The sequence below is a fragment of the Lygodium microphyllum genome, chromosome 22 (assembly GCF_053477565.2).
Source record: "Lygodium microphyllum isolate KBCC chromosome 22, Lygodium_microphyllum_v1.1.10, whole genome shotgun sequence".
In the NCBI taxonomy this organism is placed as follows: Eukaryota; Viridiplantae; Streptophyta; class Polypodiopsida; order Schizaeales; family Lygodiaceae; genus Lygodium; species Lygodium microphyllum.
This window is the reverse complement of record NC_141156.1, coordinates 60,053,314-60,197,492: the sequence shown is the minus strand read 5'-3', so window position 1 is coordinate 60,197,492 and position 144,179 is coordinate 60,053,314. Positions and strand designations below refer to the sequence as shown.

The following is a 144,179-nucleotide window of genomic DNA, read 5'->3' as shown; positions in this document are numbered from 1 at the left end:
TGGAAATTTGCTTCCAAGCAAATACCTAATTTCTCTTAACTTGGCAATTTTTCCTAAGAAAGGTGATATAACAGGATGACTACTCATCCTCTTGCAAGTTAAACTTGCGCAAGAACCTGCCAACCTCATTCCAAGGAATTGGAAACTCTATTGTGATCAACCCACAAGATCATGCAACATTGCAACTTGTTGCACAAGTGTCGCATCTATTCCATGGGATCATTACACCCATCGAACAGTGTCTTCTGGTCACGGAATCATGATTAGACAAGAAGTAGGGTTTAGGGTGTCTTCTTATCCAACCCATTTCCAATTGCACTAAGCCGACAATGTTCGATCCTAGGGGATTCCAACTCAATCCGAGTTTCATCATTTGAATGAGTGATCCTTAAGGTAGAAACCCTAGATCGTTCCTCACAGGAGCGTCCAATTGTTCCTATATTCCGTGAATGTGGGTAGGACCTTTGGGTATGGGGGTTTCAACTTGGCATCAAGTGCGAAACTAGGTCCAGCCTTAACGTGCTAAACCCTAGTTAGCACTTGGAGTATTTATTGTATCGATTTAACCATCCTATGCGAATTCCTTGCGGTTTAGTAGATCCAATTTACTTGTCTTGCGACAAAGATGAACCAATCCTAGGGATGTTAATTTGATCTAAAAGGGGAAAACTAGTTGCATTACGACACAATTCACATAAGCACATGATTCATTGCCTCTACGTACGATTAGATTCACAATCCCTAACTTTTCTTATTAAGACCAAAACGCATGTTAAATTTCGGCATAACCTCCATTGATCCTACTAGGACATGCAGTCTCGATTCATGCCACTAAGCTTTTACGATTTTATGCTTAAATGAACCATGCAGCCTTTCCCTAACTACATCTCTTGATGAATGAAATTCTTCGTACGATGAATGTGCATTATGCAACCTTTACTAATTACTACGTAGTTAAATGAGATCCATGCCAATTTAAGCTAGAGTTAACCTCTTTCATGCAATCCTTAGAATCTTTTCCATGCTTTGTTATTTCCTACGGTTGATAACGACTTCCTTAATGAATCATTACAAAGGAGATTTGAGAAAAAAAAAATGTGACATGCGATTTAATCTTTCCATGCCTAATCAAAGGTGTACTTTAATAACTTCGACCTTGTAAAGCTAGGCAATAGGCGTTCTAGACCATCACTTTGAATGCACCAATAAAGCAACTTGCTAATAAGGTCCTAAAATGCATAGACACCTTATGTTTTTTTGTTCATTCCATTGAAAGTTCCAATGACCAACTTCGTATCATGAGATAATTCTAATAAAGTCTAAATAACCAATTTATTTCTAATTGTGTTTAACTAGGTAGATGTGACATGTATAGGTGCATCCTAGTTCATGAAATTATCGTGCAATGCAATACTTTTGTGTGAAATTAAAATAGAAAAAAAACCTGGACTTGTGGGCTCGGTGAAATATCCACATGAATACTAGGAGATGATCCTTTTGCAGGCGCGCCTTGTGACTTTTTAGGGGCCATCGCAGACATGATTTCGGCTTCTGGTATGCCTTCGCAGTCTACGAATTACTCGCCTTGGCATGCAGCCTTAAAATCTTTGAACGTCTCCCTCGTATGCGGAGATCCCCTTTGAAGTACGGATCCTTGACAGAAGTACCGACTTGCGGAATTTGGCTTATGGAAGCCCTTGTGGGAAAGGGAGGCTTATGAACTTCTTCTTCCTCTCATAAAAACCCCAGCTTATTGGGGGATCTAGTGGGAAGGGGGTTTAAGGAAGCCCCTCTTCTTCTCTTCAAAGACCCGGCAATAGGGATGGGATTGTGGGTGATTGGTGGGAAGAAAGCTTAGGAAATCCCCTTAGAAGCTTCCTAAAGAAGCTTCTATGAAGCTTCTAAGGTGTGCAAAACACCATGTGGAAAGAGGGAGGGGGTAGTAACGTCGAGCAGGGGGAAAGAGGAGATGGTCTTGTTAGGGAATTAGAGCCGCTAGCGGCTGGTCTGGGTGGTGGCCTTAGCAACAGCAGTGGCGGCGTTGCAAAGGGGCGACATACTCAGCCGGCGGCAGTTCCTTCAGCACGGTGACTCCACAAAGTTACGAAAGTCCTTTCCTCCTCCATGTACAACTCCTACAGCCTCGATATCCCCCTCCACCCAGTAAGGGGGTGGGTTTTTATAGGCCAAGGGGGGGAGAGGGGACCTCCCCCACATGGGTTGTGCATGCAGCCCACGACTCCCCCTTGGTTACCACCTCTCCCACCTAGCCATGCCCTTCCCTCAACAACGCATCGGCTAGGGAAAAATTAGTAAAAAAATTTACAATAAATTGCACCTTATCGACTCAACCTCCTCCCAAGAGGGAGTTTCCCAATGGTTTATGCGGTTTTTGAACCCCAGTCCCAATTTGCCAATGCGGAGGCCTTGATTCTCACATGAGGTTTACAGGTTACACTGCCGGTAATTCCAATATTGAGAATAACCTTTGCATGAGTTTCACGCAGTGTGCAGGAAATCGGTCTAGTAATATTTTTAAGTGGAAATATTACACTCTCTCCTCATCTCAAGATAAACTAGGGATATTGTTGGATGAGAGTGCTTTCATCCATCCAAGTGGCATCCTCCTCGGGATAATCTTTCCACTAGACGAGGCATTCTCTCAAGGTTCTGGATCTGAGTTGTCTCTCCCTAACATCTAAGATTCTGTCATGCCATAACTCAAGGACTCCTTGGCTAGGCATTACAACTTGTTGGTCATCAAGTACATGGCTAGGATTAGGTACATACTTCTTCAATAGGCTGATATGGAATACATTATGAACCTTTAGGTTCTCAAGGAGTTGCAGTCTATAAGCATTGGGTCCTAGGCACTTGAGGATCTTGTATGGTCCACAATACGTTGGACTTAGCTTCTTGCAATCTCCTAAGGATAGGGAACTCTTCTTTGGGCATACGCAAATGAAAACCATGTCTCCTTCCTCGAAGATTCTATCTTGACTCTTCAAATCCACGTATGCCTTCGGTCTATCCTTGGCGGCTTGGATGTCTTGTCTAATTGCCTTCATTTGGTCATCCATCTCATGCAGCATCTGCCTTGAAGCTTCAACCCTCAAGGTTGGATCTGAGAAGTTTAGGGGACTTCGACAGTCATGCCCATACAATGCTTGGAAAGGGGTCATCTGAATGCTTTGTTGGTAAGAAGCATTGTAGGCAAACTCAACCAGTGGCAAGTATTGAATCCACCTTTTTGGTTCACGGCAAGAGTGTTCCCTTAGCATATAATCAATGACTTGATTGAGTCGCTCCGTTTGACCATCAATTTGGGGATGGTAGGCTACACTAAAATAGAATTGAGTCCCGATGGCTTCAAATATAGCTCTCCAAAAGTGTGATGTGAAGAGGGAATCATGATCACTAATGATTCTTCTGGGCAACCCATGTAGCTTGAATATCTCCTTGATAAACAACCTTGCAATGTTTGAGGCTTTATAATTTGTCTTAACTGGATTAAGGTGTGCAACCTTAGTAAGCATATCAACCACAACCATGATGGAGTTGTGTCCTCCTTGAACGTGGGGTAGGCCAACAACAAAGTCCATACTGATGAATTCCCATTTCATTTGGGGAATGTCAAGTGGTTGCAACTTTCCTAGCATTTTGACATGTTCGGCTTTGATACGTTGACAAGACAAACACTCAACGACATATTTGAGAATGTCACCTTTAAGCCTCTCCCAATAGTAGCTCTTCCTAACTACATTGAGAGTCTTGGCATAGCCAGGATGTCCTGAGAAAGGGGAATCATGAGCTTCCCACAGTATCTTCTGCTTGAGTGACTATCTTGCCCGTATACATAATCTCGTTCTATAGTAGACAAGTTCACTATTGATAGAGAATTCATGATATTTAGCCTGTAGCTTCTAGTCCTGATCCTTGATAGGGATCTCCCTTAGCATATTTTGATAAGTTGGATCATGGCATGGTTCTTCTCTAGCTATCTCAAGTATTGGGTTGTTTGGCATGGATACCTTTGTGGCTAGAGATCTAGCTATTGATGGATTTTGCAAGATTAGAGAATTTAGGAATGCCTTGCGACTGAGTGCATCGGCAACTACATTCTCCTTTCCAGGTCGGTATTTGATTTCAAAATCATACTCCTCCAGCACTTCAATCCACCAACGTTGCCTCATGTTGAGCTCATTCTCTGGGTAAAGATCCACTTGAGACTTTTATGATCCGTCACTAGAGTAAACTTGTTACCCAACAGGTAGTGTCTCCAAAGCTTTAGAGCATGGATGACAGCTAACAATTCTAGATCATGGATAGCATAATTCTTCTCATGGCTCTTCAGTTTTCTTGAAGAGTAAGCTACAGGGTGACCTTCTTGCATAAGCACACATCCTAAGGCAAGTGTGCTAGCATCAGTTACTACTTCAAACTCCTTACTAAGGTCCAGAAATTTCAGTATAGGTGCTGATATCAAACTTTGCTTTAATCTATCAAAGTTGTTTTGTTCGATAGTTGACCATGCAATGGATGTTTGCTTCTTCAGTAGGTCCCTCAGAGGTGCTGCAATCAAAGCATAGTTTTTTTATGAAGACCCTATACCATCTTGTCAGTCCAAGGAAACTGCGTATTTCTTTGACAGTTTTTGGTATTGGCCATTCTAGAACATCTCTGACTTTGGCCAGATCCATTGAGATTCCTTTTGTTGATATGATGAATCCCAGATATTCAATTTGACGTTTGAAGAATGCACACTTCTTCATCTTAGCATAGAGCTTGTGTGCCCTCATTGTCTCAAGGACAATCTGAAGCTAGGGTTCATGATCTTCTTCCTGTTTGGAATAGACTAAGGTTTTTTCGAAGAAGACGAGTACAAAATTATCAAGATATGGCCTAAAGATATCCTACATTAACCTGTTGAAGGTGGCAGGTGCATTCGTAAGCCGAAACGGCATAACTAGGAACTCAAAGTGTCCATATCTTGTGTTGAAGGCCGTCTTTGGGATATCTTCTTCCTTGATCCTTATCTAATAGTAACCAGACCTGAGATCAATCTTGGAGAAGATCTTCGCACCCTGAAGACAATCAAGAAGCTCATCTATTCTAGGAATAGGATACTTGTTCTTAATAGTTGATTGATTCAACCCTTTGTAATCAATACACAATCGAAGCGTTCCATCTTTCTTCTTTTGGAATAGCACTGGAGCTCCCCATGGTGAGCTGCTAGGATGGATATAGCCCTGATCTAACAGTTACTTGAGTTGCTCCTTCATCTCAATTGCTTCCAGGATGGACATTCTATAAGGCCTCTTTGCAATTGGCGCAACTCCTGGCACTAGCTTAATCTCATGGTCCACTTCTCTTTGAGGTGGGAGTTCTGTCAGCTCTTCAAGAAATACATCCACGTACTCCTTTAGCCATGAAGGTTCTTCACTAGACTCTTTCTTTTGATCTAGCTTATTAAGCTTAATCAAGTAGACAGGTAGTCCCTTTCTAACTCCCTTTATGATCCGAGATGCTTTGGCCAATTGAATTTTTGGCTTCCCAGCCTCTCCTTGAGTTGTGACCAATTCCCCTTCAAAGTTTCGAAAGGAAACTTGGCCATTTCCACAATGAATGTGGGTGTCATTAGGTTTAAGCCAATCCATTCCAAGCAAACACTCATGGATACCTAGGTTCATGACCTTGAATTTGACCAAAGTCGACTTTCCTCCCAAAAATAGTTCCTCCTTAGCAATTTGCCCGATACAAGTGACCTCACGACCATTTGCTAATTCCAAAGCAAGGTAGGTGCTTCTACTGTGGCTATTCCTAATCTTCTTGCACAAACTGGTGAGATAAAGGAATGTGTACTGCCACAATAAATCAAGGTTTTGAAACGTTTACCTCGATAGTCCGATGGTGTCTGAACCACCAAAAACGGGCAATTCGGTCCTTTCTTGTGAAGGGCGGCATGGACTATTTCCCTTTCAAAGTCTACCTCCATGGTCGGATCTTCTTCTTCACACAATTTCCTATTGGCGACACAGGCGGTTCTGCCTCTGCCTCGGGTGGTGGCTCCCTGTCCACGGCCAGTTCCTTGGAAAGGAGCTTGACGATGTCCTCCGCCAAGCTTGGGACATTGCCTTTTGAAATTTTTGGGCTCGTTGCAGTGGAAACAATGGAGATTTCGGCCATTGCTTTGGGTAGGGACAAAGTTATTGACATTATTGGTCCTTGCTTTCTTTCTTTGTCCCCGGTTTTGACCTTGAACTCTCTTCACTTGGGGCCTATATGCTCCTCTGTTCTGATCATTATAAGACCAAGTTTTGTTACTCCTTGGCCTAGCCTACACCTCTTGAATTATGGGCGCAGCCCGAATGAGTGCGTCCTGTAGATCTGTTGAGCGTAGATTCAAGGCGGGTATTCACTGGTGGGTTTAAACCAGCACAAAATTTTGACACCTTCTTTGTCATATCCATCTGTGGCGCATACTTCAGAAGTGAGTCAATCTTTGAGTAGTATGCGTCAAGAGTCAGACCCAGCTATTTCAGCTCGTAGAACTCATTCATTTTTTGCGTGCGGTACGCAGGTGGTAAGTATCTTCCTTGCACAACTTTCTTCAGCTTTTCCCAGGTAACAGATCCTTTCGAAATCCCTTGATCTCTACGCCATTGCTTCCACCAAAGCCTGGCTTTGCCGGTGAGCTTCAACTTGGCGAGCATAGCCTGGTTGGCGAGTGTAGTACGGGCCGCTTCAAAGTAATCTTCCATGGACTCTATCCAAATCTCAGCATCTGCTTGGACAATCCTTCCTTTCCCATCAAATTCTAGCGGCTTGATCTGCTTGAGAAGAAACTTTTTCTCCTAGATCACGGCCGTACTTGATGTAGGGGACGGACTGGGAACCTGTACCTAGGGTTGTGCCTGGATAGAGGATTTTTTTTAACGTTACCACTCGCTAGTCATTATGATTATATTTCATACCCAATTCAAATTTCAACCAAGAAACCTAGCCACTTAACTCTTTATCAATTCTCATAGACAAGACAAACATTGATAAAAAGAAGTCTTAATTTCATTTTTATGGGCATAGCCCTTTTGGAATACAATACTTCTTGGGATAGTAAAGCGACTGGTACATTAGTTCGGGGAGAATAATGTTGTGCTACATTTAGCCATGGGAACTGGATAATAGTATGGTTTTGGATCATTGATCTTTAGGAATAAATAAGTGATCGGAAGATTAGGGTATCCTTTCCTTTGGAACCCATTCTTCTCATAGTGCCCCAACACCTTGATCCTGTTGGCGAGGATTATACGGGTCACTTCCTCGTACACATATGAGTTCAGCTCGACCCTCCGACCTTCGACATGTAAAGTTGTGTTTACGTGAGCTTCAACAAAAATGAATAGCTTCACAATCTTTAGGTCCTCCAACCACTTGATCCTCTTTAGGTTGGTTTGAAGATATGCAAACTGATGGGCAACTATGTAGTAGATTCCTGAGTCACCCGTCCACCTCCGTTCCACATACAGAGGCAATGGATTATAAATACAGTCTAGGATGTTCATCATATCGATCCTTTGTCGATAATCCAAGAAATGCATCGCGGTCATAAACATGACTCGGAACACTAAGAACCTATTCCATGCTTCATAATTCTGCAAGACAGCATCGAAAGTAAGAAAATATTCTTAACAGTACCATTTGCTTTACTTCTTCTTATTAAGATTTCTTATAAAGACAAATCCTTCGTTGGTTCACTTTGATACCAACTGTAACGTTTCCAACTATTCCCCTTTAGGACACGTCTTAGCAATCCATTAGAAAGAGAGTCTAGAAAGCTCTGCCTAGCACTCCCATAGAATGTTTCGGGATTTGCGACCTAGGACTTTTCGCGTCTGCTACGTAGCAAAAGTATTCTAGCTGTTCCCACTTAGGATGACCTGAATTAGGGTTTCCCCTAATGGTCATTTTCCTAAATGGCAACTAGCGTTGAACCCCAAGCGAACTACTTTACACATAAATGCTAGGGACAAAGTGGATACATGCTGTAGTAGGTTTAAGGAGAATGGGAAACGAGAGAGATGCAAGGCTCGATCTCTCTTCTCATAAGGCATAGTCCCATTGCGTTCCCCTAAAACAACATAAATTGGGATTTTTGTTGTTACCTAAACTCTGGGTCAGCGCCCTTGCTATTCATTTCCTTTGAGAAGAACTCCTTGTTGTCCATTACGATTGAGAAAAGTTCCCGGCCAACCGAGACCACCTATTTGTAGGACAGACCCATCGCCACATCCACCGCACTTTCCTCAAGGTTGCTTTAGTTATCTAATTACCTACCACATTTAGTTGGACACGCATCAAGGTTGCTTTAGTTATCTAATTACCTACCACATTTAGTTGGACATGCATCAAGCAGCTTCCTTAATTAGCCTGTTAGACATTGGTTCCTTCACGTAATCTTAGCACTTGACAAAGATAAACAATGTCAAACAAGTTCCTTTTCAACAAGTTATCATATTTATCTTTGGAATAAATTCATAAAGTCCAGCCCGCATGCTAATCCATAATCAACCTGAAGGCTATCCATAATCTGCCCGAAGGCTATCCAGCAATCCACAGGGATTACTAATCCAAGATTCTGCCCGTAGACTAGTATGCGGGCCTCGAGATCCAATCCCGAGTAACGTTGGCCTCTTGTGCAGGGCCTGGAAGGCAAAGGATTTACGACCAGATCCCCCCTGGCACCCAAGCATCCTCTTGCTCCAATCAGCGCTCAACGGAGAGACCTCACGCGGTGGGTTTGGTCCACGTTCCCGGCGCGGCTAACAACACCCTTGGTTAGGGTCAAGCAAACAGTCGGGGGTAACTAAAGCTGCCTCTCCCTTTAGGCCTTCAACCTGAAGCATTAAATATATTTCCATCCTTTAATTCCTTGAGCAAACAATGCAAACAGTGCTCCTAAACTTTTACAAGCACAATCAATTCCAGTGGTCGCTTATTTAGCCAACTGCTAAGGAGTGAATCCTTCTCTCTGAATGCATCCAGCATTCGATCCGGGATCAATTGGGACTTGGCAAGATCCTCAAGGGTTTTTTTGTTCACCCTTTTGTCCTTGGGTTAGGGCCATACCCTATTAACCCAAATTAACCAATACCTTAGGCTTTATTAATAGTAAGTTATGGCGACCATGTTGCTCCAAATTATTGATTGGTCCTTTGCTTCCAAGCAAATACCTAATTTCTCTTAACTTGGCAATTTTTCCTAAGAAAGGTGATATAACAGGATGACTACTCATCCTCTTGCAAGTTAAACTTGCGCAAGAACCTGCCAATCTCATTCCAAGGAATTGGAAACTCTATTGTGATCAACCCACAAGATCATGCAACATTGCAACTTGTTGCACAAGTGTCGCATCTATTCCATGGGATCATTTCACACATCGAACGGCATCTTCTAGTCACGGAATCATGATTAGACAAGAAGCAGGGTTTAGGGTGTCTTCTTATCTAACCCATTTCCAATTGCACTAAGCCAACAACGTTCGGTCCTAGGGGATTCCAACTCAATCCGAGTTTCATCATTTGAATGAGTGATCCTTAAGGTAGAAACCCTAGATCGTTCCTCACAGGAGCGTCCAATTGTTCCTATATTCCGTGAATGTGGGTAGGACCTTTGGGTATGGGGGTTTCAACTTGGCATCAAGTGTGAAACTAGGTCCAGCCTTAACGTGCTAAACCCTACTTAGCACTTGGAGTATTTATTGTATCAATTTAACCATCCTATGCGAATTCCTTGCGGTTTAGTAGATCCAATTTACTTGTCTTGCGACAAAGATGAACCAATCCTAGGGATGTTAATTTGATCTAAAAGGGGAAAACTAGTTGCATTACGACACAATTTACATAAGCACATGATTCATTGCCTCTACGTACGATTAGATTCACAATCCCTAACTTTTCTTATTAAGACCAAAACGCATGTTAAATTTCGGCATAACCTCCATTGATCCTACTAGGACATGCATTCGTGATTCATGCCACTAAGCTTTTACGATTTTATGCTTAAATGAGCCATGCAACCTTTCCCTAACTACATCTCTTGATGAATGAAATTCTTCGTACGATGAATGTGCATTATCCAACCTTTACTAACTACTACGTAGTTAAATGAGATTCATGCCAATTTAAGCTAGAGTTGACCTCTTTCATGCAACCCTTAGAATATTTTCCATGCTTTGCTATTTCCTACGTTGATAACGACTTCCTTAATGAATCATTACAAAGGAGATTTGAGAAAAAAAAATGTGACATGCGATTTAATCTTTCCATGCCTAATCAAAGGTGTACTTTAATAATTTCGACCTTGTAAAGCTAGGCAATAGGCATTCTAGACCGTCACTTTGAATGCACCAATAAAGCAACTTGCTAATAAGGTCCTAAAATGCATAGACACCTTATGTTTTTTCATTCATTCCATTGAAAGTTCCAATGACCAACTTCGTATCATGAGATAATTCTAGTAAATTCTAAATAACCAATTTATTTTCCAATTGTGTTTAACTAGGTGGATGTGACATTTATAGGTGCATCCTAGTTCATGAAATTATCATGCAATGCAATACTTTTGTGTGAAATTAAAATAGAAAAAAAACCTGGACTTGTGGGCTCGATGAAATATCCACATGAATACTAGGAGATGATTCTTTTGCAGGTGCACCTTGGGACTTTTTAGGGGCCATCGCAGACGTGATTTCAGCTTCTGGTATGCCTTCGCAGTCTAGAATTACTCGCCTTGGTATGCAAGCTTAAAATCTTTGTCTGTCTCCCTCCTACGCAGAGATCCCCTTTGAAGTACGGATCCTTGACAGAAGTACTGACTTGCGGAATTTGGCTTATGGATGACCTTGCAGGAAAGGGAGGCTTATGAACTTTGTGGGAGCTTTCACTCAACCACCAAGACCTGCGGACCGCTTATTTTTTCAAGCGTTCCAAGCTGAGCACTAATGGCTACCTCTCACATAGCGGACGCGCCATCCATATCTACAGGTGTAGTGAGCTTACCTACATGCCGTTCGAGTTACCTCCTCTCCCACGCACTCCAATTGCTCCACGATCCAAGTGCAAGCTTCAAGCAAGCTCCATCCTCAAGCTCCATGCTCCAAGCTCTATCACTGTGAACAAGAGAAGAGAAGAGAAGAGAAGAGAAGAAGAGAGGAGAAGATGGAGAGCCTCTCCACCCCACGGTCCCCCACCCTCACACACTCACTCCCTCACACTCTCACACTCCTCTCTCAAGCACAAGCTTAAGAAAGCGAGAACAAGAAGAAGAAGAAGAAGAGAGCTACTTTTTGCCACACACAAGAATGAGCTTCTCATGCACTTTTCAACTTTATATACAAAACCCTAAATCCCTTTTTGGGTGGTCATCCCCTTTTCCCCTTTTTTACATGGCAAGCCGTGGCCTAGGCCCTTTTCCCATTGTCCCTCTATCTTTCTAGCTTCCTTTCCACCGCCCGTCTACATTTACAAATTGCACCCGGCGCTCCTTGAATTAAACCATGATGTGCTTGCTCTCTTTTACAAAAGTTTTGACTTGCGCTTTTCCTTGTGCGCCTTTGTCTTCCGTTTCTCTTTGCCTTGACCATTGTCTTTGTCTTCTGTTTTAGCTTTCCATATTTTCCACCTCCTGGCACTCTTCTTCAAGATTTCAGGGTGCACCTTTGTATTTTAAAATGCACCTTTCCCATTTTGCATTTGCCTTGGACTTTTTAAGGTTGCCCCTGCTCTTTTGGCCTTTTCTCCTCTTCTTTCTTCTGTCGGGCTACCTTTTTTCCACCTTTGCCCTGCATCTTTTTTGTTTCCTTTTGCTTTCTCCGTGTTGCATTTGCCTTGGGCTTTTTAAGGTTGCCCCTACTCTTTTGGCCTTTTCTCCTCTTCTTTCTTCTGTCGGGCTACTTTTTTTCCGCCTTTGCCCTGCGTCTTTTTTATTTCCTTTTGCTTTCTCCATGTTGGGGTTAACATTACCCCCCTCCTAGACGAGTACCAGTCCCATGGCACTCTTCATCGAAGATAACATGCGGAGCTTGCACCAAATACGTGGGTGGAAGGGACTGGTGTGGTTTGCCTTGGGGGAGTTTTGATGTTGGTGTGGATGAAGGTCGTTGGTGGCACTTTGCTATTCGGATTGGCTAGTGATATGATGGTTGTAGGTGGCGATAGGGCTATGTGTTCTTGGGAATGGTCACCCATAGCTGGCATGGGTGTTGGTGTTGTTGGGATGCTCATGGTGGATTCTGCTCGTGATGATTCTCTGGTGGTCTTGCATGATGAAGTAAAGGACAGGAGGTCAGAGTTGAGTATTGATGTAGAGCTGACGGCGCTTTTGTTGGAGTCTTTAATACCTGCAATTTGAAAACCTCTCAGGTGGTCACTCCCTACGGGGTAGTGCTAGTCTTCTTAGAGTGCACAAGACATATTTTGATTAGTTTGGGAGACAGATTGAACTCTAAGCAAGCGTGGAGTATTGTCCTGCACTTGAGGATCCAAACTGTGTATAGACTTCAGTGCAGATATTATGTGAGTGCACGTCCATACTTAGATATTACGTAGGTAGAAGACTGCAGGCTGGTTTCTCATAACATCGTGTGGATGAAGAAAAGTGGTCCATGATGGAAAGAAGTACACGTGAAGGTGGGTGCAACATCCAGTGCATTGTGATTGCACAACGTAGCAGAATAGAACACATGGATAGTGTACTATCCTTAGGTGGTAGACATTGGGCCTGTGCGATGTGGACGGTGTACTGTTCATGGCCATTCGGGCGGGGTGTGTCCCAATTGCTTGCCATGGTTTTAAGGTAGAGTGTAAAAGGGAAGTGTGTGAATGGGTCAGGGTGACAGGTCTGACCATAGGTGCGACAACTATGTAGGTCTGTCCTGCCCTTGACATGCCCTGAACTATTGTGGGGGGTGGTAGGGGGCTAGGGGACTAGGGGTGGAGCCAACTGACCAAGGGCACTGTGGACGCACCTAATTTGAGGGCCCCTAGGTGCGGTGTTGTGCTCGTGGGTGCTTTTTATTTTTGCATTCTTTTGTTTTCTTTTCTTTTCTTTTCTTTTTGTCTCTTTTTTTTTTTGCCACAGTACAACCATTGCAATATGCGGATGCTATGAGCCTTTCAATGGGTCGGGACATGTCAAGCCTCGGAGGCTCAGGAACTGGATATGCCCATGATGATTTTACCCTAGCCTCGTTGTTAGGGGAGCCGTTGTTGCAATATTGGTGCGATTGCGGTGACACCCGTCGTGAGCTAACTATAAAGCATAGAGCGTGGCCCAAGAAGAGAGTGTAGCCCATGACTATGCTTTGGTTTGTGCAATGTGGGCACTTGCAAGGGTGATTTTTTGCATTCAGCAGCGTGGCTTTGTTGCGGTTATTGTGCGGTTGGTGGTCTTGCGATGGCCTGGCCGTTGAACACGTTTGCACAAAGACCTGTGTCATCCTGCATCCACTTGTCACTTCGTGAGAGTATATGCTCACTTGTGTTAAGTACATCGAACAAATGTAATCATGTTAATACATAATTTTTTCAGAATGCTATGATGTCTATTGTGATGCCTATCCCATTGCTTGTTAAGGTTGCATATATTAACGATAGGTAAAGGAAGTGTATACAAGTGGGGATTTTGCCCCTTTACTCATCAAAAGACAAAAAGTTATGGCATGATGACTTGTCAAGCTACTTGTACATCATAGGGGCTTACTCAATTTGCATAAGGCGAGGTGAATTCGGGTGGTTAGGCGACTGAGGCTCTGCGGGTGCGGGGCTCCCATGAGGTTGGGCAGAAGGGCACATGTCGGCCGAGACATGAATGGTGTAGTCCCAGGCCGCCACCATTTCCAAAATGCCTTTACATAATTCATTGAATTCTTCCTTGTCCCGGGCTACCCTTGAGCATCTAGTGCCCGAGCATACGTTGGGGGTCTGTGCAACTGGCGTTGCCACATGCTGCACGTTTCTTTGAGTCTCGACTTTCTTGGCCCGGGGATTCTTCGGCCTTCGTCCAGGATGGTGTTGCTTAGGACCTCACTTCTTCACATACCTTTTGAGGGTGGGCACGTAGCGCACCGGTGGAGGGGCACGTGCCACATGTTCGTCCGCAAAGAGTGTCTTTGCAAGCCAATTGCCCTAGATTTTCCATGTTTTTCTTGTAGGGAACCTGCAATATGCAAACCAAGGGTTAGGCCTTGATACGGAATAAGACCGTTCGCATGGGCTAAATTATAGTGTGGATTATCAAATGCATATGACTAGAAAAGGCGGAGTGGGACGTGATGTGCTCGTTGTAGCGGGGTGGCCCCCATGATGATGTTGACTTAGCCTCTTGCCATTAGTAGACCTTAGCTCACGCCGAGTTACATCAGCTATGGTGGTCATGGATTTGGGGCAGGGCTCATCCTTGGAAGGATGGATCGGAAAGGGAAAGGTGTATAGAAAGGGACTGCACCCTGCTTACATCATCATATATGTTGGTCAGGGCTTTCCACGGTAGCAAGACCAGGTACATGCCCATCCGCGGGAGGTGAAAACGGTCATGCGAGAGGGGGACCGGACGATCTTAGCCTGTTGGCCCCAACTCTTCTGTCTGCGCTTGACTATTATTGCTTGTGTGTGTTGATAGTGTCTATACAGGGTGACACAAAAATCATTGCTTATATATATACATATTTATGAATCCATGTCACTTCACGAGGATAGAAACCAATTGTAGAACTCAGGATTGTACAGGAGCATGGCACACGCATCTAGTACTCGTGGAAGCTTACTCAATACCGATAGATATTTTGCCACATCGAGTAGCATGGAACCTTGTCCGAGTCTACTGGTGACATGTAACTCCTCTTCAGTGAGAACCTTATCGAACAGGGAGTCCTCTTGGCTAGGCTCAGCTAAGTCCGTACCCCGAATGGCAGTCAGCACCACTTGAAGGGAAGTTGGTGCCATGTAGGTGGGGTCTCTTTGAGATCTCCATTTAGCCAATCTCTCTGAGAATGTCATGATCTGGGCTCCTAGTTCGGCCATTGCAATGAGGTTTTCACACCAACGTTGTTCAAATTGACTTGGCCCTCTAATAATCGCTTTAGTTGCTCTATCTCTAAGAGATTTGGTTGGTAGAGTGCATCATTGAATGTGACAGTTAAGCACAGTTTGTCAACTTCCTTGCCAGAGATGAGTCACATGCATTCATACAGGAGCATGTTATAGTGTTCGTCAAGATGTTCTTGCTCTTCCCAGGATAAGGGAAATGGCAAGTATTCTGCGAGCTGCTCTTTAGGGAATGCACGCATGTCTGCCAGGACATAGACATGTGTGAACACTTTGAGCTTAGCATCCAACTCAGTTAAGCATTCTGTGACACTTCTATGTTCAACAAGGGCTTGCTCGGTTGCTATCTCATGCAAGATTCTAGGAGTTTGCCTAGGTTTTAGAGTAGCTGGGGGCTCTGGCCTAGATGTGCAAGTTTGGCCAATGCTAGGATTTATTATGCTCTTGGGGTCTCCATGTGTCTGTTGAGGCTTCATTATTGCGTCATGGTTCTCCTTGGATGTGACTGATATAGGCTTATCACCCTATTGTGATGGCGTTATGTCCACTCTTGATTGGTCAATGCAAGTTCCATTGTCGGTGGATTGAGTGTTGCAAGCAGCCATTGATGGTAATGACTGCTTTGATCTTTCAGAGCACATGGATGTGTCTGAGGTTTCACCGCTATTAGGAGAGGCGTCAATGGGTTCATTGGTGGGTGGACTTGATGCTTTATTCATCAACTCTCCAGTGCTCTTCGTCTCAATGTTCGTGGGGTCCACAACCACCTGCAACTGTTTCTATTTTCGTTGTTTTCTCCTCTTTTTCTTGGTTGGTGAAGGTGCATCTCTCAACGACTAAGGACCTTGGACTAGGTCAACCATTGTTGTGCTTGGTTGGGCCTTGGCATTTCTTTTCTCTTATGCGTCCTCATGGGACATAGCCATGGCCTGCTGGATAGCCTTGCTAGGTTGAGTGGTTCGGTGCGCCATCTCCTTGGCCGCATCTTTGAGTGTTTTCTCCTAAAGCCTAGGCTTTAGGTTATTTGGAAGGGCTGGAGTTGTCAAGGATACTGGTTGTGGCACCTCCTCCGTAGGTGAATTGTTAAGGACATGTTCTGCAAGGGGCGTAGTCACAGCCAAGGGCTGTGACTACTATGATCCTTGATCGGAAGTAGCAGCGGCGGCTAGTCCAGTGGGATGGCTACTCTTGGTGGATTGCAGTGTCAAGTCCCTAGGGCGATCGAAAGTGGTCGTGTCTTTTATTGCCCTTTGAGCATTCACCTGTGTAGAATGATCATGAGTTGATCTAGTCACATTAGGTTGCACAAGCACATCCTTGAGCCAAGAGCTACAGGTGGTGTCATGTCCCACCTCTTGGACATTTGGAAGCTTAGATGGAGATAGAGATTGGGATTGAGTAGCTGCCCTTGACGACTGTTGTTGTGCTTTCTGTGTCCGTTTGGAAAAAGAGGGTGTAGGATATCTAGGACTCTCAGGTGGACTTAGCGCTGGTTGAATGATTTGCTCGAGGCTGTTAGACGATTGTGCCATTTTCCTTGCTGAGCAATGAGCCTTCTCACAAGCAGCGTTGTGCCTCTGGTGCACCTTATCCTCTTGGGGAATCAAAGGCTCCCTGGGCACTAGTGGCTTTTGTGCATGCTCAATGGTTACATATGACATCTGCTTATTAAGCATGCTAGGCTAAGGCTCTTTCTTTTGAACACTCATGTTTGGTTTCTTGCCTCGAGACCTGGAGTTTCTCTTAGATTTCCTCCTATGACTCATTGCTTTTAATGCAATCTGGACTTCAGTTGATAGAGGTGGTTTAGCAGGGGATTTTGGTACCCAAATCCGTCGATTACCTACATAATACCCTTGAGCACGTAGCAACACTTTGGATATCCATAGCACCGTTGTATTGACTCTCCATCGATGCCTTTGTCTATAAAGCTTGGGCTTCTGTTGGGGTCTTCTATGATATTTATAAGTCCAAAGCCCATCCTTGGCATTGTCTCTTGACCTTCTTGCTTCAAGCATGGCCTCACTCACTGGTTCTCATTGTTCGACCTGTGCTTGTGTCAACTCTTCAAACAAGTCCTTGCTCTCATTAGTAGGATTGACTGTTATGTCAGCACCTTCCTTGCCTTTTCCTCGAGGTTTGATGAGGTCACCCTTGCTAAAGGTCGTGACTATCCTCACACCCGGTAGCGTCAGGTGTATCCTCCGTGCTACATAGTTGGCCTCACACTTGGTCGCCTTTTTGAAGGGCCTTCCTAGGAGGATTTCCTTTCCACAATTCTCACTATTTGGAGGAACAAAGAACAAGACTGGCAAGCTTTCTGTTTCAATAGTTACAAGGATTCTGCACTTCCCGAGAAGTGCTTGTGGGTGTTCCCCATAAGGATGAAGAGTTGCATCAATCAACTTGAGCTCTGGTTGGCCTAGTAGGGTCCATGATTCATAGGTCAAGATATTAAAATCTGCTCCTTTATCAATCAGAGCGTCGATAGTATGCTCTCTTTTCGCGGTGAGTTTGACCCTAAGATAAGCAGGTGGCACTATTTCTTCATCTTCCAGGTCTTGGTTTACAGCTTCAAGCCTTCTGATACATGCCTTTGAGTCCTTAACTGCATAGTCAGACATGGATTCTCTACTGAGGTCTTGGGTCATCTGTGCAGCGCTGCTCAAGGTACATCTATCGTCAGGACTGTCATGTCTAGTCATCCACGTATTGATAGCTTGATGATGTTGCATTCTGCTTTGACTAGACGCAGTTTGAACACAATGTACATGTGTTCTTGTGGTGTGGCCTTTTTTCCCTTGATGGCTAGATTGGCCCTTTGATCTTCTAGGGTCTTTGTTTGTCTTTGTTTGGGCATGGGCTTCTATTTGCTACTTTGCAAGTGAAGATCTATGCTTGTGTAGAGCCATTACTACACTAGGGCCTAATCCGGAGGACCTGTTGCAGCACGCGTTTTCTCTCCAACCTACTTGAGGGAGGTGTAGAGGGGGGCAAAGCCCCCTCATCGGGGGTTCGGGGGTAGTTCCCCCCGGCCCATAGGGCCGATACGATAAATGTCATACTTGATCTGAGAGACCATTTATAGCCAAATTTTGAACTACTTGCTCTAAGATTCAACCCAGTGATCGACCTGTGATAGGGTTTTGGCTCTATGTGGTCTCTTGGTCAATTTCACCGTCTTCAGGTAAAAATTTGAGGAAATCTAAATTTGGCCCAACAGGTCCGAATTACAGGGGCCGAATGCCCAATTCGGACCCCGAGTAGAAGGGGCCGTATGTAACTGTCTGAATGCCAAATTAGGCCAATCCAAACCTAGATGTTCGAGGGCCGAGTGGGCCGAGTCCGAGTCAGGAGGGCCGAGTGGGCCGAGGCCGAGTCAAGAGGACCGAGTGGGCCGAGGCCGAATCGGGTAGTCCGAAGGCCGAGTCGAGTGGTTCGAGGGCCGATTCTAGGACTAGGCGCCCAGAATCTCTGTCACTCGAATACGTCGAGCGCAGCGCATTTTTTTACCGGTCCTCACAAAATCTGCCTCGTCGAGCTTTGGAGGCCTTCTCACTAGTCAAGCAGCTCCTCCAGATCCATCCTACTCGTGTAGGGGAAGGTATAGAATTACCTGGGCTGGGCAAATATCTCTCGGATGACAAGATCGAAGCGGATCCACTCACGAAGCTTTCCTCTTCTCTCCTGCTCTCCTAAAACCCTGCAATGCACAATGTGGCCTTTCTTGCCACTCTTGGCCCTTATACCCCTTGCCGAGTATGATATTGATGTCCCCAATCACTCATTTGCTGATCTTAGGCATCACAAGTGAGCTTTTTACTATTTTTTGCACGATTTTTGCCCTATTTTTGCCCTGTTTTGCAACAATAAACCCTAATGCTTATTTTCTTTGTTTTTCTTTGTTTTCTCCTACTCTAATGCATACAAATCACAAACTAAATACCTACACTACTCCATCTCACAACATAAATCTCAAAAAAGCAAAAAACCTACTTGCCAAGGAGATCGAATACCATTTTCAACCCCCTCACTAACTACCTATCTCAAGCACCAGTTTGGGGAAAACCCTTTACTTCAATGCTCGATTCGAAGTGCGCAAGTGCTCAAGGCTTGAATCTGTTGGTCCAGACAACAAAACCAAAATGTGGGAGCTTTCACTTAACCGCCAAGACCCACGGACTGCTTATTGTTTCAAGCACTCCAAACCGAGCACTAATGGCTACCTCTCACATAGTCGACGCACCATCCATATCTACGGGTGTAGTGAGCTTACCTCCATGCCGTTTGAGTTACCTCCTCTCCCGCGCACTCCGGTTGCTCCACGATCCAAGTGCAAGCTTCAAGCAAGCTCCATCCTCAAGCTCCATGCTGCAAGCTCCATCACCGCGAGCAAAAGAAGAGAAGAGAAGAGAAGAGAAGAAGAGAGCAGAAGATGGAGAGCTTCTCCACCCCACAGTCCCTCATCCTCACACACTCACTCCCTCTCACTCTCACACTCCCTCTCTCAAGCACTCTCACACTCCCATGGTCGCTCACCCTCACACTCTCACACTCCCTCTCTCAAGCACAAGCTCAAGCAAGCAAGCAAGAACAAGAAGAAGAAGCGAGCTACTTTTTGCCACACACAAGAATGAGCTTCTCATTCACTTTATAACTTTATATACAAAACCCTAAATCCCTTTTTGAGTGGTCATCCCCTTTTCCCCTTTTTTACATGGCCGACCGTGGCCTAGGCCCTTTTCCCAATGTCCCTCTATCTTCCTAGCTTCCTTTCCACCACCTATCTACATTTACAAATTGCACGGGTGAGAGCCCGCGGGTGAGAGCCCGGCACTCCTTGAATTAAACCATGATGCGCTTGCACTCTTTTACAAAAGTTTTGACTTGCGCCTTTGTCTTCCGTTTCTCTTTGCCTTGGCCTTTGTCTTTGTCTTCTATTTTAGCTTTCCATATTTTCCACCGCCTGGAACTCTTCTTCAAGATTTTAGGATGCGCCTTTGAATTTTAAAATGCACCTTTCCCATTTTGCATTTGCCTTGGGCTTTTTAAGGTTGCCCCTGCTCTTTTGGCCTTTTCTCCTCTTCTTTCTTCTGTCGAGCTACCTTTTTTCTGCTTTTGCCCTACATCTTTTTTATTTCCTTTTGCTTTCTCCGTGTTGCATTTGCCTTGGGCTTTTTAAGGTTGCCCCTGCTATTTTGGCCTTTTCTCCTCTTCTTTCTTCTATCGGGCTACCTTTTTTCTGCCTTTGCCCTGTGTCTTTTTTATTTCCTTTTGCTTTCTCCATGTTGGGGTTAACAAACTTCTTCTTCCTCTCATAAAAACCCTAGTTAGAAATGGACTTATTGAGGGATCTAGTGGGAAGGGGGTTTAAGGAAGCCCCTCTTCTTCTCTTCAAAGACCCAAGGGTAGGGATGGCCTTGTGGGCGATTGGTGGGAAGGGGGCTTAGGAAAACCCCTTAAAAGCTTCCTAAAGAAGCTTCTATGAAGCCTCTAAGGTGTGCAAAACACCACGTGGAAAGAGGGAGGGGGTAGTAATGTCGAGCGAGGGAAAGAGGAGATGGTCTTGTCAGGGAATCGATGCTAGTGGCTGGTTTGGGCGGCGGCCTTAGCAACAACAGCAGCGGCGTTGCAAAGGGGTGGCGTACTCAACCGGCAGTAGCTTCTTCAACACGGCGACTCCACGGAGTTACAGCAATCCTTTTCTCCTCCACGTACGACTCCTACATCCTCTATATCCCCCTCCACCCACTAAGGGGGTGGGTTTTTATAGGCCAAGGGGGGGAGAGGGGACCTCCCCCATGTGGGCTGTGCATGCAGCCACGACTCCCCCTTGGTTACCACCTCTCCCACCTAGTCATCCCCTTCCCTCAGCCACGCATTGGCTGGGGAAAAATTAGTTAAAAAATTTACAATAAATTGCACCTTATCTACTCAACCTCCTCCCAAGAGGGAGTTTCCCTGCGGTTTATGCATTTTTTGAACCCCAGTCCTGGTTTGCCAATGCGGAGGCCTTGATTCTCATGTGCGGTTTACAGGTTACACTACTGGTAATTCCAATACTGAGAATAACCTTTGCATGAGTTTCACGCGATGTGCGAGAAATTGGTCTAGTAATCTTTTTAAGTGAAAATATTACACTATCCTTGTAACAACTAGTCTATAATTGTCAAGATTATGGGAGAGAAGGAAGGAGTCTCACTTGTAACTTTATTGCTTGCACAATGGGGGAATACACACACAGGTGGAGGCTGAAAACAATTTTTCTCTTCTTAGTTGTGTAAGCCAAAAGAACTCAAGTACAGAGAAATAGAAGAACCCTATATATGGGTCTCAAACCAAACTCAACTAACTAAGGTGGCATACTAACTGAGCCACGAACTAGAGTAGATAAGGATAGCTGTCATCTAGCTATTATTCATGGGCAGTGTACCAACCGCATCTGCAGCTAACAAGTCGATGACATAAATGCACAACGGTCACCCTGGCGTATCACGAGTGGAGCTCAATATCTCAACACTCCCCCTCGAGCTCAATCCCAATTCCTACACACCAAGCAGGTCTTTAAACTTGTGCAGCTTCTCTGCGCCCAATGCCTTTGTAAATATGTCAGCTACCTAATCCTCTGTGCTGACATAAACTAGATCAATAAGACCTAGTAAAACCCTCTCCCACACATAGTGATAATGCACCTCAATGTGCTTTGTTCTAGCATGATAGACTAGGTTATTTGCCAAGTGTATACCACTCATGTTGTCACAATAAATGACAACTGGCCGATCTGTAGACTGATGCATATCATAAAGTATCTTATGCAACCAAGCTACTTCACATGCAGCCATTGCTGCACCCTTGTACTCAGCCTCTGTGCTCGACAAGGTAACTATAGGCTGTTTCTTGCTGCTCCAAGTGACTGCAGCACTCCCAAAGGAGAACACATATCCACTGGTAGATCCTCTATCAGAAATACTACCACCCCAATCAGCATCAATGTATCCATGCAACTGGATCTGAACCCCAGTCTCATAAAATAGTCCATACTGCAATGTGGACTTCACATACCTGAGTATGCATCTAGCCGCATCCAAATGCGGTTTCCTTAGAGCCTACATAAACTAACTTACCAATCCAACAGCATAGCTCAAATCTAGCCTGGTAATAGTCATATAAATCAAACTTCCTACTATGCGTCTATACATAGTAGGGTATTCCAAAAGCTCACCTACATCTGCGCGCTCAACTTCACATTCTGCTCCAAAGGAACTAAAATAGGCTTACAGCCTGTCATCCCATATTTGCACAGCATATCCAATCCATATTGCCTCTGCAAAAGCCATATCCCACTTGATGATCTAATCACCTCAATGCCCAAGAAATAACGTAGCTCTCCCAAATCCTTCATCTCAAACTTCTACTTCAATAGCATTTTCACATGAAGGATATCTTCATCACTATCACCTGTCATAATCAAATCATCATCATGAATGACTAGTAGCATAATACCTTTCTCTTTTTTTCCCACATAAAGTGAGAAATCCGCCTTGGAAATCTGAAAGCCAATAGTGACAAGATACGGTCCTATCTTGTCAGACCATACTCTAGGTGCTTGCTTCAAGCTATACAAGGCTTTCTTCAACCTGCAAACAAACTCAGGATGAACAGCATGCACATAACCTGGTGGCTGCTCCATATAGACCTCTTCTTGCAAATCACCATGCAAGAAGGCATTCTTTACATCCATCTGATGTAAAGACCATCCCTTTGATACAGCCATAGCAATGGCTGATCTTACGGTTGCCATCCTTACAACCGGTTTGAATGTTTCTTCATGATCAATGCCATATGTTTGTGCATACCCCTTGACTACTAATCTTACCTTGTATCTGTTCACAGAACCATCTGCATTGTGCTTCACCTTATAAACCCACTTATAACCAATTGCATTCTTATCTTTAGGCAAAGGTACCAATTCCCATGTAGCATTTGCTTCCAAGGTATCCATTTCTTCATCCATGGCTTTCTCCCATTTTTCTTTTCCCATGGCTTGCTCAAAAGAAGTGGGTTCTGGTTCCTGTATCACTTTGACCATATAGGCATAGTGAATGGATGTAAATCCATCATATTTCAGCCTATCCACAAGATACCTAGCTTTGGTAGACCTGCTCAAAGTCGGTTCACTCCCAAGTGCTCTCAAAACATCCTTGGTCTTCCTTACTCCAGGTGTAACAATAGAATGAATACCCAACTCATCATCAATGCTCTGTTCTGAGCCACTGGATTCACCATCCACATAAGAGCAACCTGCATTCACATCAAACATGGGTTGATCTACCTTCTCTTTTCCTTTTCGTGAAACCTGCATACCACTATCTACATTGTTTTGAGGAGATTCCTGTCCATGGCAAAGAATGTGAACCACTGCTAGAGGACACTTCAGGTCCACTAATATTTTGTGATTGCTGCTGTGAATTCTGTGCAGCATTACCATTTTGTGCATCTACATTATCAATCACATTTACTGGTTTATACCAGCTACTCATCTCATCAAAAACAACATCTCTGCTCACTGTAAACTTATGAGTAGAAGGATTATAGCATCTATATCATTTTTGCCTGCAGAGAGTAACCAATAAAGATGCACTTCTCAGCTTTTGGATCCAACTTGGATCTCAACTCATCTGGCACATGAACATAGGCAATGCAACCAAAAATTTTCAAATGAGAAATATCTGGTTTCCTACCAGTATACCTCTCCTCTGGAGTCATCCCATGTATTGTTGTAGTGGGAGTCCTGTTCATTATGTAGACTGCTGTAGCAATTGCTTCAGCCCAGTAAAAATCTGGCAAGTTTTTTTTGTTGAGTATGGCACGAGATACCTCTCCAATATGCCTGTTTTTCCTTTCTACCATTCCATTTTGTTATGGGGTATGACTGCATGAATATTGCTGCTTTATGCCATGCTCCTGCAGGAACCTTGCAAACTCATTTGAGAGGTACTCTCCCCCTCCATCTGACCTTAGGCATTTTATTTGCAGGCCTGTTTCTTTTTCAACCATAGCTTTAAGAGTTTTGAAATTCCCAAACACTTCACTTTTCTTTTTCATAAAATACACCCAAACTTTTCTGCTATAGTCATCAATAAAAGTGAGAAAATGATGACAGCCTCCAATAGATGCAGCTTTAGTAGTCCACACATCAGAGTGGATTAATTCCAATGGCTTCTTACTCTCTTGAACATGTCTAGGAAATGGTTTCCTTGCCTGTTTTCCAAATTGACAGGCTTCACATACCTTATGCATTTCTGCAACCTTGAATTTAGGCAATCCTACAATAATATTTTGGGCTTGCATTGATTTAAGTCATTGTACATTAACATGACCAATGCATTTATGCCAGATATCAATGTCTGCAACTACACCAGTCCCATGTGCAAACATTACTACACTCAATTCAGGCATGTCTGCATCCAACGTAAACATTCTGCCCTTCTTCTATCCTTTTGCTATCAAGTGACCTTTATTTTTCATATCCTCAACAAAGCATCCATGAGAATTAAATCTGACCTGCAAGCCCTGCTCAACCATTTGACCAACAAAAACCAGGTTCTTGGTGATATTCAGGACATGAAATACATCCGACAGTATTTCTTTTTCCCATCCTGCGTAGACAAAGGAATATTTCCAATCTACACAATAGGATGTGTAGTATCATCACTAGTCTCCACAAATCTTGATTTTTCCATTTTCCTTGCATCCTGCATCCACTCTGCAAGACCTGTCATGTGGTTTGATGCACCTGAGTCAACATACCACACATCCTTGCTTTCTTCTACACTTGTCACAGAATTGGTCATGTGCTGCACCATAAACAAATGCTCATTTCTGTCATCACCCTGTCTACTAGAAGATGCATAATTCCCATATTGCAATTTTCCATTCATGATGTCATTCTGCTTTTTATAGCAGTCTTTAGCCATATGACCCATTTTACCACAGTAGTATCATTCAACATTGCTAAACTGGCAATCCTTGCTAAAAGAAGTCTTCCCCTGGTGATCATAGCTTTGAGGCCAATTCAATTCTAAGGAGTGGTGCGGTGCTTGGTTGAACTAATTCAACTTGCTCATAATCCATCACGCCTAAGTGCTCCAACCAAGTACAGCTACATCCTGCCCTAACGACTCCTCTTTCAATCCTAAATACATTGGCGTTCCATGGCTTGGAGTCCACTCATATCTATTCAATCACTCGGCCATTTGTATTATACTCTATTATATTGGCCTCTTCCTTACTTTCCCCATTCGTAGAGTAGTATTCTTCGTACTCATCATCTAAATCGTCATATTTCGATTGCTTCTCATCTCTTAGGCTTTTTCTCTTAGCCTTCTTTTCATCCGTAATTAGTGCCCAATTGTACAATAGATTCAAGTTGTGCACTTTAGTCCATTGCCACTTCAACTCGCCCATGAGGTCCTTGAGAGGTTTGAGATTGGTAGTTGGGTTACCAGCTAGATCTCTCATCAAGTATTCAATAATCCCCTAGAGTTTGAGTTTGTTAGATGGGACATGGGAGGGGATAGGTGTTGGTTGACTACCAAAGCTCCTAGCCATCATGCAGAGTGGTATTGATGGTGGGGTCCTACTCTTCAATAGCTGAGATGGTGTGACTTTGTGGGACTCATCGATTGCCCTGGAAGCCTACTTATAATCCTCCTCTTCATTTGAGAATGGAAGATTGATGGTGGCTAGCATGTGTATTCAATCCAGCTCATCCCTTGAGGTAAGGGATATGCTTTGTTGGTGGCCCGTAGAAATTGCTAACTCTTGTGAGTCTCCTCTCAAAATAGTGGAGATGGCATCCAGTTCGACCAATGTGGTTTTCCCAATATATCCATCTTGACTCTCACAGCCTCTAATCTGTTGCCTAAGAACATTAGATCATTTCCCTAGTCTTCTATCACTTATGTGTCATCCAATGTTGGCCTAGTAGGATGTCGTAGTCCACTCCCTTCATGACTATGAAGTTTACTAAGAGATGAACTCTTGCTATCTTCAAGGGCCAATCTTTTAGCACTCCAAATAGTTTGACTTTCATTCCATTAGCCAATGTGATGTTAAACCTAGTGGTCTCCACAAGAGGGTTACCCCAAGCCTATAGGACGATGTGGTTGAGCACAGTGATTCCTGCTTGAAGGGGAGCTACAAGCTCTACCCCGAGACCTACAGACCACTTATTGCTCAAGTGTTTCGAACCGAGCATCCATGGCTACCTCTCACATAGCCGACATGCAATGCCTACCTTACAGGTGTAGTGAGCTTACCTTGATGCTCGATTGAGTACCCTCCTCTTTCTTGCACACCGGTAGCTCCACGATCCTTGAGCAAGATGGAGAGCTTCTTCTCCAAGATCCCTCACTCTCACACAATCACTCCCTCACACTCTCTCAATCCCTCTCTCAAGCACAAGCAAGAAGGCAAGAAACAAGAGAAGAAGAAGAAGAAGCTTTGGCCACACACAAGAATGATCTTCTCATTCACTTTTCAACTTTATATACAAAACCCTAAATCCCTTTTGGGCGGTCATCCCCTTTTCCTCTTTTTTACATAGCCGACCGTAGCCTAGGCCCTTTTTCCCATTGTCCTTCTATCTTCCTAGATTCCTTTCCACCGCTTGTCTACATTTACAAATGGCACGGGTGAGAGCCCGGCGCTCTTTTACAAGATTTTAGGGTGTGCCTTTTTATTTTAAAATGCACCTTTCCCCTTTTGCATTTTCCTTGGACTTTTAAGGTTGCCCTTGTGCTTTTGGCCTTTTCTCCTATTCTTTCTTCAGTCAGGCTATCTTTTTTCCACCTTTGCCCTACGCCCTTTTTATTTCCTTTTGCTTTCTTCGTGTTGGGGTTAACATTACCCCCCTCTTAGATGAGTGCCAGTCCCATGGCACTCACTGTCGTAGGTGGCAAGCTGTAGCATGCACCGAAGACGTGGGTGACAAGGACGTAGTGGCTAGTTAGGTCAGCTGCTAGGTGGAACAGGTAGGTGGGTGACACTGCTTCCAATGTGGTTGGGTGAATGATAGGTGATAGGGTTTAAGGACGATGACCAGGAAAGATTCCGGCGTGCTTTAGGCTTCATGAAGTTACTCGGCATCTTTCACACTGTTGTGGCGCCCCTTATGTAGCCGTTTATCTTTTGAGTAAAGAAAACGCTTGAAGCAATAAGCAATCCCTTAGGAGGGTGGTATTGGAGGGATTTATTCTGGAGAAACCCCCCGAACGTTGTTTGCCTTGAAAATCCGTTGCTTTGATTGAAGATCCTTGTCTTTGAGTTGAAAGTCTTCAGTTCTGAGTTGAAGGTCTTCAGGCTTGTGGAATCAGTAAGCGATCCGTAGATCTTGAGGCGTTGGGCATGGATCATTGGATGATGAGGTTCCAAGATCTATGCCAATGGCAGATCCATCACTGGGTTTTCCTTCTGCTTGATTTGGTTCAGTCATGGCAGACATCAGTAGGCGGATGATTGGCAACATGAAATCTGTTGAGCCATTTAAACCTTCACAATGAAGCTCCTGAAGTTGCAGTAATGGAGTCATGTCCGACTCATGGAAAAATTCATTGTAATTGGAGGATGTAGTGGATGATCTTCTTCAGCCAAGCAGCTAGTTCTTGAAATACGAACATAACCTGCAAGAAAAGTTGTGCACTTCTTGGGGGATGTGTCTATCTCACTGTGTAGTGCATGGTGCCCGTGCCAGTGGAACTGGGAGATGGGTCTCTTGGTAATGTCCCACACTTGAGGACCCAGTTCGTGCATTGTTGGAGGTGCGGTGCAAAACTTAGGGTGACATGTCTAAAAGTCATGCCCTTGATGTGCCCTAAGTGTGAAGTGGGGAAGGGGCTAGGGAGAACCCAGGATGCAGTGAGTGTGGTGCACAATAACAATGAAGGGAGACTACAAGCACATGTGAAGTGTTCTCCTTGTTAACTTGCTTAGTAGTAGATTCATCTTTCAGCTTTGCTATTTTTTGCTCTTGTATTTCTCTCCAGTCACCTTGTTTTTGTTTCCTTGTGGCTTTTTCTCTCTTTTCTTTCTTTTCTTTTCTTTTCTTTTTTTTTCTTTTCTTTTCTTTTCTTTTCTTTTCTTTTCTTTTTGAGAATGAGAGAGGGAGTACAATTGTCAAGGCATATCACACCCATTTAATCATGGGGCAGTCGCAGGCATTGAGATAAGAATGCACGACTTTGTAGGTATTCTTTAATATCGGCCTTAGCTCTCAGAGGAGTGGTTGACAAGTAAGGGTGATTACACCTTGTGAAGCGGGTGTCACTCATATTTTCTAAGGGCTCTAGACAAAAGGAAGGAAGGAGAGTAGCCCGCATCATTAACCTAGTCATAGCTCTATTATCTATTCCTAGGTTGATATCAAAGAAGAGTGGGGGAAGATGGGCTTCCTCTGCTGTGGGTTTTTGGAGTAGCAGGAATTTGATAAGTCGGAGGTAATTACAAGTGGTCAAAAACGTTGGATCTGGGCAGGAAGAGAAGTCTACAAGGAAACGATTTATAGAAAGTATATCTTCTAACCTAAACACTAAGCATTTACACTATATATTTTTGGGAAGTCGTAATCCCCATGCAAGTCTCTATCATAGTCCACTCCATGCCTACGGGGGTAGGGCATGTAGATAGGATCATTGCACTCTTTGGGGAGTGAACTGCAAAAGGCGGTCCATGCATCAAAATTGGTGTCCCAAATTCTCCTCCGCCATTTTGGTTGTGCCTCGTAGCCTTGGATGGTTTTGGAAACCATATTGACCTTATCTTCCCAGTAATCTTGTGGTTCTTGTCGCCACCTAGTCATTATCAGGCTCCTCTCCTTAATCCACCTATTTGCAAGTTCATTAGCCAGATCCTTGATCTTGGCTAAGACTCCTAGAGGCAAGGCCCGGTCCAGAGAGCGTGGGAAAGCAAAAGAGAGCTCAAATGGCCTTTTGTGGAGCTCTTGCTGACGCGCCAGATGACCAACTCTTCGGGCCAATCTACAGGATGTGCATCACCTCTCAGTGGCATGGGCTCTTCAGGAAGTTGTCTTGGAATTGTGCGTGCTCGGCATTGGGCCTCCTCACCTAATTCTTGTCTTCTCCTCCTTGCTGCAACTATACGCTCAGGCAGATGGGCATTTGCAGGTTCTTCCTATGGGAGATCGGGTTGAGGCGGACTCGGCATTCTTTGTTGCTCTTCTTCATCACCTTGCTTGAAATCCGGACCCTCTTCGACATGTCGCTCAACCACAGATGGGATGACTGGTGGTGGTGGTGGTGGCTATTCATGCTCCCCGAAACCTAGCTCCTTGAGCTTAGCAGTGGAAAGGCCCATACGGCATAAGTAGTGGAATTGTTGCTCCTTAGTGATCCCTGTACCTCGTTGGGAGCTCCCGCTCTTGAAGACCATATCTGAGAGCTCGGGTGGACTGCTCCAACTTTCTTTTCACCTTTTCCATTGGATCATCGCCCTCAGCTTGTGTGACATGGAGTATTGTGTTGAGGAAGGCCTGCCGTTGTGTTTTAGTAGTTATTTTGGCAGCTTCAACCCTGGCTTCTACAAGCACCCTTTCGCATTCTGCCACCACTTCCAAGCGTTTGGTCAAGTCTCTAACCCTGTCAAAATTATTCATTTCCCAATCCATAGCTCTTTCCTCCATCCTTTTTCTCTCTTCCTCCAGTTGGCTCGCCAGGGTGGTCACTACCTGTTGCTGCTCATTTGTCAAAAACCACAACTGGTTCATTTCTCTTAACTTCTGAGCCGGCTGCTCTTCAGCAATCCCTTTGGCTTGATCTACAATGCTGAGCCTTTGGTGTACCTCCGCCAGTACTTTTGATTTTTCCTGCACCACAACTGCTCTTGGCTTTGCATCTCAGCAACAAGGAATAACCTTTTTTTATTGAAAGCCATGGCCATGAGGGCCTCTACATCTTCCTAGGAGGTCTCCAGCACATCTTGTAATCTTTGCGCTTCATCTTGTAGCCGTTTTGCTTCTGCTGCTAAGAGTCCTGGCCCTTCACTCTTCAGAAACTCGATTTCACTTATTAATCTGTTTTGTTCTTCTAACTCCTGCCACAAACGAAGCTCCATGGTATGTTCTTGTGGTATACTGGCTTCACCTTCCTGAACCTCCTGTTTTAGCATTTCCACTTGAGCGACCTTTTGCTGTAGATCATTGTATTGCTGCACTAGTAGCTTTAGACTCCTTTGCTTTGCCACCAAGTTGTGCTCTTCGTCTTCTAGCCTTTGTCTAAGGCAGCTTTCGTTGTCCTAAGCTTCCTTTGTTTTTGCTACTAGCTGGTCTTGCAGGGCCTTCATTTCTCTTCATCAGTTGGCTCCCTGCCTTGAGACTTCTAGCCTAAGAGCAGCTGACGTTTCTTTTTTTTTTCTAGCTCCATCAAGGCCACTTTCTTCTCTTCCTTTGCCTTGTCTAGTTGTGCAAGTAGCTCAGCCACATATGCATCATAGTCAGTGTCGGCAGGCATGGGAGTATGGGGTGTGGTGGTCGATGCCTCCATCCTTTGTCTTTTAGGGTTTTGTCGTGACTCTGCATTTATGGCAGCCGACCTTTTCAATCTAGCTCATTTGCACCATGTTCATTAGCTGTGCCGTGTCGAGGGGAGGTGTGGGTTGTGTGGTGGTTGCAGTCGTGGTTTCAGTCGTTGTAGGCACAAAAGAGGAAGGAAGTGGATGTAGTAGGGATTTGCCCTTGCCTACAGCCCACTAGAGCTGCTTCCACACTTGAACTAGCTTCGGCTTTATGGCAAGGGCTCACAAGTTCGAGCTCCCCACCCCCGTGGGTCTCTTCCACAGATTTTCGTGTAGCCTCTGCCAACTTGGCCAGCTCCTTCAATCTCTGCTCTTCAGCTTCTTCTTCCACCCTTCTTTTCCTGTCCTCTTCTGCCTTCTTTGATTCTTCTCTTATCTTTGCAAGCTCTTCCTCCTCTTTCCTCCTTCTTTCTTCCTCAACCCTCCCAGACTCTCTTTGAGCCCTCTTGATTTTAGCTCGTTCTTCTTTGCTTAATTCCTCTTTCCTTTCCTTTTGTCTCCTACCCCCTTTCTTTTGTCCTTCTGGTTTGCTTGCTTGTGTAGGCAGCACCTCCTTCTCTCCCTTGTCACTTATCATTCTTTCACTTGATTCTTCTCCTTCGTGGTGAGGTGGACCTTGATGCGGTGGGCTTTGATGTGCAACTTGCTCTTCCCTGACTCTAGTATCCTTCATTGCTTCATCTATGATGGCTGTCAAAACACCACCATATCTAATTGTGGCCGCCTTTGAGGCAGGTTTCTTCCTTGTGGAGCATGTTGTTGAGGCAAGGGATTCTCCTCCTGCTAGTGCTTCTACTGGAGTGAGAAGGACAGCTGAGCTTTGAATGGTTTTCTGCACGAACCCATTCCAATCTATCTCCTCAGGGACTCCTGCTGCGATGCTTTCTAACAACGGGACCCCGATCCTGTTCATCAATGCATTGTACCTTTGGCCGGAGAAGAGTGTGTGGATCATCTTCGCTTGCACCTTCACTACTGGATCCAGGATGTCAACCAAGCTGATTCCATCCACTATGTGCACCTCTTCTTTCTTTACCCCCAGCATGGCATAAACATCCCTTCTCGGCCACCTCTCTTTCTTGAGTACAAGCCCCAAGGCCTTCTCTACGATTTCCACATTGAGGGGCACTTCAACTCTTCTTTCCTACTCCCGTGTCCTCACTGTGACAGTGCCACAGTTCCTGCCCTTGTCAAAGTTCCTCAGAAATTCAGCACACATGTTGTAATCCATGGCCTGCCCCATCTTTTCCACATACTTGTGGAGGTGACATCTGTCCACCAATTCTTTGACTGCAGGTTCCTTCAAGATGGCCTCATCCAAGTTCAGCATGTGCTTGAAGGTGAATTGACTGAATCCTCGTGTCTCGACGACGCTGATGTCGAACTTGGTCATCTCTTTTTCAGAGAATGGGAGTTTGCCCCCTTTGTCTTGTCCTGCCATGGTGGTTACCTATCAACACACCATGCCAACATTAATGCTTAAAAATCGGCTTATTTCTAACAAAACTCAATTTTGAGAGAAAAATCTATGTGTCAAAAATTGGTATACTTGCTTAGAGGCTTGAATTTTAGAGATAGGCTCACAGCAACAATTGCTATTGTTTTCCCTTTGCAGTATCTTCCATTGCAACTCAATTAATCATAACATTCTGCTAGATAGCATGACTCTCATTTTGCTCTGCTCTTGCTCACATTGCTCCCCCCCCCCCCCCTCCCTGTCTTGGATCTTTCAAGGAATCCTTCCTAGGATTAGCACAGGAAGTACAAGGCAAATGCTATTTTTCGTGGATTGACTTACTTAGCCAATAACCAATCATAGAAGCTTGGATTGTATTCGAGTTGGGCATGACAATCAAGAGAATATGGTTGGATGGAGACTTGGGAGATGTAGGTCAAGACATCGTGAAAGAGATCTCCAGTATTAAGGTGGCTTGCAACATGTAATTCCTCTTCCGTAAGGAATTGGTCAATGTAAGGGTGAGTGAGCACATGGTCGTCTAAATGCTGGTTGCGGGTGATGGCCAAAACCCTAAATGAGATAGGTGCCACATAAGTAGGGTCATATTCGATGGTCTTAACTGCCCTGCGTTGCTCAGCATTGGTCATTATCCGGCAACCTTTTTTCTCCCATTGGATTCAGAGCAAACCACTGCTGCAAGAATGTGGAAGGCGAGCTTGCCATCTGCGTGAGCTCTTGCAACTCGTGCTTAGGAACAGAACGAGGAGGCTTACGATATGAAGTGATTAGTCTTCTGAGGGCAGATTGCTCCTTTGAGATTTCGTCATTTGCTATCAGTTCAGCAACAATTTTGGGGAATTTACAGGTCATAAGTTTGTATTCTTCCCAAGTGCATGATAATGCACGAACATCCGAAGCAAGTGTTTTGTCAAGAAGACCTAGATCTAGCCTCTCATAACTTCTAGCGAATGTAGTGAAAGTTTTGTCCAACATCTTGATGCAGGTTACTAAGTCATCCCAGAAGTCGCGGCGAGGTCTTTAGCCAAGGAAAGGAAAGGTCATACTGCGTAGGAAGGTTTAAGACCTACTGGTGGGAATGGTGCAAATGGACTGGATAGTGGTGACTCCATCATTGGTGTCACATGTGTGGCTTTGCACTCTGAAGCACTTTGAGGTGCTCTAGGAAGCTCCGGGGGCATGGGAGTTGTGGTGGGTTCTGAGTGAGTAGTCATGGGGGTATTTAAGTTCTCTAGATTAGGTAAGTCTAAGGCTTGTAGCGGTTGCTTTGGTCGATAGATGAGCTGGGGCTTACTAACCATAGCAGGCTATGGTTTGCTGACTATGCCCTGGGCATCATGTGTGCAAGCCTCCCTCACTGGGGTGAGATTGCTTGTAGATGAGATTTTAAAGCTACCATTTTTAGGCACCCAAATCCAAGGGTTGCCCTCGTAGTATCCTTGTGCTCGCAAGAGATCTTTGGGGATCCATCGCAACGTGTGTAATGAAGCAAATTAGGCCAATGGAAAACAATGACAGCAAGCTAAATGCCTTTGTGATAAAACTAGAGGTCTAGGGCTTAGGGTTTGCTATAAATAGGCAGCCCTAGCGGCCTTTTGCCATTTGGACATGTTATTCATGTAAGTTTTCTTGGTAGTCACATTAGTTTTCTTGTCCTTCACCTACATGGAGGTGAGTTTCCATGGCACCAGCTTGGGGTGTGTTCCAAGAATCCTTTCTTGTATTCATGTTTTCACCATAGGTTAATGTAGTGATTTCTTCATTTTCCATTGTTCCATAGTTAAATTTTATGGCAATCTAGGACCTTCATTACAATGGTATCAGAGCCTTGCTTTGATCCAAGGTAGGCTTTAATTCCATCATTTTCATGATTATGATCTTGCTGGGGAGGTCATTTTCATGGAAGATCTAGTTACAGGCATCATTTCTGTGTAACTGGACTTGAAGACACAATTACATGGTTTGGTTTCTCCTTGACAGTGACTAGACTGGTTGTATTACTTCAAACTGTGGTTATTTTAATGTTTCTTCACAGAGATATGGGGGCAAGATGGAGGTTCATAACTACTTTGACAGGTCGTCATCAAATTTTACCTCATTTTGAAAACATATGGATCAAAAGAGGGTCAAACATGGCTGAAGGACACTTAAACCAAGGTTACTTTTGAGAGGGAAGGGTTTGCTTCTAGACTCAGTCTTTTTCTCTCCTCTTCTCAAGCTTTTCTCCATGGCTTCTACTGCTTCTATCTTCTCTCAATGGTTTCTACTACCTAATGAGACACCACAGCTTGATTCTTCATGTATTAACCTTCCTAAAGAGTAGACATATGCCTTGATCAAGGAAACTTTCGTCTTGAGGTACATGAGTCTGTGCTTGTGTTGTTTACACTGATCTGACCTTCTCCTCCTCCACGAGCTTGTGCTGTTTACGTTGATCTGATCTTCTCTTCCTCCACAAAAAATCGAGAGAGAGAGATTTCTGCCACATACCTCTGGATGCATTGACGCTCCGAAGAGCAGGAGGATTTTTCCATCCTATGATGCTTTAGTAACCATTCTCGAAGGCCGAGGGAATGTCTATCGCCATTGGGAGCAAAGAGTATGAAGATTTGATGGATGTTGAGGCCTGCGAGGACAAGTATCTTCTTAAGCAGGGTGCCTTGGAAGAGGAGTTCGAGGAGCTGCAAGTAGATGTGGATGAAGTGTGCCACCAGTTGCAGAGGGCCAAGGAAGTGAAAGCAAACTTGCAAGCAGAGGTCAAGTTTTTGAAGAGAAGAGTTAAGATGCTGAAAGGGATGGTAACTTCTAAACCTGCATGGTGGATCAGGGATTTGAAACACACTGTAGACAGATCTTCTCAACTTGTGATGTCTGGTTGTACCCCAACTACAAAAAAAGCTTTATGATGGTTCTGAACACACCGGCTTTAAGGAATCATCCTGCGTGGCTACCCAGTCACGCCTGTCTACATTGGAAAAGACTCTGTAAGGCGGCGTTCGGAGATCGACTTTGTCGTGATCTTCATCAGGAACACTATCCAGAGTGTCGTCAAGGTCCACAATCTGGTTGTCGAAGGCATCTTGAATGTCATTTCCCCTAAAAGGGACAACGGCAACCCTCGTAGCGAACGAACGAGCATGGTACGCTTTCATCAAAGGAAGAAGAGAGAGTCTTCGAAAAAGAGCCATCAGAATGATATCTAGATGAAGGTTTATTGAAGGTTTATCTATGTTCTTTGTGTGGAGTCGCACTATGGGAAGATAATCTCCAAGTCTTGTGATCAATGCGAGCATCTTGCCGTCATTTCCAGAATCCCATGTGCCACCCACGAGCTCGGAGAAGTCTGCGCTGTTTTCTGTATAAAAAATCATGCGTATCATCACTATTCCAAGCAGAAGCAACTAGATTAGGGTGTGTTGCTTTGGATGTGAGAGAGCTGTAGGAGAAAAAAAAACAGTAGCAGCAGCAGTAAGAGAGCAACAAAAAAAGGGGGGCATCAACAAGCTTTCTGGCCTGCATCTATGCATCAACGGTACCAGGGGCTACATTCCGTTGGTCGTTCAAGAGCCTGACATCATTCCAGGCCTGAGCAACAAAAAGGGGCATCAACAAGCTTTCTGGCCTGCATCTATGCATCAACGTTACCAAGGGCTGCATTCCGTTGGTCGTTCAAGAGCCTGACATCATTCCAGGCCTTGGAGAAGGAAGGCTTATCAAATCTCTACAAAGAGCCTGATGTCATTCCTACAAAGGGCCAGGAAGAGGGATTTGTGACTATGCATGCCTTCGCCTTCATTTGACCAAGTCGATCTTGTTCTCTGCATCTCATTTTTAGTTCTTGTTTTCCTTGCAACATTCTCATGAATTTTCATCAGAAAGACTAGCGCAATCGGCCAAGGCCAGATAGTTTTTGGCATTTGAGCAAGCAATCCCTCTTCTGAGAACTCACACCATCGCTGTCAAAGAAAGAAGAACAGGGAGAAGAAAAGACTCTGAGAGCCTATAGGCCAAATCCATTTGGGGCTGCACGCCCTAGGGAACAAGTTATAGCTGAAAGAGAAGGCAAGCAGGAAACATATGTGTTGAAAGAGCAAGCCAAAGAATGGAAGCCTCAAATTGCATTGATGGAAGCACAATGGGAGGAGAAATCTGGCAGCCTGGTCCTTGGCAGCCTGGTCCTTGGCAGCCTGGTCCTTGGATGCTCATAGTCCTCATTTATGCCTAAAGACTCTGCGCCTGCTATGGATGACCGAATCTCAAATGCATTTGGTGGCCGTTATACAGCATAATAGAGTGTGTGCAAATCGTTTTAGTGATATGCATTTGGGAGAAGAAGACCTGCAAAGTACAGGTTGATAAATTGAAAGATACAAGAAAACAAATCCTGCTGCTATCTCTGGAACATTGCTTCCAATGCTATGATTTGCACTAGTAGAAGCACAAGTTTCATCTCCACATCATCATCAACAAGAAGGCATTTCTGGTATCAACAAGCTTTCTTTCTGCAATAGCCATGGCGAGTGATCTAGAGTAGAATGATCCACATCGTCATCAACAAGAGCACGAACATAGCAAAGGCCAACAAAGTCGTGAGGAAGAGGCGGGCTGATATTCTCCGATTTCCTCATCTTGATAATGAGGCTTTTGGCCTTTGATGCTTCCTAAAGGTTCCTCATATATATAACCAGCAACAGAAGTGTGATTTATGCAGCAGATTTCATGGACAAATGTACTTTGCTTTGGTGTACTGCTTGAGAATATGACATGCATGCTAGTCAACTTCATATCAGGGAAAAGCCTTGCATTCAAAAGGAGTTTGTAATTCACTGATGCCCACATCAAAATATCCATGACCATTTCTTGAAGGTTGAAGAACTTGGACAGCATAGACCAATGGAGCATTCTCAAGGGTATGATGCTCAAGTATTTGGTTGTTTGATCAATGGAAATTGATCAATGAACATCTATGGACAAATGGTTCAATGTTATGGATGCAACATGGTAATGAAGAGTGGCAGCAAGATGTATTCTCTCTTGGACAAATGGAATGCAGAGATGAGTATGCAATGAATGTACAATATAATCTATTTCAGCCCTACACTTTGGAAGAGTTAGTACTTTGATGTATGTAGGGGTATGAATAGGGCATACATGTTCATTGGCTTTCCTATGGGCAAAAGAGAGTCTCTTTCAGTGAATCTTGACTTGGATTCATATTGACCATTTCTTGGGTATTCTTAAGCAAGATTTGCTTTAGTTTTGGAATTGCAGAGGTTATTTTCATCTATTTCAATACCCTACAGCTCTTCCCTACACCTTTGAGTGTTTTGGTGTTGGATATTTGCTCAAATTTTGATGAGAAGTACAAAAGACACTTTAAGCAAGGCATTCACTCTTTACAGAGTGTGTCTGGCTGACAACAAAAAGCATTTCTAGAATTGTCTATACTTATCCATTTGCAGAGCTTGATAGCTCATTTGAAAGAGTATTGTATAAGCTTCAAACAAAGCCATAAAGCACTCAATTTGGACAATTGGAGCTCAAGTTATTGAGAATTTTCCACTACTGTATACTCAGACTGCATGTATAAAATGGGAGACAGACATGGATATTTTGATGGAAGGGTGGATAATCATGCATATAATGATCCATATGAGCAGTATGAAGCTTGTGTATTATGCATGAATGGTGGGTAGCATCAATCTTATGCATATGAGCATGATATGGGTGCAAATAATGCCTATGGCACACACTATGCAGGGTACCAAGGACAGCCAACTTATGTCATGGATTATCATGAGGAAGAAGAAGTACTAACCCATCCTTTCTCCTTCAACAATGTTCATGGTACCTACTTATCAAGCCATATGTTGGATGATCTCACTTCTAGAGGTCTATGCTACAAATGTGGAGAGAAGAATGTTATTGGTCATCCAAATGTATGCAGGGCACAGCATGTTAGAATTTCAGTTATCTTAGAATGGCCTACTCCTTTTGGCACCCGAAGAAAGCTTATACCTCATCAAGAGCTGATGGAAATGAAAAGACAACTCATATGCTATAAATGTGAGGGTCAATGGTCTCCTAATCATGAGAGTTACTGCAGGAATAGTCACTTTGCTACAGCCCTTGTATTGGAGGATTCTAATGTAAATGTATCTCAAGTGGAAGTGCAAGTTTGTCATGGACAGCAAGAAGAGGATAAAGATGTTGATAATAAAGTTGAAAATGTAGTGGGAAAGCTTAGGGAAATGTCTCTTAATGCAATGCATGCAGAAATTTGTAAAGAGCAAGCATACTTGGAAGATCAAGAAGAAGAAGAAGATTCAAATGACCAAGTTGAAGAGCAAGATGATGCAGCTGAAGGTGAAGAGCAAGAGTATGCAGATTCAAATGAAGATAGTGCACAAGAAGAGTTTGTTGCAGATATGAACGACAATGTATATGTGCATGATGATGAGTTATCATGGGGTAATGATGAAGACGTGTATCAGCCTATCCTTGATCATCATCAGCCCATAGATGATCATGGACTGCGACTACCTTATGATGGCATTTCGACTGAGTATGATTTTGGTTATGGGGCTGATATGACATATGAATTTGATGTGTCATTTCCTTATGATCTAGGGATTTATCTTGATGATTATGAAATTTTGGATGGATTTCCATGTGACCCGAGAGGTTGTGACCATTATTTTGGAGGATTTCCATATGATCCCGAAGGTTATTATGGATGATTGGATGATGATTTGACATCCCTTGACCTGCAAATTTGATTGACAACTTGTCTTTATTGATTTTTGACATGGTTTATGGAAAAAAAAAGAAAAAAAAACTGTTGAAGAAGCATGAGCTCACTGTTTAATACAGCTTGCTGTATTAAATTACTGTCATGAAAATAAATGGTCTAACATCATCAAAAGTCATCATTTGATGATTGGATATGATGCTTCTAGGTGTATTCTTCAAAATGACACCTCATTTGTTGGATTTGGAGCTATATTTAAGAAGTTATGACTCTTTTTCTATCACTCCCCTTCTATGGACAGCATGAGCAACATGCAGGTAGTCATCAACTTCTTGGACCATGGAATCTTCTTCAAATTGTGCTTTCGGACATTCATGACATATCCATTGTAATATCTTCCCATTTGCAGCTTTGAGGACAAAGCTAATTGAGGCAGGGAGGGTTTGTAATGAAGAAAATTAGGCCAATGGAAAACAATGACAGCAGGCTAAATGCCTTTGTGATAAAACTAGAGGTCTAGGGCTTAGGGTTTGCTATAAATAGGCAGCCCTAGCCAAAGTTAGGGGCCTTTTGCCATTTGGACAAGTTATTCATGTAAGTTTTCTTGGTAGTCGCATTAGTTTTCTTGTCCTTCACCTACATGGAGGTGAGTTTCCATGGCACCAGCTTGGGGTGTGTTCCAAGAATCCTTTCTTGTATTCATGTTTTCACCATAGGTTAATGTAGTGATTTCTTCATTTTCCATTGTTCCATAGTTAGATTTTATGGCAGTCTAGGACCTTCATTACAGCGTGATTGTGTGTCTACGTCAATAGCATCTAGACTACCTCTTAGGCCGTGATGGTGGCTGATTATTTTGGGGTTTAGAATCACGTTTGGGTGGTCTACCCGGATGCGGTCTTTGCCATTTTGGTACCCATACAAGCTTGGACTCCTTGGCCTTGTGAGCACTCTTGGTGGGTTTGGGCCTAGGGTCGAGAGCCTGGCATGAGGCCTTAGTTTTCTTCTGTTTAGACTTGGGCTGAAGCGTGGTCGTAGGGGTTTCTACCGGTGGCTTCGTAATGGTGGAGGAGTCAGGATAGCCCTTGCTAAAAGTCGTCACTATATGCACATTTCCTATAGCAAGATGAATGCGGTTTAGGTTGTAATCCACATTACAGTTCGTTTGCTTCTTGAAAGTACGACCTAATAGTGACATATTACCGGCTCCTTTAGTGTCAGGCAACACATGGAAGAAAGCTGGTAAACTTTCAGACTCGATAGAAATTACTACCTTGCACTTCCCTAGGAGTGAATAAGCATTACCCCCAAATGAGGTGAGTTTGGCATTAGTGGGTTGTAGTTTCGGTTGATCAATGCATGTCCAATGGTCATGCATTAATATGTTGTAGTTGGCACCTTCATCAATCAAGGCATCGAAAAAATGCGTCGCTCCTGCTGTGACTATGATTCGTAGATACGCCGGTGCCACTACTTCTTCGTCCTAATCTGTAAGGTTGGTTATAGTAGCCATGCAGACGTTCATTGGGGGTTCTATCATGGGTGGCTCATGTAATGGATGGGGCTGCCATTAAAAAAGCCTATTCCTTCGCCTTCAAGTGTCTCTAACTCAACATTCCCTGTTCTACCAATCATGCATACTCTGAAAGGCCCTAGCCCCTGAAACTTCATCTTCTGTTTATGTCCTTTTACAGAGTATAGCAGAACAAGGTCCCCTTGTTCAAAGTCTCGTTGTTTGACATGCTTGTCAAACCACATCTTTCGTCGAGCCTTCTCACAAATCAGAGAGTGAGTGGCAAGGAGTCGGGTCTCCGTTAGGCACTCTAACTCCAATTGGTCCAAGCCTCTCTTCCCTCCCAATGCTCCTGGACTGCTATCCTTAAGCTAGGGATGAAGAATTCTTAGGGTAAAATGGCTTCAGTTCCATACGTTAGCCTAAAAGGCATTTGTCCTACAGTCGTTTTATAAGCTGTGCGACAGGCCCACAAGGCCGCCATTAGCTTGTTGTCCCAGTCACTTCTTGAAGTAGAACACTACCTTTGTAAGCACGTTGACTAAGATTTTATTCATGGATTCGGCTTGGCCATTAGCCTGAGGGTAATAGGGAGAGGACTTCCGATGAATTATTAGGAAGGTAGAGAGCAGGTGGGAAATCACCTCATTAATGAAGTGCGTGCCTTGGTCGCTTACAAGTTTGATTGGACAGGCAAACCGTGAAATAACCTACTCCCACAAGAACTTTGCAGTGGTTCTAGCATCATTCTTCCTCGTGGCTCGTGCCTTTGCCCACTTTGTTAAATAATCGGTTGCCACTATGATGTAGCAAGCTTGGGAATATTGTGTCGCAGGACTGATAGGTCCAATAAAATCAATGCCCCATTTTTCAAAGGGTTGTCGGGCTATGACGGGGGTCAACTCCATCTTGTCTTTTCGCACAGGCACTTTGGTCCTTTGGCACTCATTGCAGTGCTTTACGAATTTAGCTGCATCGTAGAAGAGGGTGGGCCACCATAGTTGGGATTGTAGCACCTTTCGAGATGTTGTGTCCCCGCTAAAGTGTCCTCCAGCGATTCCACCATGTGCTTCTTTTAATGCATCGTGCATCTTGTGCTCACATACGCATCTACGCAATAAACCGTCTTGTCCCAACCTATAGAGTTGGCCGGCTATCAATTGGTATGGCTGAATTTTCAAGATAAGTCTTCTCAGCCTGGCCTTCTCAATGGGTCTCTCAGGTAGTCCGATCTCTAGCACTTGCACTATGTCATCAGCCCAGTACGATGTCAAATCAGCTTTAAACAATTCTCTCTTGCTAGACAGGTTAAAGAGATGAGCATCCGGTAAATCGTCAAGTATGCCTTGTCCAATGGCTTCTCTTGTGGGTATGTGGGATATGTGGTCAGCCATGTAATGCTACTTTCCTTTGCGTACAACCATAGAGAAGTCAAACTCTAGTAGAAAGAGTAACCATCTAGCTATGCGTCCCATAGCGCAAGGCTTGTTCACAAGATATAGCAAGGCTTGATGGTCAACAAAGAAGACAAAGGAAGTGGCCAACAAGTAATGCCTAAATTTCTTTACCGCAAATACCATGGCCAACCCCTCCCTTTCTGTCGTGGAATAGTTCATCTTGGTCTTTGTGAGCTGCCTGCTGGCAAAACTCACCGGGTAATCTAAGTTATGTTCACCAAGCTGGCATAGCACAGCTCCAATAGCAAACTTAGAGGCATCTATGTGTACATGAAAGTTATGTTCCAGTCTGGGGCTCGTAAGATTGGTGCAGTAGTGAGAGCCTTTTTCAACTCCTCATATGCGTGCTGGCACTCCTCAGTCCACTCAAACACTATCAACATCTTGTACAATGGTCTAGCAGTTAGTGCATAATTTAGTACAAAGCGTGGATAATATCCAATGTTTTCTAAGAAGCACTAAACTCCCTTGTAGTAACCAGGTGGCGATAAGTCAACAATGACTTTGATTTTAGAAAAGTCAGTGGCAATGCCGTTCCTTGACACTACGTGCCCTAAGATGCATCCGTGTTTCACCCAGAACTGGCACTTTAAGGGGTTCAATGAGAGGTGGTACAACCTACACCTTTCAAAGACATCTCTCAATTTCTCTAAGTGTTTGGCCCAACTAGAGTGTACGCATAAGTCATCTACAAACACTTCCAGTTCGCGCCTAAGCATGTCCTTAAAGATAGTGCACATTAGGCATTGAAAAGTCGCAGGTGCGTTCATCAGCCCAAAAGGCATGACAATGTAGGTGAATACACCCCATTCCGTGGCAAAGGCAATCTTGTGCTTGTCGTCGGGGTGCACTTGCACTTGATTATAGCCAGAGAAACCATCCAGAAAACTTTAGGCTTCTTTACCTACTACCCTCTCAAGCATGTGCTCGATGTAAGATAAAGGATAGTTATCCCTCTTTGTAGCGACATTCACTTTCTTGTAGTTCACACACACTCGGATTTTTCCATTTTTCTTCATGACAATCACGATAGGTGATACCCAGTCCGTGTGCTCGATCTCATATATGAATCTTGCCCTCATGAGTTTATCAATCTCCTCTTTTACTGCATGGGTGTGTTTGGGATTCATGGGGTAAGGTCGTTGTTTCGTTGGCACTACATCAGGGACCATTGGGATATTATGAGTCACAACCCTAGGGTCGACTCCCTTAAGTTCATCCAATGTCCAGGCAAATACGTCAATGTACTCTTGCAAGAGTGCAACAAGTTTGGTCTCCTCATCCTCTGTCAAGTCATATGCAATGAATACAGGCCTTGGCTTTTCACCTTCTCCAGCCAAGTTAACTTCCTTGACTTTGGCAGGTCCCTCGATCGGTTTACTAGTTTGGCCTTGTCTTTTCGTGCCTAGCAAAATCACCACTCTGTCACCCTTTTGAAATTTTGTAAACCGTTTGGGTAGATCCTGCGGTTTCTTTTGCCTTTCTACTTCTGAGTCCTTTGCTTGCTTCCTGGCCTCCTCCTTTAGCCTCCTGCACCTTAGGTGGACTGGCAAGTCTCCCTTGGTGCGTTTGACTTTAAGAGGTTGTGGTATCTCGAGATCACTCTCAGTGCTGACTTTCGACTTTGAGTTAAACTCGCATCCCTCACTTGAGGAAGGTGTTTCCCAAGGGGTTGTAGTTCAGTAGGTGCATCCGTCTTGAGCACTGGGATTACCCATGGTTGTGCCACTCCGGCTTGCTCATAATCCACGGCTCCTATGTGTTCTAGCCAGGATCTGTCACACTCCATTCGCATGACTCCTTTTTCGTTATGACTGGTCCTTCCTCTCCTAGGCCTCGAGTCTTCCCTGATTTGTTCTATCGTTTTTCCTTCCGTGTCGTACTCTATTGTATCTATCTCTTCTTCACTCTCCTCTCTTGTAGAGCGACAGTCCTCATACTCCTCATCATCAGAGTCCTGTCCTTCTGACTGCTCATCAACACCTAAGATTTCCTCTCCAGTCTCCTTGTCACCAGTAACTAAAGCCCAGTTATATAACAAATTCAGGTCGTGGACCTTGGTCCATTTCCATTCTGTCTTAGCTAATAGATCACGTAGAGGTTTTAAGTTAGCAGCCAAGTTGCCTTCCAGTTTATTGGTCAGATACTCTATGATTTCCTGAAGCTCTAGTTGTTGTTGGGGATATGGAATGAGGCTGGTTTGCCTGAGTTGAGTGAGCTTCCTGCCATCATGCAGAGTGGCACAATTGGCTCCTCAATTGGCATGGTTGCGGCTTTAGTAGTTTGCCGATATAGTTATTCCTCATCCGAGAATGGTAGGTCAATGGTTGCCAAAATGTGCATCCAATCCCTCTCATCCTCAGGGCAATGAATATATTTAGTGAGTGATCCGTAGGGTTTGGTCGTTTGAGTATCGCCTTTCAGCATAGCTGAGATGGCATCTAGGTCAACAGGGATCGTCTTCCAAGTATCCATCTCCACCCTTACTGCACTAGTTCTATTACCTAGGAAAATCAAACCATTGCCCCAGTCCTCAATGACAAGTGCATTCCTCATCCAAGGTCGGCCTAATAGTATGTCATAATACACTCTCTTCATGACAATGAAGTTTATAGAAAACTGCACATTGGCAATCTTTACTAGCCAATTATTTAAGACCCCGAATGGTCTTACCTTCATTCCATTTGCTAACGTGATGTTAAACTTGGCAGTCTCTATAGGAGGGTTTCCCCATGCCTCTAAGACTGCATGGCTTAGTACACTAACACCTGCACATGTGTCTACAATTCATTTTCGTGTCATATCTCCTAAGGCTAGTATGAGTAAAACTGCATGCATTTCAGTGCCTTCCCAAAAAACATTGATGTGCAAAGACTTAGGAATTGAGTGTAGAGTTAGACTTGGAATCTGTGTAACCGCCTCATGATCTTGCGAATCAGCACCCGCAAGTCCTGTGTGTCCCTCCATCAAATCTTTTAACTCCTGCCATAAGGAATGATTCTTGCCTAAGCATGTCTTCCAAGCTTAGAGTTACTGGAGTAGACAACAAGGTTATGAGGAGGCTACTGGGCTCTTGTCTTCCCCTGAGGCTAGCATTTCTAGGCCATGCGTTATGTCTGCCTTGGCAAGTTTCCCCTTGGCCTTGCTACTGAGTTGCTCCCAGTGGTGTAGGTATGCTCGCAGCTTGTGGTTTTGAAGGTGAGACTGGTGTGCTCACACTGGAGAAATCATCAATAGGATCTTATAATATGGGTTCAACATCCTTGAGGTGCTTTTGGGCGTCCTTGACCCAAATCTTGACCTTAGCTATAGCCTCGAGCTGCCGTTTGGGATGGGGATATTCCCCTACCTTGGCACTTCCTAGCTCAACTGTCTTAGGAGCTAAGGTCTTCGCCTCTGCATCTGTGACCCTCTTTCCCGTTACTAATGTCGTCGCTTCCTCGGTTTTAAGAGTTATCTTTGCATCGGTTCTCTTTTTTTGTCTCCTTCGACTTTTCTTTCCTATTGAGGTTGCGTCAAGGTTACTTGGCCCTGGCTAAGAGATGCCTGCATGTTTTGTTTGAGCTCGCGTCATAACATGTAGTGGGATGGGTGTATCCTCACTATCAAATATTTCCACTCCAAAAAGCCCCAAAGGCACCGATGGCATGTTGGTAGAGCTGGTTGATGGCTTCTGCCTAGGACAGTCAGGAAACAAATGTGTGATTCCACACTCTGTGCATCGAAGATCCGCTTTGTCCTTGTTAGCTTGTTCTCGTTTTGGGCAGCGTGATGAAATGTGGCCTGGGTGGCCGCAAGTCCAGCATGTGACTGGATCTTGGCTTGGACCTCCAAAGCCTCTGCCTCTTGCTCTTCCTAAAGCCATCACTGGCACTGATTAATAGTCCATCAGGACTGGGTTGCCCTCCTCATCATAGGATATGTACAGGTTGACATATGTTTCTTCCTCATTAGGATCCTCCACAAAGTGAACAGGAGAATTGCTAGATGGGTGGGTTACAAAAGGCCCTGGTGGTCTGGGTATACCAGTTGGGTTCATCTCCAGCCTAGGTACGGCAGGTCTTGAGTCAGTCCGTGTTGGAAGAGCTAACTGGGCTCCCCTCCCAAAGAAATTGGGTGGCCTATTACCTAAGTATGGAGGGTTGTATTGTTGCGCGTATGGGAATCTCCTCGACATTCTGCAATGCACTGCATCATGCCCGAATCTACCGCAATTTGGGCACGGCCGAGATCTAGGATCTTGGCACTCAACTGGAAGGTGATTGCCGCCGCAGTATATACATTGTACATGCGATCTCACAGGCTGCCTTACCAGCTCTTGCAACCGTGCAATCTCCATTCTCATTTCTACATCCCCTGGTCATGGTCTACACTCTTTCCCTTATCCTGCACACTAGCAGTTGCTTTTTCCCCCGAAGTAGTTGATCTCTTAGGGCTCCTCTGGCTTGCACTCTCTCGATTTTGGTAGTCCTCATGTTGCGTTTCCTGAGTTGATCATCTACGCGTATTGCCTCCTCGAAAACTCTAGATAGCACGTCTCGTTGCAAGGTGGAGTTACTGGCCAAAGCCTTGTAGAGCTCCTCACTCCGAATCCCATTCATGAACACTGTAGACACTGCCCTCTCGATAGGTCAATCATTGGCAGGGATTCTCTTGTAGAGGCTACGTACCTGAGTGACGTAATCCCTAACGTCTTCCTTCTCCCTTTGACTGATATTCATCAACCTAATGATGAGGTTATCCCAATACCCTGCCTCTAAAAACCTCTTGATGAAGAGGCCCTTCGGGCAAACAAAGTTCGTACGTTGTGCATCATCTAGACTAGAATACCAAGTCCTCCCCTTATCGCCTAAGCACAGGCCAAGAGCTTGAGCTCGCTACGTAGGGTCAATAAGATCATTTGCCTCACATACTTGCTTGAACTGCTCCATGAAGCTATACGGGTCACTGCTAGGTTTGTATCTAGCTAGTTGTTTTGCTACGATAGGGATTCTAGCCTGCCCTTTAGCCCCTTGCGTGACTCCCAATCCCAATAGTAACACGGTGGCTAGGGCAGTAGTGCTCTATTCAATGGACGTATTGTCCAAGATTCGCTTTGCTCCCAGTTCGCTCAATGTCATGTCAGCCTCTGCTACCCGTTCCCTCTCTACATTCGGTCCCAATTTGGACGCTCCAGCTAGGTCTAGCACTCGTACATATCTGCGTCTTGCTGTAGCCTTCTAGCCCTTTGCTCATGGTTGTAGGCAATTATTCCTTCTAGCGCTCTCTTGATTTCTCTTCTCTCTTCTTCCCGGTTTGCTACCACTTCCTCTACAGGTCTGCCCTGGATCACGGTCCTAGTGAGTAGATCATAGTTGTGACCAGTTCCTAGACTGAGGTTGGAAATTCTCCTAAGTCTAATTGGTCCTCTCCTCGTTCGCCTCTTGATCCCGACATTGTTTTTGCTTCCAGCTCCACGAGGTTGTTAATAAATCCAAGCAGCTCAACGGCAGCGTCCAATCCTCTATATTGTTGCTTTCCGTGTCTTCATGTCTTCTCCAGGTCCTACTAGTAGGGCACTCAGGCACCTGTCTAAGTCTTGGGGTTTTCTCCTACTAGTGGGTTCCTTGATGTTATTAGATATCCTGATGTGTTCCTTGTTATTTGAAAGCAGCTGCAATCCTTATTCACACGTTATGCTTAGTGCTTTCATGGTGCTTGGTGCGAAAACAGGCTTTTCTCTTTTCTTGCAGTGCAAACTTAGTGGAACACAAGAGTGAAGTGCTGATGCAGAAAGCATTTAATGCGAACTCCACTCTGTTTCTCTCCATATTCTTAGCCTGATTTGAGTTCTAAGCTCGGTTCCCAGCTATTCTATGGTCTTTCTGAAGGTCTGTGCTGCGTTTTCCATTCTACTCTAAGTTCGATTGGTCTCTGAGGTTCTAATGGTCAAACTAGGTCTTGGGGGTGTTCAGGGTTGTGTCCTGGGGGTCAGGTTTGTGGCAGGGTCAACTAAAGATCCTTATTTTTCCTTCTAGCAGGATGGTCCGATTAGCATGCAGTCTGACTCCCTCAATCGGACGATCCGACTCTAGCAGTAGGACAGGGCTGGTCCGACTCCCTCAGTCGAACGGTCCGATTCTTGGAATCGAACGGTCCGACTCGAGGACTCGAGTGGTCTGATTCTGGGACTCGTACCACTAAGACCTGGTCCGACTGCGTCTGGCGGCAGGTGCGATTTTGACACGTTTCGATCCCACTTGACGCCTGCTACACACAATCACAAGAGACTTTCTAGATCTGATTAGGGCACTACTAAGAAGCACCAGACTCACCTAGAGCAGCACAAATCGATGGCACCCAGAATCGTGATAGCGCCCCTCTTCATGGTAACCAGAAGCTCTCTCTCTCTCTCTCTCTCACAAAGCTAACCAGTGAAATGAGGTTTGTCCTGACCTCCCAAGCCTCTTAAGGTCCTTTGCTAGCACTGCAAAACCTTGAAGCCAGTTCCCTTTTTCCTATTTTACCCAGAAATTTGAATCTGGTCCTCTGTTTCCTTGTTTCCAGCAGCAGCCAAAACCTTCTGTTTTCTCTTTTCTTAACCTAATCTAACCTTAATCTAGTGCAACCAAAATGCAAAACAAAGATGCAGAATGGTAAGTCCTACACTAATGCTTCCAACAAACCAAAACACTTACTTGTTTTATGGATTAAAACCTCCTAAATCTCCTAGCTATCTCAAGCACCGGTTTGGGCTGCAAACCCTACTTCTATGCTCGATTTGATGTGCGTGACGCTCAAGGCTCGATTCCATCTATCCCAACAACGGAACCAAAATGAAGGGGAGCTACAAGCTCTACCCCGAGACCTACGGACCACTTATTGCTCAAGTGTTTCAAACCGAGTGGCCGTGGCTACCTCTCACATAGCCAACATGCAATGCCTACCTTACGGGTGTAGTGAGCTTACCTTGATGCTCGATCGAGTACCCTCCTCGTTCTTGCACACCAGTAGCTCCACGATCCTTGAGGCAAGCTCAAGCAACCTCAATCCCTCTCCCATGAGCTTCATCCTCCATAGCCACGCATGAGACAAGAGAAGAGAAGAGAGGAGGGGAAGATGAAGAGAGAAGATGGAGAGCTTCTTCTCCAAGATCCCTCACTCTCATACAATCACTCCCTCACATTCTCTCAATCCCTCTCTCAAGTACAAGAAAGAAGGCAAGAAACAAGAGAAGAAGAAGAAGAAGCTTTGGCCACACAAAAGAATGATCTTCTCATTCACTTTTCAACTTTATATACAAAACCCTAAATCCCTTTTGGGCGGTCATCCCCTTTTCCTCTTTTTTACATGGCCGAGGCCCTTTTCCCATTGTCCTTCTATCTTCCTAGATTCCTTTCCACCGCCCATCTACATTTACAAATTGCACGGGTGAGAGCCTGGCACTCTTTTACAAGATTTCAGGGTGCGCCTTTTTATTTTAAAATGCACCTTTCACCTTTTGCATTTGCCTTGGGCTTTTAAGGTTGCCCTTGCGCTTTTGGCCTTTTCTCCTATTCTTTCTTTAGTCGGGGTATCTTTTTTCTACCTTTGCCTTGCGTATTTTTTATTTCCTTTTGCTTTCTTTGTGTTGGGGTTAACACTGCTCTTGTATCTACAATTTCCTTCCTTATGGCATCTCCTAATCCGTTGATAGGTAAGAATGTGTGCATCTCTGTGCATTCCCAAAAAGCATTTACATGCAAAGACTTAGGCACTGAATTCAGCGTTAAGCTCGGTATATGCATCGCTATATCATCGTGGTCATGCAAGTTAATTGCTCCAAGCTTGTCAAGTCTTTCTATTACCCACTGCTTCAACCCTTTCCATAGTGTTGGGTTCTGCCTAAGCAACTCTCCCAGAGGTAGAGTCACAAGGGCTAATATTAATGTCGTGTGAGTAGCTTGCCAACTACTTGCTTTTTGTTAGGCTCTACACACCTTTGCCAGTGATCTCAGTCGATCTACCTAATTGTGGTGTCTAGGCTTCATCCATGATATGCTACATGGGGTGTGGATGCATCTCGTGATCTTGACCTTAGCCACGTAGTGAGACTGGTGTGCTCATGCTAGAGAGCTCATCGATCTCGTCTTCCATGATAGCTTCGGCATCCTTGAGGTGCTCTTGGGCTTCTTTCACCTAATCCTTGACCTTGTCCACTACCTTGGGGGGTTCACTATATATATATTCTCTATATAACGTGCATTCATGGCCTATTTATAAATATTCTAATCTGTGAATTTTTCTTGAATAAAACACAACCCTTCTCTATTCAATCTGTAAGTAACCCCTTTATATGACACCCTTCTGTATGTAAAAAATGTATAAAAATTGTGTTTTAAAAACCCTTATTTTGAACTCATGTTATATATACATATATTCATGAGTGACCCCCCTCGTGTCCACTACTTCCAATTGGCACCTCAAGTTGCAATCTTGGCATTCCCATTTTTTGCCGTCTTAGTAGCCAATGTTTTCACTTCCATGTCAGTGAATTTGTCTTAAGTGTTATCTTTGTCTCAGGCCTCTTTGTCCTCCTCCTATGGCTCTTTTTCCCTATTGAAGTTGCATCAAGATTGCTAGGTTCGAGTAATGAGATACCAACTTGCTTTGTTTGTGCTCAGGTCATGATGTTCAATGGGATCCAGGTAGCCTCACCATCAAGTGTCTCAAACAACCCTAAGGGTATGGATGGCACGATTGCTAAACTAGTGAAAGGTTTTGTTAAGAATCGTGTGGTGGGGGGACTTGCTTGAGCTGTTGCGCAAAACACACATTATATACACAAGAGGAAGCTCACTCAAGAACATAAGAAGAGAGATGGAGGCCAAAACGTTTTCTTCTGGTTTTTCTTCTTCTTCCACACACTATACAATGTACACAAAGTATAGATAAGATACAACATAAACGAAAGTGGCCTACTAAGTCAAACGGTGCATAATCGACTACACTAATCGATTGGCACTATGTCTTTTCCAGCTATAGGTAGGTGTAACAAACTAAATATAATAAGTGATAAGTCAGTGGCCATGTGAGTATCATAATGACCACCAAAGTGCTAAGTGTAAACATGTGGACTCATCTAGCTAGGCGGTCCATCATCAATGTTTGCATGTGTTGAGCTTACCATCTCAACACTCCCCTTCAAGCTCAACTCTATCTCTACAACTCCGAGTAAGCTTTGAAACTTTCAAAGCTTCTCTACACCCAATGCCTTTGTGAAAATGTCAACTATCCAATCCTGTGTGCTGACATATACCAAGTCAATCTCTCTGCAAGAACCTTCTCTCTCACAAAGTGGTAGTGAACCTCAATGTATTTTGTCCTAGCATGGAACACTGGATTCCTAGCTAGCTGTATGCTGCACATGTTGTCACAATGAATGAAAATTGGACCATCTCCTTGCACGTCCAAATCACCTAATAACTTTTGCAGTCATACCACCTCACATGCTCCCATAGCAGTACCTCTATACTCAGCCTCTATACTCGATAAAGCAACTGTAGGTTGCTTTTTACTGCTCCATGTAACTACTACACTACCAAGGGAAAACATGAATCCACTTGTAGATCTTCTGTCTGACATGCTACCAATCCAATCTGCATCTGTGTATCCAAAGACCTGTAAGTCCTTACCTGCCTCATAAAAAAGTCCATAATGTAAAGTGGACTTCACATACCTCAATATACGTCTAACTGCATCCAAATGAGGCTTTCTAGGCATTTGCATAAACTGGCTGACAAGGCCAACAGCATAGCTCAAGTCTGGCCTTGTGATAATCATGTAAATCAAACTCCCTACTATCCTCTTAAACATAGTAGGGTCTTCTATCTCATCCCCAACGTCAGCACTCAACTTCACATTTTGCTCCAATGGTACTGAAAAGAGGCTTACATGCTGTCATACCATACTTGGATAACATATCCAAGTCATACTACCTTTGGGACAGCCATATACCATCATCATATCTGATCACCTCAATATCAAGAAAGTATCTCAGCTCACCCAAGTCCTTCATCTCAAACTTCTTCTTCAAGAAGTCAACTTCAGCAATCCCATTGTCATTGTCACTTGTAATAATCAAGTCATCCACATAGATGACTATGATGACCAAAGCTGCATCTCCCTTTCTCACATAAAGTGAGTGATCAACATCAAAAATACAAAATCCAATATTGACAAGATACTCTCCAATCTTGTCAGACCATGCTCTAGGTGCTTGCTGCCCATAGAGCACCTTCTTTAACCTGCACACATATGTGGAATACTGTAAATCCTCATAACCTGGTGGCTGCTCCATATATACTTCTTCTTGCAATTCACCATGCAAGAAGGCATTCTTAACATCCATTTGCTGCAAAATCCAACATTTGGCTGCTGCCAAGGCAATCACACACCTAACAGTTGCCTGGCAACTGGACTGAATGTCTCATCATAATCTATGCCATATGTTTGAGCATAGCCTTTTGCAACCAACCTAGCTTTATACCTGCTAATTGAACCATCTGCATCATGCTTGACTTTGTAAGCCCACTTATAGCCAATAGCTTTCTTACCCTTAGGTAAGCGTACCAAATCCCAAGTCTTATTGGCTTCTAATGCAGCCATCTCCTCATCCATTGCTGCATCCCAATGAGCATGACCACCAGTATCCTCAAAACAAGTGGGCTCAACATCCTCAACTAGTTTCACCATATAAGCATAATGATGAGCTGCATAACCTTCATAACCAAATCTTTTAACAGGGTATCTAACCCTGCTAGATTTGCGTACCACCGGATCACTCAATGGAGCTGAAGGAATGCCAAGCTCATCATCCAAACTCTCCGAACCACTGGAATCTTCGTCAAATCCCAAATGATTAGTAGATGCATCATTACCATCCAGCACTTTCTTCTTTCCTTTATCCTTCCTTGTAACACTTATAGATCCACCTAAAGATGTGGGGCTACTCCTTAGTCTCCTAGACCAAGGGCTCACTATAGGTGTAGTACCAGATGATGTTTTTGGTCCACTAAGACTTTGTGATTCTTGTTTATCTTTTTGCACATATCTGTCCTGATCATTATCATCTTCTAATACATCACCAGTACGTGTATACCAACTTTCCATCTCATCAAAGATAGCATCCCTGTTTCTCACTCTGAACTCACCTATGACAGGGTTATAACAGTGATAACCCTTTCTGCTCTAAAGAGTATCCAATAAAAACACATTTTTCCGCCTTTGGATCAAGCTTCTTCCGTAGCTCATCTGGCACATGAATGTATGCAACAAGCCAAATATCTTAAAGTGCGATACATCAGGCTTCTTGCCAATAAATCATTCTTCAGGAGTCATCCCATGAACTGCAGCTGTGGGAGTTCTGTTCATAATGTAAACAATAGTATGGACAGTCTCAGACTAAAAATGTTTGGGCATATTCTTTTCAGCCATTAATGCCCGTGCAACTTCTACAATATGCCTGTTTTTTCTTTCTGCAACACCATTTTGCTGCGGGGTATACCTACAAGTAAATTGCCTCTTTATCCCATGAGTCTTCAAGAAGCCACTGAACTCATTAGAGAGGTACTCTCCCCCTCCATGTGATCTCAAGCATTTTACTTTTAAGCCTATTTCTATTTCAGCAACTGTCTTAAAAGATTTGAAGTGCTCAAACGCATCACTTTTTTCCTTCATGAAGTATACCCATAACTTCCATGAATATTCATCAATAAATGTGACAAAGTATTTGCTACTGCTAAGAGATCCATTCTGTGTAGGCCCCCAAGCATCTGTATGCACTACATCAAGTATTTTTCTACTCACTTTTCTATCATGTGAGAAGGGTTGTCTTGCCTGCTTACCAAATCGGCATGCTTCATAGACTTTATGCAATTCTACAACTCTAAATGAAGACAACCCTGTAACCAATCCTCTAAACTGCATTAATTTCAGCCTTTGCACATTTGCATGTCCAATAATTTATGTCATATTTCAATATCTGCAACTACTCCTTTTCCTTTAGCATACATAGCAGCATCCATTGCAGGAATTCCAGCATCTAAAGTGAACATTTGGCCAACTCTACTTCCTTTTGCGACCAACCTGCACTTATCATTAAAGTCTTCTACAAAACAACCTTTTGCATTGAATCAGACCTGCAATCACTGCTCTACCATTTGGCCAACAGACACTAGATTCTTTGTAATTGATGGCACATGCAATACATCTGTCAAACTCTTTGTCTAGCCATCATACAAGGACAAGGGAACCTTTCCAATGTGTGACATTGGGTGGCATGAATCATCACCCGTCTACACATAGCCTAGGTTTTGTAAGTCCTACATCTCTCCAAACCATTCAACATGACTGGTCATATGATTAGATACACCTGAATCAACATAACATACATCATCATGTGTCCCCTTTCCTGTAATTGCATTCATCATATAGTGCATAACAAACAAACACTCATTTTTGTCTTCATTCTGTCGTGAAGACAATGCATAGTTTCCTTGTTGCAATTTACCACTTCGAATATCATCCTTCTTTGCATAGCAATGGGCTGCAATATGGCCTATTTTGCCACAATAATGGCAAACAATAGCAAAATTTCCAGAACCTCTATTCTGCCATCCACCTCTTCCTCTAGAGCTCCCCCTGCCTCTAAACTTTCCTCTACCTCCAGAAACCTACATTTCACCAAACTATTGATTAAACCTATTTTGCTGGTTATCACCAACACGTCCCATACCATGGCCTCTGGAAGAGGATCTACCACATCCCTTTCCTGAACTCGAGTAAAATGCTTGGACCTATTCACCATTTCTTTCAGACAAATCACCCTGCATATTGATCTCTTCACTAATCATGAGAGATCAGCTCATCAAAATCTAGAAATGGCTTCCATACATATACTAAAGTAACAAATGATTTCCATGCCTTCTCATCGTTAAGGCCACTCAGAGTGGATGAAACCAAATCATCATTATCTGGCATTGCATCAATCGCTGCTAAAGCATCTGCAATGCTCCTCACCTTCAACACATACTCATTGACAGACATTTTTCCTTTCTTCAAGGTATTCAACTCTTGTTTGAGTTGAATCTTTCGTGCCTTTGTATTTACTGAAAACATGCTCTCAAAAATTATCCAAGCTGCATGTGAAGTTTTTGCATTCCTGATATGTCCCAGTATAGTATTATCAATGACTGCAGGTAGCCAATACATCACCTTTTGTCTTTCGCATTCCACTCTTTCCATGCTTTTAACTCATCTGCAGTCAGAGGGATAGCCAGCTCTGGCTCCTTTTCTTCACCTAAAACAAATTCATAAAGGCCCTTTCCAATGAGAAAGTTCGTCATACAAAACTTCCATGAAGGGTAGTTGTTCTTGTCGAGCTTCTCAATAATGGGATTTCCATTGTTATCTACCATTATCACAAACAAGGATATAACACAACAAGCTAGTCTTTTGCAATCTTTCACAACACGTGCTCAGCAATACATCAAGCAACCTTTTTCACTGATTGCTCAATAGTACATGTAATTTGCAACCTGTTTGCAGATAAACCTTATGCTTCTTGTAAACACCTCAAAAATTACAGATTCGCAATATGTAACTTGCGCACCCACTTTCGATCAATACAGCCGAAATCATAGTGTACCCTGAAACTGTTGCTGCAACCTTGCGGCTCTAAAATGGGGTCTGAAACGGTCTCAGACCAAATCTCACAGCAATCTGAGATTTTTGATCGGCCCTGCTTCTAGTGCCTCCACAAACACTGTCCAAGAGAGAGAGTGGAAGAATGGGAGAGCTTCTTACTCGTTGCTTGCTTGCTCAAACCTTGCTTCTTCTCCTTCACTTCAGCCTTCAAAATCAACCTCTCTCAGTGGCGTGGCTCTAATACCATGTCAAGAATCGCGTGGTGGGGGGACTTGCTTGAGCTGCTACACAAAATACACACTGTATACACAAGAGAAAGCTCACTCAAGAACATAAGAAGAGAGATGGAGGCCAAAACGTTTTCTTGCTGGTTTTTTTTCTTTTTCCATACACTATACAATGTACACAAAGTATAGATAAGATACAACATAAAGGAAAGTGGCTTACTAAGTCAAACAGTGCATAATCGACTGGCGCTATGTCTTTGCTAGCTGTAGGTAGGTGTAACAAACTAAATATAATAAGTGATAAGTCAGTGGCCATGTGAGTATCATAATGACCACCAACATGCTAAGTGTAAAGATGTGGACCCATCTAGCCAGGCGGTCCATCATCAATGTCCGCACATGTTGAGCTTGCCATCTCAATAGGTTTCCACTAAGGGCATTTGGCATATAAGTGTGTGATCCCACACTCTCAACATCTCAAGTCCACTTTGTTTTAATTGGCTTGCTCCCTTTTGGGGTAGCACAATGAGATATGCCTTGGGTGACCACAAGTCCAACATGTGATGGGGTCTTGGTGTTATCCTCCTAAACCTCAATCTCTTCCCTTGCTACCTAACGCCATCACTGGCACTGGTCTGAAATCCATCAAAATGGAATCCCCTCTTTGTTGTATAATGCGTAAGGGTTTACGTATGCTTTGTTTTCATATTAGTCTGGTGGATGGAAGACAATGCATCTAGGTGGCTTTGAGTCATTGGGTGCTGGGAGAGCTTGTGGAGCTCCCCTTCTGAAGTTCAGTGGCCTATTCCCTAGGTAGTACAACTACTTATACGATTACAAGTATGGAAATCATCGTGACAATTTGTAGTACATCACGTTGCGCCCAAACCTACTGCAATCAGCACATGGTCTTCACCTAGGATCCAAGCACTCATCTAAGAGGTGATTTCCACCACAATGCATGCATTGCACATGAGGTCGTGTGGGCCTTCTCATCATCTCTTGAAGCTTAGCCAACTCTAGCTTCATATCCACCAATTCTTGGCTCTCCTCGATGCCGTTTTCGTTATCTTATGTATTCTAGATGGATCTCTCGCTATGATGGTCGTAGCTCTCTCTCAAGATCTAATGGCACTACCCTCTTAGATGATGGTTTTGGAGCTTCTCTCCTTGAATAGATTATCCACACATATCGCATGTCCCTTTACAAGTTCAAGTTGCTCACCAAGCCCTTGCAGAGCTCTTTGCTTTGAACTTCATTCATAAATATGGTGGAGATCACTCATTTGTTAGGTAAATCTTTCGGTGGGATTCTATTGAAGAGACTCCACACATGAGTGATGTAGTCATGGATATCCTCCTTATCCTTCTAGTGACTAACATTCATAAATGTCATGATAAGTTTGTTGGTCTATCCTACTTTTTTGGAGTGCCTCTTGATGAAGAGACTCTTGAGGTTATTAAAAGCACTCCATTTGGTAGTGTCTAGGCTAGTAAACCATGTTTGCCCTTTGTCTCCTAGGCAAAGTTTAAAACTTGTGCTCATTGAGCAAGGTCTGCGAGGCCGATCACCTTGCATACTTGCTCAAACTTCCCCACAAATCTATAGGGGTCATTGTCATGCTGATACTTGTCGAGTTGCTTAGCAATTGCAGGTATTTTAGTCTGGCTCTTACAGTTTGGTGTGATTCCTAGTCCTACTAGCAATCTAGTTACTAGGGCTACTCCGCTCTGCTATGCGGCTATATTCTCTAAGAGTTGCTTCATAAGAAAGCTCACTCAGCATAAGATCAACCTCTAACTCTCTCTCACTCTCAACATTTGGTCCTACCCTAGTTCTATTGGCAAGAGCTAAGATGTACTAGACCTCATGCATTTCTCTGACTTGTCTAAGCTTATGAGATTTCTGCTCTTGGTTGTAGGTGGTTATGCTTTATAGCACTTTCCTTGCCAACCTTCTCTTCCTTAAGATCAATTATGACATCCTCGGCTAGTCTATATGATGCACCATTTTGGTTTGCAAGTCATACTATTTTACCACTTGTTGAATATTCAGTCAACTAGAAAATCTCCCAAGTCAAGCTCATTATCTACAGGGTTGGCACTAGTTCCATACATGTCGACAGTTTCCTAAGCAACAAGTGTGTCAATATGCTCTCTTGTCCTATTCACTCACCTAGGGATCTACTGGGTGTCCTATAGCTAGGTCTTGGCCCCCATAGGGTTTGGCAAGGTTGGAATTAGCCAAAATTTGATGTTTGATTTTCCTGTTTTATTTGTAGGTTTTTGGTATGATACCCAAAATCAAACATCCAATGGGCTGTCCGAGTCCGATTTGTTTGAATTGGATGGTTAAGCTATCTGATGGGACCTAAAATGGGCCGGCACTGGCTATAGCACTAGCCGGACCTCATGCTCATGACACACAAACACCCTCACGGCCTCGCAGACCAGGAGCGTCAATCTAATGCTAAAGGACAAGCTGCCCTAAAGCTTAATTCATGCGTTTATAGTTTATAGTCCAACGGTTCCCTTAAGCTCCTCACAGGGAGAACCCAAAGTACATAGGCATAACGCCTCGTCACACACACATAGGAGGCACTCCACCGACTAATAGTCGGAGCCCCACTACAGCTCTCCTACATCACAGGGATTGGCCCTTTGATGCGCTGCTCGATATATAACACAAACGAACACAAACTCCTCTCAAGATACCAATATTTTACGTTCCAGGATGTACCATTCCTCACTACACTTTCCCCTTAGGACCCAACGACTTTCCCCTTAGGACCCAATGACTAACCTACAGCTTAGGACATCCTCTCACGCTCATCGTTGGTCACAACCTAAGGAAGACAGGTGCCATGCATCCAGGAGGTTTTTCTGATACCTTTTAATTATTATGCTTAATGCAAATCGTTTATGGCTATGTGCTCAGACAAAAGAAAGATCAGCATCCTGCATGGTGCATAAAGCATTATTTCGATGAATTTTACTAGTGCGTGCTACGTTGAAAGGAGGCACCGAGCCATATGCCCATGCTACCATTCCCTTTATTTAAACCGTTTCCTATATGCCAAGTGCAATGCATGAATCAAATCTTTCCTTTATCTTTCAGTGTTTCAGCCCCTTTTCATCCAACTCTTAGCATTTTGCATCATTGATCGGTTAGATAGGGTTTCTATGCATTTTTCCCTTTTAAAAACCCGATAAATACGCACAAAACATAGAAATGGGGACAAACCGAGACCAACCTCATGCTTTGCCATCGTTATACATTGCACAAACATAGATATAATTTTCCCTAATTTTCCTCAGTCCATTTTTTATTTTTCCCTAATTTTAAACCCATTTTTTCCATTTTTGGGTAATTTTTCCCTATTTTCCTTTAATAAATAATGATTGAAAATGAAAGTTGATTGTGATGTGTCCCTTAGGTTCATTGACAGCAAAAAATCAGATTTAGTTGGGGTGACATATCATATTTCTCATTTATATAGCAAAACTCCCAATTTTACCCTTAAAACGCGTGTTTTTCATGTATTTTGACACTAATTCCAGCCATGTAGCCTTATATTTTCTGATTTTCAGGTTGCAAATAGTTGAAACTCATGGAAAACAATGTCATTATGAACTTTTATCCCATATGAACAAGGTTTCATAAAGCACATAGCATAAAAATATCATTTTCCTTTGTAAAAATAGCATTATCGCTTATTTTCAGGTCTCGGTTTCTTGGTCTTGATTACGGGACTGATTTCCAGCATGCATTTAATGCTCAAAATCTTCAAGAACGGCACTCTTCATGTCTTCATCCATCCGAAAGCAATCCAGTCTCATCCAGACAAGCTTTCCTCCACCATTCTTCATTGTCTTTTTCCACACAAGAATAGCCCCTTAAGGGAGAGAGAGGGAGGAGAGAGAAAGACTAGATCTGGTACTTCTCATTCCCACAGCCATTTTACGGGCGAAGATAGGCGATAAGACTGGAAAGAAAGGAGAAGATCGGGGCCATGATCAGTTGGATGGGTTGTTTGTAACCTGCCATCTCCCCCATCATGAGAGAGGGCGCAAATTTCGGCGTGAAGATGATGGCGCCTTCTTCCTCCATTCTCTCTCCACTTTTTTGCTTCATAAGGTACATAAAATCTTAGAGGGGGGTCCAAACTCAAAAAGGCATGCCCAATTTTGGCCTCCCAAGTGTCCACCTTTCATATCTTGATTATTTTGTGGCCATTTCTATTGAGATATCCAGCTCCACTCGTGATACGCCAGGGTGACCATTGTGTATTTATGTCACCGACTTGTCAGTTGCAGACGCGGTTGGTACACTACCCATGAATAATAGCTACATGATAGCTATCCTTATCTACTCTAGTTCGTGGCTCAGTTAGTATGCCACCTTAGTTAGTTGAGTTTGGTTTGAGACCCATATAGAGGGTTCTTCTATTTCTTTGTACTTGAGTTTTTTTGGCTTACACAACTAAGAAGAGGAAAACTGTTTTGAGCCTCCACCCATGTGTGTCTTCCCCCATTGTGCAAGCAAGAAAGCTTCAAGCGAGACTCCTTCCTTCTCTCCCACAATCTTGACATGGTATCAGAGCCTTGTTCGTGGTAAGGAGCTCAAGAAAGCAAGCCAAGCTCGCAGTGTTCTAGTAAGAGGAGCAGTGTTGCTTTCATCTTCTGTTTTGGGAGCAGATCTCTGCAGGTAGCACAGCCGGAAAGTGCAGGAGTGCATTGTCTCAGGTTGAGACGCCCTTCGCGGTGAAGCAAGAGGGCAGTATATGCCGCGGGAGAGGGCTTTAGCCCCTGGCGACCTTGTTTTTTTGATTTGAGGCCATTTCGAGGCCTGTTTTGGAGGCGGAAGTTTTCTGCACGCACTCAGAAAAATGCTCACTTTTATACTGTGCAGCCACTGTTCTACAGATTGGTGAATAGTTACTGTAAAAATTGCATTGTATGCTTGTGCGCAGAGACATTGGGAGTTACAGAATCACTCTGTTGCCTGTTGATGCAAAATCGTCACTAGGAAGTGACTGTGTGGTCAAATACCACTTTTGCCAGTTTTGCAGATTTTCCCTTGTGAGGGTGAAGCTATGGTTTTTGCAGTGACAGAATTTTTTGCAGTCTTCTGTAATGGCATCTGATTCTCTTTCACAGATTGTCACTGAAAAGCTTGACAAGAACAACTTCCAAGCATGGAAGTTTAGAATGACGAATTTCCTTATGGGAAAAGGATATTGGGAATTTGTTGCATGAAATGAAGAAGAACCAGTTCTTCCTGATGTTCCCAATCAACAGCAAATGCAGGCATTTAAAGCATGGCATGAAAGAGCCAAGAAAGTTATGTATTGGCTGTCTATCAGCATTTCAGACTCTATGATTGTGTATATTCAGGATGCAAGTACGCCAAAGGAGGCATGGGATACTTTGTCAAAAATGTATAGCACAAATACGCAAGCCAGGAAAATGCAGCTCAAGCAAGAGTTGCACAATGTGCAAAGAGAAAATATGAGCATCAATGACTACCACATGAAGGTGAAGAAGATTGCAGATGCACTTGCTTCCATTGGGTCACCAGTGGAAGATGATGATTTAGTTTCTGTGACCTTGAATGGTCTAGGAAAGGATTATGCACAGTTTCGGACATCCATTTCAGTTCGTGAAAGATTTCCTGATTCTGAGGAGCTGATTGCTCTTCTAATTTCTGAGGAGCAAAGAAATGGTGGTGCATCTTCTTCAGGAGGAACTTCAAAAGAAGTTGCCTTCTACTCAAATGCTGGAAGAGGTAGAGGCAGAGGTAGAGGAGGCCGATTTGGAGGCCGTGGCAGAAATCAGAATATGCAGCAAACTCAAGAAAACCAGTCCTATGGAGGAGGATGTGGTAACTCTAGAGGCAGGGGGAGCCAAAGAGGTCGTGGTGGATGGCAAAGAGGTCAAAATTCAAATAGTAATGTTGAATGCTACTACTGTGGTAAAATGGGTCATATGGCTAAAGACTGCTATAAAAAGCAGAATGACATCATGAATGGAAAACTGCAACAAGGGAATTATGCATCTTCTAGCAGACAGGGTGATGACAGAAATGAGCATTTGTTCATGGTGCAGCACATGAACAATTCTATGACAAGTGCAGAAGAAAGCAATGATGTATGGTATGTTGACTCAAGTGCATCAAACCACATGACAGGTCATGCAGAATGGATGGAGGATGCGAGGAAAATGGAAAAACCAGGATTTGTGGAGACTGGTGATGATACTGCACATCCTATTGTGCAGATTGGAAAAATTCCCTTGTCTATGCAGGATGGGAAAAAGAAATACATGTCCGATGTATTTCATGTCCCGAATATCACCAAGAATCTGGTTTCTGTCGGTCAAATGGTTGAGCAGGGCTTGCAGGTCAGATTTAATCCTCATGGATGCTTTGTTGAGGATATGAAAAATAAAGGTCGCTTGATAGCAAAAGGAAAGAAGAAGGGCAGAATGTTTACGTTGGATGCAGACATGTCTGAATTGAGTACAGCAATGTTTGCACATGGGACCGGTGTAGTTGCAGATATTGATATCTGGCATAAACGTATTGGTCATGTTAATGTACAGCGACTTAAATCAATGCAGGCCCAAAATATTGTTGCAGGATTGCCAAAATTCAAGGTTGCAGAAATGCATAAGGTATGTGAAGCCTGTCAGTTTGGAAAACAGGCAAGGAAATCATTTCCTAGACATGTTCAAGAGAGTAAGAAGCCATTGGAATTAATCCACTCTGATGTGTGGACAACTAAAGCTGCATCTCTTGGAGGCTGTCATTATTTTGTCAATTTTATTGATGACTATCTTGGAGGCTGTCATTATTTTGTCAGTTTTATTGATGACTATAGCAGAAAAGTTTGGGTGTATTTTATGAAAAAGAAAAGTGAAGTTTTTGGGCATTTCAAAACTCTTAAAGCTATGGTTGAAAAAGAAACAGGCTTGCAGATAAAATGCCTAAGGTCAGATGGAGGGGGAGAGTACCTCTCAAATGAGTTTGCAAGGTTCCTGCAGGAGCATGGCATAAAGCAGCAATATTCATGCAGTCATACCCCACAACAAAATGGAATTGCAGAAAGAAAAAACAGGCATATTGGAGAGATATCTCGTGCCATGCTCAATGAAAAAGACTTGCCAGATTTTTATTGGGCTGAAGCAGTTGCTACAGCAGTCTACATAATGAACATGACTCCCACTGCAGCAATACATGGAATGACTCCAGAGGAGAGGTATACTGGTAGGAAACCAGATATTTCTCATTTGAAAATTTTTTGTTGCATTGCCTATGTACATGTGCCAGATGAGTTGAGATCCAAGATGGATCCAAAAGCTGAGAAGTGCATCTTTATTGGTTACTCTCTACAGCAAAAAGGGTATAGATGCTATAACCCTTCTACTCGTAAGTTTACAGTGAGCAGAGATGTTGTTTTTTATGAGATGAGTAGCTGGTATAAACCAGTAAATGTGATTGATGATGTAGAAGCACAAAATTGTAATGCTGCACAGAATTCACAGCAGCAGTCACAAAATATTAGTGGACCTGGAGCGTCCTCTAGCAGCGGTTCACATTCTTCGCTATGGACAGGCAGATTGAGATCAGGAGAATCTTCTCAAAGTAATGCAGATAGTGGTATGCATGTATCACGAAAAGGAAAAGAGAAGGTTGATCAGCCCATGTTTGATGTGAATGAAGGTCACTCTTATGTGGATGGTGAATCCAATGGCTCAGAACAGAGCATTGATGATGAGTTGGGTATTCCTTCTATTGTTACACCTGGAGTAAGGAAGACCAGGGATGTTTTGAGAGCACCTGGGAGTGAATCTACTTTGCGCAGGTCTATGAGAGCTAGGTATACTGTGGATAGGCAGAAATATGATGAATTTACAGCCATTCACTATGCATATATGGTCAAAGTGATACAGGAACCAGAACCCACTTCTTTTGAGGAAGCCATGGGAAAAGAAAAATGGGAGAAAGCCATGGATGAAGAAATGGATGCCTTGGAAGCTAATGCTACATGGGAATTGGTACCTTTGCCTAAAGGTAAAAATGCAATTGGCTGTAAGTGGGTTTATAAGGTGAAGCACAATGCAGATGGTTCTGTGAACAGATACAATGCAAGATTAGTAGTCAAGGGGTATGTACAAACATATGGTATTGACTATGAAGAAACATTCAGTCCGGTTGCAAGGATGGCAACCGTAAGAGCGGTCATTGCTATGGCTGCATCAAAGGGATGGTCTTTACATCAGATGGATATAAAGAATGCCTTCTTGCATGGTGATTTGCAAGAAGAGGTCTATATGGAGCAGCCACCAGGTTATGTGCATGCTGTTCATCCTGAGTTTGTTTGCAGGTTGAAGAAAGCCTTGTATGGCTTGAAGCAAGCACCTAGAGCATGGTCTGACAAGATAGGACAGTATCTTGTCACTATTGGCTTTCAGATTTCCAAGGCAGATTTCTCACTTTATGTGAGAAAAACAGAGAAAGGTATTATGCTACTTGTCATTTATGTTGATGATTTGATTGTGACAGGTGACAGTGATGAAGATATCCTTCATGTGAAATTGCTATTGAAGTAGAAGTTTGAGATGAAGGATTTGGGAGAGCTGCATTATTTCTTGGGCATTGAGGTGATTAGATCACCAAGTGGGATACAGCTCTTGCAGAGGCAGTATGGATTGGACATGCTGTCCAAATATGGGATGACAGGCTGTAAGCCTATTTCAGTTCCTTTGGAGCAAAATGTGAAGCTGAGCACAGATGCAGGTGAGCTTCTAGAAGACCCTACTATGTACAGACGCATAGTAGGAAGTTTGATTTATATGACTATTACCAGGCCAGATTTGAGCTATGATGTTGGATTGGTAAGTCAGTTTATGCAGGCTCCAAGGAAACCACATTTGGATGCGGCTAGACGCATACTTAGGTATGTGAAGTCCACATTGCAGTATGGACTATTTTATGAGACTGGGGTTCAGATACAGTTGCATGGATACACTGATGTTGATTGGGCTGGTAGTATTTCTGATAGATGATCTACTAGTGGATATGTGTTCTCTTTTGGGAGTGCTGCAGTCACTTGGAGCAGCAAAAAACAGCCTACAGTTGCCTTGTCGAGCACAGAGGCTGAGTACAGGGGTGCAGCAATGGCTGCATGTGAGGTAGCTTGGTTGCATAAGCTACTTTATGATATACATCAGTCTACAGATGGACCAGTTGTCATTTATTATGACAACATGAGTAGTATACACTTGGCAAATAACCCAGTCTATCATGCTAGAACAAAGCACATTGAGGTGCATTATCACTATGTGCGAGAGAGGGTTTTACTAGGTCTTATTGATCTAGTTTATGTCAGCACAGAGGATCAGGTAGCTGACATATTCACGAAGGCATTGGGTGTAGAGAAGCTACGCAAGTTCAGAGACTTGCTTGGTGTGTAGGAATTGGGATTGAGCTCGAGGGGGAGTGTTGAGATATCGAGCTCCAGTCGTGATACGCCAGGGTGACCGTTGTGTATTTATGTCACTGACTTGTCAGTTGCAGACGCGGTTGGTACACCGCCCATGAATAATAGCTACATGATAGCTATCCTTATCTACTCTAGTTCGTGGCTCAGTTAGTATGCCACCTTAGTTAGTTGAGTTTGGTTTGAGACCCATATAGAGGGTTCTTCTATTTCTTTGTACTTGAGTTTTTTTGGCTTACACAACTAAGAAGAGGAAAATTGTTTTGAGCCTCCACCCTTGTGTGTCTTCCCCCATTGTGCAAGCAAGAAAGCTTCAAGCGAGACTCCTTCCTTCTCTCCCACAATCTTGACAATTTCCGCGTCCGGGCTCCGATTCGAGTGCTGTGAATTTCTGCGCGTCTGGCTTTACATCCCGCATTGACTGGTAACTCTTGGCAACCCGCACGGAAGTTTGAAAAATTATCAAAAATCCACAAGTGTCGCTCGGGTGCCTTTTAAGAGTCGTATTTCACTTGGTGCTTAAAATCGTCCTAGCTGGAGCCACCGCCTTTGATGTTAAATATTTTTCCCCTAAATTCTGGATTTTTTGAAAAATTTTAGGCACATCCTAGGCTCAAAACTCCGCTCTCATTGGCAACCACAGGATAGGGCGACTGAGCCCGTCGAATCCCACAATAGATCTGCACAAAAGAACCAAAGGAAGCATCAAGCTAATACAAAATAGACATATACTAAAAACACAGCACAATGCTCACCCTACCCCCTGACAAAACCAAGGCATGACATCCACAAGAAGTAGACCTAGCATAATGTGATAGAAGGTCCGAAGCTTGTCACTAACCTACTGCTCCAACACGACCAGACTAAAAAGAACTATCAAAGAGGTTGCCCTAAGTGGTGGTCTGAACTACCTACCTAACTAAGGACAACACAACCAGGAGCTCCTACTAGGCAAGGACTCCTATAGCCTGATCAAGAAGTATTTTCTTTCAGCACATTTCTTCTTTTAGGATTTTATGTTTCCATACTCGGGCATGTAAAAAGGACGGAGCTGAGTGTAGTGACCCAAGGAGTACACGGCATCGGCCTTAGGTCCTGTCTCGGTACCCAAGAACCTACCAAGCCCTCGCAAGGCAACACTTAATCCTTTTCTGACGCTCACTTTTATTTTCGCTCCAACCTTCCTAACTTTCTTCTTTTACAACAAGAAGCCACTCCTAGGAAGACAAGACATTGGCCCTGGGTCTGACTCATCCCCAGGAATCTACAAGGCCTTCGCAAGGCGATGATCAACTGCTTAAACATTTTTCTTTCTGTTCTTTTCTAGTTCTATAGGGGTTAGAACCCCTTTGTACACACCTTTGTATATATTTTTATTTTCTTTGAGATATTTAGGGTTTTTTCATCATCATTATTTTCTTCTTCTGACAGGCTTCTCTATCTGCATCACAACTAACAAGAACTCCTAGAACAGCTGCCTAGCAGGCTAGCAGAACAGGGTCACTAGGACTACCTTCTAAAATAGGTCTTTCGATACATGACAACGTCTTTACAGGAGGCAACGACTACTCAGGCCTCCCTCATACATACCCAACCTAAACCTGGGACTTCATGCCTTGGACACTAGTCCCCAATAAGAAAAGAAAAATCCCCCAACAAGTACACAGACACATATAGCAGAAAAACACGGTACTCGAAAAGGAGAGATATCACCTGGATAGGGCCACAAGAAGCTTCCGTGCAACAAAGGCTCCTTCCAAGCTCGTCTTCAAACCTGTCTAGCACAGAACTAAAACAAGAAACCATTAATCGCACCTGTACTAAACAAACAATAGACCCTCTTGGCCTAATGAAATAAAGCACTTCCTCTAAAGAAACTAAGTGGCCCTCTTGGGCTAACGAAATCTGGACGTAATATCCAAAGCAGCTAGCCTTTGGTCGACTAGCCCCATGCTACTCATGCAAGTTAGCTAAAAGCTTGATCTTGTATTTTTTTATCTTAGGTTTTTTGGTAGAGCTACTACTCCAAGCCTTTCCACAAATAACTCATCAATAAGACCGATCCCTTCTTGGGCACTATGAGCTGAATGAACGGCCTCAGTGGGCTCGCATGTCCCATATTTATTATCATCCGAATAAACTGGTCGTTCAAGCGCGACTGAGTGGCTCCTTTGGCACAAATAATCATCGCTTTGTACTCATTCGAACCTCCCCTATTTGGGTTTTCACATAAATCAATGCTACGACCCAAACTAGGTAGAGCTTCAAGCCTAGGCACATCACATGGGTGTATCCCAAGGCAATGTCTATTGTCAGATGTATATCCAGTCTTATTCTCTTGGGGGTTTGACACAATATATCTAGATAGGATCCTTGGCCTTGCATCCGACACTCCTGCCATACTTTTGGAGATTTTGGGTCTCCAAACCCATCTCACATTTCCCTTAATATTCTTACATTCCCTCAATTTGCTGCACTGGTCTAACGAACTCAATGCAGACTTATCCCTATGGCCAAATGGCCTCACATCCTTATGACTTTGTGAAGCACAGGTGGACTTTTAGAAGTTTGCATCCTCTTTACAAAAGATGTCTTTACTTGTTTACGTCCACATTGTGACTTGTTACTCGTAGGGACCATGCTTTCACTAAAGGGAACAACATCCACTCGGAAGCATGATTCACTTGGAGACGATAAAGGTCTCACAAAAGCTTTACTAGCAACAAAATTAGAACCACACATAGAATGCTTATCAGCACTCATAGGCCCAATGGTTCTATCCATGTTGCCATCACAACTACCTCTCATGGAAGTGTTGCAAGCCATAATGGGACTTACATGGCTTGGAACCGTTTCACTAAGAGGCATATCATTACTACTCATAGACTTGCCCTTTTCTGCTTTGAGATTTTGGCCACCAAGGTTCCCCTCATAAGCTACCTTGGTATCAACAAGTGAGCTGTCTCCTTGTAGAAATGGTTGGAAGCTAGGATGCACTTGTACTCTAAGCGGGGAAAACTCCAAAAGTTTTCCCATCATCTTTGAATATGACCCTCATAATCAATGGCATGCATTTTTGCTTCCCTTAACGACTTAGGATTCCGCAGTTCCACTTAGATTTGCATATTAATCTCTAAGCCATTCAGAAAGAGCTCACATAGCACATCATCTGGTAGTGCACTGGCTCTTCTTAGCCAAAGCCTAAGAGTACTATCAAAGGCTCTAGCATACTCTTTAATAGAAAGATAAGACTCCTGTCTAAACTGCATAAGGTGCCCTAAGACCTGAATCATAGGGAGCTTCTTTTCATACTCATCTAGAAATCTATCACAAGTCTCCTCAAATGATTTGATCGACCCTCTTGGGAGGCTCCAGTACCATTTCCTTGCCTCTCCCTTTAGGGTACTTGAGAATACGAGCATCCGGTGTATATCGTTGAACCCACTTGCAATGCAAGTTAGGTCATATTCTCTTAAATGAAGCATTGGATCCTCATTTGGTAACCCATAAAACACTGGGGGATCCCTATAAAGAGGAGGGCACTTAGTCCTCTCCTTTGGGATCAAGACTGGGTCATCAAAATCTTCGTATTCCTCTTGACCTAATACCAATGTGTTAGGGTCTTTAATATCTTTCATTTCCACCTTTACTGGTGTGGAAGAGTCACTATATTCCATGAACTTCCCTTTCTGCCAACTCACAAAGTGGTTTAGGGAGTCCAACACTATGCAATAGGGAATCTATCCCATCATCTGCTAGTGGTGTTCTAGTAAGCCTATTCTCATCTACCACCACTTTGCTAGAACTTAGGATAGGTCCTAATGAAGTCTTCCTTACCAACTGATGGAACCTAGAACGGGCCGGCACTGGCTCATGCACTAGCCGGACCTCTATCTCATGCGCTCAACAACCCCACGGCCTCGCGGCCAGGAGCGTTGATGACACATACATTGCCTTCCTAGACATCTTGCGTTTGTATTACGTCGTTTGTAATCCGCTCTTCTCTCACCCACTACTCCTCAGAGGAGTCCCTTACACATTGCCTAATGGCATGAAGCACATACATAGGGGGTCCTCCAACGGCTGAATGCCGCCACCCCTCTGCGACTCTCCTACACCTTGGGGATTGGACCCTCAATGCGCCGCTCAACATATAAACATTTCGCACAAAATCCACTCAAGGTACCATTTAATCGTATACAGGAATGTACCATTGTCCTTACTCCTCTTTCCCTTAGACCCCACGACTAGCCTATGGCTTAGGGTATCCTGTCTCTCACTCAACGTGGGTCAAGGTCCTAATGAAAGCAATTGCTGTGCATCCAGGATTTCTGATACCTTTAAATATCTCCATGATTTATGCATATTGTGGATGCTAAGTGCTCAAACCATTATGAAATCAATATTGTGCATATGTGAAAAACATCCTTTCAATGATTTTCAACTACCGTTCTTATGCGGCATTGCACGAACCTAGCACCGAGGAAACCCTCGTGCTACTAGGCTCTCATTCTATAATTATTCACCGACCTATATGGCATGCAAACCAAAAACAGCAATCTTTTCATCATTTTACTCCACATTTAGACACATTTCAACCACTTTACCCTCCCATCGATCAAATATTGCATTGTTGTATAGATTTATAAGGCATTTTGCCATTATTTTATGTGGAAAAAACGAAAAAAGACGCACTAGAACAAGAAGGTGGGGTTGAACTGAGGCAAATCCTCATGCTTCAGTCCCCACAAACATTCACAAACATTGTTCTTAATTTTCATTAATTTTCCACACCCAAAATGCATTTTTCCCCTATTTTTTGTGGTTTTTCTCTATTTTTCTTGTATTATTCCTTATTTTTTGCATTATTTTATTACTAAAAATTCAAAATAGGTTATGGGTTGTGGCCCTTAGTTCCTTCTTGCAACAAAAATGAAAATTTAGTTGGTGTTCCTATTCATTCTTCCATTTTTATGCCCAAAAACATCATTTTTCCTTGATTTTCCATATTTTACGTGTTTTAGTGTATTATTTTGAGTCACAAGATGCATATTTTTCTGATTTTTTGATTATAAATAGCAAATACTCATGGAAAACAGCAACATAAACAATTTTTAGCCCACATGAACAACACTTTATCAATCAAAAGCCATGAAATCTCAAATTTCCTTTGAAAATTTTGAATTACCGCTTATTTGCGTGTTTCGGGTTTCATGTCCATGGCTGCAAATCTGAAAATCAGCAGCACTTCATGCTCATGACGGTCACAAGTCACCATTTCCAGCCCGTGGAGCAATCCGATCGATGCCAAACAAGCCTCCATCATTCTTCCTTCTTCCTTCCTCTTCCCACATGAACTTGCCTTTAGAAGAGAGAGAGGGAGGAGAGAGAAAGACTAGATTTCGATCTCAGCATTCAGGCCATCAATTGGCGGGCAAAGGGCGGCGATAGAGTCAGAATTCAGGAGGGAAGCAAGGGCCAATTTCTGTTGGGTAGGTTGTTTCCAGGCTGCATGCTTAATCTCCCCTCATGATGGCGCATTTTTCGGACGTGTTGCAGGCGCCTTCTCTCCTCTCTCTCTCCACAATTTCTTCATCTAACTTTTCATGTGGCATAAAATTTTTTGGGCTCCCAAAGGTCATGCCCACTTTGGCCACTCTAATGTCCACCTCTTCGCATCTTGACCGTTTCCTTGGCCATTTCCCCGTCCGGACTCGGAATTGAGTTCTGAAAAATCCTGGGTGTCCGGCTTGGCATCCCACATTGGCCAGTAGCTCGTGTCAACCCACACGACTATTTGAAAAATTATGAAAAATCAACAAGTGTCGCTCGGGCACCTTTAAAGCACTTTGGTGCTTAAAATCGTCCTAGGTCGAGCCGTCGCCTTTGACATTGGATATTTTTCCCTTGGTATTCATAATTTTTAGCTATTTTTAAGCACTTTCCGACACCAAAATTCCGCTCTCATTGGCGACCACGGAATAGGGCGACTCACCCGTCGAATCCACGAACATATCTGCACATAAACAACCAAAGAAGCATCAAGCTGATACAAAACAAATATATAATAAAACTCAGCACAATGCTCCCCCTACCCCTGGACAGAACCAAGGCATGACATCCACAAGGAGTAGGCCTAGCATCATCTAATAGAAGATCCGAAGCCAGTTACTGACCAACTGCTCCAACACAGCCAACCTAAAAACCCTATCAAAGAGGTTGCCCTAAGTGGTAGTCTGAACTACTTACCATCTAAAGACAACACAAGTAGGAGCTCCTACAAGGCGAGGACTCCTATAGCCTGATCAAGGAATATTTTCTTTCAGGACATTTCTTCTTTTAGAGTTTTTATTTTATCAACATACTTGGGCATGTAAAAAGGAGGGAGCTGAGCGTAGTGAGCCAAGGAGAACAGGGCATCGGTCTCAGGACCTGTCTCGACACTCAAGAACCTACCAAGCCCTCGCAAGGCGACACTTAATCCTTTTCTAACGCTCACTTTTATTTTCGCTCCAACCTTCCTTGTTTGGTCATTCATTTTTTTTTATTTTCTAGCAAGAAGCCACCCCTAGGAAGACAAGGTATTAGCCCCAGGTCTGATTCATCCCTAGGAACCTACCAGGCCTCCTCAAGGCAATGATCAACTGCTTATTCATTTTCATTTCTTTTCTTTCCTTTGATAGGGGTTAGAACCCCTTTTTACACACCTTCGTATTTATATTCATCTTTTCGGATGCTCAGGGTTTCTTGGCATCATCATTATTATCTTCTAGCAGGCTTCTCTAACTGCCTCACTACTGACAAGAACTCATAGACCGGCTGCCTAACAGGCTAGCAGAACAGGGCCACTGGACTTCCTTCTAAAAACAGGTCTTTCTATGCCTGACAATGTCTTTACAGGAGGCAATGACTACTCCGACCTCCCTCAAACATACTTAGTCTAAACCTGGGACTTCATGCCGTGGTTGCCGGTCCCCAACAAAAATGTATCCCCTCGACAAGTACAAAGACACATATAACAGGAAAGAAAGGTACTCGTAAAGGAGAGATATCACCGGGATTGGCCACAAGAAGCTTCCATAGCAGCAAAGGCTCCACCAAATTCCACGAATCACTAAACCTGTCCAGCACAACACTTAAAACAAAAACCCGATTAAACGCACCTGCACTAGACAGGGAAATGGCCCTCTTGGCCTAATGAAATCAAACATGACTTTGCTACAAAACTAAATCGGCCCTCTTGGCCTAATGAAATCAAACGTGACTACGCATAACATCCTCCTGGAAACAACAGAGGCTTGTAGCCCTAAACTAGGTGCATTAGATTATGACCCATCCCTCCTGCGTATATCACAAGAGGTGTTCGCATCACATGCCATCTAATCAGTCTGTGGATCCAAGATAATAAAGGCAGATGAGTCTCACCTACCCAAGACATAATGCATTGAGGGTTGAAATCTATCTGGTGGACGTCTGTCTTTAGTAGACCGCAAGCTCTGCTGCCTGTCCAATGCCCTAACCATGAGCATCTACTGCAGCTGTAGGCTGTCCAACTGGCTGTGCGGGAGCTCTCGGCTCCTCCTGAAATATGACCCTGCGGATCTCAACAACTCTCTCAAGCAGCCGATGCATCTTGTCTTCATGGAAGACTACATCATGACTGCGGATGACTTTTCACGCCTGCAAATCCCAGAGACGGTAACCCATCTCGCCTGCATCCCCATAACCAAGGAAAATACATTTGACACTCTTGGGATCCAGCTTACTTCTCTTGTCCCTAGGCACATGGCAAAATGCCTCACATCCAAAGACACGGAGATATGCATAAGAGGGGGGTTTTCCAGTCCATACCTCCTTTGCAATTTGGAAATCCAAACCACTAGAAGGTGATCTGTTTATGACATGCACAATTGTACTAACTACCTTAGCCCAAAAGCTGTTGAGATATCGAGCTCCACTCGTGATACGCCAGGGTGACCGTTGTGTATTTATGTCACCGAATTGTCAGACGTGGTTGGTACACCGCCCATGAATAATAGCTACATGATAGCTATCCTTATCTACTCTAGTTCGTGGCTCAGTTAGTATGCCACCTTAGTTAGTTGAGTTTGGTTTGAGACCCATATATAGGGTTCTTCTATTTCTTTGTACTAAAGTTCTTTTGGCTTACACAACTAAGAAGAGGAAAACTGTTTTTAGCCTCCACCCTTGTGTGTATTCTCCCATTGTGCAAGCAAGAAAGCTTCAAGTGAGACTCCTTCCTTCTCTCCCACAATCTTGACATGGTATCAGAGCCTTGTTCGTGGTAAGGAGCTCAAGAAAGCAAGCCAAGCTCGCGGTGTTCTGGTAAGAGGAGCAGTGTTGCCTTCATTTTCTGTTTTGGGAGCAGATCTCTGCAGGTAGCACAGCCGGAAAGTGCAGGAGTGCATTCTCAGGTTGAGATGCCCTTCGTGGTAAAGCAAGAGGGCAGTATATGCTGCGGGAGAGGCCATTTCGGGGCCTGTTTTGGAGGCAGAAGTTTTTTGCACGCACTCAGGAAAGGCCCAGTCTCATGCTGTGCAGCCACTGTTCTACAGGTCGGTGAAAAGTTACTGTAGAAATTGTATCGTATGCTTGTGCGCAGAGACATTGGGAGTTACAGAATCATCCATGTTGCCTGTTGATGCAAAATCATCACTAGGAAGTGACTGTGTGGTCAAATACCACTTTCGTCAGTTTTGCAGATTTGCCTTTGTGAGGCTGAAGCTGTGTTCTTTGCAGTGACTGAATTTTTTGCAGTGTTCTGTAATGGCGTCTGATTCTCTCTCACAGATTGTCACTGAAAAGCTTGACAAGAACAACTTCCAAGCATGGAAGTTTAGAATGACGAATTTCCTTATGGGAAAAGGATATTGGGAATTTGTTGCAGGAAATGAAGAAGAACCAGTTCTTCCTGATGTTCCTAATCAACATCAAATGCAGGCATTTAAAGCATGGCATGAGAGAGCCAGGAAAGTTATGTACTGGCTGTCTATCAGCATTTCCGACTCTATGATTGTGCATATTCAAGATGCAAGTACGCCAAAGGAGGCATGGGATACTTTGTCAAAAATGTATAGCACAAATACGCAAGCCAGGAAAATGCAGCTCAAGCAAGAGTTGCATAATGTGCAAAGAGAAAATATGAGCATCAATGACTACCACATGAAGGTGAAGAAGATTGCAGATGCACTTGCTTCCATTGGGTCGCCAGTGGAAGATGATGATTTAGTTTCTGTGACCTTGAATGGTCTAGGAAAGGATTATGCACAGTTCCAAACATCCATTTCCGTCCGTGAAAGATTTCTTGATTTTGAGGAGTTGATTGCTCTTCTAATTTTTGAGGAGCAGAGAAATGGTGGTGCATCTTCTTCAAGTGGAACTTCAAAAGAAGCTGTCTTCTACTCAAATGCTGGAAGAGGTAGAGGCAGAGGTAGAGGAGGCCAATATGGAGGCCATGGTAGAAATCAGAATATGCAGCAAACTTAAGAAAACCAGTCCTATGGAGGAGGACGTGGTAAACTCTAGAGGCAGGGAGAGCCAAAGAGGTCGTGGTGGATGGCAAAGAGGCCAAAATGCAAACAATAATGTTGAATGCTACTACTGTGGTAAAATGGGTCATATGGCTAAAGATTGCTATAAAAAGCAGAATGACATCATGAATGGAAAACTGCAACAAGGGAATTATGCATCTTCTAGTAGACAGGGTGATGATAGAAATGAGCACTTGTTTATGGTGCAGCACATGAACAATTCTGTGACAAGTGCAGAAGAAAGCAATGATGTATGGTATGTTGACTCAAGTGCATCAAACCACATGACAGGTCATGCAGAATGGATGGAGGATGCAAGAAAAATGGAAAAACCAGGATTTGTGGAGACTGGTGATGATACTGCACATCCTATTGTGCACATTGGAAAAATTCCTTTGTCTATGCAGGATGGGAAAAAGAAATACCTGTCCGATGTATTTCATGTCCCGAATATCACCAAGAATCTGGTTTCTGTTAGTCAAATGGTTGAGCAGGGCTTGCAGGTCAGATTTAATCCTCATGGATGCTTTGTTGAGGATATGAAGAATAAAGATCGCTTGATAGCAAAAGGAAAGAAGAAGGGCAGAATGTTTACATTGGATGCAAACATGTCTGAATTGAGTGCATCAATGTTTGCACATGGGACCGGTGTAGTTGCAGATATTGATATCTGGCATAAACGCATTGGTCATGTTAATGTACAGCGACTTAAATCAATACATGCCCAAAATATTGTTGCAGGTTTTCCGAAATTCAAGGTTGCAGAAATGCATAAGGTATGTGAAGCCTGTCAGTTTGGAAAACAGGCAAGGAAACCATTTCCTAGACATGTTCAAGAGAGTGAGAAGCCATTGGAATTAATCCACTCTGATATGTGGACAACTAAAGCTGCATCTCTTAGAGGATGTCATTATTTTGTCAGTTTTATTGATGACTATAGCAGAAAAGTTTGGGTGTATTTTATGAAAAAGAAAAGTGAAGTTTTTGGGCATTTCAAAACCCTTAAAGCGATGGTTGAAAAAGAAACAGGCCTGCAGATAAAATGCCTAAGGTCAGATGGAGGGGGAGAGTACCTCTCAAATGAGTTTGCAAGGTTCCTACAAGAGCATGCAATAAAGCAGCAATATTCATGCAGTCATACCCCACAACAAAATGGAATTGTAGAAAGGAAAAACAGGCATATTGGAGAGGTATCTCGTGCCATGCTCAATGAAAAAGACTTGCCAAATTTTTATTGGGCTGAAGCACTTGCTACAGCAGTCTACATAATGAACATGACTCCCACTGCAGCAATACATGGAATGACTCCAGAGGAGAGGTATACTGGTACGAAACCAGATATTTCTCATTTGAAAATTTTTGGTTGCATTGCCTATGTACATGTGCCAGATGAGTTGAGATCCAAGTTGGATCCAAAAGCTGAGAAGTGCATCTTTATTGGTTACTCTCTACAGCAAAAAGGGTATAGATGCTATAACCCTTCTACTCGTAAGTTTACAGTGAGCAAAGATGTTGTTTTTGATGAGATGAGTAGCTGGTATAAACCAGTAAATGTGATTGATGATGTAGATGCACAAAATGGTAATGCTACACAGAATTCACAACAGCAGTCACAAAATATTAGTGGACCTGGAGTGTCCTCTAGCAGTGGTTCACATTCTTCGCCATGGACAGGCAGATTGAGATCAGGAGAATCTTCTCAAAGTAATGCAGATAGTGGTATGCAGGTATCACGAAAAGGAAAAGAGAAGGTTGATCAGCCCATGTTTGATGTGAATGAAGGTCACTCTTATGTGGATGGTGAATCCAATGGCTCAGAACAGAGCATTGATGATGAGTTGGGTATTCCTTCTATTGTTACACCTGGAGTAAGGAAGACCAGGGATGTTTTGAGAGCACCTGGGAGTGAATCTACTTTGCGCAGGTCTACGAGAGCTAGGTATCCTGTGGATAGGCTGAAATATGATGGATTTACAGCCATTCACTATGCATATATGGTCAAAGTGATACAGGAACCAGAACCCACTTCTTTTGAGCAAGCCATGGGAAAAGAAAAATGGGAGAAAGCCATGGATAAAGAAATGGATGCCTTGGAAGAAAATGCTACATGGGAATTGGTACATTTACCTAAAGGTAAAAATGCAATTGGCTATAAGTGGGTTTATAAGGTGAAGCACAATGCAAATGGTTTTGTGAACAGATACAATGCAAGATTAGTAGTCAAGGGGTATGCACAAACATATGGTATTGACTATGAAGAAACATTCAGTCCGGTTGCAAGGATGGCAACCGTAAGAGCGGTCATTGCTATGGCTACATCAAAGGGATGGTCTTTACATCAGATGGATGTAAAGAATGCCTTCTTGCATGGTGATTTGCAAGAAGAGGCCTATATGGAGCAGCCACCAGGTTATGTGCATGCTGTTCATCCTGAGTTTGTTTGCAGGTTGAAGAAAGCCTTGTATGGCTTGAAGCAAGCACCTAGAGCATGGTCTGACAAGATAGGATAGTATCTTACCACTATTGGCTTTCAGATTTCCAAGGCAGATTTCTCACTTTATGTGAGAAAAATAGAGAAAGGTATTATGCTACTTGTCATTTATGTTGATGATTTGATTGTGACAGGTGACAGTGATGAAGATATCCTTCATGTGAAAATGCTATTGAAGCAGAAGTTTGAGATGAAGGATTTGGGAGAGCTGCGTTATTTCTTGGGCATTGAGGTGATTAGATCACCAAGTGGGATACAGCTCTTGCAGAGGCAGTATGGATTGGACATGCTGTCCAAATATGGGATGACAGGCTGTAAGCCTATTTCAGTTCCTTTGGAGCAGAATGTGAAGCTGAGCACAGATGCAGGTGAGCTTCTAGAAGACCCTACTATGTACAGACGCATAGTAGGAAGTTTCATTTATATGACTATTACCAGGCCAGATTTGAGCTATGTTGTTGGATTGGTAAGTCAGTTTATGCAGGCTCCAAGGAAACCACATTTGGATGCGGCTAGACGCATACTCAGGTATGTGAAGTCCACATTGCAGTATGGACTATTTTATGAGACTGGGATTCAAATACAGTTGCATGGATACACTGATGCTGATTGGGCTGGTAGTATTTCTGATAGACGATCTATCAGTGGATATGTGTTCTCTTTTGGGAGTGCTGCAATCACTTGGAGTAGCAAGAAACAGCCTACAGTTGCCTTGTCGAGCACAGAGGTTGAGTACAGGGGTGCAGCAATGGCTGCATGTGAGGTAGCTTGGTTGCATAAGCTACTTTATGATATGCATCAGTCTACAGATGGGCCAGTTGTCATTTATTGTGACAACATGAGTAGTATACACTTGGCAAATAACCCAGTCTATCATGCTAGAACAAAGCACATTGAGGTGCATTATCACTATGTGCGAGAGAGGGTTTTACTAGGCCTTATTGATCTAGTTTATGTCAACACAGACGATCAAGTAGCTGACATATTCACAAAGGCATTGGATGCAGAGAAGCTGCGCAAGTTTAGAGACCTGCTTGGTGTGTAGGAATTGGGATTGAGCTCGAGGGGGAGTGTTGAGATATCGAGCTCCACTCGTGATACGCCAGGGTGACCGTTGTGTATTTATGTCACTGACTTGTCAGTTGTGCAGACGCGGTTGGTACACCGCCCATGAATAATAGCTACATAATAGCTATCCTTATCTACTCTAGTTCGTGGCTCAGTTAGTATGCCACCTTAGTTAGTTGAGTTTGGTTTGAGACCCATATATAGGGTTCTTCTATTTCTTTGTACTAAAGTTCTTTTGGCTTACACAACTAAGAAGAGGAAAACTGTTTTGAGCCTCCACCCTTGTGTGTATTCCCCCATTGTGCAAGCAAGAAAGATTCAAGTGAGACTCATTCCTTCTCTCCCACAATCTTGACAAAAGCTGTGTGGTAGGCCTGCATGGCTAAGCATACTGCGTACACACTCCTGGATGGTTCTATTCATCCGCTCAACCAAACCATTTTGGGGGCGGTGTAGGGGGCGGTCAACTGACGCTTAATACCCCTCTCATCACATAACTGCTCAAAAGCACGTGAGACATACTCACCCCCATTATTTGTCCTTATGCATTTTAGCCTATACCCAGACTGGTTCTTCTCAACCAATGCAAGCCATCTGTGAAACACAGCCAAGACGTCCAATTTCAGCTTAATGGGATAATCCAAAAATTTCTATGAAAAATCATCTATGAACATAACAAAATACTTTGCACCACCCATAGACTGACAAGGCATGGGCCCACAAACATCCAAATGTACCAATGCCAAGGGCTCACTCATGCATGGCCTACCAAACTTCTTCTGTGTAGACCTAGTCTACATGCCATAAAGACAATGCTCACATGAATCAAAACATGCATAATCAAGGGGCGGTAAGTACTACAAACTAGAAAGCATTTTCCTTCCCTTCAAAGACATATGGCCCAAACGGGCATTGCCAAAGAGATACATGTGGGATAGAACCCACAGACAAAACATGATCAAGGGAAGAAGCCGATACAATCAAGGGGTAGAGACTGCCAGCCTTGGCATCTCTCGCAATCACAAGTCTGCCACGAGTGATCTTCCATGCAGAGTCTCCAAAAGATACATGATAACCTGCATCATCAAGCTGTCTAGCTGACATGAGACTGCATGTCAAAGCAGGTACATGACGTACATCCTGCATAACAAAACTGCTGCTAGAAGGAAACTGCAGCCTAACATCACCAACGCCCACAATATCAAGAGAGCTGTCATCACCCAAGCGCACAGAACCTGAAACAGTACAGTATGAATGAAACCACTCTCAGCAAGGTGTCACATGAAAGGATGCACTTGAGTCCAAGAGCCAACATTATGCATACATAGAGTGTATCTCTATCATCTGCAAAGCATTAGAAGAAGCTGCAAGGATATAATCATCATCATCAACATCCTCAGGTTGCATAACATTGATCTCTTCAATTTTAACACTGGACTTTGCAGGCACTATGCTACGATTAGAAGACTTATCCTACACTTTGTCTTTCCCCTTATCTTTGCGCCTTTCAAAGCACAATTCATAGCATTGTGGCCTAATATGGCCCTTTTTCCCACAATGGTGACAAGTGACATCTGCATTCCTTCCATGGGATTTGCTATGTGACTTCCCACGAGACTTGGACCGAGATTTCTAAGAATGTCGTCCATGGCCACTGCCACTGCCATGCTTTCCATATCCATCATTCCTTCCTCTAACTGTCATAGCATGCAACACACGAGAGGCATCCAAATTCTTACAGTTAACCTCTTCTTGCAGAAGAGCACTCTCAACATCAGATAATTTTAAGGTAGCAGTAGAGGCATATAATGCAGTGCAGAATACATCCCATGACTCATTAAGAGTACCAAGCAAGAAAAGAGGAGTGACATCTACTTGCTGGACTTTTCTTATCATAGAGATTCTTGATTTTATCCCACAACTGCCATGCACTCTATTCTTTCTCAAATACATTGTAGTGAATCTGTTCTGTGAGAGACAATACAATGGTGGACTTGCATAACTCATCAAGCTCAAGCCATTCCTCATCTGGCATAGTTGCACACGGATGCCCACTTAACCTCAAAGGTTTGATCTACGATTTTTGCATTGACACCTGCCAAATCTGCCTCTTCCAATAAGAGTAATTCATACCATCAAGCTTAGTGATGTTGAAAATAGCATGATCAGTGGACGAACTCGCCATAATGCACACTGGAAGACTGTAGATAGTTCAAAACTACTTGCTGTTTACTGTAGAAAATGACAAAAAAATCACCAAAATCGAGGGAAAATGGGATGAAAAGTGAAATCAAAGCTGCTGCCCACCAAGTACTAGTGAAAGTACATCATTTCAGAGTGTTTCAGCATGAAAAATCCATGTCAGCCTATACATATATGCTTGCTGTAATAAATTTCAGATTTCAGTAAAAGAGAGCTAACAGTGCCAAAATCGGATCCCAAGGCAATCAGATATTGCCAAGACCAAAGCCAGCATCATGGAGGCACAGCATAAGCATATGACGGTCGATAAGCATGAATCCAACACCCAAGTATGTCATACAAACATCTGCCAGTGAGTAGGCACACCCCCCAGTCTCAACGGGGCAAAGTTTTCCTGCCACTACCAAAACTTGACACAAGTAGGTGTCAGTTCATAAAGATACGGATCCAAAACTGAGACTTAGCTCATAAGCATATAGTGAACCAAGACATATGATGTATCATCCCAAAAGGTAAGAAGTCCCAAAGTCTCAAGTGTTTGTAAACTGCTCAATGGCATGTAACGGCTCAATGCATAAAAGTACCGCCTGCTCAATGTCTGATAAGCATTCAAGAATGCTCCCACTAGCACAAAAGCCGTATGTACAAGCTCAAGAGCTTAAGCCAAGGTAAGACACAGTTCCAATGACATAAGTCCAAGACAATACATCAATAGTACATCCCGAACATGTAGGTGGTAGAGCATCCATAAGCATGTAATACATCAAATATATCCCAATCCAAACTCTGATAAGCCAGGTAACATCCAAGACTACTCCAAATAATCCAAAATGCATCTAAGGTGGTCTTTCAATGAGCACTCAAGCTCAACGTATGCATAGGGTAATCAACCGTGACATGAGCATCAAGCCATAGGCAACAGGTATACATAAATCCAAGAAGCATCACTGTCAAAGTATATACTAATGTCAATAAGTGCAGGCTGAAATAAGCTCAAGCTTCCAAAATCATCCGGATTCAATGACAAGCTCAAAGTCATCCCTCGATGATCAATACATCATAGTATAACCCAAGACATACATCCGGAACCAATAGGCATATGTCAAAGCATGAAAGATAGCTTCAGCCCAAGAGTATTCAGCATGCATTTACTGTTATAAACTGTGTATTTCTAGCCCCAAAATCAAGCCAAAATCATAGCATTACATGTAGCTTCAATCCCCCAATCAATTAGGATGCAATAGGCATCAAACCGGTTATGTAGTCAATGCCCAAACAAGCATAGGCATACAAATACATGTTGTCTCAGACATGAAATCTATTGCAGAAGATTCTACCATTAGAATTTGGCAAATTTGACATCATCATCACGTCCGAAGCATGCCAAAACCCCAACTTAGACTCTTACCTTGCTTGAATCGGGTTCCGAATGCCCGAGATATGACAAAAAGAGTAATTTTTGGGCCAGATTTTGAAACGGGCGCAAAAAAAAGTGAGTTGGCTGGGGGGTTTGCTGTCCCATGTGTCAACAATGGGGCCCAAAGGGGGCACAAATGAGGGCCAAAGAAAGCCTACACCAAGCCTCAGCAAGCCTTGATAGGCTAGAAGCAAGATCTAGGTAAAGGAAGCTCCAAGAGGTGTGAGCTATGGCTGCCCACAACTTGTTTACAACCTGTGAGACCTAAGAACTGAAGTAAACCCTGAAATAATGAAGCAATACCTCTGTGTGAATGCCTTGAGGATGCCCAAAGGGGCCGGGAAGGTGCTCAGAAAGCTGGGGAGTGACGGGAGCTCGAAGGAGTCGAATATGGTTGCCGAGAAGGAGACCCAATGCGAGTGGGGAGTTGATGGGAAGCTGAGAATGCCATGAACCAAGCTCAAGACTCGGGAAGCCGAGCTCTGATACCAGTGCTTGCACTCAAGAGCTATGGCAGGAGAGCAAGAGCAAGAAAGAGAGAGACTAGAAATGGGAACTCCAATAGTCACAATATGTGACCGAGCCTTCCTTTATTCAAACTGTCACTAAAAGAATAAAGAATAAAGTGATGGTGACGGACGCCCAGCACCTGCAATGTGCAGTGGCGGTGACTGTCAGTGTAGTAATACACGGGCGGCTAGGCAGAGGCGCCTTCACCCCCAACAGAGCTATCACTAAGTCTTTGTTTTTCAAATCTTAAATAAACAAACAAGTCTATTTGAAGAAAGATTCATGAAACAAAGCTATTATTAAGCCCCTTGCTTTCACATTATGACTTACAAGGCTTGGGATTATGTTTGTGGAGTTAGAGATCTAATTGCTAAATGGTAGCTAAGATAAAATTTGTGGTTTGTTTTTCAATGAATGTACCATAATCAAGGATGGACTCGGTAGTTGTAGTACGTGGCTATAGTCTATCACTGATATATCCTCATATTAATCACCGAATACACTAGTGAATAACATTATGCCACATCACCAAGGCATGTAGTGGATGCCAACTCATGTAGAGCTCAACATCTCAACACTCCCCCCTTGAGCTCAGCATGAGTTCGTGAACTTCAAGCATCATCTTGAAGCATTGAAGCTTCTCAACTCCCAAGGCCTTGGTGAAAATGTCAACAACTTAATCCCCTATGCTAACATAAACCAAGTCAATATCACCTGCCAAAAAAATTTCTCGAATGAAATGGTAATGGACCTCTATGTATTTGGTCCATGCATAATTCACTAGGTTCTTAGCCAATTGAATGTTACTAAGGTTATCATAGTAGATGATAACCTTCTTGTCCACCTGCATCCCCAAATCACCAAGTAGCTTGCATAACCAAGCTACCTCACATGTTGCAATTGCAGCACCTCTATACTTTGCCTCTACACTAGACAAGGCAATTATCGAATGTTTCTTGTTGCTTCAAGTAACAACACCACTACCAAAGGAAAACATAAAACCACTAGTAGATCTCCTATGTAAAATACTACCAATCCAATCTACATCTATGTAACTATGCAAGTCCAATGGTACACTTATACCATAAAATAAGGCATAGTCCAATGTGGGCTTGACATAATGCAATGTGTGATGCATTGCATCCAAATGTGGCTTCTATGGAAGTTGCATAAACTTACTCTCCAAACCAATTGTGTAGTTTAGGTTTGGCCTAGTGATCGCCAAATAGATAAGGATACCCACAATCTTCCAGTACATAGTGACATCCTCAATCAAGTCACCATCATGTACACTAAGCTTAGTATTAACATCCGAAAGGTATAGAAATAGGCTTGCAATCAACCATACCATACTTCTTCAATATATCGAATGCGTACTATCTCTGTGATAATCATACGCCCTCTAGATTCCTAATTATCTCTATATTGAGAAAATAGTGTAGCTCTCCCAAATCTTTTATCTCAAATTTAGTCTTGAGAAGACCCTTCACATTGTCAATCTCTATCTTAGTATCACCCACAATGATCAAATCATCCACATATATAGTAATGACCATAATACTTACATCACTCTCACATATATTGAGTGAGTGATCAGTCTCTACTCTACAAAATCCAATGTTGACAAGGTATTTTGGAATCCTATCATGCCATGCCCTAGGTGCTTACTTCATCCCCCATACAAGGCCTTACAAAGCATGCAATACATAATCTGAACGATTCTCATTCACATAACTAGGTGGTTTTTCCACATAAACTTCTTCTTACAACTCCCCCCTACAAGAAGGCATTCTTAATATCCATTTAATGTATGATCCAACCTTTTGATGCATCCATTGCTATAGCAGTCCTTATAGTGTCCATTTTAGCCACTAGAGCAAAGGTCTCCTCGTAATTAATACCATGAGTTTGTGCATACCCTTTGGCAGCCAATCCTGCCTTATAGTGCTCTATAGATCCATTTAACCTTGTAAACTCATTCGCAAACCAATGGCTTTCTTGCCTTCAAGTAAGGGAGCAAACTTCCATGTGTCATTATCCATAAGTGCAACCATTTCTTCATCCATAGTATGATCCCAATGCTCATTTTCCACTACATCCTCAAAACAAGTGGGTTCCACATCTTACACAACCTTAGCCATGTATGCCTAGTGTTGAGCTACATAGCTATCATATGTTAATTGATGCATTGGCTTTCCCACTCTATTTGACATGTGTGGATCTGTATCACTATGAGGTGCTTTTGCATCCTCTTATGCCTTCTACACACCAAGTGTTTTAATAGACAGAATCCCAAACACCTCATCCAAGTTTTGCTCAAAGCCATCTAAATTAGCATCAACATGAGAGAAACCTGATGATACATGTGTCACAATAAGTGAGTCCCCAAATTTCTCTTTACTTTCTTGACATCTATGATATACTTGGTGAAGAAACTTGCGACCTCAATCTGCCATTCCAAGGTTTACTAAGAGACTCTAAAACAACAAGAATGTCTGGAGTGACTTGATCCTTAGCCAAAACCTAAAATAGTGAATGAGCATGAGCAATTAGCTCATGAAATTTTTTTGTAATCAAAACTAATGCTCAATTGTTAGGAGAGAGAGAGAGTGGAAAGGAGAGAGACTACAAAAGAGAGAGAAAGAGGAGAGAGAAGTCTAGAAGAATAAAGAGAAAGAAAGGAAGAAGAGATATAATATGAAGGAAACCATAGAAGGTGATAAAAAAACACTTGAAGATGAAAGAGACCTTGATTATTGTTGAATGTAAAATGTGTCTCTACATCTATTTATACTTGTGTCATTATGACATCAAGCACTATTAAACGTCTATCAAAATATATAACTACTAATTCCACTTCATTACAATCCATCCCATCTTGATGTTTTTGTCTTGAAAACAAGATAGAGAACTTATTACAATCTACTTTAAGTGGTGAAGCTAAAGATCAGGTACAATATGTGTGCATTCATATTAAACCATAAAAGTCACAAGTTGGTCCAAAAGTATTCAAAGATGAGCTCTTCTAACACGTAGTCTTTACTTATAAAGCTCCATTGGGATAAGCTTGTCATTACTTGGAATAAAACTTAGTGATGACTTCATTTCAGCATGTTGATTCCCTATTTCAGTACCATTTATAGGTGTAAAACTATTTATTTGCCTTGATACATTAAATGGAGGGTATATAGGTACTCTAGGGCTTCTAGTAGATATGTTGGTTCTATCAAAATATTTCCCAAATCGGCCCTACTTTAAAATAGAACTTTGTTGTCCATAAGGCTATCGAGCTATAGGATCCCTCCTATACCTTCTTGCATACCCTCCAAAAAACGATCAATGTCCTTTGTAGCAAGCTTGGTTAACATATAGTGGCTTTCTAAGAGAACAACACCATGAAGTTTAATAGGTAAAACATACATAGGCTTAAGTTACCCAAAGGCAATATTATTCCAAAGATTCCACAGATTGAGCAAGGTAATGGCATGAACTATCCCGTAGACTAGAGATGTCATTAAAGTTCACATGGTTGCCTAGCAAGATTTATTTCCAAACCGATTGATTGATCAAGATTAACCTTGTCCATAGAAGCTCTAATCTTCTGCCATAGTGCATGCATCTCATGACACTCTCAAAAAAAGTGCTTTCACTTTGCCTCCTGCAAAAGACCCTAAGTGGTGATACATGAAGAAATCTATAGACCTTGTCATGACCCACATGTGGCAAACTTGTTGGCTATTATCCTCCAAAGGAGGGCATTGATTTTCTAGGATGGTGTGGCCTTCCATGCCTTCTTAAGGAACCTCCTCTAGGTTTTGAGAGTACCTCTTGGCTTAGCTTTGTGCCAAGATTCCAAAGAACTTGACACCATCTAGAATTAGGTCCCCAAAAGTTAGTGTTCTTCTTGGCTGCATCACAAAGATTTTCCCTACTAGGTTCACCAAACACTTGAGTAGCTTGGTTCTATTCTCCAAGACAAATGTTGGCCATGTCTAATGATGATGGGGTGAATGCGTCATTTGGCACAATATACATGTTGACGAATACTTTAATGAGATAGTTGTAATAACATTTAATATATTTAACCTTGATCACGACAATAGCCAAGTTACACTAAGTCAACAATGGTAATAACATATAATATATCTAACTACCATTTGTACAACATTTAAATTACACTAATTCAACATCAGGTAACCAAATAATATACAAATGAATGTCTTTATTTGTTAATCTAATCAAATATTTCATAGATTTTTATTAAAATAAATTTATCAAAATAATACTAGAAATTAAATTTAAATAAATTTATATAATTATATTATCAAATTAAGTTTAATAAGAAGTTTACATATCTAACTTGAATAGTTATAGAATTAATAATAAATTTTTAGTTTAAACTTATGCACATATAAGATCAATATAATAAAATTCTCTTATTGCTTAAAGTAATTCAATGCTTATACATAAGAGTCGTAGGAAATAATATAGCATTAAATAAAACTTTAACATAAAAAAAATCAAAATTTGTAGAAAAAAATCTATCAACTTACATAGAAAATGGTGGAAATAATTCTCAAAATATATAAAAAAGCCATGAGATAAGTGAAAATTTTGATTAAATGAATTTAATTAATTAATCACTATATTCTTATAGATATAATCACAATAGTTTAATAGAAATTAAATCCAATAAAATAAAACATGAGCTCACAACATTGAGAATTTTTGATTAATTAAAGCAATATGATATCAAGAATTTCTATAATTAACATAAGTTTAAATGGTGTCACTATTTGATTTTAAGGACAAACTTATGAGTTTCTACAAAATTTTAATGTGCATATTATAATAAATTTTCAATTCAATTACAAAAGTGATAAATATTAACAATATTTATATGAAAAATTAATCAACTATCATTCAATATTGAAAATATTTGATCAAACTTACATAGTAACATGTAACACACACACATCCAATATGTTTTCTTTAAAAAAGGAAGATATAAAAAAACTAATATAACATAAATCTCATTATTTAGATAAGTGACTTTCACATCAAAACTATATCAAGTTAATTTTATGAGTGTGTGTGTGTGTGCATGCGTGCGTGCGCATGTGCATGCGCGTGTAAACATCATGACTTAAAATCACAATTTGATACAAATTAGCAATGAAAGAAAAAATATAAAATCCATTTAAAATTATTCAAAGAACGAAAAAAATAAATACACATATATGGAGATTTTTGTAACACTAAAGAATTAAGCTACCAAAAAAGCATTAAGGTGAATTTGATTTTTAGTAACTACTATCTTTCTCTCTCTATCTCTCTCTCCATATATATATATATATATATATATATAAAAGGAATGTAAAAACACAAGCCCCATCATCCCCAACAAATATCTCAGCATGCAATAACTTTAGTTGAGCAAGTGACATTGATATTGTAATTGTGTTGAAAAAAAGAGCTTTCATTTTATGACAAGGAGATGCAACAAAAAACTTACAATAAAGCACCAGTATCATGACATAATCTCAAATCATCCCATCAAATGGCCTCGTTTGACGTGGAATAACTGCTCACCCAAGTCATTGTGTTATGTTGATGGCATTGCTCAAAACAAAAATTGTGATGTTACTGGCTCCTCTACCCTACCTCAGATATTTGCAACATAGTTAGAAACAAAAAAGAAAAAGTATAATACTTATACATGCTAAAGCTATCAATTTTAGAAGTATTTTATAAGCTTCTAGATTTTCAAAGGTCCTTAGCATTCTTTCACTCACCTTCTGCTCGTCTCATCATAACCACGGTCCTCCTCTCAAGAGCACGGCCACAAACCCTGCAAATGTAAGTAAAAGCCTTTTGATATCGGCTTTGAGTAATGTTTATGTGTGAACATTGGCGATGGTAGTGGCATGTGACCTCATGAAAAGAACAAAGGAGGGAGAGGGTTGTGCATGCATGCATGATGTTGGATGGGTGAGGTGAGGGGGACGCAGGGCATGACGCTATGGAAGGATTAAATATGGATTGAATAAAAAATTCATAATAATTGATATTAATACAATTACCATATTTATTATAACAACCTTGATAAATGATAGTTCAAGGGTATGACTCGTCCTCATGTCCCTACAAATATTTTTGAGAAGACAAGTGTACAAATATGTGACTTGTCCTCCATGAGCTAATACAAAATACAGATGCCCTCTCTCTCTTTTGGTTCTGCCGCTGTCGCCCTCTTCTTCTCTGCTTCTTCTGCTTCTGCTTCTGCTGCGAGACTCTCCTGGCTCCGGTCTCTGCCCGCTTGCCCTAACTCCACACAATTGAGGAGGCCCTCACAGCTTCCCTCCCCCCTTCCCTCCCCCCTTCCCTTCCACCATCGCAGCATCCTTTGCATGGCTCCTGCACGCTCCGCCCTCGATGAAATGAACGAGCACGGCGCTTTCAAGAGAACCCCTTCCACCTTCAGGCACTTCATCTCCCGTGACAGCTCGGCTGAGTTCCCTGCCGTCCCGGGCCGCTACCACCTCTATATCTCGTACGCGTGCCCCTGGGCCTCTCGCTGCTACGCGTATCTTAAGCTCAAAGGGCTCGAGCATGCCATCGGTTTGACAGTAAGGCTTGATGCTATCCTTTTCACCTTTGTTACATTCATTAGGTTTCATAGTAGTGTGCAAGATCCAACAAGCATCGCCACATTGAGGTGTTGATATATCTGCGGAATCGTGAAATGACTGGCGTCATGCATAACTGTGCAAACGATCTGAGCCGCATGATGCACGCGGGCCAGAAACCTACCTCTTCGATCATCATTTGTTTTGTTTTGTGAGTCAGGTATGCACAAACAGGTTGTGCAAACGCTATCAGTCGATCATCGCAGTGTGATGAAAAGATGAGGGTTAGTCCCCATGTGAAACCATTTTTGCGAGCAGCACATTTCTTTTGGTGACAAGGTCATCTGCCGTCTGCTAGTTTGGTCATGAATGAGCCAATGATTGAATGGATCATAGTATGCCCTATCTTAAAGCCTCTAATTGTCTTTGTGCTCAGTTGAGTCATGGTCTGTTCCCAATCATGTACATCCCCGTCCCAAGGCCTCTAATTGGCTTTGTCATCAACTGAATCATGGTATATTCCCCTCTTTAAGGCCTTTAAGTCTCTTATCTCTGACTGTGGTGGCAACTTTGTGTGGCCCTGCCATTGTCCTCTACCATGTCAGAAACCTCCGCACAAAATCTTGTTAAAGGAAGATATGGTCCCTGCCCTAAGGGGTGGACACGCACTTGTCACAGACTAAGTTGCTGAAGAGAGAGGTTTGTTGCCTCTTCTCTTTAATAAGCTGCAGGGAAGTCTAGAAAAGGGTCAGAGAGACTGCCTACCCCCTAGGTTCCATCGATGGCCACTACAAATCTGCCCTCAAAAGGTTCTAGCAATTCTTGTGAAATCTATGTCATGCTAGGTTCGCAAGGTCCTCTCAACTGCAGTGCAATTTTGAGATACGATGCCTTCTGCAGGCTTTCTGTACTGCAAGAAGGATTCAGCATTATAAGCTTCACCAAGAAGGCTTTTCTCTTGCAGTCAGGATCAATATATCGTGGTGCCAGTTTGAATGTTGGCTGAATGATGACATCCATGCGATGTTGGCCTGTGGTGGGTTGCCATCTTCTCCTAGCCAATGAAGTTCTTAATAAGCTACTTGACTTGGCAAATGCAAGATCTAGAGAGTGCAACAGCAAGTGATGTACTACACTGCGGCCACACATTATAGCACTACTGGTCACTATGGCCAGGTGCTTGTGATCACTTGTTTCTCAGCCTGTGCAGAGAAGTTGGGGTTATGTCCCATGTGTAGGAAGTTCTGGTGTCGATAAGAGTCTTAGACCGACCAGACTGCTGCAGAAATTGCTCTCAGATGATTTGTGCTATGCCTAGTTAGCCCTTGTTTCCTGCCATCCTTTGGTACGAGACAGATTTGTGGTCATCTTATATAATAGTGCATTATAGGTTTGATGCTATAGATTTCTGAAGCCATCGGTTTATGATGGTGGCTATAATCAAAGAAATCAGTGCACGACTCATTTTCTGATCTTAACCAGTAAAAGTAATCTAAGATGCAGAAATGAGGAGTTTCTTATTTTTAATTGCCATTCAAGCAAGATTCTTGAAGGATTATGCTTGTGGGCTAAATACGGTATCGTGTGTTGCATATTATAGTTTTTTCAAGTTGATGAATCAATTATTCAAGGCATGCAGGTAAATAATTAGTGAAGTTGGACCTTGAGTTTGATGGTTAATGCTGTAGATCATCTTCCTTCTGGGTCTGTTTTGTGCATTTTTTTTTAGTTTTAAGATTCTGTGCTTTTGTGAACTTTAGACCTTGACTAACTACAGATCACCAAGCCAAAGTGGGAGAGGACTAAGGAAGGTGAAGATCACTTTGGATGGGTTTTTCCAACAACCGAGGATGAAGAACCTGGTGCTCAGCCTGATCCTTTGTACGGTGTGAAAAGCATCAGGGAGTTGTATGAACTGGCTGATCCTGAATACTCGGGCAAATACACTGTACCTGTAAGTGTACTCGTTTAAGTTTGCAAGTCTGTTTAGCACCTATGATAAAAGCATGATTTTGAACTGTGTTTGCACAGGTGTTATGGGACAAGGAAAAGAAGACAGTGGTCAACAACGAGAGTTCAGAGATTATTCAAATGTTCAACAATGAGTTTAATCATATTGCCAAGGATCCAAATTGTGATTTATCTTCCCCTCAGCTAAAAAGTATGATAGAGGAGGTGAATCCTTGGATTTATAATTGCATAAACAATGGAGTTTATCGCTGTGGGTTTGCAAAGCAACAGAAGCCTTATGATGAGGTAACTTAAAACTTAAGAGTCTCAAGATTCTCTCATGTCATAACCTTATGAAGGATGAACTTATAACTTTTACATTTCCTGTCTAAGCTAGTAAATGTGACAATTGCCATCTCGTCTCAGTTGTAAGAATTGTCTCACGATGTCTACTGAATGGTTCAGGCTGTGAAGGAGCTATTTGATGCACTGGACAAGTGTGAAGTCATACTAAGCAGGCAGAGGTTTCTCTGTGGAAATGCTTTGACTGAATCAGACATAAGACTTTTTGTCACATTGATTAGATTTGATGAGGTACATTACTTGTCAACACATGCTAAACTCCTGCTTGATTCTGTCCCTTTTGCAACATTTTGACCTGAAATCTTTTGGCTATTCAGGTGTATGCAGTCCATTTCAAGTGCAACAAAAGGCTTATCAGAGAATATCATAACTTGTTCAACTACACTAAGGACATATATCAAATACCCGGTATATCAGACACCGTAAACATGTATCACATCAAGAAGCATTATTATGGTAGTCATCCCTCAATTAACCCGTTTGGTGTCATTCCTGTGGGACCTAACATAGATTATAGTGTGCCCCATGACCGAAACAAGTTCAAGCCCTTGCATTAAGCAGCATATATGTAAGAGAGATTTTGCATGATGATGCAACCGCACTTGTAATGGCATGTGTTCGGGTTTGCTGGTTTTACGATTCTCTAGGGAGGCAAGGTCAAGGATTTTGAAATTTGCATCATGGTGCCCTCTATTCTGATTTGTCTCTTCCTCCCTTTAGTCGGAGTTTCTTTACCAGCTCTTTCAAAGGAGATTGGATGTGTCTATAACCATGACTTCAAAATGTACAGACTAGTTGTATTTAAAATGTTCAGACCAGCTGTATTCTAGGGTTGTTGCTTTAATATCATAGTTGTAGATAGCTTTGAGATGTCCTATTTTTGTTGCCACTGTTCTCTATCTGTTCTGTAATGTTTCCAAAGCTGCATCTTAAGGTTCATGAACTTTTGTCATTGGCAATGAGCTATTTACAACTCAAATTTGAATGATAAAGTTCTGGTTGTAGTTTGAGTTGATAGAGATGGTGACTCTAGTAACCTTTTTTTTTTCTTTTTTTTTTTGGGGGGGGGGGGGGGGGGTTATGCTTACACTTATTGGTGTGTAATAAGCAGGGGGGAGGTTTTTAGAATTATCCACATCTTATTAAGCTAAATTATAAATCAGATTTCTTAAACCTAAAAGTTGAGCCTAAATCTAGAAAGCTAGAAGAGGGAAATTTGATATTTGATATTTGTTATATTAACAAGATTCTTTCTAAATCTAACCAACAATTGCAACATTGTATCAGTAATCTAGATTGTAGCGCAAGCTCCCCCTCCTTTATATGTGCATCCCCCCCTTGCCCCTTTCTCGTGTCCTCTCTTCTTGTAAGGGTTTCGTAGTTATACCATGGTGTTGCTACTATGAACACCTATATAAGGAGTAGTGGTTTTGAGTTGTGCGTGGTTTCCACTTTACGTGTGATTTCTTTATTCAATGGAGAACCCTCACGTGCAGCGGTAGGAGGGTGTAGTATTGGGATGTGCTTATGTTATATTGTCTCTTTCATTGAATAGTACAAGAGTACACCTTGCTTTTATATATAGTGTTACCATTTTGTGTTGTGTTGAGTGAGTGAGTGTAGGTGCATTGCATTACACTTGGTATTAGAGCAACTCTTGCTTGGAGTGAAGGAGTGGTCATGGAAGCAGGAGAGGAGATCCAATGTCTTGAAATCATGTTGTAACACTTCACATTGTGTTGATCCTCGTTGCAACGATCCTTGGCATGATGACCCCAACTCAAGTAAATATTTGAAGACGTATAGCTTGATTTGAAGAGGTGACGTAGCTTTTGGTAGCACCACCATTCAAAGGTGGAACTCAGTTTTTCCATGTCAACATTAAAGTAGAGGTATGACTTCCCACATTAACATGGAGGATATTCCAAGGGAGTCAAGCTAGATTTAACACCAACCTTACCATCAACTCTTGGACCTTGAGGCTCAATCTCCCTAGAGGTCCCATCTTAGGGATTTGAGGTCAAATCTTAGGAATAACCCCAATCACGTCGCAATCAGCCTTCGTATTAAGAGGAGTTGTTGGATGACGGGGAAACCACGACTATAGACGATGGGGAAACAACTATTATAGACCAACTTCTATTGCATCTTATGTGTTTACAGGATCAAATACATCGCAGCGGAGACCCCAAGCCTCAACCACAGGGGTTATATATTTCAAGCGGGGGCATCTCATTTTCAAAATAGATGTCCCATGGAAGATATAGCCTCGATAAGTGGATTAGGGTTATAGTTGACAATGCTCACGGAGGAGAGGAGCCACAACCCTTGTGCATCTAGAAAATCCCTAATGGAAGTGAAGAGAGTCTAGACCACCCAAGAGTGCAAACAGATATTGCATGTCCCCAATGCATGGCGTCTTGAGTAGGAGCAGCATATCCCTTATATCTCAAGGGAAGAGTGAGTGAAGGGGATCAAGCAATCATGGTAGACATAGGAGCCAACCACAACTTTTTCACACTAGATTGTGTAGCTAAACATGGGCTCAAATTGTCTAAGACTCCAGAAGGATTAATAGTAACATTTGCACAAGTTGCTGCCAAGGAGGTCAAACAAGTCTTTGCAGTGCAAGTGGAAGCAAGTAAATGGAAGGCCGAACTCAACTTTCTAATCATACCCATGGACGACTTTAAAGTCATTCTAGGCTTAGAGTTCTATGATAAATATGTCATTGCAATGTTTGAAAAAAAAGAGTTAATGAAATGATGCATATCCAAGGAGTTAATGAAATGATGCTAGATATGCAAGGAGAGGGTGTAAGAGTATGCAATGAAATGATGCTAGATATGCAAGGAGAGGGTGTAAGAGTATGTGAAAGAATGCAACTCTTACGTAGGACAGCAAAGTGCAGATGAAGGGGAGGAAGCTTGGAGTTTCATGCCAAACTGTAAAGCTGGCACCTAATAACCAGGAGCATTAGTCAAAGTATCGCCTTAGCAAGTTACTAATATTTGGCCTCACATCATGACCTGCAATGTCAAACAAGTGGAGAAATCAATGAAGCAAGGAGACATGGTGTATTTATGCATGATTTGACCTATTGAGCAGGAGGTTACCAAGAAGCCCAAACTACAAGTTGGCAATAAAGAAGAGGAAGCAATACTTGAGGAATATGCAGATGTGATGCTAGTTGAACTACCCAAAGGCCTACCACCCAAAAGAGAGGTAGACCACAAGATCAAGCTAATCCTAGGGGCATTCCTACTAGCTAGAGTCTCATACTATACGAATCACACCGAACTCATGGAGTTGAAGAAAAAATTACATAAATTTGAAGAGCAGGGATTTATATGATCTAGTAGGTCCCTATTTGGTGCCCTAGTGTTGTTTGTCAAGAAGAAGGGTAGGGGGCTCCAATTATGTGTAGACTATACGGCTCTTCATAAGAACACCATCAAGAACAGGTATATCCCATGCCCTTGGTTGAAGACCTATTAGATAGACTACATGGAGCCAAATATTTTAGCTGCATAGATCTTAGGTTAGGATATCATCAAATTCGTATAGCGGAAGAAGACATTCCCAAAATAGCCTTTCGTACTCGTTACAAAAGCTTTGAGTGGCTTGTCATAGGGTTTGGATTGAGCAATGGATTGAATATCTTTGTGGCCTAATGGATAGAGTATTCCGGTCCGAGTTAGATTTGTTTATTATTATCTACATAGATGATCTCCTAGTGTATAACAAAACCTTAGAGGAACACAAAAAACACTTAAGATTAATCTTTGAGAAATTGAGACAACACAAATTGTATGCCAAACCCAAAAATTGTGAATTTGTAGTGGAGGAGTTAAGAGTTCCTAGGGTTCATCATAGGAGAGGAAGGCATCAGAGTAGACCCTAAGAAAGTAGAGGCAATGAAGAATTGAGTTGTGTTGAAGATTATGAGAGAAGTTTGAGAATTCTTGGGGTTCATGGTGTTTTGTAGAAGATCTATTAAGGATTATAGTTGGATAACTACTCCACTATCCCACCTAACCAAAGCAGATGGAAATTTCACATGTGAAAGTGAGCAACAAGTTGCTTTTGAGCTAATGAAAAAAATGTATGAGTCAAACCTTCATACTCAAAAGTGTCAAATCTCCACAAATGCATTAGATTATAGCATTGGGGGAGTGTTAGTGCAAGATGGGCACCCCATAGCTTATGAATCCAAGAAGTTCATAGATATAGAAATTAGATGGAGTACACATGAGAATAAAATACTATTAGTGATTCACTACTGTAGAAAATGGAAGCACTATGTATAAGACAAATACACAGTTGTATTCATAGACGACATATCACTCAAATATTTTCTGTCCTAGCCCAAGTTATCTGCCAAACAAGCCAAATGGCTCGACTTCCTAGTCGAGTTCGACTTGGAGATCAAACACAAGCTAGGCTCCACAAGGAAAATAGCAGATGCCCTAAGTTACAAGACCAATTTGAAGGTAGTCAGTGTGGTCAATAGCAAATTCCTTGAGTTAGTGAAAGAGGCTTTGGAACACGACCAAGAAATGCACAAGATTATAGAATAAGTGAGAGCTAAAAGGACGCCTCATGGCATGTATACCCTGGAGGAGGGAATTATGTTTGTGGGCAATAGATTGCACATTCCCAACGATGTAGAGTTGAAGAAAGGCATACTACATGAAGTGCATTATGGGAAGTTAGGGGGACATAAGGGACAAAATAAGACACTTGAAGCCCTTCGAAAATAGTTCTTTTGGTCGAATATGAAGGAATAAGTTATAGACTATGTCAAGACTTGTCCTACTTGCCAACTAGTGAAGGAAATACTAGCTGGCCATAGGATGTCATTAGCATGGATTTTATTGTGGAACTCCCAGAATCTCATGGTTATACCATCCTCTTTGTAGTGGTGGACTATTTTTCCAAACAAGCCCACTTTATACCTACCAAGCCACTAGTGAATGCCAAGGAGGTAGCTTGCCTTATTTTCACACATGTTTTCAAGTTACATGGCTTACCCTTAGCCATTGTCTTAGATAGAGATGGACGATTCATGATTGACATGTGGAAGGAACTCTTTTAAGACTTTGAAGACACAGTTGAGATTCTCATCATCCTTCCACCTCGAAACAGATGGGAAAACAGAAAGAGTGAACCAAGGCATTAAAGACTTTCTTAGGAGCTATGCTTGGGTGGACCAAAAAGATTGGGCCTTGTACCTTGATGTACTCGAGTTCCACCATAACAAATCAATGTACTTAGCAACAAGTTACACACTCTTTGAGTTAGCCTTAGCCTTAGCAACTCAAAGTTACACACGGAAAGGCTAAGCAAAGTTTGGAAAAGAGAAAAATCACCATGGCTGAATAGGCCAACAAGAAATGTAAGATAGTCTTCTTCACCAAACGAGACATGGTCCTAGTTAGCTCCAATTATATATCCCTTCCAAAGAATATGAGCCCCTAAGTTTAACCACTGTTACTATGAACTCTACCACATCACTCAGATCCTGAATGAGGTGACATACAAGCTCAACCTACTAGAAAGCATTTGTGTCCACAATGCATTCCATACACACCTTCTACGCAGGTTTTACCATAACACCCAATGGGGGCGGCACGTTCCATTGCTTCATTCCAACAACCCCTTCAAAGTAGAAGCAATCCTTTAGTGCTCGGAATACTAAAGGGTACCTCGAGTACCTCACGAGGTGGAAAGGGTGCCCACTCAAAGAGGGCACTTGGATTTTGGAATCAGAGGCCTGCGAATGTGGCAATGAGGCATTCAAAACCTAACTCAAGGAGAATCCCAACAACTCTTCCAATGCACCTTGAGTCACCACTTAACTTACCATAGGAATGCAATGTCTCCACTCCTCAAATGTAATTGAGTCGAGGGTGGACTGGCATGGTAGTGAATAAAATAGCAACAAAGGAGTCTAGATTGGTAGATACTAACCAACTTGATAGGAAAGGCTGTGTCAAGTCCCCTAAGTCGTAATGTGGCAGACACTGACGAGTCTGATAGAAAAGATTGCATTAAGACCCCGCTAATGCATCAAGTCCTAGATTGGTAGTCATTGACTAGCTTGCTAGAAGAAGCTATGTTAAGACCTCGGAATGAGTCAATAAGCTCTACCCTTAGATTGCCGAGGACAAAAATATATTATGTGGTGGGTGTAAGGGTTTTGTGGCTATACCATGGCGTTGCTACCACAAACACCTATATAGGGAGTAGTAGTGACTCTGAGCCCTGCTTGGTTTTCATTCTAACTGCGATTCCCTATACCCAATGAACTCTCACATGTGTGGCATCATGATGGTGGTCTTGGGATGTGCCTATGTTGTAGCATATTTTTCATTGAATAATACAATTGTATACCTTGCTTTCATATATGGTCTTACCTTTCTATGTTGTGTTGAGTGATTGATTGGGTGTAGGTGCATCACACTCCCCCTCCCCCCTCAAAACAAGTCCTCTCTCTCTCTCTCTCTCAAGCTCCTTTCTCACAGTGAGGCCTCTCCCTCACCAGGAAGAGTGCGCATGCATGCGCGCGCATGCACACACACACACACACACACACACACACACACACTCTCTCTCTCTCTCTCTCTCTCTCTCTCTCTCTCTCTCTAGGCTAGCAAGGAGCATGCCTTCATTAGAAGTCAGGAGGTAGAGTGGTGGGGTGTGTGTGTGTGTGAGCCTATGTTGTACTGCTTTTTTCATTGAATAATACAAGAGTATACCTTGCTCTCACATATCATCTTACCTTTCTGTGTCGTGTTGAGTGAGTGATTGATTGCAGGTGCATCACACCCCCCCAAAAAAAGGTTCTCTCTCTCTCTCTCTCTCTCTCTCTCTCTCTCTCTCCCCCAAGCTCCTCCCTCACATTGAGGACCCTCCCTCACCAGGAAGCACACACGCACGCGCGCACACACACACACACACACACACACACTCTCTCTCTCTCTCTCTCTCTCTCTCTCTCTTCATAGGCTAGTAAGGAGCACACACTCAAAAGTTAGGAGGCAGAGTGGTGGGATGTGTGTGTGTGTGTGTGTGTGTGAGTGAGTGAACACTCCCATCCCTACCCAGGTTCATTCAACAGTTGGTTGTGAAGGTTCTCTCTCTCTCTCTCTCTCTCTCTCTCCTTGGTGCCTTGATGAAGACCTATGGGAGGGGTGACAAAATCATTGGTTTTGCGCTAAAGCACATGAAGCTCATAGCAAAATTTGAACCAAAACTAGTTGTGCTAAGGTACAAAATACTCCTTGCAAGACATTCAATGAATTACAAGTTAATACAATGGTACTATGGAAACAATCCTTTTCACAAACAGACTTGTAAAGAACATTGTGTAGCTTGTGTAGCTTGTTTCCTTGAGATAGATATCCAATCATTGGATCCCACAAACCCTCTTGGGTTCCACCCTACACTTATCTTAAATCATGCCTTTTTGTTCTCATACATTGGGCTCATTGAGGCTTTTTGCACCATCATAGAATTCGTGGGAATTATGTTGAGATGAGTGGATTCATGAAGCTCTAGCCAATAATTTGATGTTGAATGGATGAAGCTATGCACATAGACAATGTATACAGAGAGATCACAACAAAACAGATTGGAAAGTGAGGTTGCATTTGTTAGGAGTAGCTTGGAGCTTAGCATAGCCCAAGACTAGCTTCCTTCCTTCAAGTATCAATAGCTAGATATAGCCTAGCTCACTAAGGCCCTTAAATAGCCATGGTCGTACCACTAGAATATGCAGTGTGGGATTATAGTGGGACCTAACATAGATTATAGTGCACCACATGATCAAAACAAGTTCAAGATCTTACAATAAGGCAATGCATACGTAAGAGAGCTTTTGCATGATGATGCAATTGCACTTGTATCGGCATGTGTTTGGGTTTGGTGGTTTAATGATTCTCTAGGGAGAAAAGCTCAAGGATTCTAAAATTTTCATCATGGTGCCCTCTACTCCGATTTATCATTTCCTCCCTTTAAGAATTACTTTATGAGCTCTTTCAAAGGAGATTGGATGTGTCTATAACCATGACTTTAAAATGTACAAACCAATTGTATTTTAGGATTGTTGCTTTAAGATCATAGTTGTAGATCACTTTGAGATGTCCTATTTCTACTAGCACCTTTCTCTATTTGTTCTGTGATGTTTCCAAAGTTTCATCTTAAGGTTCATGAACTTTTGTTGAGATATTTATGACTCAAATTAGAATGATAAGTTTTGGTTGTAGTTTGAGTTGATAGAGATAGTGACTTTGGTAACTTTTTTTTCTTTGGTTATTATTTTTTTGGGTTTGGGGGGGAGGGTTGTTTATGCTTATGTGTATTGGTGTGTTATAAGTTGGGGGGAGTTTTTTAGATGGGTTTGTGGGTTTGTCCTCCTAAGCCTCTACCTTTGCCTCTTCCTAATGCCATCACTAGTACTAGCCGATAATCCATGAGAGCTCGATTGCCCTCTTCGTCATATGAGACATAGGGGCTCACATAAGACTCCTCATCATTAGGTTCCTCCACATAGTGGACTGGCACATCGCTCGATAGATGGGTTACATAAGCTCCATGTGGCCTAGGTATGCCTATGGGATTGATCTCCATCCTGGGGATGACTGGCTTTGCATTGTTTAGTGCTGCAAGGGCCAAAGGGGCTCCTTTTCCAAATAAATTCGGGGATGTAGAGGCGAGCACAAGATCAACCGCCAAGACCCACGGACTGCTTATTGTTCAAGTGTTTCAAGCAAGCACTAATGGCTACCTCTCATATAGCCGATGATGCCAAATTTAGTTGCTTCCTTTTTCAAGCACTCCAATAGCTCCATGATTCTTGATGCAAGCTCAAGCATCCTCAAATCTCCACCTCCAAGCTCCATCCTCCATAGCCACGCATGAGACGAGAGAAGAGAAGAGAAGAAGAAGAGAGGAGATGGAGGAGGGCTTCACCTCTAAGATCCCTCACCTTCACACACTCACCCCCTCGCTCACTCACACTCCCTTCCTCAAGCACTCACAAGCAAGCAAGAGAAGAGAAGGAGACAAGAATAAGAGTCCACTTTGCCATACACAAAAGAATAAGCTTTCATTCACTTTTTGAACTTTATATAAAAAACCCTAAATCTCCTTAAATGGGCGGTCATCCCCTTATCCCCTTTTTCTTACATGGCCAGCTAGGCCCTTTTTCCCATTGTCCTCCTTTCTTTCTAGCTTAGTCCTACCGCCCATTCATTGTTACAAATTGCACAGGAGGGAGCCTGGCACTCTTTTACATAGGATTTAGTTGTGTCTTTATATTTAAAGGTGCGCCTTCTTACTTTGGCTTCTTGCGGCTTCCATGGTTGTGTCTTGTACTTGTGGTGTGCCCACTCTCTTGTAGAGCACCTTTTCCTTTTTTCTGCCTTGTGCTTTTCCTCTTGATGCCTCGTTTTTCGCTTCCTTTGCTTTGCAATAAACATACCCCCTCCTAGTTGAGTGCCAGTCACATGGCACTACTAGGTGGTGAGTCAGACGGTGTTGCGGGGGTAGCCAGGTGGTTTTTTGAGTTTGTATATAAGTGGAGTTGGAAGGTGTGTTGGAGGGATTTATGGATCTGGAAAGCCCTGGCATTGGATAGGATCCCTAGCGTTGGAGGGATTTATGGAACTGGAAGGCCCTTGCGTTGGATATGATCTGTGGTGTTGGAGGAATTTATGGAATTGGGAGGCCCTTGTGTTGGATATGATCCCTAGTATTTGAGGGATTTATGGAACTGAAAGGACCTTGAGTTGGATATGATCCCTGGTGTTGGAGGGATTTATGAAATTGGGAGGCCCTTGCATTGGATATGATCCTTGGTGTTTGAGGGATTTATGGAACTGGGAGGCCCTTGTGCTGGATATGATCCCTAGTGTTTGAGGGATTTATGGAACTAAAAGGCCCTTGAGTTTGGAATGAGCCCTGGTCTTGGAGGGATTCACGGACCTGAATTTGAAGATAAAGTTGGACGAATCCTTGCATGGAGAGAGGCTGATGGGCAGATCCATCTTTAAAATTGAATATGGTGTTAGATGAATCCGTCTCTTGGCCCTCCGCGATTGCCTTCTCTTGCATTGTTCTAAATGAGCTTCTTCATTCACTTTTTGATTGGGGCTGCCTCAGTGTGCCCCTATTTGTCGCCTGCATGGTGATATTGTCGCATAAGATGGGGAGTGCATTGCATGGATGATGAGGTCTCGAGAGCTGGTGGTTTGGGGCCTCTGTTTGTACTTGAAAAGAAAAGAAGGTGCACTACCTGGGGGTGTGCTCCGTTGTTGTGTGGCGTATTGTGCTCATGCTAGTGGGACTGGGAGCAAGCCTGGGCGTTGCACTAGAGAACTTATTTTGTGCATAAGGGAGGTGCGGTGTGTGTATACATCTTAGGGTGACAGGTCAGGCGAGTGTTACCTCCCTTGGTGTGTCCTGCCCTTGATGTGACCTAAGCGTGAAGTGGATCAAAAGGAGGCTAGGGGGTTAGGGACAGGGCCGGTCGACCAAAGCCACTGGATGCACCTAACTTGAGGATCCCTAGGTGCAGTGACTGTGATCAATGTGCAACTTGCGGTGGCTACGTGTGATATCTTTTTCTTTCTCTTAAAAAAAAAGTTACATAGTCGTGACAAAAGTTTAATCTTCGTCATCGGAGTGAGGTGGAGAAGGGGATTGAATAGATTTGTTAATAAACTAGCAGCTTTGAAGATACCCCTTGAGGTTTAGGTAGACATGAAGGGTGGTGGTGGAGAGGAATGGATGATTGCAGTGGGTGACGCAGCTATCATTCACGTCCTCTAGAAGAGCTATGAAAAATGAAGGCAATAGACTAGCTCGCATCATTAGTCGAGCCATTGTGCAACTATCTATAGCGTTAGGATCAAAATGGAGTACAAGGAGGCCGCACTCCTGCAGAGTGGGGTCTTGCCTAAGGAGTAACCTAAGCAATCTAAGGTAATTACAAGTAGTAATAAAGGCAGGGTCAGGGCATGAATATAATTTGTTAGTGAATTGGATTAGGGTATCATACAAGTTTTTTGATGTGAAGACGAGGGCATCTATGTAGTACAATTAGGGTTATAGATTACAGGGAAGTTGTAGTGGCCATGGACACTGGAGTCAAAATCCACTTCCACCCTTTGAGGGTAGGGCATAAAGGTTGGGTCATTCCACTCGAAGGGTTGAGTGTTGCAAAAGGCCATCTAGGTGTCTAGATTGGTGTCGTAGATCCTTCTTCTCTATGTAGGTTGGAATTCGTAGCCGGGCACAGATCTTGGTACTTCAAAAACTTTATTTTTCCAAAATTTGGCATCTTCAGTGGCCCATAATGTGGGGTTCTGTGCTCTCTCCTCCAGCCATTTCTATATGCGCATGCTTTTGATGTTAATCACTTCATCCACCATCTTGATGGGAAAAACCCTATGCAAGGTGGTGGGGAATTGGAAGTTAAAGTCAAAGGGGCTTCTAGACATTTCTTGCCTCTCCCAGATTACAAGGTTGGCGTGGAAGCTTGTTGAGGCATTGTTCTCACATGGTGGGATAGGTGCCTTGGGTGCCCTCACTCCCTTGGCGTTCCATTTTCTCCTTGTCTCCTCCACCATTTGTTTTCTTTTTCCCTCAGTGCCATCTTTCTTTTTGCAGAACTATCTACGTATTGCTACTCTTCAGGCCGCGGGGAAGGAGGTGGTGGGAAAAGCTCCTCTTCGCATGGTCCCATTTCCACGTTTGCATCCATCTCTCTTTTCTGACTTGGCTCTTGTTGCTCTCCTTTGGTGAACTCGAGTGCATCCACTTCCTACATGATTAGGCCTGCCAATAGGAGATAATGGCATTGCTCTTCCAAGCTTAGACCGACCCTACTAGGTTGTGGCGACAACTGCAATCCTGCTTTCAGCACTCTATAAGCCATTCCCAGTTTCCTTTCCATTGCTTCTATGAACTCCCTAGGCTTTGGTCCAATGTCATGCATTGTCATTTTAGATTCTAATAAGTTGAATCTTGTGTTTTCATCTTTCTGTTTTTGTTCGTGCATCTCTTTTAGAGAGCAAATATCCTTTGTATGGTTCTTCCTCAAATAGTGTGAACAGAAGGCTCCAGGAATGGTTGGTTTTCCCGTACATTCAATGGTTAAATGTCCCGCTTGATGGCACTTTCCGCACCATGTATTAGAATGCATCACATCTCTCCCAGCTCCCGCAGGAGTGGATATATTAGCAGTATTCACCTTCAATGTCTATAGTTGCTCTATAATCACATCTAGCGAGGACTGAGTTGGCTAAGTAGTCATTCATATTTTCACCTCCTGAAGTACTTGTAGTAGGGTTTAGGGAAGCTTCTATAATTACTACATATACAAGTTGGGTTGATCCAAAGGGTTCTATGTTTTGGTTTTGGTTCAGAGCTCCTGTTGAGACTTGGGGTTGATCCAGAGGGTCCTATGTTTTGGTTCTGATTCAGAGCTCCTGTTGAGACTTGGGGTTATTGATTCCAATTGATAGGGTTCCACTGTTGTTGAGCCGCCATTGGAGGAACTGTTTGAGGCCACTGTTGTTGTGCTTGAACCATCATTTGAGGCACTGTCATCTGCGGTGACCACTGTGGATTAGGTGCATTGTACTGCGGCACTATTTGCATCTGGGAATAGGGGTAGGGAATTATCCCTGGGACTGCATTTGGTGGGTATACCATTCCCAGCATGGGAGGAGGTAAGACTCCTCTTCTTGGAGTCATTGACAACCTTGCTTCAACTTCGTCATACAATCTTGTACCTTTCACTGCAGCTTGCAGATTGACTGGTCATCTCAATTCCACGACCTTGCGAACTTCTGGTTGTAAGCCTCTGAGGAATACTCCTTTCTGGATACCTTCGTCCAAATGATGGTTAGTCCATCTCTTCAGGATGGATTCCATTCGCGAGACATAAGCTTCTACTCTTTCTCCAAAGGACCGACTTAGGTTCATGAACTCCTCTCGCATCCGCTCTTCAAAATCATCACGCTTGAATTTAGTGAGAAAGGCCAACTTCAGGTCGTCCCATGTGCCAAAATTTCTTGCTGCTTGTCTCTCATACCATTGAAACGCCGCGCCCTTGAAAGTGGCGGGGAATATTGCTAACTAATGCTAGGGGTTCTAGCATTGTTAGCCACACATGCTACCATAAATTCTGCTACATGAAGATTAGGGTCTTCATTGTACTCTCCCTTAAAAATTGGCAATGGGACTACATTTGCTGGCCTGTCACATTAGGAAAAAATGAACTCACAAATGGGCCTTTTAGCCTCCCCCTCTCTCCTTCTTAAAACAAGGAAAAGAGGAGAGAAGAATAGTAAAATAATCCTCCTCTCTCTCCACTTTTGCAATCTCATTTTTCCTTTTTTATATTATCTACAAAGATATACTCATATTCATTCTCTCTCCTCATTTAAGAAGTCTTTTTCAACCAAATTTTATATTAAAAAAGGAGTTAGTTACGGGAGTGTGATGCTTCGTTTTCAATGCAAAATGATTAGTAGATACGAGGTAATTGATTTTTTAATCAACAACAAGGAAAATGAAATTTCGGGGATTTTTTATATCCTAGCTTTTGGTTAAAAAACAAACCAATTGGTCAAATTTTGTGTTTTTTGGAGGCAAAATAGAAATATCTAAAATATGAAAAGTCTTGGACATCCCTACCCTCTGAGCTATTTCCCTCCATAGCTATACTCTCTCATGGCTCTATTGTGACCTCTTCTCTGTGTTTATGCAAGCTTCGTTAATAGAGTAAATTACTTACACCCTCCTTTTCCTTGGCACCTTTGTGTGCCTCTCTGTGCATCTCCACTCTACCTCTTGTGACAACCAAGTAGGCTCCCCATTTTTATTAATAGTAAAATGAATACAGGAAAGAAGGAGCTACATATTGAGGTAGAGATTGAATATGTCCCATTATTCAAAAGAACCCAGCGTACTAGTGTCAACCCTCATGTTTTGCAGAGTTACAGGCAAATGGGATTGAAACATGTGGATTTGTGGGTTGATGGGGGAATCTACCCAATTGACCCCTTAAACAATAGACCTCCAACTTTCTCAGGAATCACAAATTTGCTGAAGTATGTGTGCGAGGGTGAAAATGGGTTACTTGGTTATACTAGGCGGCTCAATGATCAAGCATTCAAAGTATTTACAATTTGCTAAGCAACCATAAAAAATTTCCATGATGTGATCGCTGGTACTTCAACTTCATATACAACAACTCATAGGATAAGTGGTAGAACTGAATGACACTGTAATTTAACAAAACAATCAAATTATTTCAATGCAAGACACTATCCATGACATTGGTATCTCATATGAGGAGGCAAAGGCACAATTGGAAGACTTGAGAAAGATCAACAGCAAGCTAACACAGGAGCGCAAACGAAAGAAGAAGCCAATCAATGAGTTAATCGTGAATATTGGCCAGTGGAAGAAACGTATCAAAGCATGTAAGGTAGCTCAGAAAGAGAACCTAGGTGAGGGTGAGGTTGGATCGTGTATTAGTAGATTGTTGAAGGCAAGTACACTGGGAAACGCTTTGAGCTATCATAAGTTTAAGGCTGTGAAGGAAAAGGTGATTGAGTGAACATTAAAAGATGTGTCAAATGAGTTCTTAGCTGTGGATGCACAATCTATTTGTGATAGGACCGGCATTAGCACAACGACTTACTCAAAGATATTCAAAGGTGTGAAGGCTGGGTTTGGTCGTGTGCTGAAGAGAAATAGAATCGTGCCTCTTCCTCAACCTTCAAAGTTAATAGAGGCCCGATGGCAACTTAATACAAAGGTTTTGGAGTTGATAGGAGATCCCATGCATGTTCAATGTGTGGAAACACTAAAGGTTGGGACAAAAAATGCATATGAGGTGAAGTTCACCAAACTCAATAATTACTATTTAGATTTGAATAGGGTGCAGTTGGCAATGGTAATGTACTACAATATGTTTGTTGAGAAATGTAATGATAAATTGCATTTTGTTATAAAATTAGATGAAAGTGAGGTTGTCAAAGAAGTAAAGCTTGAAAGAGTTAGTGTAACTCTAATGAATAGAGATTTACAATTTGACAAGAACAACCCATGGAACTTTAGTGTTCAATCTAAGCACCATGTGTGGTGACTTGCTGCATTTGAAGTTCCTAAGGAAACATTTGAGGTGTTGCAGCTATTCTTTATGCACACAATCATTCCAAGCATCATCGATCGTTAGGAACATGGTGAGATGCTCTCGGTTGAAGGGTATGGTCAATACTTGGTTGAATGGCATCTTGCAGGAGACTTGAAAACTTTAAAATGCATGTGTGGAATCTCCAACGGTGCAAATACAAAGAATCCATGCCTATATTTCTTGACAGAGAGGGTGGAAGGAAAGGACGGAAAGAAGAATTGGCGAAAGGTGACAAGTGCTGCACCGACGTGCAATAGAGAAGATCCCACTTGGAAGCCCATCTTCAACATTCCCTTGGATCGTGTTTACATTTGTTCATTGCATGCTTTTGTTAGAATCATGGAGAAACTTGTATATGAATACATTTTCTTTGCTTATAGGATGCAACCAGAAAAAGAAGCCATTGCAATGTGTAGGAATGTGGAGCGAGTGCTATCAGAAATTAGGCTACACAAGCATCAAGTGACGATTGAAAAAGATGAGAAGAGATCAAGAAAATCTGGTAACTTGCCAAAAAATCCTTGCTTTGGAGGAGAAAAAGCTTGGAATTTTCTCTCAATATCCATCAATGAGGAAGGGAATATCATGGTTCATAGGCAGCATGACTACAATGGGTGGAAAAAGTTACATTTTGCAGTTCCTGATCGAAGTAATGGAGGAAAAACAAGATTGGCCAAAGCTAAGGTTTGGATAAATCTTAACAAATTTTCTCCCTTACTTCGTAAGATGGTGTTTAACAATGAAGATAAGTAAGAATTTATCAATGCTGTGCATAGCTTCTACGAAAACATGGTGGAAGCATGGGACAAAAGCTCTATCACACATTACATGGTGCGTACTAAGTTAATATTTTAAAATGGTACGAATTGTATAAACTATTGCGCATAGTTTTACTCATGTGTGATATCTGTCTTTGTAGCATATCCTTGAGGCACATGGGCCATACTTTGCAGAAAAGGGAAGCATCGAAATTTGGTCCATACAAGGGATGAAAAATTCACATTGGATAGCGCATGGTGCATACCAAAGAAAAACTGATCATGGTGGAAGGGTGAATGGTATCAATCCAATGATCCAATTTCTGTCTTGGTGGTATAGGATTATAGTAGCGGATGAAGCTAAACTCTCGCAAAAGAGACCAAATGAAAGTGTTGATGAATCGGATGTAGACATGATGGAATCACGTCATGTCACTAAAAGAGTGCATTATGAAGCCTCAAGTGCCAAAGAAAACCATGCCAAGTGGCTAGAAATAAGGCTTTGACAAGGCAACAAATGGGTTAGAAAAGAGCTAAGATAGTAAGATGAACAATGTGAGTCAGTGTAAATGCAATTCATAGTTTGAGAGAGAAAGAGAGAGTGTGCATCTATGTGAATGAGTCTCACAGTTTAGGGTTATATAAAAGAGGGTTTCACTTTCTATCTTATTCATTGAGTTCTCACATCTCTCGTGCACGAAAGATGGCTAGATCTAAGGTAGTTGCAAATAATCTTCCGCTCAGAGCCCCATATCGTGTTCAGCCCCTTGGAGCATCTACTAGCTCAGATGCATCCCCTTCTCTCAACCTAATCCACCTTCCTCAAGTCGCCCTCGCAAGGGTCCTCCTCAACATCCCCACAAGAAACGCAAGTAGAAGCTAGGTATAGTGGCCTTGAGAGAAATTAGAAGGTATCAACGCTCTTTTGATCCCATCATTCCAAAGGCGAGCTTCTCGAGACTTGTTTGCGAGATTGTGCAAGACCTCTACCACGTAGAAAGCAGGAGGTGATTTTTGGCACAAGGTCAGGATAGACCTAATCGCTTCACAAAAGAATGTCTTCATGCTCTACAGTGTGCTGCAGAGGCCTTTTTAGTTGACTTGATGTGACTGATGCTTAACATTATGCAATATATGTGAAACGCATCACTGTAACTCCCAAGGACTTCCAACTTGTAAGAAATCTTCAAGCAGTGAAGGATGCATTCGTTCTAATGGAATGAACACAGTTTGCAATGTTATCTTTTTTGGCATAGTGTTATCCTCGTGCATTGGACATATGACTATGTCCCAGTGCAAAACTATTGTATGCGCCCTTAAAATATGAATTAAAATTTTACACTTGTCCTTCGCTCTCAACTTTGATTGTGCATCTTCGTTGTATTTTCAATTCTTACTTATAGTTTTTTTAGCACTGTCAATTTCAATAGGAATAACATGAAAAAATTTGCCATTTCTTGTTGTAGACTTTACGCCTAATGCCTCTGTATAGTTTATGTGGTGCGAAGTTTCTAAGGGCGAGTAGTGATTTCTCAATTATCAATCCATCCATAATTTTGGTGTGGGATAATTTTTAAAATACAAAAGTGTATCAGAATGTGAAGAAACTCACACGCACACTCATTAGGTGACCGAGAGTCCAAATAATTTTTTTTTGAAAAAGAAGCGCGTGCAGACCCCTGGTCCAAAGTCTGGCATGTCTGGAGCCACTTTCCTGGCTCTAGACACGCCAGACTTTGAACCAGGGGTCTGCAGGCATTTCTTTAAAAAAAAAAAAGGCTCTTGGCCACCTAACAAGTGCGCATGTGAAGTTTCATCGCATTCTGATACAAGGTTATGGATCTATGATTACACAATGGACAGTGCGTATGAAGCTACATTAACCTGGTTTTGGGGTTTAAATGGGTTAAAAGTTCATTCTTTTTCTCATTTTCACATCTTGATTTCTTTGCTTCCTCCATTTTCACATCCCCAACCTCTATCTCTTCTCCGTCTTGCCCTCCTTGAGCTTGCATGGCATGGACCAAGCAAGCATGTTGCCGTTTTGGCCCCGAGAAGACATCACGCCAAGGCCCGCCACCTAGAGCACAAGGTGGAGCCTCCTCTAGTGCAACAACAGGTGCTCCCCGTAGAGCACAAGGACCACCACAGAAGAAGAGGAGATGGAAACCGGGCACTATCACCCTTTGAGAGATAAGGAGAATCCAACGCGGATACGAGCTTCTCATCCCAAAAAGTTCTTTTCATAAAGTTGTTCGAGAAGTCATGCAAGACTTGGAGCTGAAAGGGATGGGAAGATTTTGGGTACGAGTGCGAGATGGCCCACCAGCAGGAAGGTGGACTGCTGCAGCCATGGAGGCCCTACAAACCGCTACAGAGGTGTTTCTCGTCGACTTGTTCGATGATACACAGCTTGCAGGCATCCATGCAAAGCGTGTCACAATCACAGACAAAGACATAAACTTTATCATTCGACTTTGACACGGCAAGGGGACTCCGCCATAGTTTACTAGATTAATGATGCAAGGTTTGTAATGAGTGTTACAATGCCATAACATCTTAGGAGCCCAAAATTTTTTTAATACTCTACCACATTGGAATATTTATTTAGATATACATAATATCTCATGCGATGTGTACTGAATACAAATAATTGAGTAAAGTTGTTTTGTTTTGTTTCTTGAAACACATGACTCTTAATTTTTGTTTAACATACGAACGTATCAAAAGTAGTAATACATATAGATACAAGTTACGTTCTTACTTATGCACAATCGCAAGTACAGTAATACGCGTTGAATTATGTTAATATATGCAGATGTGTCATTCACGTACCACACATTATCGTCACACTTACACAATCGCAAGTGCAGTACTACGCGTTGAATTATGTTAACGTATGCGAATGCATCATTTACCACACATTATCATCGCACTTATACGAACCACACATCTATTTAATAAATATTTATTTGTAGGGACAAAGTAAAGTATCTTATATTCATCAAGAAAAATACATGTGATGGTTGTTAGTGATGGTAGATACAAAAAGCCGATAGCCAACAAGAACTCTCAATTGTCCCTTGGCTTTTTCATTGGTGGAGAGGAGGGGCCAGCTTCCGATGAAAATATAAGTTCCTTCTTTGCTTAAAAAATGATGCGCTCCCCCTTCAGCTCTTTCTCCAAGAGAAGTGGATCCGACACTTTAGGGAGGTCGCCTAATGTCGCAAGCAAACACATTGCTCTACCTCGCATTTGGTCAAACAAGTAAAGAAGCTTTGACCGCTTGATTCTTCTCCAAGCTAGATGTCACAGGTATTGCTCGAAAAAGTCCAAACTTGGTCCCAAACTTGGTCAGACCTCGAATTTTCATGATTATTTCTTACCCTCCTGGTGAGAGCACTTCTTATGGAAGACCACCAAATCTGCAACAAGGTTACCGATATACTCCTTAAGAGTTGAATCCTTGTGTCGATCCGCATGTCGAGCTCCTCCTTGCCTTGATGCAAACTCATCTATATACAGTATGCCCTGAATGGCAAAGTCAAATCAAACAATATATTTAGCGACTAACCTAGAGTTATCAAAAAGCGATGAAACTTGATGGTAGGGCGCATCGGGTCCCCTGAGTCCATTGGTGAAATCTTGGCAAAAAATGATGCTTGCAGCTGTCCTGCTGTAGGCATCATTTTTGGCCAAGATTTCACTGGTGGAATCCGGGGGACCCGACACACCCTATCATCAAGTTTCATTGCATAAAAATATATGGTAGTTAGAAACCTCACCTTCTCTAGATCATACTGTATCCTCATTTCCTCATGTGTCACGGAGGCACCTCTTTGGGTAGAGGGATCTACAAACTCCTTGGTAGGAAGCTGGGGCCTTGGTCTGAACAAATCATGCTGTAGTGCTTCAAATTCAGCATCGGGCACAAGATAATCTTCTTTAACCGAGGTAATATGCTCCTGTGCTACTATGATTGCACTCACAATATCTAAGCTTGTGTAATCATATCTTCCAATCTCTGCCATTGTTGGATGCACATCCATTTAATCATAATCGATTAGGTCTTCCATTGAATCCTTGACTAGGATAGAAAACAGCTCTTCTTCTTTCATTTCCAAGTATTGCAGTGCATCTGATAGAAGTAAGTATTGTACACCATCTACTTCAATGGATGTCAAGGAGGCAAGGTTGGGTTTGTCGACTTGTGGCTGTTCTAAAGAAGAGGGCACCATGAGAGCTAACCCTTGCTCTGTTACCACTCGATGTTCCTCTTCAACATTTATGAGCTCTTCAATCGGTTCTTCTCCCATGTATGTGATAGAAACAACGTGTGGAGTTGTATCTTCATCGCTCTCCTCCTCTAGGGGTGTATCCAATGCAAGGAGGTAAATTGCCAATGCGCAATCACACTCCACGGGATCCAAAGGTGATGTACCTGGTGCTCTTCCCATGGGAACAGTGCATACTCTATGCAAAGTATCCACATTTTTGGCGATTCTTCTCGGCTTGAAATACCATGACCTGTTCAGTTGACAGGAACCCAAGTCATGTCGGATCCCTTGATGGAGTATGTACATGTAGCAATGGTGCTCACAAAGTCTTCCAAAACCTGAAGGGGGGGATCCAGCGATGAGAGCACGCTTTCAAGATTGAAGTTCTTGGAGAAAACCTGGAATATCTCATCACCCTGGTTGGCAAAGATAGTCTCGTGGATCCACTCATCAAAGTGTGCGCGAGTATCCATCGTAGCAGGTAGGAGGGATGTGGTGGATATAAAGAGATGAAGAGAGAAAGTGTGAAATGAAACAATGAAACAAGAACTAAACTAGTTCTACCTTAAAAACCTTAAGTTTTAAACCACTAAGGATTGTTCACATATGATATTTAGTTATGGCTTTACTTACATCTTTGTAAAGTTTACATGCATATGTAAATGTGTTGATGTGGAAAGTGTATAATAAGTGTATGATTTTACATAAATACCATAATTTTTAAATATTGCAAGTTTGTAAGCGACAATATTCTATTGGCAAAAAAAATTCAAAAATTTACAAGTGTTGGATATTACAACTTGTGGTGTTGGAATTTTTAGGGAGACTCTACAATTTCTAAAATATGTGGAGCCACACACTTTTCGCTGATAACAGTATCCTCAGCTCGGCTTCGAATTTTTCTACCATCTAGTTTAAAATAGAAGCTAATAAGTGGATTTTGCATTAACATTGTAATTTCCTGGCACATTATACTCAAGGGCCAATCATCCTCCTTTTGCAACACTTGGGGCTCATAGCCCTCACAAATGACAGTAACATCCACAGCTGCACTTTCACGCATGTCTTGATCAAGGCACAACCGTTTACCCTTGAGCATCCTCCATCTACGATACTTGAACACTAGGCGTAAAGTTTGTCGTGCAACAAAGTACCTGTAATTGGAAAGGAAAGTTAGTTGATTCATCCCAAAGTAAGATAATAGTCAACTAAGAGAGAATTTTTTTATATGAAAGCCATATCCCTTGTTGTGACTCGACACTCCACTGTGTCAGGATTGAGAGTTATTTTTGATGTCCAAGTTTTTCCTAGAATCCTTGTTACATAATCCTCTGATGTATTTTTTATGACGTACATGCTTTTGGTACGTCTCAAACCTTACATTCCTTGAACGTGTGCAAAAATTGCAATCGGTATGAACCAGCTTAGATGTACATTCTTTGAGCCAGTGCTTGGCTTCATAGAATTCAATATGTCTACTGAAATTTTTGTGCTACACATGTGCAAAATGTCACTACTACACAATGGCCATTCTATGCTATTGAGATTTGATATGTGCATAGACTCAAGGGTTCCATATTCTCGACTCTCCTTGGGTAATATGTACTTGGAGTCATAGAAAAAAACAAGGTCCTCTATGAGTTGCTTAGTTGTATGCTCCTCAAAGAGCAATCTACCAATTTCGAGGTGGTAACACTTAAAAAAACCAGTGAAACTCTTAACATTTTGCCACTCACAGCAATCCGAAGGGTATACTTTTGTAAATACAAGACAAGTTATTACATAGGTATCATGAAATTTCTCATTCTCAATGAGTTGCAAATACTTACTATTTGTAATGTTTTGTTGAAAGGGCACAGTAGGCACAATATGTATTTGTTTTTGCATGAATACATGTCGTACAAACGCCTCTGTTACAAGGTGAGAATCAAAATTCCTTTGTCTGAGAGCTAAAATTTTACCCTTCCAATGCTTTAATACATCTGCAATTGCAGATGCTTTCACCCTAAAAGCTCCCTTCATACTTGGACGCATATGTATCCAAGACGAGCAATAATACGTATCAGTGATCCAATTCCCTTCTTCATCTTTTCTGTTAGGTACTTCTATTGAGAGAATGCTTGTTCTTCTCTCAAGCATTATAACCTACGCATTAGATGTAAAGAAGTATGTATTAACCCCTAAATAATAAGCATTTTAAGTCTGTACAGTAATCACCAATATGCCATACAAATCAACATGACATTAAGAGATGTTTACACTTTCATAAATAGACATAAACATCAATATCGAAATGCATGTGGATATATACATCAACACAAAGTATAGATTTAATTTCAAGACATCACATTAATCATACCATTTACATGAAATATAATGAAAAGAATAACACAAGAATACTCAGAGAATTTCGCCAAAATAAATTTTATTATAATGAAGAGGAGTTTGATTTGACTCAATACATTGTATCAAATGTGGGTATTATTATTGAGATATCGAGCTCCACTCGTGATACGCCAGGGTGACCGTTGTGCATTTATGTCACCGACTTGTTAGCTGCACATGCGGTTGGTACACTGCCCATGAATAATAGCTAGATGACAGCTATCCTTATCTACTCTAGTTTGTGGCTCAGTTAGTATGCCACCTTAGTTAGTTGAGTTTGGTTTGAGACCTTCTATTTCTTTGTACTTGAGTTCTTTTGGCTTACACAACTAAGAAGAGGAAAACTGTTTTCAGCCTCCACCTGTGTGTGTATTCCCCCATTGTGTAAGCAAGAAAGTTACAAGTGAGACTCCTTCCTTCTCTCCCATAATCTTGACATGGTATCAGAGGCTGGTTCGTGGTAAGGAGCTCAAGAAAGCAAACCAAGTTCGTGGTGTTCTGGTAAGAGGACCAGTGTTGCTTTCATTTTTCGAGTTTGGGAGAAAGTCTCTGCAGGTAGCACAGCCGGAAAGTGCAAGAGTGTAGTGTCTTAGATTGAGACGCCCTTCGCGGTGTAGCAAGAGGGCAGTATATGCTGCAGGATACGGGCTTTAGCCCTTAGTTGCCCTGCTTTTTTGATTCGAGGCCATTTCGGGGCCTGTTTTGGAGGTGGAAGTTTTCCGCACGCACTCAAGAGAAGGCCTTGTTTTTTGCTGTGCAACCACTGTTCTACAAGTCAGTGAAAAGTTACTGTAGAAATTGCATCGTATGCCTATGCGCAGAGACATTGGGAGTTACAGAATCATCCTTGTTGCCCGTTGATGCAAAATCGTCACTAGGAGGTGACTCTGTGGTCGTCAAGTGATCTCATGATTTGGCTACCCCATTGAACTAGTTAGTGATCAAGGCACATAATTTATTAGTGAAGTAATTGCCCATTTGCTATCCACCTTCTTGATCATCCATATGAAATACTTGCCATACTACCCTCAATCTAATGGTTAGGTAGAATCTATGATGAATAATATCCCAGTGAATGTCCTGACAAAGGTAGTTTCCACCTTGCACACGGATTGGGACAACAAACTCATGACAGTGTTATGGGCCTATAGGACAACCTACAAGACGGCCATGGGGTAGACACCATTCAAGCTAACCTATGGGACCGAAGCAATTATGTCAATGGAGTTCTTTATTCCAAGATTTCGAGTGGCAGTACAAGAGAGATGGGATAGCAAGGAAGCATGGAAGGAATGTCTAGTGGAGTTAGAAGGCCTCTCAGAAACCTAACTCTTGGCAGCTCATACACTAATCTATGAAAAGGTGAGATGTAAGTGCTGGTTTGATAAGCATGTCAAACAACGTTACCTAGTGCTCATGTACTTTGTGAATAGCCATAAGAAAAAGATGAAATCCAAGGGATTGAGACCTTTCAAGGTTTTGCAACATTAGTCAAACTAGAGATGTAGAGATCAAGACTCTAGAGGGGGAGAGCATAGGCTTATTTAATGGAAGTCATCTCAAAAAGTACAACCCTCCAATGCACCCACCACATGAGCCTCCAAAGCAAGGCCTACCTATAAACGTAAGAGTAGCCACCATCATTAAAATAGAGGAGGAGGACAAGGAAGTAGTGGCATTTTCATACTTGTGCATAATGGTCACTGGCCACAAGACATATGCCTTTGATGCACTCATTGATGAGGGAGATGATTGTAATATCCGTATGCACAATCATTAAACCCTCATTGGCCAGCCCGAACTGCAACTTACTAACACAAAACTTAGGCCTTTTGGGGGGCAATCTTATTCACTACTGCAAGGAAAGTGCAAGCTAGCAGTCTAAGCCTATCAATGATCTTCTATGTTTTACGTTATGCCTAACACCAAGGAAAGTGCAAGCTAGTAGTATCTATCAAGACTAAAAGCCTACCAATGATCTTCTACATTTTACGTAATTCCTAACACCAAAGCTGCTGGTAAAGAATTTCTATTAGGATGTGCATTCAATAAACAAGCACACTATTGCAATGTCGACTACAACTCACAGTGCATTCACCTTGCCATTGGTGATGTTCGGATAGTGATGGCTTTCATCAAGGGTAGCAGGACTCCATCTACTAAGACCATAGCACCACCGGTAGAGAAACTTAGTACAAAGCCTAAGGAGGGGGGTTGCAAATTATCTTGACCCACCACAACCAACCCATCGCAACCACCAACACATGCATCCAAAGCAATTGGGTAGTAGCTCAAATGAATGTCCAAATGACAATTGTAGTTGCCTAGAATCTGCATGAACTCATAATCCCAAAATTGCATGCCCTAGTCCCTAGGAGACAAAATTGGTGCTACATGAGCTGATGAATGGTCAAGTCGTGATGGGTGCCCACAGCCTTTTTGCATGCTAAAGGCTACTACATGAAGAAAACACTTGGATTTGGTTTCCCACATTCACAAGTAGCATGCGTTTCCCTCACCCCCACTACCTTCCAAGCCATCCCCACAAAACTGTAAACTAGCTAGGTATGAGAAATGAAGTAACCCAAAAGGAACCAAACCCATCAAGTTCCAACAAGTCTATAAACCAAAATCACAATTTATTGCATTCAATCTGACTCAACTTGACACTTCTACTATTCCAACTGCTCCTCCACAAGTAGAGAGTAGCACATCAATTGAGTCACAAGACCAATCCATTGCATAAGTGACTGATAAACACCCCATTGAACAGCCCAGGATGTACGCATTAGTAGTAGTTAAGTTATCCATCTCATCCAAACCCCAACCTCCCGCCATAAGACTTAGACCCTCTTATAAGAAAAGATCAATCTTTACTTTGGCCTCAGACCTAGTGGTGGTGTCAAACATGGGGGACAATCGGGTCCCCTACATCAGATGCTTGGATGCTACTTTTGTCACATTTGCTAAAAGATACAAATGGTTGGATTTAGGCCTCCTCGACAAGTTGTTAGAAAGAGAAGTACACTCCTTGCCTTGCACTCGGGAGGAATATAAAATCATGTTTATCAAAATTCCTGAGGTGACCGAGGACTTGATTGCCAATGAGATTTCTCGAGAAGAAGCCCTCAAATAGAGGTTGCTCACCTCCTATAGCAAGAGCAAAGCCTCCGCAACAATCTAGGAAATTGAAGAGCTAAAATAGTTACCCGACTCCTCTGACTCTTTCTTTCTATGGAAATGCTATGCTCTTCATCTCCAAGAGGGCTCCCAAATCTTAACCAACACCAAGTAGAGACATGCAGTCAGAACCTGTGAGTATGATCCGACCTATGTGGCTCCTACCTCATTTAGAGTATTGGCCATCATGCAAAAAATCAACCTTTAGAAGAGCATGTTATGCCCCATCCCTACTATTTGGATCAACTTTTGATTGAGGAAGAAATGCATGAAATTTGGAGACTTCCTAATCGATGTCCTGAGCTACATTACACACATAGTCATTAGGCCTCAAAACATGGACTGACACACCCACCTAGAGTATAACCCACAATTCTATACTTGGCTCATGAAAAACTAAAACACAACAAGCAAGTGCTTCACACCCTTAACCCTTCACCCACCAATCCTTAAAAGATTTTTCATCATTTCTCAGGGGAAGGGGGTAAGGTGGAAAAGAAAACACGCCTTGAACTTCAGAACTTCAAACCAAACTTCAAAAGCAAAAAATGTTCAAAAGCAAAAAAAAAACCCGAATAAAGGAAACTTGTACTTGGAGAAAATCTTTTATGGAATTCGTGCTTGGAATGTGTGGATTTCTTGAAGTATAAAAAGTTTCAATTCCTTATTGGAACATCACACCATTCCATAGAGTTTGTTCTTAAACTTTTCTTTTTCACAAAAGGTGCTCTCAAATGAGCTAATTGTAAGCTCTCATATAGTAACTCAAGATGATAGGCTAACTTCTGCTCTCAGAGGAAGAGCACAACAAGTACCAACTGATTAGCACTGAAACACAAGTTTACAACTAGCTAAAGTACCATAGCGTTAGCAATTTGGGAAAGTTGATGAACAAGGAAGGCGTGGTGAGGCAGATAGTCAACCAATGCAATCTCTACAAATACATAGAGAAGGTTGGCCAGAAGATGACCATGTCAAGTGCAAAGAATTTGTGAGAGCTTTTGATGCAAGGAAGAACAATAGCAATGTAACTATCAGGAAGGAAGGTTCACCCAAAAGGATAGAGGTTATGCTTAGCCTTGAAATAGTGGAGAAGGCTTTAGGGTTGGCCAACAGATAGGGAAAGAGACCAAAGAGGGATGTGTATGGCATGCTAAAGATGCTAAAAGACAAAGGTGCATGCTAATGATGGGATTAGTTTGGCACATATCCTTGACCGTGCCATCCAATTGCAGGCCAAGATGGTGCATGCCATGTTCTCTAGTCATCAATACAACACCATCATGGCCTAGATCCAAGTGCCGATGCTTGACAGTATGGTAGTAGGGATCCTAGATGAAGTAAAGTTGAATGCATATATTCAAAAAATGATTGAATCATTAGCCAAGGCATTTTCATCGAGCCAAAGACCTATAGGAGGTGAGTTTCCAGCCACCACAATTGAATCAAACTGGAAAACTCTTGCATCAAAAGCATCCATGATAGGGTTTTGAGGGGTGCTAATGGCCATCATCCAAGAAGCCTTGGGAGAGATAGAAAGGGAATAAGTAGTGGAGACTCTAGAGAGATCTCCCATTCAAGAGCAGCACCTCTCCCTAGTCCCAAAAGCCCATCAACATCTCCAAAAGTGAGAAAGGAGGGAGACAAAGAAGTGAGCAAGCCATAGAAAGAGAAGGCAGAGCAAGCTACAAGAAAGAAGAGAGCTCAACTCCAAGCACAATAGCAATAAGAAGGGTCCAGTGAAGGGACCATTAGTGAGCAAGGAGGGGAGGGTTTGGTCCCATCGAACCAAGGGGAGTAGAAGAAAATATTATTGAAAATCCTAGGAAATAAGAAGGAAACCACAATAGGAGAGGGCAAAGCCCAAGTAGCCATGCAAAAGAAGAAGAAGGAAGAAGAGGAGGATTGCCTACAAAAGGCGGAAGAAGAATATCAAAGGACAAAGGAAGAATGAAGGAAGAAGTGACAAGAGGAGGAGAAAAGGCTAAGGAGAGAAGAGGATGAGCAAATGGCTCTTGCGATTAGACTATTGGTCAAACAACCCTCCCATATAAGAGAGCTAGCCAGGAGGAGCCTAGATGATGCACTGAGAACTAGCTCCGTAGTGGCAAAAGTGGCCCCAAAGGAAAGGCCCCATTGGACTAGATCCCAACCCATCATGGTTTCCACCGCTACTACCACGCAAGAAACCAAGGATGCAAAAGTGGACCAAAGCAACGTGATGGCTTGGGTACAATACCTAGTCAACATGATGCAGCAACTTGGACTAGCACCCAATGGAGGAGCCCTCATACCAGGAGCAAAGAGGCCTGCTCTATTGTGGATGTCAAATCTAGAAAAGACTTGAAGAAAGCAAGGGTGGAAGCCTCAACCATGTTTGTACCCTCCATAGTATGATGAGTATATCCAAGAACTACTAGGCTAACTAGAAATAGTAAAAGAAGAGAGGAAGGTAGTAGTAGTGGAGTTGGAAACTAAAATGGAAGAATTCTTAGCCTATCAACTCAAAAAAGCATGCCAAATAGCCACCCAACAAAGGCAGATAAGCGACTTGAGGAACGAGCTAGAAGTCAAATAATACTAGAAGGAAAAACGGAGGACAAGGTCACAAAAGAGCCCCATGGCAAGGAAAGAGGAGAATAGGTGATGCTGGAGGAGGACTTTTTGGTCCTTGTGTAGAGGAGAGTGAGCATATGCAAGAGTACCTCGACCAACTCAAGAAGATTAGATATGAGCTCACTAAGGAGCTAGAAAGAGTAGGAACCAAGTCTACACAGAATGCAAAAAGGAGAAACAACAAAAATAAGAGTTTCTCAAGGAACTACATGATGCTAAAGCACAAAGAGATGAAGTGTTAGCCAAAAAAGTGATAGAAATGGAAAACCAACTTCATGTGGCCCTCTTAGAGCGAGAACACTTGGTAGAGCAGTGGAACCACCTCAAACAATAGAAAGAGGAAATGCTCAAAATTTGGAAAGAGCAAGAATAGATGCTCATGATGCTGTATCGATGCCAGAATCATGGCATAGAGAGGATGAGCAAAAGGGCCAAGGCTTGGGAGGAAAAGACTCTCAGAAGACTCAAAGACCTTACCAAATGTCTCGTCTTAATGGAAAGCAATCGAATCATGGTGCTAGCTGGGGTTGAAGAAATGGAGGCAAGTCTCAAGATCCAACATCAAGCCTTCCTAAACACATTTCTACATGTGATCCAAGTAGAGGAGGTGAGGACATGATAGAAAGGTTGCGGAGGAAGCTAGAACTTACAAGGTGAGCCCTGAGATATGGCCTCCATGAAAGATTATTGAAAGAGAGCTCCAGCCTAAGCATGGAGCAACAATGGCAATACCTGAGGTAGACTGGGCTCTTAATGAGGGAGCTGGAGGAATCAGGATTTGGTGAGCCAGAACAGCCAACTCAGCCACCCAATGTAGCCCTAATGGAATCGCCAAGTGGAGAAGGGCCAGACTTTGAGTAAGGCCAAGATGAAGAAGAGCAACTGCAAGTACTGAGCCTAGCATAGCTAATGCAAGCAAGACAGAAGAGTAGGGCGAGGATGAAGGTAAGCTCACTACACTTGTAGGTGTGAGAGTGCACATAGCCATGTGAGAGGTAGCTATTGCACTTGGCTTTAAATGCTTGAAAAAATAAGTGGTCCATGGGTCTTGGTGGTCGACGAGCAAGAAGCTCCCATAGCCTATCATGAGAAGCAAAAGAAGGAAGAGACAATCATTTTTTATTTCAACGTCTATGAACATGCCAAATTCAAAATACCCTTACCACTCAGTACAGTGCAAAAGCTCATCAAAGTGGGAGAGAATATAGCCAAGAAGTGGTTTAACAAACATGATAGATAATCTTTGAAAGCAGCTTATAATATTCCCAAGGAGACAAATAAGAGGGACTATCTCACTGAGAAGCCTCGAGAGGTGTGGAAGCTCCAACCAAAATGGAGATGTCTTATCCTTGAAGCAGATGAAATGGCCCATTCTACCTTTTGCTAATCCAATTGAAAATCATAGCAGATATAACTTTCCTAAAATTCCCAATATCAATGCTCTACATGAGAGTGAAATCTATCACTTCTAGTTGCATGATTTGTTGCTCTCTTTTGACAATTTCCTTAAACTATACTCCAATTTCTCAGATCCTGCATTCATAGGTACTTGCACTTATCTTTGCCTCATATTCAAACTCTTACAATAGCCACCAACTCCCTATGAGGATGGCCTTCTACCTCTATTCATCAATATCAATACAAGGATTGACCGCATTGCCATGGCAAGACTTATTCTTCAAGTTATACTACTTCCATCTTATTGTGTGGCCTTACTTGAGGATATGATGGACAACAAATTTTCCCGGTGTATGTACCCCTTCTAACTTTTGAGCAAAGGTTATCTTTCACTCACCTTGTAGCCACTCCCTAAGGAGTGAATCACTTGTATATCCACATGGAAAAGAAAAACAAAACATAAGAAAGAAAAAAAGAGAGAAAAGAAGGAAAAGAAAAGATAGCAAAAGCTCCATGATTAATTAGGTGCACTCACACTTCACTGCACCTAGGGGTCCTCAATTAGGTGTGTCCAATAGCTTTGGTTGGCTAGCTCTATCTCTAACCCCCTAGCACTTCCCTCACTATACAATCTCAAGGAACATCAAGGGCAAGACATCCTAGGCTTACTCAAGCAACCTGTCACCTTGAGTTTTGCATCACATAATAATAGTTTACCAAATGGGTCTTCTAGTGTGGGACAACACTTTAGGCTTGCCTAGTTGATCTATCTCCCAATTGCACTTGCAAGCACACAAATCATTGCATAAGTAAGTTAGACACACTCCTTAGGGAGTGCATAAATCATTATCATCAAGCATTGCATCAATTGCTGCTACCAAACCATCTCCAATACTTTTCACCTTCAAAATATACTCATTGACAAATATTCTCCCTTTCTTCAAAGTATTCAAATCTTGCTTGAGTTGAATTTTTCATGCCTTTGTATTTACCGAAAATATGTTCTTAAAAATTATCCAAGCTACTTGTAAAGTTTTTGCATTTCTCATATGCCATAGCATAGTATTATCAACAATGACTGCAGATAGCCAATATAACACCTTTTTGTCTTGTGCATTCTATTCTTTCCATATCTTTAATTCATATGCAATCGCAAGGTTACTCAGATTTTTCTCCTTTTTTTCACCTGAAACAAACTGGTTAAGTCATTTTCCAATAAGGAAGTTTGTCACACAGAACCTCCATGATAGATAGTTGTTCTTGTCTAGCTTTTCAATGATGGGGGTTTCCATTGTTCTCTGCCATTATCGCAAAATTCATACAAAATAGCAAGCAAGTCTTCTACAATCTTTCACAACAAGTGCACAACAATATACCAAGCAGCTTTTTTCACTGGACTGCTCAATAGTACATGTAATCTACAACTTGTTTGTAGATAAAACTTGTGTTTGCTTCATGGCAAATACCTCAAGACTTATAGATTTGAAATTTGTAACTTGTGCATTCACTTTCAATCAACACAACTGAACTTGCGATATACCTTGAAATTGTTGTTTGCAACATTGTGGCTCTAAAATGAGGCCCGAACTGGCCTCAAATGGCCAAAAAAGTAACGGGAATGCCCTTAAGGACACATGTGCAAAATATATAGTATTCTGCTTACACACCAAATCTCATAACAATCTGAGTATTTCGCTTTGCCCTGCTTCTGATATCTCCATAAGAACTTTCCAAGAGAATGAGTGGAAGAATGGGAGAGCTTCTTACCCGTTGCTTGCTTGCTGCAAATCCCTACTTCTACTCCTTTACTTAAGCCTTTAAAACTAGCCTCTCCTAGTGATGCCCCTCTGATACCATGTCATGAATCATGTGGTGGGGAGACTTGCTTGAGCTATTGCAAGCTCACTCAAGAATACAAGAAGAGATATGGAAGCCAAAACAGTTTCTTATTTCTTCTTCTTATTTCACACACAATATAATGTACACAAAGTATAGATATGATACATCATAAAAGAAAGTGACCTACTAAGTCAAATAGTGCATAACTGACTATACTAATGGACCGGTGCTATAACTATGCTAGTTGTAGGTAGATGCAACAAACTAAATATAATAAGTAATAAGTCAATAGCCATGTGAGGTTCGTAATGACCACTGACATGTGAAGTATAGATATGCGAACCCTTTCTAGCTTGGTGATCCATCATCAATGTTTGCACATGTTGAGCTTGCCATCTCAATAAAAGGTATAACAAAGAAGATAATGGTAAGACTTCTTTACACATAAACTATTGCTAAGCCTTGATCTCAATGAGTTGCTAACTAGTGAAACTCACTAGAAGATCCATGTTATGTTCATTGGGTTGACACAACACTCCTCAAATCATAATCTTGGAAGCATCAATGTGCACATGGAATATAATTGCCTAGTTTGAAGCTCTTAAAATGTGTGTAGTCATTAGAGTCTATTCTAATGTTTTGTAGGCGGCTTCGCATTCCTTGGTCCATGCCCAAGTGATTAATAGCTTGTAAAGTGGTTAAGCAATTGCATATTTTAGCACAAAGAAATGGTAATACCCAACATGACCAAGAAAATATGCCCTAAAAGTACATCTAAGAAGTTGTGAACTTCCTTTCCTACCACTGATTCAATTGTATGAACTATATAGGGGAGAGAATGAAGGTCTCTCAAGGTTGCTACATATTAGGGCTCGAATTGCATCATCCACATTAGTACTTTTCTATCTATGTAGCTAGCATGCTTTAGGTGATTGAGTGTATATGCATGAATTACTCCTTGCATTTCATGGGATTTTCATGTAAAAGGATGTACCTATCCTAATGTACTTTAGTTGTATCCTTTTGTATCTGTTATCATTTTTAATGAAAAGATCTTCACGATAGCATCCACACAAGGTTGCTAATGGTTGATTCTACCGATTTGTCTCTATCTCCTGAAGATTTAATGTTATCTACTTTGAGTTCTCAATTCAATAATAATTTGATTTTTATATTTTAGGAGAGTATAATGTTGTGAGTGATTATGATGTATATTTCATGTTTGCATATTGTTCTTAAAAATTAGGTATTGTCTATGGCTATAAATTGATTGAGGAAGTTATATAGCATAGTAGGATTATTTTAGGTAGATTATTATGTTCTTTGATCATTATGGGCCATTAACACTTTGGCACTCCTGCCAGTTTTATGTGCATGCTAACCCATGATCTAGGCATAAGGCCTAGAGAAAATTAGGTTCAAGAATTTGTTGTGGAGCATAGGACTTTAATGACAATGATCATGACAGAAGTGCTTTGGGTTTGTAACATTTATGCCAGAATGATACCCTCAACAAGGGGATTGGATTGTAACAAGAGAAAGAGCCTATCAATTCATAGAGTATTTTTCCCTTTTTAGTCCATCTACATAGAGATAAGCGTTGTCTAATCCATTAGGACTTGGCACTAAGACAAAGAAGAATATGTCAACTCAAGCACCACCACCACACAACCCTAAGGCTCAAGCAACAAAGTTTTCATGTAAAAAGAAGGAAGATCCTATTTTCCATGTTTCCCAATTTGAAACAAGGTGGACAATTAGTGGTTTCAATCAACTGTATCGAGATCAGGTTAAGAGACAACAATTTGTAGCAACTTTTCAAGGTAAAGCCATGGATTGGTTTAACAGTTATGGTGTGGCTACTTTGAATACATCTAATGATCTAAAGATGAAATTTTTGGGAAGGTTCAAGAAAGATAAAACTCCATGGGATATATTAAGGAAGATCAAGAAAAACATAAGAATATGCTAGTTGAGTACTATGCTTAAACCGGTCGACTTAGGTGGATAGTAGAGATGCAGATTTCTAATTTCATGAAGGTCTTCAAAAGCCAGACCAAAGGCCCTATAGCTAATGTGGAGTTAGCATCTAATGATACATTGGATATCATGGTCAAAGCTGCTATGAGGCTAGAGAGAAGGCTTAGTACTTCTCATTCAAGGAGTAGGAAGGATGAAGATTCTTTAGATTCAGATATAGACATATACTCAAATAATGATAGTGGGGTTGAAGACAGTGATTTAGATTTAGCATTAGGAGAAATATGGACTCTCTTTTTTGCCCCTTAAGGGGTTTCTCTCACCTCTCTCTCTCTCAAAAGAGATTCCAAAATAATGTTATAATAAGAGATCTTCTACAATCAAGCAAATCTTACATTTGGATTTTTAATAGAATTCACGAAGTAGGCAGGATGAAGATTATTTAGATTCAGATATATATATAAACTCAAATAATGATAGTGGGGATGAAGACAATGATTTAGATTTAGCATTAGGAGAAATATGGACTCTCTTTTTTGCCTGTTAAGGTGTTTTTCTCACCTCTCTCTCACTCAAAAGAGATTTCAAAATAATGTTATAATGCAAATCTCACATTTGGATTTTTAATAGAATTCACCTATTATTTTATCCCCAAATTGTAGGATAAGGTCACTTTTTCTCAAAATTCTCACAACTAAAAAACTACAATTCTATTTTTTTCAAAATCAGAGCTAATCATTGACAGATGACTCTCTAATACCCTCATGACTTTTCAACAATAAAATATATTAGAATCATTCTCATTCCTGATTCTTGAAAGGAAGGAAGTTAAACAATGGTATAAGTTGACCTATACATCATATTTTAAGATTATTTTTTACCCAAAGACACCTTTTTGACTTGAGAGTTTCCTTGTAAATTTTTATTTCTTTTGGACAAGTATATGCCCATTTTTGGGAATTTTTTCCTTCCCTCGAAAAGCTCTTGCTTTATCCCAAATTTTTTGTACTCTTCTCTTTCCCTCTAGAATACAATTTATTGCATACGAAATCTTTTGAAGTAGCATTGAGGAGTGGCTTTGATGCCATTTGTTGAAATCAAATAATCTCCATCTACAACACTCTCTACACTACTAAAAGCAATCTCCCTCTTCAACACTATACTATAAGCAATCTCCCTCTTCAATAGTTTACACTACAAGCAATCAAGTGATAATGGAGATATCTTTATCTTTAAATCTCTATGGTCCTTAAGCAACAATTCATGTGGAGAGAGAGAGAGAGAGAGAGAGAGAAAGAGAGAGAGAGAGAGAGAGAGAGAGAGAGAGAGAGAGAGAGAGAGAGAGAGAGAGAGAGAGAGAGAGAGAGAGAGAGAGAGAGAGAGAGAGAGAGAGAGAGAGTATCTGACTGTGTGAGATGAACCAAGAAAATAAGTGATAGAGTGATAGAAAGTACATTTGGAAATAAGATAAGATGATGGTATTGTTCTTCACTATTGAAGCTTTTGTATAAATGTGTTTAATAATCTTTGACCAATTCTTGGAGGGAGGGAGGGAGGGAGGGAGGGAGAGAGTATTTTGGGTAGAACAAAATATAAGATTAGAGTCTAATAAAAAGTTGATTTCAAGATAAGACTAGAGGCTACTAGGGGTTGATTAGGGCCTATCATGACTGAAATCAAGTGAAAGAGTCAAGATTCAATTGGGTAAAAAAGAATACATATATAGTGAACCAAAGGGGTGTAGTTATGTGATTTGAATGTTAATCCAAGTTAAAATTCTCATACATTTTTCTTCGCAAAACATGGAGGTGTAAGACCTACTAAGAGAAAGAGAGATATTCACTTCCAATTGGAGGATGAATATGCACCATAGTTCAAAAGAACTGTGGTAGCTCAAAAGAGCTGTGGAAAGGGATAATGCAATAAGATACATGATGCAATAAGAAAGAAATATAGGGGGAAAAAATGTGGATCTTTGGGTTGATGGGTGCATTTTTCCACATGATCCACTAACTCAAAGGCTACTACAAATTCAATGGACTTACATCATTTGTAAAGTCTATTTGTGAAGGCAATGAAGGATTGTATAGATACACATGTAGACTTGTGACACAAGGATCAATAGGGGTTCATCAAGCCTTAAAAAATATGTAGACAAGATTACAAGAGTGTGTGCAGTCTTGATGGAAAAAGATAGATTGTTGGGTGGCTGAGAAGGATAGGGAGAATCAGAGCCTACAATAAGCAATGTTTGTCATTGAAGATGCTTTGCATAAGTATAGAATATTGAGTTACAGTTTAAAATTATGGAGTTGGAGAAGGAGAACAAAAACTTAAATAATAAGTTCATAAAAACTTTGGAGATCAGATCCACTTTAAAAACCAAAGAAGCACGTTAGCGCATCCGATTAGTTAAATGAATCCACAAACTAACCAAAGAAAGTGGACAATATCATAGACAAATATATGCTCAATCTACTACAATGAGAAATATGTTTCCTCATCATGTAGAGAATGACGCTATTGCTAAAGTCCTTAGCAAGGATATGGTAAAAAATACATTGGAAAATCGTAAATTCAGGGATATTGTGGATGGTGTTGCAAGTGAACGTCTTAGGGATGTAAGCAACTTGTTTACTACTATAGATGCTCAAGGATTATGTGACAAGGTGCGACTAAGTTTTGCATCATACAATATGCTCTATTAACAATTGGATACAAGTTTTAAGCAAGTCTTCAAGACTAAGAGAGTAGTTCCTCTACCAAAACCATTTCACATGAAGAAGGCTCAAAAACAACTAAATGAGAGAGTTTTAGAACTGATTGGTGAGCCTACACATCTGGAACATACACATATACTGAAGTATGGTTCCAAAGAAGTTACCTTTATATTGAATGCATCCAACAACTTTGTATTGGATATATATGTAGGGTGCATGTGGCTATGGTCAAGTTCTACAATATGTCTTTGGAAGAATGTAGAGGCAAGCTTAAGTTTGTCCTCAAACTTAATGAGAGTGAGATTATCAAGGGGCAAAAACTTGAACGCGTGAGTATAACACTTATGAATCGAGCATTGGATACTGACATCAATGAAAACCATCCTTTATATTTCATTGTGCAATTAGAGAATAAAATATGGTGGCTTGTAGCATTTGAAGTAGCAAAGGAGGATCATGAAGTACTTAAAGTTTTTTTAAACCTCACTAATATACCCAGTGTTATTCAACACCAAAATAATGGAGCAACTTTACATGTTGAAGGATTTGGGTGTTGCTCTTTTACAATATTTCATCTTGGGTGAGAGAAATTCAACAAAACAAATCAAGGTTATGCATCAAGCTGATCAAATGATACCTGTTTGGTTTATCGAATACAGAAAATGCAAAATTTCCATGCATATATTGTATGAAAACTAGGAAGAAAGGGAAATATGGAAGGAAAGAATGGCTTTCCGTGATAGTACAATAACGTGCTCCAACACGTGATCAAAAAGTCATGAGAAATGGAGTGCTAGTTCCAACGGATCCAAATCGGCACCCTATTTTGGAAATACCATTGAGAATGGTTCACTTGTGCACATTGTATTGTTTTTCTAGAATAATTGAAAATATAGTATATGAATATGTATGCTTTGCATACAAGTTGCAGCATGTGCCAGAAGTTGATGCTACATGCAGGAAGGTAGAACAAGTCCTCTTTGAAGTTGGATTGAATTGGGGCCAAGTAGAAATAAAAAGGATGAGAAAATATCAAGCAAAAGTGGAAACATCCCTTGCAAACCATGCTTTGGTAGACCCAAGGCTAGGAAGTTTGTATCTCCATCTCAAGACAAGGAAGGCAATATACTTGTGAAACAACCAGAGAAGTATGAAGACATGGAAAAAGTTGCACCTTGCTATTCTCGATTAAAGAAATTGGGGGAAGAACAAGGATTGTAAAGGCGGAAGTGTGGATACACCTAGATGGAGGCATAGACTTCAAATAACATAACATACTACATGGTCAGTAATGTCACCATTACAAAAATATATCATCATTGTGAATCAATTTGTGTTTCTAGTCTCTCTTTCTTATGCAACATATACTTGAGGCACATGGTCCATACTTTGCAGATCAAGGGGGTGTTTAAGAGCATGGTCAATTCAAGGCATGGAATGATCTCATTGGCAGCTCATTGTGCTTTTCAAAAGGCAATTGATCATGGAAGTGGTATAAATGATTTCAATTCTATGAGGCAATTATTCCAATGGTGGTATATGAGATTAGAGATATGATGCGAGGAAAAAAAGAAGTCCAAAATCTCTCAAGAAGAATCTATAAGTAGGGCGATATATGAAATGAAGAAAGCAAGATATGAAAACAACACAACTAGACAACACCATGTAGAATGATTGGTAACCCAAGAGAGAGATGGCTAGAAATGGAAACCTAGATAAAGAGTACAATTTTGATGCATTTAGAGTCAAAGAGATAGTACGTATACTAAGGATATGACTCATCAATACTCCTATCTTAAATATGAGATGTCTTTCACATTCCTATCTTAAGCTTTAGATATTTTATCTATTTGAATTTGGCTAAAAGGGAATTTTGTAAATTTTGTTTTAAAATTTAAAGGTCGAACTATGTTTTTCAAAGTTTTGATATGGATTGCTCTATATTTTGGGTCTATTAAGCTTAAACCACACTTATTGGGAGAAGGGACAATGTAACACTACCTATCTTAGAGAGTGAAGTTTAAGGTTATCCCTAACTTGAGTCCTTTATTTGACTATAGATACAAGATATTGTTGGAACTTTCAAAATATTGAATTTAAATTAATGAAAAGTCAATTTAAAATCCTAAGGCAAAGATTTGAAAATTCCGAACCTTGGAAGATTCACCAGCTTAGAGAGAGAGAGAGAGAGAGAGAGAGAGAGAGAGAGAGAGAGAGAGAGAGAGAGAGAGAGAGAGAGAGAGAGAGAGAGAGAGAGAGAAGTTCACTTATGCTACATTAAGTGTGAAACTTCATTTATACTAAAGTGAATTTAAAGTTCATTTATACTAAAGTAATTTTAAAGTTCATCTATACTAAAGTAAGTTTAAAAGTTTCATATTTAAGTCAAGTCTCTCCTTTCATTTTTTTCCATCACTCTTCACTCTACCCTCCACTTTTCTATCCTACATCATTAGAATCGTGGCATGTTCCAAGCTTCTTATCAAGAAGGCACATACAAGAGCAAGATCTCAACGCTCTTCTGAATCTAGTGAGCATACTGTGAGTGATAATAGCCCCTTGGTGGACAACGGTGGCCCTACTATAGCTTCTAATAATGGTAGTGCTAGTGTGGCCAACAATGATGGCCCTAGTGTGGTTCATTATGATGGCTCGTCTATTGAGAATAATGGTCCACCATTGTCTAGAAATGATGGTCCACATGCTCCTATTGATCGAACTCCCACTATTGCTCCAGTTGGTAATACACATCCTCCAACACATAAGAAGAGAAGATGGAGACCATGTACAATTGCTCTACATGAGATAATAAAAATCAAAAGATTGTTAACTTAATTATTCCTAAGGCACCATTCTCTAGGTTGGTGTGAGAAATACTACAAGATCTACAATCAAGGCATCATCACAAGTTCTTTTCAAGGAACCACGTAAGGAATCAAGGCATCATCACAAGATCTACAATCAAGGCATCATCACAAGTTCTTTTCAAGGAACCACGTAAGGAATATGGGGCTATGGTCAACAATCCAAGCCTTGCTTACTCTCCAAGAGGTAGCTGAAAGCTACTTGATTGATCTCATGAGTGATGGTAAACTTCTAGCCATTCATGCTCGACGTATCACTATTAAGTCTATAGATTTGATTCTTGTTCGTAGGATTCACACAACAACACGGATACATTTAATCTTAATGTCAAGAACATGCTTGGAGAAGCTACCTTGTAAGTGGATCTATGTGTAGCTCATGTTTGGTTCTAGATTTTATGGAGCTTGGTTTTGGTTATCCTTCTTGTAGATCTTCAAATATTTAATTGCAGTGGCCTTTAGAACATGGAGCTAAATTTTGCTTAGCTCCAATTGTACTTAGTGAGATGTACTATCTATAATGTATTTTGTGGTTTCGTAATACTAATATATCTAATATGTGATATTCTATTTTTGCCATGATTTGCATTGTATGAATTTTTAAGTTTCCAATTTTTCAAGTAGTTTCATTGAGGATAAATTTTATGTGTGATCATGCACAACTCGGTGAGTAGTTGTACTTGGGCCGTCATGTTGAGATATCAAGCTCCACTCGTGATATGCCAGGGTGACCGTTGTGCATTTATGTCACCGACTTGTTAGCTGTAGATGCGGTTGGTACATCGCCCATGAATAATAGCTAGATGACAGCTATCCTTATCTACTCTAGTTCGTGGCTCAGTTAGTATGCCACCTTAGTTAGTTGAGTTTGGTTTGAGACCCATATATAGGGTTCTTCTATTTCTTTGTATTAGAGTTCTTTTGGCTTACACAAACTAAGAAGAGGAAAATTGTTTTCAGCCTCCACCTCTGTGTGTATTCCCCCATTGTGCAAGCAAGAAAGCTACAAGTGAGTCTCCTTCCTTCTCTCCCACAATCTTGACATGGTATCAGAGCCTTGTTTGTGGTAAGGAGCTCAAGAAAGCAAGCCAAGTTCGCGGTGTTCTGGTAAGAGGACCAGTGTTGCTTTCATTCTTCTATTTTGGGAGCAAGTCTCTGCAGGTAGCACAGCTGGAAAGTGCAAGAGTGCATTGTCTCAGGTTGAGACACCCTTCGCGGTGAAGCAAGAGGGCAGTAAATGCTGCGGGAGAAGGCTTTAGCCCATGGCGACCTGTTTTTTTGATTTGAGGCCATTTCGGGGCCTGTTTTGGAGGCGAAAGTTTTCTGCACGCACTCAGGAAAAGGCCTAGTTTTATGCTGTGCAACCACTGTTCTACAGGTCGGTGAAAAGTTACTATAGAAATTGTATCGTATGCCTGTGTGCAGAGACATTGGGAGTTACAGAATCATCCTTGTTGCCTGTTGATGCAAAATCGTCACTAGGAAGTGATTGTGTGGTCAAATACCACTTTCGTCAGTTTTACAGATTAGTCCTTGTGAGGCTGAAGTTGTGTTCTTTGTAGTGACAGAATTTCTTGTAGTGTTCTGTAATGGCGTCTGATTCTCTTTCACAGATTGTCACTGAAAAGCTTGACAAGAACAACTTCCAAGCATGGAAGTTTAGAATGATGAATTTTCTTATGGGAAAAGGATATTGGGAATTCGTTGCAGGAAATGAAGAAGAACCAGTTCTTCCTGACGTTCCCAATCAACAGCAAATGCAGGCATTTAAAGCATGGCATGAGAGAGCCACGAAAGTTATGTACTAGCTGTCTATTAGCATTTTAGACTCTATGATTGTGCATATTCAAGATGCAAGTACGCCAAAGGAGGCATGGGATACTTTGTCAAAAATGTATAGCACAAATACGCAAGCCAGGAAGATGCAGCTTAAGCAAGAGTTGCATAATTTGCAAAGAGAAAATATGAGCATCAATGACTACCACATGAAGGTGAAGAAGATTGCAGATGCACTTGCTTCCATTGGGTCGCCAGTGGAAGATGATGATTTAGTTTCTGTGACCTTGAATGGTCTAGGAAAGGATTATGCACAGTTCCGAACATCCATTTCCGTCCGTGAAAGATTTTCTGATTTTGAGGAGTTGATTGCTCTTCTAATTTCTGAGGAGCAGAGAAATAGTGGTGCATCTTCTTCTGGAGGAACTTCAAAAGAAGCTGTCTTCTACTCAAATGCTGGAAGAGGTAGAGGCAGAGGTAGAGGAGGCCGATATGGAGGCCGTGGTAGGAATCAGAATATGTAGCAAACTCAAGAAAACCAATTCTATGGAGGAGGACGTGGTAACTCTAGAGGCAGGGGGAGCCAAAGAGGTCGTGGTGGATGGCAAAGAGGCCAAAATGCAAACAACAATGTTGAATGCTACTACTGTGGTAAAATGGGTCATATGGCTAAAGACTGCTATAAAAAGCAGAATGACATCATGAATGGAAAATTACAACAAGAGAATTATGCATCTTCTAGTAGACAGGGTGATGACAGAAATGAGCATTTGTTTATGGTGCAGCACACGAATAATTCTGTGATAAGTGCAGAAGAAAGCAACAATGTATGGTATGTTGACTCAGGTGCATCAAACCACATGATAGGTCATGCAGAATGGATGGAGGATGCAAGAAAAATGGAAAAACCAGGATTGTGGAGACTGGTGATGATACTGCACATCCTATTGTGCAGATTGGAAAAATTCATTTGTCTATGCAGGGTGGGAAAAAGAAATACCTGTCCAATGTATTTCATGTCCCGAATATCACCAAGAATTTGGTTTTTGTTGGTCAAATGGTTGAGTAGGGCTTGCAGGTCAGATTTAATCCTCATGGATGCTTTGTTAAGGATATGAAAAATAAAGGTCGCTTGATAGCAAAAGGAAAGAAGAAGGACAGAATGTTTATGTTGGATGCAGACATGCCTGAATTGAGTGCAGCAATGTTTGCACATGGGACCGGTGTAGTTGCAGATATTGATATCTGGCATAAATGCATTGGTCATGTTAATGTACAATGACTTAGATCAATGCAGGCCCAAAATATTGTTGCAGGATTGCCTGAATTCAAGGTTGCAGAAATGCATAAGGTATGTGAAGCCTGTCAGTTTGGAAAACAGGAAAGGAAACCATTTCCTAGACATGTTCAAGAGAGTAAGAAGCCATTGGAATTAATCCACTCTAATGTGTGGACTACTAAAGCTGCATCTCTTGGAGGTTGTCATTATTTTGTCACTTTTATTGATGACTATAGCAGAAAAGTTTGGGTGTATTTTATGAAAAAGAAAAGTGAAGTTTTTGGGCATTTTAAAACTCTTAAAGCTATGGTTGAAAAAGAAACAGGCCTACAAATAAAATGCCTAAGGTCAGATGGAGGGAGAGAGTACCTCTCAAATGAGTTTGCAAGGTTCCTGCAGGAGCATGGCATAAAGTAGCAATATTCATGCAGTCATACCCCACAACAAAATGGAATTGCAGAAAGGCAAAACAGGTATATTGGAGAGGTATCTCATGCCATACTCAATGAAAAAGACTTGCCAGATTTTTACTGGGCTGAAGTAGTTGCTACAGCAGTCTACATAATGAACAGGACTTCCACTGCAACAATACATGGGATGACTCCAGAGGAGAGGTATAGTGCTAGGAAACCAGATATTTCTCATTTGAAGATTTTTGGTTGCATTGCCTATGTTCATGTGCTAGATGAGTTGAGATCCAAGTTGGATCCAAAAGTTGAGAAGTGTATCTTTATTGGTTACTCTCTGCAGAGAAAGGGTATAGATGCTATAACCCTTCTACTCGTAAGTTTACACTGAGCAAATATGTTTTTTTTTATGAGATGAGTAGCTGGTATAAACTAGTAAATGTGATTGATAATGTAGATGCACAAAATGGTAATTCTGCATAGAATTCACAGCAGTAGTCACAAGATATTAGTGGACCTGGAGCGTCCTCTAGCAGTGGTGATGGACCAGAAACCGGGCCGGCACTGGCTCATGCACTAGCCGAGGCCTCGTCACTACACACAAGACAACCCCTCGGCCTCGCGGCCAGGAGTTTCTATCAAAATCTCTGCCTTCCTAAACATTGCGTTTGTAATACGTTGTTTGTAGTCCACTCTTCTCTCACCCACTACTCCTCAGAGGGAGTCCCTTACACATTGCCTAATGGCACGAAGCACAGACATAGGGGGTCCTCCAACGGCTGAGTGCCGCCACCCCCCTGCGACTCTCCTACACCTTGGGGATTGGCCCCTCGATGCGTCGCTCAACATATAAACATTTCGCACAAAATCCACTCAAGGTATCATTTAATCGTATACAGGAATGTACCATTGTCCTTACTTCTCTTTTCCCTAGACCCCATGACTAGCCTATGGCTTAGGGTGCCCTGTCTCTCACTCAACGTGGGTCAATGTCCTAATGAAAACAATTGCTGTTCATCCAGGATTTCTGATACCTTTAAATATTTCCATGATTTATGCATATTGTGGATGCCAAGTGCTCAAACAATTAAGAAATCGATATTGTTCACATGCGGAAAGCATCCTTTCAATGATTTTCAACTACCGTTCTTATGCGGCGTTGCACGAACCTAGCACCGAGGGAACCCTCGTGCTACTAGGCCCTTATTTTATAATTATTCACCGACCTATATGGCATGCACAAAAAATCCAGCAATCTTTTCATCATTTGACTCCACATTTAGACACATTTTAACCACTCTACCCTCCCATCAATCAAATGTTGCATTGTGGTATAGATTTATAGGGCATTTTGCCATCATTTTATGTGTAGAAAGCGGGAAAAACACACTAGAACAAGAAGGTGGGGTTGAACTGAGGAAAATCCTCATGCTTCAGTCCCCACAAACATTCACAAACATTGCTCTTAATTTTCATTAATTTTCTGCACCCAAAATGCATTTTTCTCCTATTTTTAGTGATTTTTCTCTATTTTCCTTGTATTTTTCATTTTTTTGCATTATTTTATTACCAAAAATTCAAAATAGGTTATGGGCAGTGGCCCTTAGTTCCTTCTTGCAGCAAAAATGAAAATTTAGTTGGTGTTCTTATTCATTTTTCCATTTTTATGTCCAAAAACATCATTTTCCCTTGATTTTCCATATTTTACGTGTTTTAGTGTATTATTTTGAGCCACAAGATGAATATTTTTCCGATTTTCTGATTATGATAAAAAAATACTCATGGAAAACAGCAACATAAACAATTTTTAGCCCACATGAACAACATTTTATCAATCAAAAGCCATGAAATCTCAAATTTCCTTTGAAAAATTTGAATTACCGCTTATTTGCGTGTTTCGGGTTTCATGTCCATGGCTGAAAATCTGAAAATCAGCAGCACTTCATGTCCAGCACAATCACAAATCACCATTTCCAGCCCGTGGAGCAATCCGATCCATGCCGGACAAGCCTCCATCATTCTTTATTCTTCCTTCTTCTTCCCACATGAATTCCCCCTTAGAAGAGAGAGAGGGAGGAGAGAGAAATACTAGATTTCTATCTCAGCATTCAGGCTATAAATTGAGGAGCGAAGGACGGCGATAAGATCCACAGACAGGAGGGAATGAAGCCCCATAATCCATTAGGCAGGGTGTTTGTAACATCCATGATGCCCTCTCTCCATCCATGGCGAAAAAAACGGCGTCCTCTGTTGATCACGTTTTTTCATCCCTCTTCATCCTCTCTCCACGTTTTTTGCTTCATAAGGTGCATAAAATTTTTTTGGGGGGGGGGGGTCCAAACTCAAAAGGCATGCTCAAATTTGGCCTCCCAAGTGTCCACCTTTTCATATCTTGACCATTTTGTGGCCATTTTCCCGTCTAGACTCCAAATTGAGCTCTGAAAAATCCTGGGCATTCGGCTTGGCATCTTGCATTGGCCAGTAACTCTTGCCAACCCGCACGACCGTCTAAAAAATTATGAAAAATCAACAAGTGTCTCTCGGGCACCTTTAAAGCACTTTGACGCTTAAAATTGTCCTAGATCGAGCCGCCGCCTTTGACATTGAATATTTTTCCCTTGATATTCATAATTTTTAGCTATTTTTAACCACTTCCCGTCACCTAAATTCCGCTCTCATTGGCGACCACGAGATAGGGCGACTCAGCCCTTCGAATCCACGAACATATCTGCACATAAACAACCAAAGAAGCATCAAACTGATACAAAACAAATATATACTAAAACTCAGCACAATGCTCCCCCTACCCCTGGACAGAACCAAGGCATGACATCCACAAGGAGTAGGCCTAGCATCATCTAATAGAAGATCCGAAGTGAGTCGCTAACCAGCTGCTCCAACACAGCCAAACTAAAAAAACCTATCAAAGAGGTTGCCCTAAGTGGTAGTCTGCACTACTTACCAACTAAAGACAACACAACTAGGAGCTCCTACAAGGCGATGACTCCTATAGCCTGATCAAAGAGTATTTTCTGTCAGTACATGTCTTCTTTTAGGGTTTGTATTGGATGAACATACTTGGGCATGTAAAAAGGAGGGAGCTGAGCGTAGTGACCCAAGGAGAATAGGGCATCGGCCTCAGGACCTGTCTTGGCACCCAAGAACCTACCAAGCCCTTGCAAGGCGACACTTAATCCTTTTCTAACGCTCACTTTTATTTTCGCTCCAACCTTCCTTGTTTTGTCATTTTTTTTCCAGCAAGAAGCCACCCCTAGGAAGACAAGGTATCGGCCCCAGGTCTGATTCGTCCCCAGGAACCTACCAGGCCTTCTCAAGGCAATGATCAAGTGCTTATATATTTTCATTTCTTTTCTTTTCTTGGGATAGGGGTTAGAACCCCTTTTTACACACCTTCATATTTATATTCATCTTTTAGGATGTACAGGGTTTCTTGGCATCATCATTATTAGCTTCTGGCAGGCTTCTCTAACTGCCTCACTACTAACAAGAACTCCTAGAACGGCTGCCTAGCAGGCTAGCAAAACAGGGCCACTAGGACTTCCTTCTAAAATAGGTCTTTCGATGCCTGACAATGTCTTTACAGGAGGCAATGACTACTCCGACCTCCCTCAAACATACTTAGCCTAAACCTGGGACTTCATGCCTTGGTTGCCGGTCCCCAACAAAAATGTATCCCCTTAACAAGTACAAATAAACATATAACAGGAAAGAAGGGTACTCGTAAAGGAGAGGTATCACCTGGATTGGCCACAAGAAGCTTCCATCGCAGCAAAGGCTCCTCCAGGCTCCACCAAATTCCACGAACACGAAACTTGTCCAGCACAACACGTAAAATAAAAACCCGATTAAACGCACCCGCACTAGACAGGGAAATGGCCCTCTTGGCCTAATGAAATCAAACACTTCACTACAAAACTGAATCGGCCATCTTGGCCTAATGAAATCAAACAATACTATGCATAACATCCTCCTAGAAACAACTATGATAGACATCAAAGCATACCATTCCCAAGGGAACATGGCTCGTAGCCCTAAACTAGGTGCATTAAATTATGACCCATCCCTCCTGTGTATATCGCAAGAGGTGTTCGCATCACATGTCGTCTAATCAGTCTGTGGGTCCAAGATAATAAAGGCAGATGAGTCTCACTTGCCCTTTGCATCACCCAGATCAACCATCGTCTGCCAAAGAGGGCATGTTCAGAAAGCATACCCCACAAACGACCAGGTCCTGTCTCACCATCAATAGATATATCGGGACAAGGGCCACAATTAAAGAAGAGGTCTTCTTCATACGCAAAATTAGCCAAAGAATCGGCAAACTGATTCCAATGCCGTGGAATCAGCTGAAAAGACACTCTATCAAATTCGTTTAGCAGGGCTATGGCAATATGATGGTACATGCAAAGGATGGGGTTTCGTACCATGTACGTCCCATTGAGTTGGTTTAAAACCACCTGAGAGTCCCCTTTCACCAATAACTGGCAGATACCACCCTTCTTTGCAATATTCAAATCCATTAACAGGGCTTTGTATTCTGCCATATTATTGGTAAAATTCACCCCGAGATAAGCAGCTAACTTCATGACAATGCGTCGTCGGGGGTCTCGGATGACAACTCCTACACTTCATTTTTTGCATGCACCCCTGGACGCCCCATCAAAGTACAAGGTGTACATCCATAAAGGGTTTACATATCCCGCTATCCGGAACTCTACTCGTAATTATGGTAATCGAAATTTAGCATATTCAACGGGTGGACTGTAGGCTCCATCCCTCCATCATCATTGAATTCAACAGGGATGCTCGTCAAAATTTGTAGGCAGTGATGGCAGAAGACCTTGATCTCCCAAATAAATGTCCCGCCTTCTTGCTCAATCACCTTGTATCCTTTGCTCCACCAAATGAGCTTTCCTTGATGATACCTCTGTTCTAAATATGGGTGTTCTAAATAAGGGATCAGACGACCCATCAACCTCTATCACGATTTCCTTGCAGATGTTTGATCGATCTCGCCTAGACCTGCAAGGCAGTCATAGCATTAGTGCAATCAGAAATAATAAGGTTTAATCTGATTAAGATTAACCTTATTTTTAAATTCTATCCCCTCAAGGTCAGCTAATAAGATTGTGGATTTATTCTTTCCTATTCTAACGATCCTATAGAGCCCATCCCATTTGGGCTCTAGCTTGCCTGGAAATAATTCATGTCGTGCATCATAATACAGAACAAGCTGTCCTTTCTTGAAGGTGTATTTCTTGGCTTTGAGGTCGTGTAGCTGCTTCATTCGGCGCTTCGCCACTTCTTGGTGCAATAAGCTCTGCAGCTTAAGCTCATCTAAAGGTGCCAGTGTCGTCAAGCGCTCAAAAAGTGCGTCTTCATTGCTCAAAGAATGATTGATGGCAAACCGAATAGTCGGCAGCTCAATTTCTAAAAGCAAGACACACTCCTCCCCATATACTAACTTGAACGGGGTATGGCCAGTGGCTCGTTTGAAGGTCATATTATAAGCCCACACTGCCACGTATAACTTTTTATCCCAATCCCGTTTCTTTTCTGACACAATTTTGGACAGGATGCCCACAAGCTGCTTGTTGGTGCTTTCAACTTGCCCATTGGCTTGCGGATTATATGGGGTTGTCTTGTTATGCTTGATTTGCCACATCTCTGTCAAACCTTTAATCACCTTATTCAGGAAATGGGTTCCGTGGTCCAACACTAATTCTTTCGGCGGACCAAACCGGCATATTATCTGCTCTAAAAGGAAACTAGCAGTTTCTTTAGCATCATCTTTCCTTGTTGCACGTGCTTCTGACCACTTTGTGAAGTAGTCAGTTGCTACAATGATGTACCTCTTTTGTGTAGTCGACGACGGAGTAATAGGACCCACAAAGTCTATTCCCCACTTCTCAAATGGAAGTATCGCCATAATAGGGGTGAGTGGTCGTTTCCTATTCTCTCGACTATCATGTCGTTAGCAAATATCGCATCTCTTAACATACGCAAATGCATCCTGGAAGATGGCAGGCCACCAATAACCTGCTCTTAAATCCTTTTGTGCTGTAAGCCGTCCAGCAAAATGGCCACCACAAGCAGAATCATGGCACTCTTCCAAAATGAATGGCACCTCGTCAGGCATCACACACTGGCGATAGATATCATCAACCCCTTGCCGATATAATGTACCTGCGATCAAAACAAACTTTAATGCTTGTTGCGTAATTTTCCTTCTCTCAGCTTTAGATAATTCAGATCCCGCCTCTCTTGTTGATAAATAATGCGTTATTACAGCATACCAGGAGGGAATAGATGCCGTATCTATTTTAAATAACAACTCCATGTCACTACCTTTAGCCACAGATTCTTTTGGCTCCCCAAAGTCCACAAGACATTCCACAATGCCTTGCAACCTTGGTGGCTTACTCTTGATTTCATAATCAAATTCCTGCAAAGTGATCAACCACTTTGCTAGACGATCAGGCGGCTGTAGCTTATTCATCAATAATCGAAGTCCCTCCGCCTTCGTATAAAGCACGACTTTCTCATAGAGAATATAATGCCTGAATTTCTTGGTCCCAAAGACCATCGCTAGACACAACTTCTCCATGTAGGTATAATTGATTTCGGATACCCCCAGCTTTCGACTAGCAAAAGCAATCGGGTGGTACCACTTCTCTTCCCAAATTTGGGCTAAACAGCAGCTGATACTATACATGGTGGCTGCTGAAAATATATAGAACACCTCACCTCTTTTAGGTGCTTTTAAAACGGGCGCTCTTGCTAGCTCTTGTTTCACATCCTCGAATGGTACCTTACAAGGGTCACCCCATACAAACGAACAGCTAAAGGACAATAAATTTGTAAGCGGCAACGTTCTTTCTGCTAAGGCGTTGATGAATCTACGGTAGTAACCAACTGAAGACAGAAAGCTATGAACTTCTTTCGGAGTGCGTGGTGGACCCATGGCAACTATAACTTTAACCTTCTCGGGGTCTGTCGCAATTCCTACCGAACTGACCACATGACCCAGCAATAGCCCATAAGGTACTCCAAAAACACACTTCCGTGGGTTTAGGGCGATGCAAAATTGTCTACAGCACTCGAAGCATTTTCTTAAAATGATCAACTGCTTTCCTCTCATGGTGGCGGCCCCTAAGTCATTAATAAACACCTTCAACTCTTCAGGGGATATGTCACCGAATGTCTTATCTGCTGTTCGTTGCCACAAACCAGGCGCATTGCATAAACCAAAGGCCATCACATGGTATGCAAAAGTACCAAATATAGTGATAAAAGTTGTTTTCAACTTGTCCTCTTCTGCAATTGCCATTTGGTTGTATCCTGCAAAGCAATCCATAAACGAATATATCTCCCTACCCGCTAATTGATCCAAAATCTGGTCAATAAATGGCAACGGGTAGTATTCCTTAACTGTCTGCTTATTCAGCTCCCTAAAGTCTACACATAATCGAATTTGATTATTGTTCTTCTTTCTTATCACAACCGGCGAACACCATTCCGTGTGTTGCACAGGAAAAATCGAACCTGCTTTTCGAAGCTTCTGTAACTCTTCAAACAGCCTGTCCCTCAGTTCGAAAGGCATACGCCTTACTTTCTGCCGTACAGGACGACTGCCCTCTTTCAACGGAATTGTATGAACAGCAAGACTAGGAGGAATGCCTCTCAACTCATCATAACTCCAGGCAAAGATATCATAGAATTCTTGGATCAAGGCCACATAGTCCTCCCTTTCTGCTGTGCTGAGCATAGAATCTAATTTGATTGGCCGCGAATCATCAGGCGTACCAAAGTCTAGCTCGATAACATCTGCATCTCTTATACGATCTTGGCCCTCTATCGGCTCGTTCAAAGTGATCTGATAGATGTCTTCTGTGGTGGATCCCTCTTTGGACTCATCACTCGATGATGTCTCACTGGCAGATAAATCTTCTAATGTCTCCAATTCTGTAGAAGATAGAGGAGCTCTCTCACTCTGCGGGGACTCAGGATAAGCATCAACCACCACACGCTGGGCACCTCTGCCGAATATTAGCCGATCGGCAGGTATATCCACTTGGCAGTCCCCTTGCAAGATCCAAGGTCGTCCGAGTAATACTTGGTAACTTGGACAGCCTGCAAAACGAATCACCCTAAAGTCCAACAGACATTCTACATTTGCAACAGTGACATGGACCTTAGTAATGCAGCCTTCCGGTTGTCTCAAACTATCATCTGCCATTCTGAGAATTGTGGAGGTATCTTTCTGGATCGCAAGACCCAACCTTTCCATCAGTTCAGAACTCATAATGTTAACAGATGATCCCGTGTCGACAATGGCATAATCTACTAATATCCCATCGACATAGGCTGCAACCCTTGGGCAATGCTTCTCAGCATGCTCGAACCAGTCATCACCAACTCGCGCAATACCCAAAGGTTCTACGATATACCCGGTATGTAGAATCTTTCTAAATTCCTTGCGTACTCCTAGGGAAAGCTTAATAAGCTGTAAAAGATTCACATCCCGCTTGACTTCACAAAGAGAGCTCGCCAAATCGAATTCATGATAGTTTGATAGAGCTCGCTTTTTACGCCAAACCATCCGCTCTTTAGGTCGCTGAACCGGCTTTATTGCCTCTTTTTTAACTTTCACCTTCTTCTTTGGTGGTTCCTTATCGGCTTTACTTTCTACGGGCTTCAAAGGTCCCCCTTCCATGGCAGGATCCAAAACTTGCATTCCTTTGTCGCCTTGTTTAGGGTTTCCATCGACAGGCTTATCCTTGTCGGCTTCTCTACCCTTTTGACCTCTTGTAAGAACAGCACACAGATTAGAGGTTTCAGCATCATTAACGCGTACAGTCTCAATCAAACTAACCCCACTACCACTAGGTAGCTCCTCCACTGTAGTCTTTGGTCGTTGAAGTATTTGTTTAGGCCCATCTTCTCGCTGGGAATCATTTCCTTGGGCACGATGATTAACAAGCCCTGGCCGCCGACTACCACGCTGGAGGGAACTGATCTTACTCCAGCAAGTAGCTGCTAAATGGCCGGATTTTCCACAAATGTCGCACTTAACATTTGGGCAATTTCTTGGATAGTGTTGCCCACCACACCATTTGTAACTAAACCTCGAAGGTGCACCCTCCTCTGGGTATCTACTTCCTATCAAATTTTGTTGTTTTTTAAGGAAGTTGACATCAACGGCTATTTGTCGATACTGCTCCGTAATCATGTCAGTATAATGCTTCATCATGTCCTTAACCTCGCCAAGAACATTGGAAGCACTCGACTCATAGCCTTGGTCATTACCATGTTGTTCCATTGGCCTAACAATTCGATTAGGCACTGGTTGTTGAGCCACAGGCATGGTGTTAGAATTGACCGCCTGGCCTCCACCATTTGGAGCCATTTGACTGCCCATAGGCATCGACATGCTAGGGGGAGCTGGTAATAAAGGGACATTCTGCATCATGTTCCCTCTCCCATTAGGGTTAGCCATTGCTATCCCTTGGCCACTACTGCCATTGGCCATTGCCATATTGTTTTCCAATACTAAACCCATATTCGAATTGCCTCGAGAAGCATAGGCTACTTGTAGTCAGGATTCCACCTCTTGTGCTCGTGTAATGGCAGTATCTATATCCCCCAAGGGGACACTACTCAACTGCAATTGGATATTAAAGTCCAAACCATGTAGGAAATATTGCAATTGGGCAGCTGCGGGGATAGGAATAGAGGTGTCCAACTTACGGAAAACCTCTTTTATTTTCTTCGCATAAGCACGAATATCCTCGTGTGGTTCTTGGCGGGTCACGTTGAGTATACGTAACCAATATTGCCCACCCCTTTCAGGGGCAAACTCCCTTCGAAAAGCTCCATAAAATGAATCAATATTCAATATGGTTCCGGCTTCTAAACCATGATACCATATAGCAGCTCTTCCTTTGAGAGTCATATTGAAGAACATCATTAAATGTCCTTCTTGAATGCGACAATTAA

The 144,179-nt window shown here is 42.2% G+C and overlaps 1 protein-coding gene across 1 annotated transcript; it reads left to right on the top strand.

Annotated features, from left to right (window-relative positions):
* Positions 1–88,676: 88,676 nt before the first annotated feature.
* LOC148017200 (uncharacterized) lies at positions 88,677–92,338 on the top strand. The gene is made up of 5 exons (XM_087662945.1): positions 88,677–89,150; positions 90,928–91,104; positions 91,182–91,406; positions 91,566–91,694; positions 91,781–92,338. The coding sequence occupies exons 1-5, from the start codon at positions 88,737–88,739 to the stop codon at positions 92,018–92,020; spliced, it is 1,185 nt and encodes a 394-aa protein (XP_087519071.1). The 5' UTR covers positions 88,677–88,736; the 3' UTR covers positions 92,021–92,338.
* The last annotated feature ends 51,841 nt before the right edge of the window (positions 92,339–144,179 follow it).

Bases quoted from the DNA above. Each gene is read 5' to 3' on its own strand.
- LOC148017200 (XM_087662945.1), top strand. From the start codon at position 88,737: ATGCCCTCTCTCTCTTTTGGTTCTGCCGCTGTCGCCCTCTTCTTCTCT. The intron at 89,151-90,927 runs GTAAGGCTTGAT...GACTAACTACAG, and splicing joins AGCATGCCATCGGTTTGACA to ATCACCAAGCCAAAGTGGGA. The intron at 91,407-91,565 runs GTAACTTAAAAC...TGAATGGTTCAG, and splicing joins AACAGAAGCCTTATGATGAG to GCTGTGAAGGAGCTATTTGA.